The 144,179-nt window shown below is 37.9% G+C and overlaps 1 protein-coding gene, 1 long non-coding RNA gene and 1 pseudogene across 5 annotated transcripts in view; 2 read left to right on the forward strand and 1 right to left on the reverse strand.

Moving 5' to 3' along the window:
• The first annotated feature begins 10,633 nt into the window (after positions 1 to 10,633).
• Positions 10,634 to 91,639, forward strand: pcdh19 (protocadherin 19). Of its 4 annotated transcripts, none has more exons than XM_028459526.1 (5): positions 10,634 to 13,742; positions 16,909 to 17,254; positions 49,286 to 49,344; positions 52,400 to 52,584; positions 89,633 to 91,639. In XM_028459526.1, the coding sequence occupies exons 1-5, from the start codon at positions 11,596 to 11,598 to the stop codon at positions 90,190 to 90,192; spliced, it is 3,297 nt and encodes a 1,098-aa protein (XP_028315327.1). In that variant the 5' UTR covers positions 10,634 to 11,595; the 3' UTR covers positions 90,193 to 91,639. The 4 variants fall into 4 exon arrangements, with proteins under 4 accessions (XP_028315327.1, XP_028315329.1, XP_028315328.1 ...); XM_028459528.1 differs by having other exon boundaries at positions 16,927 to 17,254; XM_028459527.1 differs by having other exon boundaries at positions 10,635 to 13,742; positions 52,412 to 52,584.
• On the forward strand, positions 28,407 to 28,524 carry LOC114471702 (uncharacterized; annotated as a pseudogene).
• Positions 91,640 to 136,265: 44,626 nt separating the features above from the next.
• LOC114470586 (uncharacterized) overlaps positions 136,266 to 144,179 on the reverse strand; it is an 11,139-nt gene continuing 3,225 nt past the window's right edge. Inside the window, exons 2-3 of the long non-coding RNA XR_003674892.1 lie at positions 137,409 to 137,412; positions 136,266 to 136,413 (exon numbers count right to left, since the gene is read on the reverse strand). This is a non-coding gene — a long non-coding RNA (uncharacterized LOC114470586). The remainder of the gene's footprint in view (positions 136,414 to 137,408; positions 137,413 to 144,179) is intronic.

Below are 144,179 nucleotides of genomic sequence, written 5' to 3' on the forward strand. Positions count from 1 at the left end.
AAATGCAGCCTTTGATGATGTTAGGCCCCACCAACTACAGGACTTCAAACGTCAACATTCAATCACTCTTTGTTTGACTTGGATCTGCATGGTACACCTGTATCAATGGGTCTTTGAGTCAAACTAATGACGGAGCTGTAAATTCATGAAACGTTAGGTCCACTAGGACAAAAGCCATTAAAAAAAATAACATTGAGTTCAAAAGAGAAATATGATAGTAAGTGCTGGGAAGAAAGTTGGTATGAGCCAAATACACGCCGTTACACACACAAACACACACGTTACTGCCAGAGGTACTTCTCTGGCAGTAACACCACTCAACGTTGATATCACCAACTATAAAAGAAAGAGTGGTAGCCTGTTTATGTGCGCTATTGCTGGTATTTATTTGACGTCACAACCCAGGACCCCCGAAACCACAATTCCAGTCGCCATAGTTAGGGTCCTGCTGTTAATCAGCTAACAACTGACCTATATCTCACAAGATGTATGTGCTCTCTACCCACTTGCATCATTAAAGCTGCTGGAATGGGAACAAAGTACACCGGCATGCAAAGGCAAACACAGTCAACCATGCATTTGTTGGCCCCGAAAGATGGCAATGACCCATTGCCCCTTATACGTGACGTCACTGAATACTATCTATTATTGCATGTATCAACAATGCACATTAGCCGTAAACCCAGGTGCACCTCATTTTATAGTCCACTGACAGTTTTTGTCTCAATGGATATAGTGTAGGCTATTAAAGCAAATCTTGCAAAGTTTATGCTAATCACACTGTGAATGATACAGTCTAAAAATCCGAAAGTTCACGCCAAAAAACCCTAGAGGTGAATAATGCTGAATTGGAGAAAGTAGACAAATCTCTTGACCAACAGCCTGTGTAGACCAAACAGAAGTACCTGGCCAATGCTCTAAGGCAGGTGTTCAACTTTGGGGTCGTGAGCCTTTAAGAAATTCATATTTCCTGAGCAATTTGAGCCAATTTTTGCTTAATTTCACCTTTTTTCTGTAACTTGTCATATTTAACCTATTTTTATTGCTTTTTCTTGCCATATTTCTGCTCCTTTCAATCCATTTTTGCTGCATTACTCTTATTTCTTCCATTTTTCCATCAGATTTCACTTCCTTTTTTGCACATTTTTCCACTTTCAAGACATTTTAGGCACGTATAAACCCTTTCCACCACCTCTTCTGCCTAAAGTCACATATGTTGACCCATTATTGTCACTTTTAACCTCTTTTCACCATATTTCATGATTATTGTTGCCAATTTAAATACATTCACAATTTGTCATGCCCATTATTTTCCAGTTAAAACTAATTGTTCCTACTTTTTTCTGCCACTCTTAAGCCAATATTTACACTTTGAACCATTTTTACCACTTTTTCTATCAGTTTTTGCCCACTCTAATTTGCAACTTTTAACCAATGTATATGGTTTTTAAAATCCCATTTCACCACCTTCTCCACCATTTTTTCCACCACATGACTCTTCTTAAATGTCTGTGTTCAACCACCTTCAGGTACAGTGGGGTTCCCCGGTCTCTGACACCTTTTTTTTTTAGGGTCGCAGGCTGAAATGGTTGAGAACCAGTGCTCTAAGGGACAATTTGTATTAAAAACAGCATTAAATCAAAGGTTGCCCAACAGCCACTAAGAAATCAGAGAAAAAAAGTTGCTGAGGAGAAAAATGTTGTGGTTGAATTGTTGCAGTTGTGTTGTGGAGCCCAGGGGACTCAGTGCACTCTCAGATGGATGGTGAGAGTTGATACTAATTGATGTATCATGGACAGGCACACTGTGGAAAGGAGTGGAGGGCGTATTGTCATAGACGAGAGGCCCATAGATTAAGCCTGTCAGTTCCCCTTCCTTTTTATGCCTCTGGCTAAGGGGCGGCTCAGGAGGAATCAATTATTTGACAATCCGTATGGGTGAAAACTATAACAACATCATCATCTTTAGCTTCAATAAATAAGCCTGGCCATCGTTTCCATTCAGAATCAATGTGCCCCTGTCTGAGGCTCACTGCATGGGCCAAAATCCAGAGCCAGGCAAGACATAGAGGTGATAATACCAGCATCTGTCAGAAAGGCTTAGATATTCCTTTCCCCAAGCAAGAAGTCGGGACAGACTACAGACGTGTACCTTTCTTTGGCAGCAGAGGGAAAGAATCACTGATATGATATGCAATCAGTCATTCTCTGTGTACTTTACACTGCGCTGGTTCAAGCTTTCCATCACAAATGCTTCATATGCTGAAAAGTGACACGAGGTTGTGAAATTTCAATGGATTCACATACTTTTCAGTTATTATTTAGAAAGGCCTATGCACAGCTGAATGTATGGGAAATGTATTCTCATAAAATTCACAGTAAACAATTAAAATTTCCATTTTGCCTGATCAAATGTGACCAAAATAAAAATGTCAACCACAAAGGCAGAATTTCAGTAAAACGGTAATCATTTAAGAATGATGGCTGATTTCAATGGTTGTGTTTGAAGTAATAAATTCAAAGGTCAGAGGCTTCATTTTGTGCAGGATGTAATTTTTTGCCATTAATTCCTAATTCTTCTGTCTTAACGTCCAGTGTTTATGAGAAAGAGTCTCATATGATAAAATAACGTAAACACATTATCTTCTCACAATGAATTTTTTTCAAACAAATCATGGCAAGGAAAACAAACACTGATGCTAAGCAGTCAATGCCGTGTGGCTAGCAACAGACGAATTGAGCATTTTAACCAAGTGTTGGAATCAATAATTTACACAAAGAAAGTCTAAAGCTCGTAAATTAAATGTGACATCGCTCTCTTGGAGGAAGAAATGTGTTGCTGCTCAAATACAGCTGTAGTTTACAATCAACAGCGTTGTTCTAGGGAACACTATTCCGTTTATTCAAGTTGATGGCAAAAAAAACCCTAGACATTGTACTCTTACTGTGAAAAAAAACAACTATTTACCTATAGGTCTGTGGCCAGCACCACAAAAAAATGGGATACTCCTTCCCATGGTAGGACAAAACACAACTGTATTTCTTTTTTATATAAGAAGTGAGTAAATGGTTGTTGTGGTTCCGGAAATGGTGGTAGGGTTGGTTTTGAGTGCATTTCAGTAATAAACCCTGGTGACGATTTTCAAAAACACAAAATTATCAAATTAATATATTTCAAAACCGTTTTTTATGTCATATTTGAGATCATAATGCCGACAATGATGAGACATATCTTCAATAAAACAATTTGAGTCGCTTCAGAATCAGAATTTTGGCCAGTGACAAAAAGTGACAAATTAACAGTCAAAAACATTTTGACTCGGCAATATATGTTCTTCTTGCTGAAAGTATTATTTTATGAGCTTGAGGAATGGACTGGGATGATTTTAAGATCTTAAATAATACTCTGCCGTGTACATTGACAATGTTATGGACAATGTTGCGCAACGTTATTCCCACGGTCAAACATTTTTTTAACTGTTATTTTGTCACATTTTGTCATCTGAAGGCCAAAATAGATTTTAAAGCAACCCGTGTTTTGTTCAAGATGTCTCATCATTGTTGACAATTTGGTACCAAATATGACATTTTTATTTTTTCAAAATGTTTTTTGAAGTAAATTTATTTGACAAAAAGTGTTTTTTTTTGATAGATCGCAAAAATCTTCCACAGGATGTATCATTAAAATTACCTCAAAAACACCTGCCACCAATTTTGGCAACCACAAGAATCAATAATGATATATAAGAAGTGAGAAAATGACTTTGCATTTAATGTTGCGCAAAATTGTCCATAACACTGTCAATATACACAGCAGAGTATTGTTTAAGGACTTAAAAACCTCCCAGTCCATTCCAAATTTTGGTAATTTTTTTTTTTTTTTCGATTTTGTCGTAAAATAAGGGGGTAATGTTAGTTAGGGGACTATATCCACACATTAATTGTTTCTTCTTGCTAAAAGTATTATTTCATGAGCTTTGGAAATGAACTGGAATGATTTTAAAACCCTAAATAATACTCTACAACATTATTCCCAAAGTCAAAATATTTTTGATTGTTATTTTGTCACGTTTTGTCATCTGATGGCCAAAATAGATTTAGAAGCAACCCAAATTGTTTTGTTGAAGTTGATTGTTGACATTTTGGTACCAAATACTGAATGTCATTAAAAAAAACATAAAAAAAAAACAATTATGAGTTTTTGATAAATCGCTAAAATCTTCCACAGGGTGCATCATTAAAATATGCTCAAAACACCCCTGCCACCAATTCCAATGAGAACAAGAATCATTTTCTGACTTCTTATTTATATATCGTACTTTTTGTTCTAGAATAGGGAGGCCCTTTTTGGGATGTGGCTGTTAATCTATTAAACACAAGAAATGTCTCTATACTGCTCTACTCTAGCTCACACTAATGCTACTAATGCACATTACAATGAAAAACTGTTTGTCTATTTCTCTCTATATTTTCACACCTTCTTGCTATAAGGAATACAAATCAGGCCAATATAACATAAGTTCCAGAGAGGAAGTGTTTAATATACCAAGCGCACTTTGTCATACATGCAGCCTTTAATAAAAACCCAGTGGAAGAGAAACATCCCCTGCAAACGCCTACGTTTGTTTGACTCTCTGACGTTAAGAATTTGCATGCTTCTACATTCTTCTTGCACTCTCCGTACGTGATTGAAACATGTCGCTAAAAGTGCAAACAAGTTGCTTTGTTGACTTCTGCCTGTTTGTCAAGATGTGGTTGCATGATGCAAGAGGAGTGACAGCACTTCTGCGAGGACATTGGAATCGTTCAAGGGTGACTAGAAGTCAAAGTGGCAGGTTCCGGGATGACGATGAATAACTTTCAACTTTTAGTCGAAAAAAAAGTTAATTGGGCGTTGATCGCACATAGGATTGTATGTATTAAAGCACTGGTTCCCAACCTTTTTTGGGTCGTGACCCCATTTTCATATCACAGATTTTTGCTGACCCCAGAGACATGTTTGTTATATTGTGTTCCAAAAAAAGAGTAGCCAGGATTAGTGCACAAAGTGACAAGATGCACCAGCTAAGATATTTTGTATTGATAGACTGCATGTTAAAGAATATAATATAATAACTAAAAATACACAAATACATAATACAGCGCGAGGCGATCCGCCGCTTCGCACCTCAGTCCGACCGACCTAGCCCTAAGAGCCAATCCTTATCCCAAAGTTACAGGTCAACTACTGTTTGCATACACTATCAAAAGACAAGGGAGGCTGACCCGACTGACTGTTTGTTGATTTTTGTGACAGTGCTGAGGCGCTTGTGGCCACTGGGGCGCTTGACGTGAAAGTTAAAGGTCTAGCGCCCCTAGTGGCCAAAAGTTACACAGTCTGCCTTTAACTAAATATTTTTGTCCTAGTTTTTTTGTCGACTACCAAGTGGCAATAACTAGACTATGACGACCGTGGTTTAAAAGGGTACATGTGTACGAAAACTGTATCAAAATTTTATTGATACTTTTATTAAAGATTCTAAACAAAACAATAATTTCGTCACATGGTTGATAAATGATAATTGAATCTTAAAAAAATAGTCGACTATATACAGACTGTAACAGATTTAGTCGACTAAAGCCTTAATATCACTTAGTTGACTAAAACTAGACTATAACTGACATAGTCCTGATGACTACACGTGGGCTAAAACATAGTCAAAAAACTATGACTAAAACTAAATCCAAATTTGCTGCCAGGTTTATATGTTTTTTTTAGTGCTCCGTTGTACAAAAACATTTTGGCGCATTAAAGGCCATAAGTGTTTATAGGGCTCAATATTTACCTGCCTGTGATCTGGTTCCCTGGGTAGTATTGAGGTATCCGTCACATTTTTCTCATTTTAATAAAAACAACGCAACATGATGTTTATCAAATCAAATTTAGGTTTGGTGTTTTTGTTGTCCCTGTTTTTTTTTTTTTTTTAATATTATTATTTATGAAAAATGCATGCAATTTCCTTAAAGTAATGAAACTGGAAAAGATGTTAAAATGTTACCAAGGGCAATTCTTCAGGTAAATATACAGGCACATTGATCACTTGGGAGCAAATAACCACACAGATGTCGACGGAAGTCTCCAAATATAACAGTTATTTGATATGTATTGTGTGTGATGTGTTAATTTGAAAGAAAAAAAAATAATATATATATATATATATATATATATTTTTTTTTTTTTTCTTTTTTGTACATAATTTTAATCTGTAATTTATTAATTTATTTCTTTTCTACCAATTTCTGTTCTAACAAGACCACTAATAACCAATGAGCTTTGTCTAAAATCTGATTTAATTGCCAGGCTTCAATCTCACAGAGATAAATACAGGTGACAGATGTAGTCTGAGCTTTAATGGAGTACATGCAGCATACATACATACATGCAACACAAAAATGTGTTCGTTTAGTGGCTAGTTAATAGGAACATGAAGAGATCCTATGAAATGTAATGAAAATGTAAAAACATTTTAAGTTACTGCTAGTTTTCTTTATTATCTTACACTTTAATTAAAGGGAAACTGCGAAAATTTTGTATTTAATAAGTGTGTATCAAATCTTTGAAGTATAGCTCAGTTTCAGAAAGGTTGGTAACCCCTGTCCTTGACATTTCAAGCGACACCACATGGGGTCACGACCCCAAGGCTGAAAAACACTGTTAAACTCTGCAAGTCAACAAAAACCTATGCAGTAAACAAAACAAAAAATGTCTAGGTGTGTTTTTGTTGGAATCTTTGAATTTTAACAAAATCTGATCAAAACTGATCAAATGAATCATCATATTGCACAATGACCTTATTCTCCTTCCCACCGAGAGTTCAATCACTCCTTATCGATTAACAATGATTCGCTATGGCTCAGGACTAATTCACCTCCAGGACTGAATATTAATTGTGGTCAAACTGCAGACTTCTACTCCGACACAGGAAAGGGAATTGATTTTGCCGGTGAGTTTCATTGTTATTCTTGATGTATACGCTGTTGTTTATCATCAGGGGAGTGAAGTGGTCTGAGGGTTCAATGGGTGAAGCTGAATAAAACAGCACAGGAAGTGGTTGGAGCCAACGCTAGGTGTCACCCTTGTGACTTTTTAAAGCTGAGAATGAGAGACAGACATGGAAGTCTATACTGTGGGTGTGCATGTGTGCCTATTGCCTTTATCAGCATGAGGAGACTGTGATTTCATAGCACTCTGTAATAAAGCAGAGGTTTAAGAACAGCGTTATGTGAACTTGCCTTTTTCCCTCCTATTGAGATTGATTTGTACTGCTGCTGATGTTAAAACTGCTGTGATTTTTTTCACACCCTTCTCAGAAACAAGTAATGTCCAAATGAATTTAATGGAGACGTGAAAAAAAGAGACACTCAGTATAATAGATGATAACTAATGTGTTGGGCCTTTTATTATGATGATTAGCCATAGGCTTGAGATCACTAGTGTGCACCTGCTTTATCATTAACCCTATTAACAAAGTGCTCTGTTGTGAGAACCATCTATGAAAACGTCCAGTAAAGACAATACATAATGCATCTCTTATAATTAATTTACATAAACTATGCATGCAGAATAGTGTTTATTATATATATATTTATTTATTAATTTTTATTATTAATTTTTTTTTTTTTTTCCCTGTTGTAACATGGAGTCACGGTGATATTTTTTTTAAATTTAAAATTTCTGGTGTTGGTGTGGAACTGTAATGCAGGTGTTTGCAGTGATGAAATAAATAGACGTAATAAGCAATAAGTTGGTATATATCAAGCTACAATGACAATCAAGCTGCTTGATTCACAGCAAGCTGCTCCACTGGCCTAAGACCACAAATAATTCTGACTCCATTCCTATATAATCAGATGTTTAAAAAATGGATTCATCGATTTTGAATGATTTTCCTTTAAAAGGCCATATGTCGATTTATAAAATCTTCAAATTATTTATTTAATAAATTTTTTCTACTATGTGTATGGACTGTTGTGGGCTCAATTCTCAATGTAAACATTAAAGAATAACTGAACCCTAGGTTTTGGCTGATGTACACTGGGAATAAATAAAATAAATAAATAAATCTCAATTAAAGGTAGGGTAGGTAATTTTCTCCAGACACACTTTTTAAGTTTTTTGTTGAAATTTCCTTTATGTCCTGACAGAAATGAAGATCTTATGTGCTCTGAAAAACGAACGAAGAAAATTTGTCATCTGTAGCAGCTGTAAACCTGTAAAAACTTTGACTAATGAAAAACGTCCTCGGAGGATGCTACGTTCAAAATTATGCTAGCTTTCAAAAATTACCTACCCTGCCTTTAAGGGTGGGGCTCCTGCAGCATTTAAGACATGCCAAGTCTACACTATGAAATCTCCAAAGAAAGATCTATACTATGCTAACTATCTACTCAATACTCTCTATTCACAATTCTCTCAATCCAACTTACTCATTACACATTTCCAATCGCACATAGGTATTGTAATAGCTGGGTTTCAACCCATAGAGGGCAGTCACTCATATATATCTACAATAACAAATGCCAAATTGAAGAAATGGACAAGAATCAATCAACAACACTACTTCATACCCATGCATACTACATACTTTTCTTTTCTTTTCTTTTTTCTTTTTTTTTGAGCTGAAAACAGGTTTTGGGGTTTAGTTACACTATAATATTCTTAATTATGCACCGAGTTGGAGTTTGTTTCTACTATTTACAGCATTAGATCTCTAAAAATGTCATTCACATTCAAGTGAAATTGGCACGGTCACTGAAAAATCCTTAGTCGAATGGAATATCATGAATCCATTGAACCCTTGTGAATCGATTCGAATAGATTTGGGAAATCTGAGTCGATAAACCCAGCTCTATTGCAAGTTTAACAACAGTCAGAGTGCGACAGTTCACAGATGCATCTTGTAAATGTACGGTGGTGGATGCAATCCATATTTACTCCTTATCATACTTTATTCCGTGCAATGTTCTTTAATGTGCGCGAAAGCATTTACAAGCCAAAGTCCTTTTAAAATGACTTGTATCTAAAAAGGACTTCTACACTGGTTAAATACGGTGAAATGTTTTATACTTAGTTAACCTTTGTACATAGGCTAAACGATTAGACTGCTTATTCCCACAAAGGCCATTTAATTTCACAATTTTTTGTTTTGAAATTGATTTGGCCTTTGGAAAGAAAACCTCCCAGCATGTTTCAATGAAGAACCTTCATCCAAGCCTAATGTTTGCTCATTATTGGGAATTGCCTCACCATGGTGCCATGGTGCTGCTGTTCAGATGCAATGCACATTAAAGGCAAGGGAGGATGTAAATGATGTAACATAATGCATGCAGTTGCAACGCTTGTATAGATCAACAAGCCTGCATTTTGACATTAAAATATGCAGAAGTGAAGGCTCTCCGCTCCCTGCTGCAGGTGTCACCACGCCTTACCATGTCACTGAGGCACAAAGACACTCACAGTACAGTTAAGGATCCCTACGGTGAAAATCTGTGCTGAGAAAAAGGGTGACTTGTTACATGTCATTGATTGCACCATCAAAAGATGATACACCAAGGGCATACGCAGAGTTTGCGGGGGCAGGGAGAACATTGCCTCCCTAGTGGTCAAAAGTATATATATATATATATATATATATAATAGTTTTCTGCTGCTTTGATTTTAAAACATTACTGTTAGTTTCATGTAACAAGTGTTAGTTCTACCTCAGGTGTGTAGTATACGTTTGCAGTGAAATGGTCCCAGACTTTTAAGCCTTTACGTTGGTTTTTCTTCCGTTGTGCAATTCTTCTTCACAATGTAAATGTGAAGCGACACTGAGCACAGCAGTTCATGTATGGTACTGCAGCAAAAACAAAACAGAAAGCATTCACCGGCCGGATTTTATCATTAATTTACAACAGTAAACGACACTTTGATGCAAATTTTTGAAGTCAACATTATCAAAGACCCCCAGTTGCTATGGTATAAAATGTTCAGCGTGGTGTTTTTTTTTTTTTAACATGTTTGCTGTACGGCTGCACGATTAATCGATATAAAATCGAAATTGGATCTTTTTTTTGAGGGGGATTTTAAAGAAAGTCAAAATCGGAAAATCCATTTTAACATTTAACCATATGTAAATTTTTAAATGTGAATTTTGTGTGAGTATTTTTTTTTTTTTTTCTAATGCAAGGTTCTCTTTTTAAAAATGCTGAGGGATTCATTTTTGGTTGGGCAGGTTGTAATTTTATCAATCCCACAGGTGATTTAACATTTTTGTTAAAGCTTTGCAGTTGCACTTTATTTTTTAAAAAGGCGGAAAAAAAATTGAAAGTGGAATCAAAAATCAAGTTTTCAAAGTAAAACATTGAGATTTAGTTTTGAGCTAAAATCATGCAGCTTTAGTTTACTGTGATTTCCCATGGCCTTATGGATTCTGCTGGAGAACAGGTTGTTGGCTGTGTTTTCTTCGCCCCACCCACCCAGTAGCCCCGGCCCGCCTGTGTAACCCCTGATTGGCTGAGGGGATTGCGGGTCCTGAGACGGAGCGTTCGGCTTCTGAGCTGCGCGTCTGTCAGTGTGCACCAGTGAATCGAGAGGAGCGCTTGTTGAAGGGAACTAAACAGACTAGCAGCCAATGTGCTTCTCCTACACCCCGCCCCCCCCACCCCTCTCCCGCTTCATCCAGGCTCCTGCTTCACTTTGCTGCAGCTCATCATCAGATGCGCTCCGGACGCGCTGTAGGCTCCTCTGGCACATTGTGGTGACATTTTCAACGGATGATTTTTTTTTCTTCTTCTTCTTTCTTGTGTTGCATTGGATAATACTCGAGGATTGTGAAACATTTCCAAGGAAATAATTAGTAAGTACAAGCTCGAAGACTTTCGTAAAGGGACAGAAAGGCGGAAATCAGCTGGAAATTAAAAAAGAAAAAGAAAGAAAAAAAAAAAAATGTTTGACTGTTGTGATGAGACATTCCCGCAGTTCCATCCCTTGTTCAGACATCCGGACTCAGGCTGCTGCTGATCAATCTTTCTTCAAGCTTTATTAAACACACAGAACACGCTGTTCACCTCAAATTAAACATTGATCTGCATCACTTAGAAGAAATTTAACGCTTCCCTGCTTTATTTCTTCATCTGTACGGAAGATTGATGTGTCCGGACTTATAGGCGCAGGGATTTTTCAGATTGACTTTAACGTTCCAAGCTTCTTGAAAATGGAAAATCTGCATGTGAGTCAAACTGCCCGGATTTATGAGTCGACTTTCCTGTTCCTGTGAGAAGATTCAGCATGTTTTGTCAGCCCTGCTGTCCCCAACGCTCCGTCCGCTGCTGCAGACCAAAGGATGTGCTGCGCCTAAGAAGAGTAAAATAGGTTAAGGCACTTGTAAGATTTGCAGATTACATGCTATGAAATAGTTCACAGTGTTGACCTTTAAGTTATTTTTTTTTAAACATTTTTTTTTTTTTGTTTAAATGATTTATCCGCATATTTTTTCACAGTTTCCTCTCACGAGCATCGCCTGTGCGTAATAGTCAAGCTCTTTATTAGACCAACAAAAAGTCAACAGGTATAATGCAAACCAAGGAGATGGATTTATTACGACTAACGGCCGTGTTCCTTATATTTTGGGTCGGGGTCGAGGCTGTTATTAACCTAAAGTATGGAATAAACGAGGAAATGAAGCCCGGTTCAGTCATTGGGAACGTGACAAAGGACGCACTGAAGCAGGGATTTCAGATTGCGCCGCAGCCTCCGTATTTGAGAGTTATTTCCAATTCAGAACCACGATGGGTGGAACTCAGCCCAGCTGGGATCCTTACAACGCAGATGAAGATAGACCGGGATATAGTTTGTCGACAGAATCCAAAGTGTGTTATATCCCTAGAAGTGATGTCAAACTCCATGGAGATCTGTGTCATCAAAGTGGAAATTGAGGATTTGAATGATAACGCACCCAGATTTCCGACCAGCCACATTGACATTGAAATTTCGGAGAATGCCTCCCCTGGTACCAGGTTTCCCCTAGAGGGGGCGAGCGATCCAGACTCAGGCATCTTCGGAGTGCAGTCTTACTCCATCACTCCAAACGAGCTTTTTGGTCTAGAAATAAAAACCAGAGGGGATGGGTCCAAAATAGCAGAACTTGTGGTGCAAAAATCGTTGGACAGAGAAACACAGTCCCACTATTCATACGAAATCAGCGCTGAAGATGGAGGAGACCCCCCAAAAATAGGCGCGGTCCAGTTAAATATTAAAGTCATCGATTCTAATGACAACAACCCTGTTTTTGACGAGCCTGTGTACACTGTCAATGTGATGGAGAACTCCCCTATGAACACGATGGTCATAGACCTGAACGCTACTGATCCTGACGAAGGCACTAATGGAGAGGTTGTGTACTCCTTCAACAGCTACGTCACCGAGAAAACCAGGGACGCGTTTAAAATTGACCCTCGAACCGGGATCATCACCGTTAACGGGATGTTGGATTACGAAACCACGCAGATATATGAGATAGACGTGCAGGCGAAAGATCTAGGTCCCAACTCCATTCCTGCGCACTGTAAAGTCACAGTGAACGTGATGGATACTAACGATAACCCACCTGTCATCAGTTTGCTCTCACTGAACACTGAGATGGTGGAAGTGAGTGAGAACGCGCAGCGGGGCTATGTGATCGCGCTGGTGCGGGTGTCAGATAAGGATTCAGGGGCCAACGGTAAAGTGCAGTGCAGACTGCAGGGCAACGTTCCGTTCAGACTGCAGGAGTATGAGAGCTTCTCCACCATACTTGTTGATGGGAGGCTGGACAGGGAGCAGAAGGACACCTACAACCTCACCATCCAGGCGGAGGACAGCGGTGTCCCGCCTTTACGCGCCACTAAATCTCTGGTAGTGAAAGTCACAGATGAAAACGACAACCCTCCCCACTTTTTAAAGCCTCACTATCAGGAGATGGTGATGGAAAACAACCTGCCCGGTTCGTGTCTGCTGGCTGTGTCAGCAGAAGACCCGGATCTGGGGATGAATGGCACGGTTTCATACTCCATAGTCCCCGGAGAGATTAAGCACATGGATGTAAACACATATGTCAGCATAAACCCATCAGGCCGCATTTACTCTATGAGATCATTCGATCACGAGTACACAAGGACTTTTGATTTTAAAGTTTTGGCCAGAGACAACGGTAATCCCTCTCTGTCTAGTAACGCCACGGTGCGCATCGTAGTGCTGGATGTCAACGACAACACGCCCGTGATGACCAACCCTCCCCTGGTAAATGGCACTGCTGAGGTCTCCATCCCCAGGAACGCAGGGGTGGGATATATGGTGACCCAGGTCAAAGCTGACGACTATGACGAGGGGGAGAACGGGCGGCTGACCTACACCATCTCAGAGGGGGACCGGGCGTTCTTTGAGATCGACCCGGTGAACGGAGAGGTTCGATCCACCAGGATGTTTGGAGAAAACACCAAATCCAACTACGAGATCACCGTGGTGGCCAGGGACCACGGGAAGCCCTCCCTGTCCGCCTCGGCCTACATCGTGGTGTACCTGTCCCCTGACCTGAACGCACAGGAACCCATTGGACCCGTCAACCTGTCCCTCATCTTCATCATCGCCCTGGGCTCCATTGCAGCCATCCTCTTCATCACTATGATCTTTGTGGCTGTGAAGTGCAAGAGGGACAACAAGGAGATCAGGACCTACAACTGCAGGTAGTCTACGTGTGTGTGTGTGTGTGTGTGTGTGACTTCTGCTTCTCTTTGCATCGCTTTTGGTCATGCAGCATGCAGAGCAGTGGTTCCCAACCTGGGGTACGTGGACCTCTAAGGGTTCCATAGCAGTGTTACGTTTTGTTGACTAAAAATGTTCATCGTAGCTTTCGTCTGTGACATTATTATTTTTGATACAACAATATCTAGACCACAACTAAACAAATGATGAAAACTACATTAAAATATATTCATATTTTCATTAACTAATAAAAACAAAACTACAATTTTGTCACAGGGGATGAAATCTAATAGGAGTTAATGTGATCATGTGGTCATAAAGCATTGATCACATCAAATCTGCCTGTGTGTATTTACAAACATTAATACCATTCAATATGAGTTGAATAAAGGGGTATTCAATTAAAAAAAAGAAAAAATAGTCTTATGCTGTATATTGTAGTCAACTAACAAAATATAAAAATCTTAGCGTCATGTAGTTGACTAAAACTAGACTATAACTGAAAAAGGCCTGATGACTAAATTTGGCAAACTAAATTCAAATAAATACTGGTCCATAACCAATTGCAGGGGGTATTAAAAACATTTGTCAATACATTTTTATCCTAACGGGACACATTTCATAGTCTTAAGATGAAAATGAACATATGGAACACAAAGCTTTCCCCATCCATCAATAATTAATGCAAACCTTTTTAAATAAATAAGGTTTCAAATCTAAAATATCCAAAACATCAGAAATACGTGGATAAACAGCATGCATTCCTTGGTGCTTAATTTTACAGCCCATACACAAAAACTAACATGTAGGCCTGATTATAATGTGACAATAGCAGACATACAAAAAAACCAAAAATACTCACAATCACTGATGTAGAGGAGCAGTTATGAGAGCTGCAGACTCCCCCACCCCCACCTTGGCTAAATACCGAAGCAGACCAGAACAAACCCCATTGCCTTAAATCAGTCTCATTGTGTCGAAGCTCAATGTTCTGTGTTAGGCAAACGTGATTGATGGATTTATTCCTTCTATTGTAACCAATTGACTCATAAATACGACGGGTCAACTGTCATGTTCAATTTGCAGCTGTGTTGCTGGACAATTAATGTCCCAGTGGCTCAGTAGCAGCCTCAGACATTTATTATTTAACCATCCACCGTAGCTGATTGGCTGTTATCAGCTGTAATCCAGTGTGATTATAGACAATCGTCCAGGATCACATCACAGATTGGACCCTTGTTATCATCAGCGTGACATTTACAGCGTAAAAAAATCTAATACAAAATTACATGTGGAAAAACACAGATTCATATTACTCACATTATTAGTGCATATCCAGGCCATTAAGTGGCTAAGAGTAACCACGGTAACCAGCTAAACGTTTTTTTTTTATTGTTTTCTCTTTATTAAGCATCGGATGCAGCGTTTAGCTCATCAATTTAAAATTCAGTTGTGGCTTTGACTTCTCGTGCCACATTATCCTGATGAATTTACATATAGATTGGATTCTTAAATTTCACCTGCAGCTACAATCATATTTTACTCCTTACATAGTTTTCTTGACTTGAGGTTAACTTTGACTTTGTAGGCAATATTGGCAATAAAAAATGGACCAGAAGTTGCTAAAATAACTTTACTTGTCTCAGCGTCATCAGTGAAAATCCTATCCATTAAAATATGACTTTGTCAAAAAAAAAAAGTCCTGTCAGGCTTCCAGTAATCTGTTGCTCCCCTGTAGTTTTTAATCGCTTTCATTCAACATTAAATTTTGTCAGAAGGAGCGTCTCATGTCTCCAGAAAGGCAACTGGGCGACAAAAATAAAAAAAGGCAAATCGGTTTCCCACCATCTTGGTCAAGGAAGTATGTCAAAATTTGACAGTCGTATATTTAGTTCAGTAGATACGCACTGATTCACAACAAAAAAATTCAATATTCAGAGAGCAGTTGTCAGTGCTTCACTCTCCCTGCTGGGCGCTTTAATCAGCACTGATGTGCTCTACTTCTCAGTCACCTCTTCTCAGTCCAATATGAGTAGCAGTTATTTCCAATTTATTTCTTGTCCTCTGTCAGTTTGCCTGACTCTGAAGACACCCCCACCCTCCCCTTTTCCCAGATTTCAATTTAGGCTCTGAGTAGAGAGGCAACATGTTCAAATGATAAACAATAAGTGATTGAGCATTTTCCAGCCATGTGTCTGCCCATTTTCTCCTCTCTGAATCAAAGTGGAGCCAAAAAAAAAAGGTAGGGAGTGCTTTCTAGATGCAACCCAAAAGAAAAAAATAAAGACCAACTACAATGCCTCTTTATCTTAGCCAGAGCGGTTTTAGAGGCAACAAAGGATTAGAGCTGCACTTTAGTGGGCAAGGAAAAGCCAGTGGTGCCTCAAAAAGACATTTAAGACATGACAATAAACAGAAGCAGAGGCTTTCCTCATAGTGCTTTTTCATGGTTTAATGTATATGCGATGTGCTTTAAGGTTAAAAAAATTACCTTTACCATCAATTTAAGCAATGCAGATGGTCAAATTATTTCCTCACATTATACCAAATATATTCGGTGAGCTTTGTAGTCATCACTGCGGAGTAGTTAGCATCTGCTCATTTGTGGAAGGCTGCAATGTTATTTGAAGAATGAACATTTCCTGGAGTCTAGAAATCCTTTGATGAAACCAAGCTCTGTGGCTCATTTTCTTACATTAGAGTCAAAATACTCAATTCGAATCGTAAGCAGCTTTTGAGAGCAGATAAATTTGTTTGAATCAGTATTGCTGCTGCACTCTGAATTGCTAGGATGTGGTGATAAAAAAAAATAGTGTGAGATTTTGATTTGAATATGTTGCATGTAGTGGGAGGGCTGCTCAGCATCAATGTGCTCTTGCATTGTGTCCATGGCTCTGGCATGTTTGCATTTTGTCTGCCTGCTTGTGACATGTCAATTGTGGAGTATGCAAACGCAAACAAACAAATGGGATGGTAGCCCCATTGCAGGATGGAAGTGGGAAGTCATGGAGGTGCATCGTTCCACCCCAGAAAAGAGCAATGAGTACTCATTGTTTGACTGTGGCTTAAACTGGCATGGTGGCGAGCTTTCTGAGCATGTGGACATGTGAGGAGAAGGTAGAACACTGCTTTATTGAGTCTGTTCAGTTTCTTCTACTTGCGCAGGGTGGCGGAGTACTCATATGGCAACCAGAAGAAGTCCAGCAAGAAGAAAAAGCTGAGCAAGAACGACATCCGACTGGTGCCGAGAGACGTTGAGGAGACGGACAAGATGAATGTGGTGAGTTGTTCATCTCTCACCTCCTCGCTCAACTACTTCGACTACCACCAGCAGAGCCTGCCACTGGGCTGCAGGCGCTCCGAGAGCACCTTCCTCAACGTGGAGAACCAGAACTCACGCAATGCAGCTCCCAACCATGGCTATCAGCACTCATTCACGGGGCAGGGTCACCAACAGCCAGACCTCATCATCAACGGCATGCCACTGCCAGAGGTGAGCTACAATCCACTGTGCTCTGTCCTACCTTCATCCTTGGCTTGGATTCTTTGGTTGTAGAGGGAAGATTTGGGGTATAGTTGAGAAATGGATTCTGGAGATGAAAGCCTCTGTGTTAGAGGCTTAGTGGACGTGAAGAAGTAGTTGCCTCAATCTATTGCAAAATTAGTTCTCATTGTGGTACTGGGATTCGACACTTGTCAAGATGTAGTTAATTCAAGTAATCCATTGAACCAAAAGGACACAGAAGCGCTGAGCTATTTGAAATGGCAATAAGTCAGGCAGTGAGAGGAAACTTTAAAGACATTTCAAGGTGTTGAGACATTGAGCCTGACCTGTGATTAGAGCGCTTTGCCAACCAGAATTTGGAGGCTTGACAAAGTGGATTATTTGCCCTCTCTTGCTTCACTTGTTTTCCTCTTTTTTGATTCCCTGTGCTGAGCACTGTAAAAAAAACTACAGGAGTTTGTGCACCTGTCAGATGTATTGACCCAACTAATCATCTTCACTACACATCATTTCAGGTGCTGCTACCCTAAAGAGTAATTATTACTTAAATTACTTAAATATGTGTGTTGTCCATTTTGCTGCAATATTACTGCATGGATGCTTCACAAAGCCAGTTGTGAATTACTCTGACATGCCATGCATGGCTACAGCAGAGCAATGAGTATATAACAGAGAAAACTATTCAAGCTGACAGTTGTATGCTAGCTGTGTGCAGTTCATAGATTTCCTCAATTAGATGCTTTTACCAACATTCCTGTTTTTCTTGATCTTGATCTTTTTGGTAATCCCATTGAAAAAAAAAGCCCCTTTCTTTTTCTATTTGTGTGTCAGACAGAAATGGAGCATCCGTGTGTGGGTTTGTGTGTGAATGTGTTATGGTTACTCATAGAGACGACAACAAACTTGCCACAGTGTGTATGTGTACACATGAAGTAGGTACACACTTGTAATTGATGAGTCCAATCTCCGTTTGACATTCAGTGCAGCGAAAGTGGGGGACAGAGTTCGGGTGTGGGGGTCTTAAAACAAGAAACACAAGATGGGTATTGATATATTGACTAGAGGATCCAGAGAAATCCAGGCACCAATGGATCCTGAGGGGGTCAATGAGACTTACTTACCGGCATGCTGATTTACTAGGCCTGTCTGAGCCAGTTCTCTGTGAGTGTGTGTGTGAATAACAGGATGCGATTGAGTAGGGGGTGTTGTGTTGTGGTGTTATCTTTCTGGTTGGAGGCAGAGGTGGGGGATTCAGGGGGAACCAGCTCTGACCTGCACTGTGACGGTATCGGTTGGAAGACGTTGAAATGACTTTCACTCTATCCTAAAACCCAACGATTAATCAAGCCATTTGTAGCTATTGCGTATTAATCAACATCGGTCAATAATATTACATAACTGACATATTCATTTTTCTTTCTTTCTGCTTTATAAGATGCATCTTTTGAATCAGCTGTAATGATTACAAGATGACAACACTGGGAGAAGTGCACTAGTTCAGGGGTTCTCAATTGGTTTCAATCTAATCTGGGACTCACATTTTGCCACGATCATTCAATCACAACCAACCTTTTTTTTTAGAAAAACGTTGGTCGATGGTAGTTTTTTCAAAAATAGCTGTTAAAAACACACATATAATCTTTTTTTTTTTTTTTTTTAAAGCATACATCTATATATTTTCCTGTGTAACCTGGATTTCACAGCATGCCTCTCAAAAGAAAAGTTTCTTTCAAAATAAAAGACAAGTCCAACATGAGAGACATAAGTATGTATTTATTTTTGACCAGCTGTCTGCGACCCACACAGTACAGGTCCGTGACCCATTTTTGGGGCCCAACCCACCAGTAGAGAATTGCTGCACGAGTTTATTGTTTACAGTTACAATTTTTTGATTTATCCATTTACTGTTTGAGATTTGAGCAACTTCATTCTTTTTTTTTTTTTTTTATTGTATTCTGAAAATAGTTTGCCTTTTTCTAATGGCTTTAAAGTTCTTATGTGGGCAGTTTTACCTATTAAAATTCATTATTTTAATTTAGCAGCGTTTTGCTTCTTTGTCTTAAATTATATTTTGGTTATTATGAGAATTTGCACTAATGTACAGTATATACAGTGGGGGTGTTGGAAAAAATTGATTCAGCGATATATCGCGATATTATGTCGCACGATTCTCGGATCGATTCAAAATGCATTCATATCGTTTTTTTCTTTTTTTTACCTTTATTTAACCAGGAAAGTCTTTTCCACTGCAGGAGACATTGTAACTGCACAAAGAAGTGCACTGGAATCTGGGCATGTTGACCAGCTTATGTTTTTTCAATAAGATCTAAAAAGAAAGTCCTAACTTTATGCATTTATTTGTTGTCAAAATTGGTTTAAAAGTTAAAGGGAGATTGTATTTTTTTTTTTTTGTTAACTTGTTGGCACATGGCATGGTAAAACCAATGTTTTGTGTGTAAAATATGCCAATACAATATATTTCATACATAATGTTCTCATGAAGGTGTACAAATTTCCAGATTAGTTGTTTCTTAAGTCATATATTTAAAAAAACCATTGCAATAATCACCTTATACTTTAATATCTGGATATATCGTATTGTATTGTGACCTATGTATTGGGATACGAATCATATCACCAGATTCCAGGCATTACTCACCCCTAATATACAGTATATCCTGTATTTATCGATGTTCTTATTTCATATATCGGAGGATATTTTGGCTATTGAGCACTATACGGGTTATCGGCAGATACATTGGATATTTACTTGAAAGTGTAAGTACACCCCCAGGTTTTTGCTGACCTTCCACTAGGGTGAAATTTAAAAAAATGTCTTGATTATGGATGTTGCTCCTGCAGTAGTTAAGACACGCCCATTCACAGCAGCCCCGCCCCCCACAGCGCAGCACATTTCCACATGAATGTAATCACTGACATTTTACAACTAAAAATGCTAAATTGAAATACTTGGACTAAAATGTGAAGAGTGGGACTAGGATCAATAAACTGCATTACTTTATACCTAAAAATATATGTGTTCAGCAGAAAAAAAAATGGTTTTATGGTGTACTTACACTTTAAAAATCTGCCCTAAAAATCCCATTGTGGTCAGGCTCTACTCCACCCATTTCTCACCTTAGAAATGTTCCTCCTAAACCTTGATGCAATGAAAGCTTTTCACTGCAGGAACAGTGCAGCCTTTATCTGTTTCAGCAAATGAAAATGAGAAACAGGACAGAAACATTGATTTGGATGATTCCGCATGCAAAGCTTGCTGTTATCTTGATGAAGCTGTGTGAGGGCAGATAGAGAGATAAAGAGAGAGTGCTAGTGGTGGTGGTTGAATGGGAAGCCTTAGTGCCAGGTGTCTGGGCTTTGACCACGTTTTCTCATCTCCTCTGAGGCAGTTGATTGGCTTGATAGAGGCCTGAGCTGTTTAGCATGCAGCTTCCATTGCTCTCCTCTTGCACTTGATGTTGACAAACATCTCTTTGACCTGGCCTTTGCTCATTTTCTTTGGCCTGAGACGAGACAAGTGTGAGATAGAGAGAATAAAAAGCAGCACCAGAATCGGGAAGGTGTATTCTCTACAATAACATGAGTTTATCCCTGTTTTTATCTGATTATTTTATTTGTGAGGATTGTGAGGAAGGCCTCTGTCAATTCTGACAGCAGTTTAATCTTTGAATAATACTGTGAGATAGGTGTTGCTTCTGTCACCACATTCCTTTTACGTATTGTTCTTTTGAGTTTACAACATTTTTAGAAGAATATATATATATAGTGGATTTATTTAACTAATATTGCAATTAAATAATATCTACTTTAGTCATTCTGCTTGTATTTACATGTAATCTCCGTCGAGTTTTTGCTACTTTTAGAAAAAGGTGTTTGAAGAAAACCATTTTGAAATGCAAGCGACCAAATAAACTCTGATAATATGATTATACTACCGTTTTATGAGCTCTTTATTGTTATTATATAGTTTGAAAGATATTGTAAACAATCACAGTGAGGATTTAGCATTTTTAACCCTTAGAACTCCACTCCAATTAGCAACCTTTGTTGATTTTTCCTAATATGATAGTTAATTTTACACCGCAATGAGAAAGAACATCAACATCTACCTTTTTTTTTTCTAGAAGAATCACAAAACCTTTCGTACTTCAAAATGCTAATTGCCTGTTTACAATGAGCAAGCTTGGGCTTGAAACCACTTAACTCCACAAGTCCTTAACCCGTTTGCCATTGACTGTCTAGGACACACCCGTCTGCTTTGTCCCTTAAAAAAATAGTTTTTATCCTCAAAGTAGCCTCATGATCGTTCATGATTTATTTGTCCTCAGCAGAAAAGCTTTTGGCTTTCACACCCCTCCACAGACATGGCTCCGTGCTTGTTTATTTTACACCATCAAAAAAATTCATGCTATTAGTAGGAAATGCTAACATGTTTTTTTTTGGGGAGGGGGCGTTTTATTTCCGAATGGAGAGAAAGGGGATGCAAGTTTGTCCTAGTTTGTCATTTTGCTGTTTGATCGATCCAAAGTTGTCCTCCATTGTTGGTTATTTGGGGCACTGAGCATCCTGCTTGTGTCAGAGCAGCTGCAGTGGAGCCTTTCCTGCTTCAGACAAAGCACGGTGGCATATACGCACACATACACACACTACACACACATACACACACACACAGCCGCAGACTTGGCCAAGATAACAGTGACAGGTCTCCCTAAAGGCCTCATACCAGTGAATGAATTGTGTTTATTGTACTCGACCATCATGTTAGCATGTCACAGCACATACCTTTTTGTACATCACAGACCTTGGTTATGAATAGTTTTTTTGTTCTCTGAGACGTTTGTTAAGGCCTGTCTGTTGTTACACTATTATGAATGCTCACAGGAGAATAGAGCTGTCTTCTATGGCTTAATTATAGTGAAATCACTTGTTGGTGGAGACAATTATTCAGTAAAGGGATGGCCTTTGGCGAGAAGGTGTTTTTAAATTTGTAATGCACACGAAGGATTCTCACACCTGTGACTCAATATAATGAGCATAGCAGCAAGATTTGTTTTTTACTTTTATCGATTAGCCTTATTCAGATAAAGGTACATAAAGGAGTATGATTATAAAGAGCAGTGGGTCTCAACCGTGGGGTCGGGAGATACTGGGAGGGGGACGCCAGGTGCCTTCAAGCAACTAAGTACATTTTTTTGAACGATTTCAGCCAATTTTTGCTTATTTTTACCCTTTTTCTGTAACACCAAACTTGCAATATTTTAAGCTATTTTCATGACTTTTTCTTGATTTTTGTTATATTACTCCCCTTTCTGCCACTTCTAATGCTTTTTTCTGCACATTTTTCCACTTTCAAGACATTTCTGGCATGTATAAACCCTTTCCACCACTTTTCCCACCTAATGTTGCATGTGTTGACCCATTATTGTCACTTTTAACCACTTTTTTACCGTATTTCATGCTTATTTTGGCTAATTTAACCACATTCACGATTTGTCATGCCCATTATTTATCAGTTTAAACTAAATGTTTCTTTTTTTTCTGCCACCGTTAAGCTGATATTGGCGCTTTGAACCCTATTTACCACTTGCTTATGACGTTTTGACCACTCCAATTTGCAATTTGTAGCCAATTTTTGTGGTTCTTAAAATCCCAATTTCACCACCTTTTTAACCATTTCTAGATACTTTTAACCCATTTTATTTCAGATTGAAAAAAAAATGTTCATATTTAAAATGACAATACACTGGTGAAAATAACAATAAACTTCCTGTATAACAGTGGATATTATTCAGATAAATAAATAAATAAATAAATGTGGTTATCACTGATTCATAGAACAATGGACCATCATTTTGCTGACTTTATAGATGGGTCCCAAAAAACTCTCCCCTTTATTCCCCCTTATAGATGGCCCTGTCACCACATGACTGTTCTTCAATGTTCATGTTTGTGTTCAACCACCTTCAGGTACAGAGGGGGTCCCCGGTCTCTGACACCTGTATTTTGGGGGTCGCGGGCTGAAAAGGTTGAGAACCACTGATATAGAGGAAGTATTATTTTCCTTTGAATAGCTGATTAATTTTACATCAACAAATGAGTCATAAAATGCGTACGTGTTGAATGACAGGCAAGCATTCAGCGGGGAGTGTGTTTCACAAGTCAAGTTTGGTAATTAAAGCAATCAAGCTCCAGATGCTCATGATGCCTACCTCTCCTTTAACTGCATTGTTATTCAAATCTCGGTGATGCTGTAGCACATAGTGTCAGGTTGAATTTAAGCCAATAAAAAAAACCGCTGTACATTTTTGTCGTTGTTTGTTCAGCTTTCAAAGTCACTCAAAGGATGCTTTCGTAAGAAAACAAAGACAAAACAACTAACAAAGGATCTCAGGGCTCCATTCCCTCTGTGTTTTCTGTGTTAAGCAACATCTTTTGATATTGATGTAAGGAATGACAATAAGGTGTGGTTTGAGCGAGGCCATGCGGCCACTTCACATCAGGACCATATTCATGAAGGCATTGGAATGTGTCTTATTGAGCATGCAAAGTAGAGATGTCATGCTGTCAGTGAATAACACACATCTGTTAAAAGTGCCAATCTCCCCCCACACAAGTCCTTATGAAACCAGTATCTCCTATGGAGTGTCACATTTATTTGAAATATGGACTGCGACATTATCATTTTCATCATTATGACCAACTCAGAAATTTCCACATAGTAAGAATTGAGAGGCATTGAACAGCATTTTTGCTAATAAAACCCTGTTCTGGTTTGCATATAAAGTATTTTTCCTACTTCGATTTGTACCTGCAAAGGCTGCCATTTTGCCATTTAGGCTTTTCATCAGCTAATAAAAACACAACCTCCTGCAATTTACCAGTTTCTCTCATTCTAAATAAAATAATAGTAAAAAAGAACTAAATTAGCCATGATTGACAAAAAAAATCAAGGTCGATTGGAAAGCGGAGCAATCAAGACAAACTTAAAGAGCGAAACAGAAGTGTCCCCGTGTGCATGCATGACAGAAACAATTGAAGGTCCCTGTAAAAAGTAGAAGAAAACTGAATGACCTAAAACATCAGTCTAATACCTGGTTATGACATATGACGGCCAGTGATAGCAAAGACGGCATAAGTAATAGCATTTCATCATAATCTACATAACTACAGTTACCATCGGTTTCTGATTTATTTATTTATTTTTCATGAACCAATGATTTCAGTGAATTCTATGATTCTAAGTCTATATCTTGTACTTAGTAGAGCCCGACATACATGGGATTTTTTTTTTCCGATGTCCGATGTTGATAGTTGATATATGAAATATAACCATTGATAAACATGGGATATATAAACACTAATGCATATAATACACAAAATATGATTCAAGACAAAGAAGCAAAACACTGTTAAATAAAAAAAATGGAACTTTAATTAGTAACACCATCAACATAAGAATTGTGAAGCCAATGATGACCACGGAAAAGCAAACTTGTGCACAGATACATAAAAAAAGACAAACTGTAGATGTGAACAATGACCGAGTGCACGTGTTGTAATTTAATAATCAGTAGATTCCATTCAAAAGTGGCTGCTTATAGAAAGCACAGAGCGATAGCAGTTCCACAAAAAAGTTTGGTAACACTTGAAGTTTTCTACATAAGGCTGACATTACGCTGTATTATCTGCCATTAGCATGAATAAGGTGTCATGGAGGAACGAACTACACTTAATGACAGTTTTCATGCCACTTTATTCATGCTAATGCCAGGTGTCATGTCATTATAACAACAATGTAAAGTCAGCTTTTTGTATAAAACTTCAAGTATTACCAAAAGTTCATACATCAGTTACATATTATAGCCCGACTGAATAATTTGTCAGGCTAATGACCAATGTCAATGACATTTTAGCAGCTGCACAGATTAATCGGTCTGGCTCTAGTACATACTCTTAAATCTCTATTCTATTGACCTCAAATTTGCTAGATCAAAACCAGGATCATGATTCAAGCCAAGTTTGTGGTTTGAATCAATCAATCAATCTTTATTTATATAGCGCAAATTACAACAAAAGGTCATTTCATAGCGCTATCAAAATATAAGATTCATAATAGTAAAAGAAAAAAAATGCAACAAAATCCACATGAACAAGCATTTAGTGACAGTGGGGAGAAAAAAAACTTCCTTTTAACAGGAAGAAATCTCCAGCAGAACCAGGTTCAGAGGTGGCAACCATCTGCTTTGACTGGTTGGGGTTAGTGTCATTCAACAGGAATCCATCATCTCACTCTAAGGTACAATATTTATTATTGTTACTGTTGGTAACAAGTGTAAATTCAGTTCACAGGTACGTACGGAAATCCACAAAACATGTTTTTCTAGGGAAATATTATTCAATGATAAAAAACATCTTTTGTCAAAGACTAATCACAGTGGAGGAGAGAGAATGCCAGGCAGACGGATACTGCACAATAAGAGAGAAGATACATCAGTGTTTCTCATTTTATTCTGACATGTAGGTCACATTCCTAAAATTCTCCCTCTCTTACAGCATTTGAGAATAAGTTGTTTCATCACTAAAAGCTTCGACGCACCTGAATGACTGGCAGATGAACCCGTTAATTATTTAGAGAGGATATTTGTAAGGCGTTGACTTCAGAAAGACGCTTTGCTTTGCAAGTGTCAGTGTTTACGTGCCATGAAGCCACGTCTGTCAAACAGTAAATGAAGAATGTGTGACAGTGATGTACTCAGAGCCCAATGATTATTGTCCTCTGCTGGCTCCGCCCACCCTACTTAACAGACAAGCTGTGGGTGATAAAGAGACATTACTCATCGCGATGATTTTCACTTAATGCACAACCAGTGTCAGTTTTACACTTGGTTGAGTTTTTATAGCCTTGACCCAAACCCGCAACGTCCCATGACGGCTTGTCACTCTTGATGTTGCAGAGGTACGATGAACTGACATAACCACCTCAGGCAGCCAGTCACAGGCGTGTGGCCCCCGCTGGGTTGCCACCCTCTCTTTGAGACCAGAGCGTGTAGCCAAAAGAGCTGAAAAGTCAAAACACGTGAATGACAGTGGATGATGTACAAATGTCAAAGAATGTGTCCTTAACTACATGTGACTTGTACAGACAGAGGGGAAATGCAAAAGAAAAAAACAGCAAGGCTTAGAAAATTGAGGGAGTGAATGGGGGGGGGGACGGGGTGTCTATTTATAGTGTCAACGATTTTCTTTCTGTTAAATGCCATGTTGAGACCAGGAGATTTCACTGCTCACATGTTGTCAACCTGCACAAAAAGCAACTACGTTACTTTTCACTTATACTTGTATAGTATACACTTAAAAACAATTACTAGTTTATTTTTTTAATACTTATTATTATTATTATTATTATTATATAGAAATAATGACTGATCCTGTTACAGTGTTAATTTTGACAGCCAAATTTGATTTAGTTAGTCATAGTCTTTTAACTAAAATGCAACTTAGTTTTGGTCAAAATCTTGTCATCGGGACTATTTCAGTTATACAATTCAACTTTATTTATATAGCAGCAATTACAGTTATAGTCTTGACTAAATCTAGATTTAGTCTAATCTAGATAAAACTAGATCCATTCACCATTTTTCAATATGATAGATTCTTCTTTTTGAATTATTTGTTAAGGTTTCATTTGTTCGGACAACCTTTTTCTCAGGAAATTTACTTTGATATCTTGACATGTTTTGACTCTCAACTGCCAGTCTTCTTCAGAGGCGTCTGCTGATCGCTTTGATGTGACCTTGACTTCTGTGTAATTATTCCATAAGGTTTGCTTTGTCTTTTTGAGTAATATGTTATTCAGGCAACTTTTTTCCCATGAAATTTACTTTGATCAAAAAGAAAACATGTCAGGAGATCAAAGTCAATTTCCTGAAAAAAGAGTTGCCTGAATAAATAAAACTTAAAAAAATCACTGATGGTAATAATGTTTAGAAAAACACATACAATTATGACGTGATCAATACATAAGACCACATGATCACATTAGTTCTGATTGGATTTTGTCCAATGTGATGAAATTATAGTTTTGTATTTGTATAGTTAACGAAAAAAAAAAAATTAATATATTGTGAAATAGTTTTCATTCACATATTTTGTCATAGTTGGAGTTTATTTATTGCCACTTAAAAAAAAGGTATGCAAAAAAAACTATGATGACAATTTCTACCACTGATCTTGAAAATATGTTCAACATCACGGCAAATTTGCCAAAAAATATCAGCTTCAGCAGTCATAAAAGTATGATCGAGTTTCATTATTTAACCAGCCATGATGTTTCTGAATGCAAAAATTATTCAAATGACATTTGGTTTACTGTGTGACGGGTCCAGCTGCAAATGGGAGAAAGCTAAATGGAGTAAGTGAAATGGACACAGTGATGATGTTTATCTTTGGGGAAGGTGAAACATCATTACGCACCTTGTTAAGCCCTGCAAGCAATGTGGTGTGGATGTAATTACCTATTCAAATTAGCTTCCAACGGCTTTGATTTTTTTTTTTTTTCTGTTCTGAATTTCAACTCCAATGTGAGTATGATGAATTTCTCTCCTTTAATCTACCTCATTAAACTCCTAAAATCGAGGTGTGAAATCCAAACATTGGCACTTATGCATTAGGCGCAGGTGGCCGGACTCGGCGTTCTACATGTTTTAAATCAAATGTAATTTGTGATATTTCTGCATGTAACATTAACTAGATATGAGTTGAAAAAAAAATTGGAAAAGCACAATCTAAGAAAAGACGAGAACTGTAACCCGTTTTTGATTAAAGCAGAATTCTTTGCCGATGGTGGAAAAGCCTCCATTAATATTATTATTACTGGATAGAAAAGGTCAGCGTATACAATTATAAACACACGACCAATGCCTTGTCATAGAAACAACCTACTGTAGCTGCAGCGGGGTGTCAATGCACCCCGTGGCATTGGAATATTAACACAGATCTCCTGATATTTAGCAAGAGAGGACATTCTTCTTTAATATATGTGTCCCGAGTTACATAGAAAATTAACAATAGTGGGATGTTAATGGCAATTATTCTGTGATACTTTTCTTGTGTTCTTTATATTTGTGGCCATACCAGCCTGTCATTGCCCGATCCCGTTAGATCTCGGAAGGTAAGCAGGTCTGGGCCTGGTTAGTAGTTGGATGGGAGACCACAGAGAATTCCAGGTGCCACAGTGGGGTGGGAGTCACGCCAGTGGTATCTGTCATTGTGTTCTAGGGCAAGGCACTTCACCCACATTGCCTAGTGTGAATGTAGTGTGTGAGTGAATGTTGGTGGTGGTCGGAGGGGGCGATGGTGCACTTTGGCAGCCTCGCTTCCGTCAGTCTGCCCCAGGGCAGCTGTGGCTACAGTCGTAGTTTACCACCACTAAGTGTGGAGTGAAAGAATAATGCCTCAATTCTGTAAAGCGACTTTGAGTGTCTATGAGAAAGCGCTATATAAAATTGATGCATTATTGTTATATTTAAAATATTTATACAAAGACTACGTTATTCCGGTATCATAGGAATTCTACAGTTTGTTATATAGTTGCTATGCTTTAGTCACATTCTAATCTAGTTTATGTGTGAACGGAAGAAGAAGAACACAGTCTTTTATGCTTCTGTTATTATGCCTTGCTATGACTGTCATGTCTTTGATGAACTCTGGCTTGCCAGAATGGCTTGCAGCGGTGCTTTTTGAATGACAGGCAGACCAGAGTGGGAGTGGTGAAACATAGAAATCCAAGCTGTGAACAGAAACTTCTCCAAGCAGTCGGCTTTGACATCAGGGAAGAATGACCTTTCAGAGTGTCCTTTTTTTGTTGCCTAAAACAAAGAAAGAGCAGGAGGATGTTTGTTAGCAATTTTCGTACCAGTCAATTCCTGCATGCATAATAGTAGAATGGATTGGGGGATTACTTGAAGTGCAACCAATTTGCTTGTGGATATAGCCAAAACCTGCAATGCAGTTTTTGTTACGCCCACATTTACAGTGATTTTATCTTTCAGGCAGAGGTGGCAAAAGTATTAGTTTTCAGTACTCAAGTAAAAGTATAGATACTTGAATAGAAAATGACTCTGGTAAAAAGTAAAAGTATTTAAATTGCTCCCTTACTTGAGTAAAAGTCAAAAAGTACATGCTACTAAATGTAAAAAAAAAGTAAATAGTAAAACAAATGCCCCTTAAATAATAAGACAGGGTTTTTAAACCAGCAAATTCCATATCTGATTGTAGAATACTGGCACATGGAAACAAGTTAAATCTGTTACCTTTGATCATCTGGAGAATTTAGCACTCATATTAAATACAATTTGTAAATAAAATCTGTCAAGAAAAAAAAATGCAAATGCTCAATTAAACCCAGAGCAGCGTTGATTTTTACATTTTTAAGAACTTGTAGAAAACTGGTACATGGAAATAAATTAAATCTGTTACACTTTATGAACACCTGGAGAATTATCACTTGTTATAGATAAAAATTGTAAATACAAATATTTTAAGCTTTTATTCCAGCTTTGCGGTTGTTGGTTTGCATCTTTTTACGTCATCTTCGTAGGTCTTAAATGTAGCAAGCTATTTTTTTATTTTATTTTTTTTTTAATGTAAGTAGTAGATAGTACAGATAATTGTTTGAAAAGTAAAAAGTCACCAAAAAATACTCAAGTAAAGTACAGATACAAAAAAAACGACTTGAGTGCAGTAACAAAGTATTTGTACTTTGTAGTTACTTTTCACCAATTAAATACTAAGACTTAGCTTCTGTCTAATACCTGAATTTTAAAACAGGTTCAAGAAACAAAACACAGCATAACATATATTTTCCTCTAACAAATGCTGCATTACACCGTTGTTATGTTTCTCCCCTGCTTTCATTTCAGCAAATTCATACAGCGCTATTGTTTGTGGACATAAACCTGGATTTGCATTAGCGAGCACATGTACGTGGTGTTTGATGAGCACAGAGGCTGTTGGCAGGCGAGCCTCTATTGCTGCAATATCGGTCGCCTCAGAGGCATGAAGCAGCATGGCTACAAGAGCAGCAGGGTAGCGTAATTGTGCATTGTTCATCCACAGAACAGAGGCAGAGCATGTAATGAGCTGTAGCATTTTCACCCAGTCAGCCTAATGGGCTATGACCGAGTATAGGCCTTTCAGAGCCCCTGCACTCTCCCTGCCCTGTGTGGCCAGTGTCTCAGGCCTCTTTTCTTTTCTTTTCTTTTTTACCCCCATTCTCCTCCGTCTCTCTCTGCCTGTTCAGTGTCAGCCATTCCTTCACCTCTGTCATCTCCCTCCTTTATCTCGACTCCTTTTCCCATTGTGCCCCTGTCTGAGGAGATGGTGGGACCCCTAATGCCTTCAATGTGTGGCTCCTTTTTTTTATTCATGTTGTCAGTAACGCTTATATGCTGTTAGACACAAATCAGAATAGCTCATTACAGGAGCAGTGAATGGGGTTTGATTACATTAAAAAAAAAAAAAAAAAAAAAAAAAGTAAGAAATCAGAACTGAGGTTATTTTCTAAGCATTTGTTGTTAGAATTAGCTGATTTTTTTAATCAAATGCTGTTTAGTATTTTGATTATCTATAGCAGGGGTGTCAAACTCATTTATAATTAGCAGTTTGATCTCAAGTGGGCCATAGATTTTATACAGGTTAATGAGTAATTTCAACATTATTGTGCTCTAGTTGGCACTTCTATGTATACATACTGAAAACAATTCAGATGGACCTGTTTTTTTCAGCACCGTATTCACAAAATGCCTAGGCATATTATTTACACACTTATCTGTTTTCCCATGGAGTGGTGAAACCAGTTCTTTGTATGAGTGATACCAGGTCAAGTTGGAAAGACAGGTATGTGTGATAGAGCCTGTAGTAGACCAGAACCTTTCATTTTGGAAGATGAAAGCCCTACTAATGATCATAGTTGTTATTAGATTGCAAGGGGAATTGATAAAGACTTTGCCCACATGGCTTTGCTCTTGTGGCATCTGAAAGCAGAGTAAAAGGTTGGGCTGTCTGGCGGTTGAGAAACAATGGGACGACAGATTTTGACTTGCCTCTCACGTCTAGGATTTAACATACCGCAGCACAGGCAGCCAAGTTAATGAATGAAAAGAACTTGGCTCCTGTCAGGATGCTCTGAGTGCACTACATTCCCTGGTAACCTCCTCAAGTCCAAGATTAGACATTCCCTGTTCAGTTTTATAGTGAGCTGGTGAGTGGGGAAAAGCAGCATGTCTATACTTGTTAAAGTGAAGATTGCTTATAATCTCTGCGCTTTAGCAACAGATCGACTTGTCCTTTTGGGAACAGGTCGCTTCGAATGCTGCCATTCATGGCTTTTATCTTCCTCAGAGATTGTTACATCAAAGTAAATCAAATGTTGTTCATGCACTAAACGAGTCCAAATATCTGTGTCCACAGAGGTTGGAGGTGTATACACTTTATATGTACCAAGAGACACTGGGTAGACACGACCTTCACTACTTTTGAATTTAATAGCTAACCAAATTTTAAGCCTTATCCTAAAACAGTGGTTCCAAATCATTTTTGTCCCCTGTATCCCCTTTGCATTTTTGTCAAATATCATAAGTACCATTTCCATAATTTCATATGCTTTTTCATTTATGGAACAGAAGGTGCTAAACCCCCAACTGTGTATGAAACATTGGTTTACATTACTTCAGTAGTTAGTAAATAGGGTCTTTTTTGTAAAATCTCGCTAATTATTGTCTCCTATTGTCAGAAATTAGACAAAATGGCCTCTACGACATAACATAATCCTGTTTCAATAAATTACCAGAAAATATAGTGTTTTGTTGAGCAATAGTACTCCTAGTTTGTAATGAATTTGTAAAAATAAATAAAAAGAAACTAGGAACATTTCCCAATTATTTTTAAATTAATTGTTAAATCTTTCCATGTGTACCCCCTGCAATGTGCTCCTGTACCCCTGTTTTGGGAACCACTGTCCTAAATAATCAGTATTTCTTAAATAAATAAAATAAAATCATTCTAGAATGTAATTCACCTGTAACAAGCTGGACATTGTCTAGCTAATTTATTCAAGAATAGAATAGAATAGAATATATTCATTTTATTGTCATTGCACAAGTACAACACATGCCTCTCCCAACAATATTTAACTACACTTCAAAGATACAAGCCAAACAGACACAATCATCATAAAAAACAACATAAGGTACGGAAAAGGTCTGTCGGGATAAAAAGTTATTCAGTATAAAAGTTCATCCGTATAAAACATTGGGCCAGTTAAAACGCTAACTGGCCCATTGCTAGGCCTTGCAGTTTAAGGCATCCCCTCTTATACGAACGGTCGAAATAGTAATATATAATTTTTTTCTAAAAGGAATCCATTGGAGAAAATATATATTCTAGACAATTGCTACCATTTCCCCTCAGTAATCGTTATCGAAGCTAACAGAAAACCCTGCTAAATGCTAATACGTAGCTTACCCCTTTTTGTTTTTTGACGATAGGATAACACAAAATACAAGTGTGCTGAGGGAGGATATACATTGGAGTTGTATTCTGACTATTTATTTGTTTGCTACACAGCAATGATTATTTCAGCCTCTAAGCACCGGATTTGGCCTTGTTTTACTGGGGAAAAGCAGCATCAGAGGGGACAGCATGGCCTTGGCCTGGCTTGCAAGGGGCTAAGCTGTTTGGCAGGAAGAACCAGGTACACGCATCATGGAAGACATTTTGAGTTATGGGTGTGAGTATTCAATCAAAATAGTGATGGATTGGGCTTCGCTGCAGCGTTTTCTATACTAGTTTTTCCAGTGGGGGAAAACATGGACCTCCCTTGTTGCCTTGCTTTTGGCAATGTTTAATGAGCTATTTTCCAGCTCACATGAGCAACTGCAGAAAGCTGGCTTTTGGTTTAATTTGGAGGACTAGCTATAATCCAGATTAAGTCCCTTCAAGATGACGCCTCCCCCTCATTCGACCACTGTTGGATTATGGGAGTGTCTTTAAAAGGATAAGGACCTTCTTATCACTGCCTTTCTCAACACTTGTTTTTGACTTCAGATGTGGGGGAGGACATCATCACACAATGTCTCCACTGTGCATATGAGTTATAGAGATTAGGCATCTGACAACAGAGATCAATGACAATCACAATTTATGGGTTTTAAATCCCTTTATTCACAAAGGCATATGGATCAAAGCACATTTCGTAGCCCCTACCAAAGTGAAATTTATCTGTCAGTTGAATCTAACTAGAAAGAAAGCAGCTAAATTAAATGTCCAAGAGCACTTTGAATGAGCTTTAGTTCCTTAGCTGCATTCATTTATTAATGGTTTGATACAATGAGTTCTATTTTTGTATAATAAAACATGAAGTTCAGGCCACCAGATCATAAATTCTACAGATATATAAAAAAGATGAACTGATCAAAGCAGCGAGGAGGAAATTGTGCAACTCTACGATTGGTTTGAGATTAAAAACTTCCATTTTGCTTGTAGACATAATTTCTCTTTCAAGTGAAACACTGGTAATATTCTTTGACGACCTCACCAGAGCACTATTACACAGAAACACATTCTGTTTACTTTTTTTAATAAGGGACACTTAAAGTATCACTTTAGGGTTGCCAGGCAACCAAAAGACACTGTAAAGTAAAGATTCATCAACCATAAAAGAAAGGTCTAGATGTTTTGCTGATGAACTGACTGATATCTAACGCTGATTACTTTAGGGATGCATTGAGATTTTGTTTTACTTTATTTGTGTAATGTCGACCTAAACCTTTTCGGTCCTTTAATTAAGAGTGTTTTCTTTAACAAAGTGTGAAACAGAAATCAAAATGACAATGCAAATCGAGAGCAGAAAACCCTGATGATAGAAGTCCTTTTAGGTGGGAGTCCTTCAACAGTCCGTGATTAACTCGCTAACTTCAGCCACCAGAACTTGTCAGCGCACTGAGCTCTTCTTCTCTGCTTCTAAACCAGAGTTAGAACTGTCGCCCTCTGCGGTCATAGATCATTTTTTGGGTCACAACTATTTTTAACCTCTTTTGGTGAACAAAAGACTTTAACTTTTCCCGATTATTTAAAGGAACTAAAAGCACCATAAATTGTCATTTTGACCAAAAAAGCTGCTAAATGATCTAAAAAGCAGACTGAATGCTTCACTATAACAGAAAACAATGGGATATATACAGGCAAATAGGGCTGTGCAACGTCATCAATTATGTGATTTCAAGATGGTGGAATACATGTTTTAAAATGGTAAAGTATTCCCATTTTTAAAAATTAGTAACAAGAATATGGTGCAAAATAATGTGTTTTGTTAGGCATAGATCTTCTACTACGGACATTTCAAAGATTTTAGGCCACATTTGTAAAAAGAGTGGAGGATCCTTTTAAAAGTGAAAAAAAAAATGTGATGCACTGCAGCTATTGCTTAGGTTACAATCAGTCAGCATCAGTATAAAAGCCTCCTCGTGTAGAGCTGTTTGTATCATTCATTACTAAATAAGTGTTCTTGAGAATTGTGAGAGAAGGGAGGGGGGTGGGGGTATGTTTCAACAGGGAATAGAGACCGATCTAGCACAAATAAGCATATGTGTTGTTTGAAATGCTATATTTGACTGTGAAGCTGTTACTTATCTCATCGGGGTGCGATGGTGACGAGGTGAGGGAGTGAAATTAATTCCTGGTGGATCCAGCTCTCAGCTTAGCAGAGAGCCAAACCTCATGGGATAAAGTGGCAGCAACAAAAATAGAAGTACCTTGGCGGTGTCTTGGCGTTGACTTCTTGTTTACCTCTGTGTCAACAATTTGGGCTTGGTTGATTAGTCTAACCTGTGCACTTGGGTGGAGCACATGCAGCATCTCTCTTTTTCTATCGCTATCATACGTGCAATTTCACAATTAAGGCTAAGCATGAAAACGATTACCCAGAGCTAATGAACAGATGCAATACAAGGTTGACGAAGCAGTTATATCACACCTCCATGGGAGGGAATTGATTTCTGCTGATACCCCTGTAGCACTTTCCTCAAATCTAATCATGAATCCATTCAAACTGTGTTAGCTAGGAGTCTACATGCCATTATTTTTTTTCTTTTATCGTTTTTATAGTATTGGCTGGAAAAGAAGCACATAAAGAGAACAACCAACAACTATCTGTTATCCAAAATGGATAGACGGGGAAAATTAGGAGTCACGATTTTGCTCTAATCCCTTTCCTCACATTACTCATGCAGTCTGCATCCTCTCCAAATTGTTTTGCATGACCTTTGCTACAGTAGCTCTAATTCTTACCACCACACGGGCCTTGTAAGGCACACAGCTAATTATACTAGATTTATCTGAAGGGACATTTTACCATTCTTTACAGGAATGTCTTGGTTATAGCTACCGTGGCTGATCTAAATAAGGTTAATTTGGGTAATAGTGTGATCGTACATCGATGCTTGTAATTATTGTGACTGTAATTACCAACAGTCATGGGCAGCTTGTTAGTAGTAAGGATCCAAATGAACTTGCTACAGTCATGCAATACTATGTGTAATTGAATGTCGTTGCCAAAAAAAGGGTGATAAGGGCTGTGCAATGTGCTTAATGACAATACTACAGAGCCAAATTGTAGCCGTTATCCCATCGCATTGCTTAAAATAAATGGCGGACAGAGGTTGTTGAAAGATGTTTCGAAGGATTATCTGTTAATGTTGGGACCAAGGCCTCTAGTTATTGCATTTCATAGAGATTTGTTACAAAAGGAAACAGTATTTTTCAAAGCTCCATCATGAATGAAGAAGGGCATTTGGAAGCTGTCTTTTGGCTGGCGGGCAACTCGTGTAATGAGCCTAAGAGGGTTCCAATTATTCCACTTGCGATTAAAAAGAAGAAGATTACTTCTCTTGCCTCTTTTTTTTTATTTTTTGACATTTTACACAGTAACGTCTTTTGATAGGGTCTGAGGAATAGAAAGGGAAATATCTACTGCCAATGAGTGCCTGATTGACTTAAACAAGCTCCAGCAATACGATCCTTCTTGTCAAGCATAGACGAGGATACCATGTACTTTTTTTATGATTCACTCAACGTGTAATAAAACCATTGTGTTCACTTCATGCAACATTAGACTTCTCTTTGTGTTTCTCACTATCAAATACAGGGAGGACGCTTTTATAAAACACCTTGGTTAAAAAAAAAAGAACAATTGCAGCCATGAATTTCCATAATGCTGCTAAAAAAATGTTAAATCTTTTGTTAAATTGCATGTCAGATACACAGTTTCTAACTGTTGTTATTATAGTTTTTTTTTTTTTAACTTTGCTGAATAGTATAATTAATCTTGCACAGGAAACAAAAGGGAGCTAATTTAGTTTTTCTCCCCTCTGCCTTCCGAGATTACAAATAAAAAACACGTTAGATGCCTTGAGGTTATTCAACGGATTTCTCTGTTATTGGACATTAAAAGTAAATCAGCCTGGGATGAATAAATAATGAAAAATAACAAAAGACAGTGAATACAAACCAGCGTTGATACTTAGAAAAAAGTGTGATTTAATCTGAATCAGCACAGATGAGCATCTACGTCTCGGTAGATAAAAGCTTAAGTGTGTTGTTTGCAACACATCCTAGCACAGCAATGGGGCTTTGATTCCTTTTTTTTTTTTTTAACATTACTATGTTGTTTATGGTGGAAGTGCAAAATAATGGTTTTTATTTTAAAATATCTCAGTATAGATGTGGATGCAGGATCTGAAAAGCATTTTATTTTAATAGACATCTTAGTCAGTAAGTGAAAAAACACAGTTAAGTCCATATGTGTTTGTGTGTGTGTGTGTGTGTGTGTGTGTTTGAATGCACCAAAGATGTGAGAATACAGTGGCTTGCAGTCAGTCTCCCTGTGGATCCACTGCAGGGAATGAGCCAAAGATGCACCGTCTGTTGCTGTTTTCCACGACCCTGCGTTTTCCCCCTGCAGTGAAAAGAGATGTTTGCCCCCCAAAGATGCCATAATACAAATTAAATTAAATGAAGTCACTGCAGCTAATCCCTGTGTGTTTCAGCTGCTGTTCTACCCCCCACCACACACACACACGCACACACACACCCTCTTACACACACATACAGCCATCCACCTCCTCCCAAGCGAACGAGTGGGTCAAGCCTGCTGCATCTGGACCCCTATCCACTGTCTCTGCTCTCAAGCTGCCAGGGTCCCAGCGTCTGACGTACAACAGCAGGCCCCCACAGACTTATTGCCCCATGACAACTGTGTGTGCCTGTGTCTAAGATTCACATTTTACACATTGTTTTTTTGGCATTTCTACTGATGATCTACAGTAAAGTGCGAAAAACCTTATATCCTCACGTCGCCTACAATGCATTAAGCAGCGTTATTGTTAGAGGAAATATTCCCCGACGTTGCGTAGGATGTTGTTTTGCTCTGTCCTTGCCCTAATGCCAGTCTGTCATGTTTCTGTTAACAAGCTGGATTTACAGATGCAATGGTGATGTGGAAGGAGCTAATACTCTGCTGTCAATCCCAGCTCTGACAGCTGTCTAAAAAAGGACGAGCCCAAATATTGGTGGCAGATGTGTTTCAGATGTGTGTCCAAGCACAACAAACAAATCCAACACACTATCAAGGTGTGTTAGTGTGTGTGTGGTGGTGTTGGTGGTGGTTTTACCAGTTGGAGAGGCTTTGTTGTGGCTCAAGCTTAAAGATCTATTAAACAAGAGGCCCCTTTCCATTATATACACTTTGGCACATAGCCCAACCATTCGCCCCTGATTTGTGAGACAAAGTGCAACCACTGCGTTTCAACAGCTGGTGCACACAGATATTATTTTCATGGAGTTGTGAAGGGTGGGAGGGTTTTTTTTTGGTGGTTTGAAGCTAGAAAGGCATGTAGTGTTGTGTTTGTGTCTGATCGAAGCATGCACATTTTGTGTGGGCATTACAAATTGGAGCACCTGCACACATGGCCTTTTGAAAAAAAAAAAAAAAAATCTCCACCATCCCTGCATCCAGCCAAACGTGCAGTGTAAACACCGCTTGTTTGAGCGAGTGGCCCGGGGTTGTTGGATTAATGAGCGCTGATGAAGTTCCACTTATATCCGAGGTGCTGCCTCCCTGTTTGCTGGAGTGGCTGTGATGTGGTAGTGTGTCTGGAGGCAGTGACTCATTCCCTTTACCCAGTGTCAGATTAAGGCATGTCAATAAACAGACCCACTCAATCCATCTCCGAGCGACTGCATCCGCTACACAGAGCTTCCCAGTCTGTAATGAGCTGCTGCAAATCTCCATCCACCTAAAATGTCTGAAAAGATGCCTTGTCACAGTGAGCAGGAGAATAAAGAGAGCGATGCAGACTACAGCAGTAACAATGCGACTAACATCCACCTTTAAGCTGCTAGAAAAAAATCATACCAAGCTTCATCATCTTTCAAACACATTTCTAATGTCCTCTACACATGTGCATTAACCCTTTTCTTATCTTTTGGGTCAATTTGACACCATTCAATGTTTATCATTTAAAAAAAAAAAAAAAAAAAAAATAGTAGTTTACTTTTTTCTTGCTCCATATTTCATGACTTTTCCTAATTTAAAGGGAACAATTGATGAAGCATGTAATTAGCATTATTATTTTTTTTAATGTGATGAACACATATTGCACACAGTGGTGTTCCTCTGTGGTTAATTCGACCCCAAGCTGTTTTAGCTGTGTCAAACTTGTTTGTCTTTGTCATCACTACAACCAATAGGGTTCACGCTCCTCCGCTCGTTATTGTTGTCAGTGAATTTGAGAAGATTTGGATGAAAACTATTCCAAAGATAAATTATTTGAAATTTAAAAGTTTAGGTCCAGGTTTCATTATCAATCAGTTATTTAAATGTTCAACAAATAAACAAAGTGCCTGACACAAAAACGTGGCCAACAATTTTCTGCAAATCATTTTCTGGAGGGCAAATGTTTTAGTAATATTTGAGGATAATAGGATTGTTAAGATAATCAAAATTAATTTCAAGTTTGCTGAATTCAGTACTGACTTATGCTGTTTGTTCAGCCACCGCTCTCATGTAAGCATTTAAGGGGGAATGTGTTTACATAATCCACAGTGTATCTGCGTATTTATTTTTAAAGCTCGACCCAGGGGAGATGAGAGAAAGCCTGTGGGAATATCTTGTGCTCTAATTTAAGGCCCCCTTCTCCCTCAACACATGGCTAATATAGGCCACGACCAAGAGGAGGAAAAATACTATCGAGAAATTCTCTTGGCAAAAAAAAAAACAAAAAAAAACCCTGGCTTTCTTCTCTCATGTGGTGCCATGCACAGATTAGCAGATTTTTAGGATGAGAGGAGTGAAGAAACCTTTCAGTTCGACACCCAAAATTAAAGCAAATCCCTCAACACCAGCCTCAAGGGGAAGTTCCTGCTATTGGAGTCTGATTGGGCTCTGCAGGCTTTTACAAAGTAAGTGGATTTTCTTGAAAGATGTGGCGGGGTTCGATTTTCGTTCAAAAAGAAAAACCACGACCATCCAAATGGCAAGTCGACTTTCATTTATTTTTCCAAAAATGGTGCCGGTGCTCAATATTTACAGTGGAACACAAATATTTACATCAAAAGAGAAAAAAAAAACACAACCTGGTCCCAGCTCTACTTCCAGCTGAGAGGCTTTCAGAAATGTCCAGGTACATTGCTCCCACATGTACCTCCAGAGAAAGACTGCCCTCTATGCAGCTTCCTACACTGCTTTTAACAGGTTAGCCCCTCCCATGGGTGTGGTTTAAATTAAACGAAAAACAATTATTAAGGAATACAAACAAAATCAATATTCACACCCTTTTCAATCAATGATAACTGATTTTCTAAAAAACAAATGCATTTTTCAAATCACATCCTAAATTAATCCCCATATAAATGCAAAAACAATTAAGACAAAATAACCCCTGATCACATGATCTCCCACCCTGCGCTACTGCCTTACATAATCCCTTAGTTAACTCCGCCCCGTTTTGTCCGTCAGCTGCTCAGAGACGTCATGTCACCGGTAAGAGTTTCCGTGTGTGTGTGTGAGAGAATGTGTGCACCCCTCCTTCGTACCAGGTTTTCTGGTTTCTTTGGGCCTCACGTAGGTTGACCTCTGCCTCCTCTCGGTACCTCGCCAGTCGCTTCCTCATCTCCAGCACAAACTGCAGGACGCCTCTGTCACGCTGCCTTGTGGATGGAGCCTCCCAACCTTTTTGCAGCAGATCCAATGGCCCTTGAACCTCCCAGCCATACAGCAGTTCAAATGGGGAGAAACCGGTGGACGCCTGCGGTACCTCCCTGTAGGCAAAAACGGAATTTTTTTCCCTCTGTCCTGTTTTTTTTTTTTTTTTTACAACCATGAGTCACAATCCCATTTAAATACTAACTTTTCCTGGAGACGGGAACAAATCCTGAGTGGAAGCGCGCCGTGCAGGTGCCGAGTGAAACCCTATCTAATCTCTAAAGCCTGGTTGATGCGTTAGACTGTCTGGTCTAAGTGGACATGGTAATACCATCCCAAAAGCTTTAAGAGCGCCAGCTTTGTTTTTATAGACAAAGGTAAAACAAAAACAGTGATCCAAGATGCCCCCAAAACTTCTTCAAACAAGTCGGGCCTGGGCATCAGAACCCAGTGCGACTTAAGCCTTTTAGCGTCAGCCGACTCTGCTGGAATGCAGACGTCTGCAGACGGGGTGGCTATTATTTAAAATCTTTTCATCACGCTGAAAAGAAGGGAAATAGCTTTGACGTTGAGCAGCTCATGAATAATGAATGCTGTTTCTATCAATGTATGTATAATTAATCACATCTCTACTAACTGGACTTCTGTGGAGCCTGTAGTCCTGAGTGACATGGAGACTTGTCTGGTCCATTGTCTCCGCTTTGGAATAAAGATGACTGCATGATGAGAGGTTTTTTTTTTCTTCTTGACTCACACGTGGAGCAAGCTGCAGTAGTCTTGGTGCCTTAACGCCCGTTTTCCTGATATTACACAAAGCAGGAGTGATTGTGTTGGTGTGAATGAACAAATATTGGTTTTATTTTCACACGGGAAAAGCAAAGAAAATAGGAAGGAAATACAAGTAGGAAGAGCTGTTGTGTTTAGGTATTTGTGTCATTGTGTTTTTCTTTTTTTTTTTTTTTAAGTAAAAGGCTGTTAATAGTTTGCTGAAACAATACTGACTCGTCATCAACACGTGTGGCCAGGCTCACTGATGACCTTATGATAGGCTTTCATTCATCCAGTCGCACAGATTGCACAAATGCACCAACCGCTGCCGAGTCTTTTAAAAACCCTTCCCTCCATGGAATCGCTCACTTTCAAAACATGATTGATTTCCAAATAGGCTTCTGGGTTTGGGGTGAATTGATGCCTGATGAAGTGAAATGATGCAGAGAATGTGGCAGGTTGTTTGTCACACATGTACCCCTGTGTCAAAATGTATTGTGTATAATGTTGAGTTTGCAGGAGAGCCAGTTGGTTTTATAGGATATTAAACTCTGTATTCATCATGGCAGGCCCTCTTTAAGCAGGCAGAAATAGAAAGTGTAATCTCATCCTAAACCATAGCTGCGCCTCAGGCACTCTTTCACCCTTTTTGCTGCTGATCCTCCCTTAGGGGCCCTGCCCTCTAAAGGAAGAGGGAAATCTATAATCTAGCAGATGGCAGACAGTCCATAAGATATTTTAGAATCAGAGAAAAAGGTGTGTCTGATGGTCATCGGGGCTAACGGGCAAAAGAGCTGACTGTAGGTAGGTTATTGCAAAATATCTGAAAACAAAAGCTGTTTTTGGAGTCGTAGACCTAGAGACGAGGACACTGGGGTACAGCATTAACAAATAATGTACTACACACTACACACTCAGTGAGTATATACTGTCTTCTATATACTATTAGAATGATTATGAAGATTAGGATGGACCGTTCCCACTGAAGTATACTTCCAAGTTTCCCAAGATGCATTTCAAACCTACAACGACAAAAACCTGAAGCACACTGTGGCTAAATATCTCTGTTCATTCTTAGCCTGCAGGCAAAACCACAATTGTCTCAGTTTTTTCTGAGCATGAGTGTCCGCTGGAATCCTATAAACCTTTGATTTACGTCCACTGACATTATTCTTCCTATTCTGGCACCCAAACACACAACAAGACGACATTCTAAAGCTGTATCATTACTAGCCTCCACGGTCTTTAGCCAGAGGCATTTCCTGTTTGCCTCCAGCCCGTTAAGGGGTCTATACATCCGAGTATTTGTTGCGTACTGATCTTTCCATACTATCTAATTGGAACGCACTACATACTCATACTTATGTGGTCAGACTTAGTATGAGTAGTACGTTAATATGTGATTTCGAGCTCGTCCATAGAGTCCAACCACTTGCTTTTGTGCAGAAATGTAAAGATAGACAATGTGTGTGTAAGGATGAGAACATATCAGGTGCTTATTTCTACTGTTGCAGTGTATTGGATGATAAAGTTAAACACTACACAGCCCTGGAGAATGACATGAGAGGCGAAGCAATTGTGGATGACCATATTTCATTTTCTTCTGTTTGGTTTTAACTCTTAATTCCATTTATTTTCAATGTCTACAGCCTTTACTGTAACTAAGCTGAGCTGGACAGCAGAGTGCATCCATCTTCCTGTGTAATTCCCATGGATTGCTTCCTTGTTATCTCCTCCTTTAGTAGTGTGATATCAATAACAAGACATTATGGGTACATTTCCTTCTAGAACAGAGAGGAGTCAATAAAACAAAACCAGACGCTCAACTTTAGACACTCAGTCGCAACATAAAGCATTCTGATGTGATGTGACAGCTCCAAAGGGCTCGGTGTAATTCTGTGGTTCTTTAGGTTTTAAATGTGGTTTAGTCAGTGTACTGAAACACAATGCGTTGATTGATGGTCTTAAACCAGTGGTTCCCAACATTTTTGATATCAAGAATTTCTGCCGAACCCAATTTTTCTTTTTTTTCTAGAACTAGTTTTTGATCATGTTTATATATTGTATTACAAATACAGAGTAGACAGAATTAGTGACAAGTTTTGGCCAGCTCAGATCTTTTTTTTAACTGCTTTTTATTTGAACTAAATTCATGTTCAGCAAAGTGAAAGTATGGAGCACAGTTGTTTAAGAATGGTGTTTTATTTGAAAAGGAATAAGATTTTTAAAAGCAGTAAATTATATATTCTAAAAATAACTACTAGACATTCAGGCGACCCCACATGGTGTCCCTAACCCAGTTTGAAAAACACTGCGTTTAACAGTTGTGTCCTTTTAGATTCTTGATGTGTAATAGGCGGATGCTAATTCCATAGGCAGCCACTTGATTTAAATGTTTTTTTGACAACATAACCCAACAGAATGCATAGTTAGTTTTCAGGGTTAATTGTTATAACTATAGACTCCAAAAGAACACTTTTGTGTAACATTGAATCTTTTAAAAATAGCTCTTTTTGATACGCCTATGTTGTTCAATTAAATTATCACCTTTTGAGTTCATAGCAGACATTTCCTCTATTTATGGTTTAATAATAGAAAGCAGTCCATAAATATATGTTAAACAAAAACAGAATGCAGTCATCAGCAATTTTTTTAATCAAACCTCAAGTCGTAAGTGCATGTCATTTTCCAGCTTTGGTCTTTAAATTCTGTTCTGTGCCGCATAGTCTGAAATAATGGATACAGTAAGGCAGCTAAGTGTCATTTTTTCTCTTTCACTATTTGCGTGACACCTGCTGAACCTGTTGGGTATTTACTGGTGTAACAACTGGTTGTCTTCACTCCTCCTGCCTCTCTACTCTTCTCCCGTGCTCCCCGTGCCCTCGCGCAATGAATACACTTGCATCCTGACTACAAAACCAATTGTTACACTGGGAGGAAGGCAAATCAAATCTTACAGCAGCGACTATGCGAGGAGATTGCTTTTCCTCTCGGCGGCAGTAAACCAAGTCCCATCGTCCCTTCCACCTTGGTTTTTATTCCTGAAAAGGAAGGAGAAAATGGTGAAAAGCTATTGCGCTGCAGCAGCTGGACCTTAAGTCACCCCCAAGGTCAAATCCTGCCAATTTGCTCCCATCTCTAGCTGCTCTACTCTCTTTCCACTCCCCCCTGACTCCCCCTATCAGTCAGCTGGAGACCCCCAGGGCCCACATTCCTGCCTCCAGATGAAACCGAGCAATAATTACGGGGATAGAGTGGCCCAGGCCGCCAAACTGGGGCCGCTCAAATCACAACAACACATTGTCCAACCTGATTAAATAGCCATTTGTGGCATCCTTGTGGCAGTTAAGCAGTCCTCATCCTCTTGCCTGAAATTTGACCTCCCAGCAAGATGTATGGACATGTCCTCTAATTTGAGGTCAGTCAGTAATGGTTGGTGAAGAGATGTCACATTTCTTTACATTAAGCGTGGGCTAATGCATTTGAAAGGCTCACAGGAGTGACTCAGTTAATTTGGTTAGCCCAGGGTGTCAAACTCATTTTAGGTAAGGATAAAAACAAAAATTAATCCCCCTCACTTTTTACAGAGGGTATCATTGTTGGAAACATATTGGTCCAGTTAGATTGATTGAATGGTAATCAAGCCAGTCATAGCCAGCCATTTGATGAAAGCCGCTGTTCCGAGATGGTGAACAAAGTTGTTAACAGTGATAAGCAAAGTGACCCGAACAAAAAAAACGAGTAACAAGTGGCAAAAAAATGGTAAAAAAGTGTCAAAAATGTGGCAAGAAATAATTGAAACGTGACTAAAATGGGCCAAAAAGGAAGCAGTTGTTATTTATTGAGCAAAGGTAGCTTATTTGGATGAAAAGTGACCAAAAAAATGGTTAAAGAATTGACAAAAAATGGATAAAGTGTCAAAAAAAAAACTTGCGAAAATAGAAAAAAATTTGGAAAAAGGGATATTTATTGAAAAAATAACATTCCGCTGCCATAGTTATTAATATTAGTTCAATTCACTTCAGAAATTCTTGGTTTTGTTTCCAATTTTGTACAACTGTTTGTGAAAAATCGCAAGATTTGTGGAAAATCGTAGTTCTTTCCACAATTTGCAATTAAAATTGCCTGCGTTCACTGTGATTTAAACAAAGGAAAAATGCAAGCCTCTAAAAATTGTGTGGAGTTGATGAATTTGAGATATCTACAACTTGATTATTAGGTATTTTTCCACAATAATTTATGTTTTCTGTCATTTTTACTTTCTCCTGCGGGCCGAATTTAGATGCTCTAAAGGGCCGGATTTAGCCCCCAGGCCCTTGAGTTTGACAACAAGTGTGTAAGCCCCTCAGTTGACAAGTGTTTATTTATTTCCACTGGTAATTGGATGAATTAGAAAAAGGTTACCCCAGTTTGTGAGTTTCTTTTTTTTGCTTCAGCTACTGCACACTGATGAGGGATCCATGTCAAAACCAGGAAAAAGAATCACATTATAAAATGACTTATTCCAGACAGGAAGCCTTTTCCTCCTCAGGCTGTGCTCCACACCAAAACAGTCCTTTCCAAAACAATTACAAACTGCAGCCAGAGAAACAGTCACAAGAATGCTGCACTGTGTCTTTTGAATAGGGTCTTATTTCTTCTTGTTTCTCACGCTTTGCATTCTGATTAGTCTGTGTGTGAGTGTTGCCAGCCTCTGAGCAGAACAGACACTTGATTTGTGTGCAGCGTGACCAAAGGCCAGCACAGGTGGTCGACAAGTGATCACATGAACATATTTGAACATATATCTGGAATTGCACTTCAAACAAATGCTCGTCATAGTAAAATACCTCATATTAAGGATGCTCTGATCCATTGAGAACCTGTCATGATCGGTACAACATACATCCGTTTGCACGAAAGATGTTTTACATACAAATGTCAAAACTGGTGTTTCAAATGCATAATGAAGTTGGAATCCCCAGGTGTGTAGATTTTACGGTTTTCTGGAGAAGACAGTAAATTTACAGTTTCCGGGTGTCGTGTAGTGTTGCTCGCTGTGATGGAAGGAAGGGTTCCTGCATGGTGCAGCAGAGCAGCACTGATTGTTACAGCGGCTGGAAGACCTTCCAGAGACATGAATGTGAGCTGCTCTGTCCAAGTGAGAGAATGACACATACAGTATATGGAGGTATAACTTTGTGGTTTTTGTTAAATGCAAAGAAAAGAAAGTGCTTAAAAAACATTATTTTGGCTTTAATATCAATGCCGCTTGTAGTAGATAATAGATCATGGGTGTCAAATATATTTTAGTTCAAGGGCCAAATACGGACCAGATTGCACTCAAGTGGGCTGCAAATTTTAGGAGAATTTCAACATTATTCTCTCCTATAAATGTATATAATTTTTATTTTATTTTATTTATTTATTCAGTTTATTTCCGACATGGTTACATTCACTTTTTTTTTTTTTTTTTTTTTTTTTTTTTCCTTTTTTGTACATGCCGAAAAGGAGACGAGAGAAGCAGTTTGCTTATCCGGGTCCCGTCCCCTGTTTTACCATCGCAAATTTACATGGGTTTACATGTCTCTCTGGTCAAACATTCTTCTGAACGTCCATCTGTAGTCAGTGTTGTCCTCTCTATCTTTGTTTGTGTTGGCCTTGTTCCCTGCCAGATGTTGTTAGCATTCCTCCAGTTCAAGAATTAAAGCTACAGACAAAGTACTGACCAATTTGGGAAAAATGTGTCACTAATTTTCATAAAAATGCAGAATTTTGAAAAAGAGATTTATTTTTTCAACACTATGCGATTAAAGATCACTGCCATCATGTGATACAAGCGTAGGAAAACTGCACCCTGTCAAATATTGTGGATATTCATTGAATTTATTTTTTGAAAGGGCTGAGATTTACAACTGAATTACTTGGTATTTTTACAGAATGATTCATGTTTTCTGGAATTTCAAATTTATCCTGTGGGGGCCAAATTTGAATGCTCCAAGGGCCAGATCTGGCCCCTGGGCCTTGAGTTTGACACGTGTAATTGATAGAGATCTAAACCTGATTATTTAGTGAATATTAAATGTAGCTTGGGTGTTGTAGTTTTCATTTAGCTTTATTTATTTGAATGTGATAAACAAACACAGAAAAAGAAAAAAAAATTGCCATATCATGTTACTTTGCAATCTTTTGATGTTAAAATGTGGTATGCAATGTGTCTGGACTTGTTCTTACAAATATAAGTTTTCTAGTGCGAATATAAAGTCGTAATTTTAACTTTATCAGTAATCTGTGATCAGTATATCGGCTTGTTACAACTTTAAGTGATGGTTAATCTTTTATCGGCCCTTGAAATCCTGATAACAAAATTCAAATTTCTTGTTTAATAAATAGAAATCTCTATGATATGAGTGAAAGTTTAATAAGGACATTCCAGCCTTGACAAACAAATGCATTACATCATAACTAAACGGTGCCCTCTATTTGTTCTCATTGGGTCAGTGTTTCCCTTCAAGTTGCACCTTAATGATTACAGCTTGACTGGAGAACAGAAGAGAATAAAAGCGAATTTCCTAAGGAAACAGAAACTAAATAGACAGCATCATATTAGCTGTGCTTGGGTTATAATTGCATAATGTATCAGTCATCTGAAGCAGGGAGAAAATAGCATCAGTGCTTGGTTTGGTCACATTAACAATCTCTTACATTTTCATTGGCTGCAAACAGTCATCTGAGCTATTTGCCTAAAGTAAACAGCACACGCTTGCTTTTGCACCTCTTTTATTTATTCACGTAAATTTCACTTCATTTCAATTTAAAAGGATTGGACTAATGTTTGACATTTCTTTTGCTTTTTATCTCTGTGAGTTTGATTTCTGTTTAGACTCTGGAAAAAAAAAAAACGTTAAAATATTCAACCTGAATCGGCAAGAGTCCAATGATTTCACTTTCTGTGTAAATAAACTGCTTCAATGTGTATTTATTTTGATAGACTAGCTCTCCAGTTTATCATCACCCTCTTTTACCATCCGGATAGAGTTGTTTTTTTTTCCCACCAGAGTTTTTAAAGGTTGCTGTGGACTCTCTCTGGGAGTCTCCCAGTCTTAATCAGGATACAGTATCTGTGGAATTTTAAGCCAAGGCTCTGTTTTCTTTCCACAGAAAAAAACACCTGCATCTTATCAAAGTTTTGTCGAAAAGATCACATCCTGGTTTTCATACAGGGGGATGAGAAAAGTCCTCAGGACAAGTCCAGATATCACATGACCCGCTGACATATTGAGTGCGAGGATATACTGGGCAGATGTAGGAGGAGGATTACCTGCTCAGCATCTCCTTTCTCTTCTTTTCCTCTTGCTAAATTAAATGTTCCACAAATGAAAGATCCCTTTGAACTTTGTTCTTTAATGTGGGTCAGAGATCTATCGCGTGCATATTTTTCAAAGCCTTTTTATCTACTATTATTGCAGAGTTAAGATGCCCCTGGTACAATTCAAATTTCTTCAACGTCTCCTATAGTTATTAATTCAATATTTCTACGTTAATGTTCTCCTTCAAATATGGTAAAAGCAAAGTGTTCAAAGAAGAAACTTTCCGACTTCTTCTCTGTCTGCGTGCTACCGTAGTCTGTCTTCTTTAATGACTCCATTTTAAAGACAGTGGGCTGTATGAAGGAGGAGGATGAGGCTGTGCTCACTGCAGCACTTTGGCCACATCGACACTCCTAGTCAGCCTCTGTGTGTGTTGTGTGGTGTGTGTGTGTGGTGTGTGCGTGTGTGTGTGTGTGTGTGCTTTGAAAAGCAATAGTGCTCAGCCCTTTGAAAGCCTCGGCTGCACACCGGGGCCTTTGTGTAAAATAACATTTCTACTGAAAGCCAATTACTGCTAACATTATTTTGGTTACCTCTATTATTAAAAGTTCCTCTCTCTCTCTTGCCCCCCCCATCATCCCCATCCCCCACCCCCTCCATCCCCTGCTCTTTACTCTCTTACAGACGGAGAATTACTCCATTGACTCCAGTTACGTGAACAGCAGAGCCCACCTCATTAAAAGGTATGTCTTGATTAGGAATTGTTACCGGCACCTCATTACCATTCTTATCTGTAATTGTTTTATCTAATGAGTGCACAGCTTATAGTTGCAGTGGTTTGCATGTGTACCTGCATGTTCTGCAGTCGAGGTAATTGCAAAGAGAGGATAAGAAGGTTTAGGGATAAACAGCATTACTCTATAATGTATTTATCAACACTAAAAGGGTCTGGTTATTAAGCAGCACAGCCAAAACAGAATCTGCAAAGAAATGTTTCTTTATTTACCGATAACAGTATTAGACTTCGGTAACGGGGCTCATTACAGTGAGTGTTGTTTAGATTATAGTGTATTTCATCTTAAAAAAAGCAACTGCTTTATGAAGACGTTTTTATTATTCAGTAGATTCCAGTGGAGTTGGAAGATATTAGCATTTTCCCTCATGTGGAATCAAACACTAATTATTTTTTTATTGTGAATTGGAATCAGTCAATGTGTGGCAGAGTATTTACAGTTATAGTGTTAAAGGGTTTTCATAATCCAATCAGAAACTTATGTGATCAGTTGTCTTATGCATTGATCACATTAAATCTTTATATACTTTGGTCGACTATATCTGTAACAGTTAGATCAGTGTTCTCAAATGGGGGTACTTCAGAGAGAGAGAGAGAATGAACAAACAAAGGGTCACTTTTAGTCTCACCCCAGACGTGAGATGACCAAAAATGATAAAACTTTAAATACATTATTCAGGAGGCACTAAATCAGTGTTTTTCAACTTTGGGGTTGGGATCCTATGTGGGGTCGCCTGGAGTTTAAATGGAGTCACCTGAAATTTCTGAAAAATTTTAATGGATTTTATTAAATTTTTAAATTATTATTCTTTTTTTTTTAACTAAAACAACACACAATCCTAAACAACTGTATTTCTATCTTTCACTTTGTGAAATATAAATCTAGTCCAGCTAAAATGCAGTTAAAAAAAAAAAAAAAAAAAAAAAAAAAATATATATATATATATATATATATATATATATATGACTTTAAATATGATCAAAAATGAATAATGTCTTTGGGGTCGCCAGAAATTCTTGATATCAAAATGGGGTCACAATCCAAAAAAAAGCTTTGGAATAGTGTTTCTTTCCACATATTTACTAGATGAGATTGTTTCAAATGTGTTATCACTCGTTCATTGCTTCATTATGCTCTATAGTTGTTTTTTAAATAGTTTTCTATGCAAAATGTTGTTGCTGGACAAAGGGGGGTACTTGGATTCAGGAATAAGAGAAAGGGGGTTCTTGAGCCAAAAACGTTTGAGAACTACTGAATTAGATAACGATAACTGAAATAGTCCTGATGACTACATTTTGACTAAAACTAAGTTACATTTTAGCCAAGACTACTGTATGGCTAAAACTTAATTGAAATTTGCATCCAGTAATGCCACATAAGCGGAAGTTCCTTTTTTTTTTTAATCTTGCTCTCTCCTGTTTGAGGCTATCCCTGCCTTTTGAAAAGGCATTAAGGAAACCCCCTCCACAAAAAAGATTCCTGGCATTAATGTAAACACAGAGCATTCATGTGTGGGCCTCAGCAGTGCTACCATGAAATCCCCTCTGGAGCCAGTGAGCCTTAGGTCTGGGACAGGTGCAATTATAGTGATAACATCAGAGAGTCAGCATTACCTCCCCTGCAGTACTGCCTCTCTCTCCCAGGCTGGAGAATGTAGAGTTTAGGCTAAAGAATGCACTACCTTGTACTGCCCTTCACTTTTTTATTTTTTTTTATTTTTTTAGTTTCCACAGTTATTGTAATGCTTCTTTGTCTACCTTCACCCCTCTCCTTCCTAATCCCTCCCTACTCTCATGTAATCCAATTGATATCTGTGTTCTCCTCTCCTGCATGAACACATGTTCATATACTTAGCTCATTTAGCGTTGTTTGTAAAGGGGAGTTGGTTCCAGTGGGATGAAACTCAAATGAAGGGAAATCACGCTGTTAGTGTGCAGCTGTTGATTGTGCTTACACATCCCACCCGCTTTATTGACTGTGAGCCCCAAACAAGACAGATGCTCGGTTTGTATGCTTCCAGCATTTCCCTCCATCCGTCTTTCTTCCAGGAATTCCTGATTACTGCAGTATTTGTTTGCTTGTCGAGTGAGTGATGAGTGTCCTTCTTTTTGTCCAGTGTGCTGGATCCAAAAACCTCCCATAGATGCAGTAACGTTAAAAACTTTGTGAGAAGACTTTCATCAGGGCCAAATTTATTACCGTACCCTGTAACTGTAACAGTAGCTGTGTTTCCATTACCCTTGAAAATGCGCAAGATCTAAATAGTGCAATAAAAACTGGTAATTGGAAGACTTGAATTTAAAAATAAAAAAACACACAAATATTGCTAAAACATTTTATACGCTTTCATGAGGGGGAATTTCAGACGTTTTGATATTGAAATGTGTCGCAATTGTGCTAGGGAAACACTTTTTCAGCAAACACACATCATAGAACGTGACGTAGATGGTCACATGACCACTTCTCTGAGAGAAAACATGGCGCGGTAGGTGTAGACAGAAGAGGAGACCGGGACATTTCTTAGCATTATACTTACACACTCTTACTGCCACATTAGACGTGAAACAACAAAGGAATACAGAGTGTCATATGGAGGTTTGGAACGTCCCTCTTCCTGCAGTTAAGTCGTGCAGGATGAGATTTCACCGGAGTTACGAGGCTCCTGTCCAAAACAACCTTCAATAGAAATACATTCAAAGCACAATTATATTTTGTCGACATTTAGAAATATTGCTTTTATTTTGCAAAAATATGCAATGTAAACCCAGCTACAGACGTGTTATCGAGTCTTTGATCTCCTGTAATGTGTGCTTAAAGCGAAATAAATGACTGCTCATCTGTAACGAATTGATGAAAAAGGACCGTGTTAAAGGCCAAAAACATCAAGAGAAAGAAAGGGAGAGACAGCCAGCTCGTCTCAAACCATTACAGACTTAGAGATCTTAGAAGACTATAAGAGAAGGTGACGTGACAGTAAATTAACGTTTCCCTTTTCCTCCTCCTGGCCCCCATGTAGCACGTCGACATTCAAAGACCTGGAGGGGAACAGTCTGAAGGACAGCGGCCATGAGGAGAGTGACCAGACCGACAGTGAACATGATGTCCAGAGAGGACACTACGTGGACACGGCTGTCAATGATGTGCTCAACATGACGGTCCCCCCCAATGTTTGCCAGCTGCCAGACCAAGGTAAGGAAATGTGCTGGTGTTTGACGGATGGCAACAACTCTCTCCCAGTTTCAAGATATGGACTGCATTCACGTATTGCTCTTGAGAGTCTTTTTGTGCCGCCAGAGCAGCTTTTAAGATGCATTAGACACCATCAGAGGTATCAGAGGTGCAAGTATGAATAAAATCAGTTTGTTTTTTGGTCTTTGATGTCTTGCTCGTGCGGCTAATGTGAGGGATCTCTGACAACTACGGCTACTCTTTGATCTAGGCTTAGGCAACAGTATTGACTGATAGTCGCCATGTCTGCTCTTGAAGACAGGCCGACTTCAGATGTGTTTGACTGGCAGCAATTAAGCTCAGGAAGCTAGAAGGTGAAAACGTACATACTGTATCTCCATATCTCCATATGCTCTCATTCATTATTCATGGGGATCATTTAGCAAGGAAGTAATGTTGATGTTTCATTCCTGATTCATTGTTTAAAGAGTCGTATGCTTGGTTGGCAGAAGTCAGCGTATAGGTTATATTTTGTTCTTAACCACTGTCAGTCAGATTGGAGAGTAAAGCTAAGTACCCACTTACAGCCATAGTATGAAGAATTGTGAGACTTGTATAGAAACAACAACGTCCCTTACCGCTATCCTACATAGTGACAAATTTAGGGATCTTATCTCGTGTTATTAAAGAATTTTCTGATGTTTTAAACTGAACGCACATCGACTTCGGGCAGCCAATAGTAACACCCCAAAACAGCTCATGGAGCACTCTGTTTTTATAAAAATCTCTGATTGGCTGAAAGACCGCGTCATGCTCCTATGTTTCCAAACCTCATCTATAGAGCCAAGAGAACATGTAAAAGTGCACTGTCCTTTCATAACACTTTTAATTACAATATGCTCAAAGGTGATGATGGATTTTTGACAAAATGAAGCCAAAAAAAAAACTTACATCCTGCAGCTTTAGAGATAGTCGGCCTGTTTTTATCCCGATTTCACCCCTTTCCAACCAAAGATGGCAAACGCCAGATTACATTATGTCTTATAAGACTATCCTATAAGATTATCCTGTGGTCTGGGGTGTATTAAGAGTGAATTTGTATATATTTTTATTTTATAGCTTATTTTGGATTAAAATACTTATTTTTCTCAGAACAGCATGAAAAGTTCAGTTAGATGGATTTCTGAGTGCGTCCTAACCCAGACCTTCCTCTAAACAAGCCACACTATAGAACTCACTCACATGCTGTCTCTTAGAGGAGAAAGGGCCAAAAGTGGCACATGTTTTGCAGCTGGTTGTTAAAAAATGCATCTGTGTGGCATTTTTCACCAACAAATTTAACCCACATTTGGTTTTCCGGTAAGACTTTGTTGGGTTGAAAATATCGAGATTCATATTGTAAATCGCCATTTTGAGAAAAAATATTGAGATATGAATTTTGGTTCATATCGCCAAACCCTATGAACAAGTTTAATATTTACGACCAAAACTCCTCGTACGTGTGTGGAAAGCGAACGACTCTCGACTTATGACCTCGTGATTTGTGACGTGGAACGGAGTCCAGCGACAACATATCCAAGTATCTCAAACATGGCTTACCACTATACAATTACATTTATTTTCCGACTTTACCGAATCGGAGCTCTGACTTCAGGTGGTGTTCCACGTTGCTTCGAATGCATCATTAGGTCACGTTGTTAGATCTTGTTTGATCGTGTGAGATTTCTGTCTTGTAGGCAGTTTGGTGGTTGGACAGAGTTGTTATGTGTTTTGTGTGTTTTTTCGAGGACTGATAAAATTAGGGATGTCCCGATACGATTTTTTTTTTTTTTTTTTTTTTTTTTTTTTACTTCCGATACAATACCGATATTGCAGCCTTGAATATTGGTTGATACCAATATTGATCCGATACGACATCAGCCCGAATCATACATACTTTTATTACTTGTTTGTAGTGTGGAATGTTAGAAATGGCTTGATCAAGTGATGTTACGCAAGCAGAGAACAATAGTCAGCAACAGTAGGTATGAGAAAAACTGACCCATTTATTATTAATCAATTGCTTACATAAATTGTAACTTTCAACATAATATCTACAGTGTTCTACAATTGAATAAATGTAATATATGTCAGATATTTTAGATGCAGTCCGATAAAATACGATATTCATTTTCTGGCTGATATCGGACCAATATCCTATTTCAATATCGGATCGGGACACCCCTAGTTACAAATGAAATATATCTTTAGTGTTACAAATGTGTAGCCTGCTATAGTCAGTGTGTAAAAAGCAGAATGAGGTAAACTGGGGCAGACTTTCTATATGCACCTGGTATATTGATGTAGGCCAGAGGAAACACCCTATGCCAGGTGTGTTGGTAAACTGGGGACGGGATGTGTGTGAAAACAGAAAAACATTTTACGATCATTCATTTAAAGTAAAAGGGTAAACTCTGGTCGCTTCGCTCTGCTTTCACAGACATTCCTTTTTGTATCTGAACTGTACATTCGCTCTGTGCCAGATTTAGTTTTCTTCCCTCAGTTAAAGTCGACACAGTTTTTGGTCGCTTTTTTACACTAACACTAACACTGCCCTAGTAAGGCTGTCTACTTTCTCACCACTGCTGCTTTTTATGGAAAATAGATTTTAATGAGCGTGAGATAACAAAAAGAAACTGTACTTTGTTAAAAAAAAAAAAAAAATGCACACAAGGATGAATTTTTAATTTATTTGTCTATTTTTATCCATGGACTGTGAAGTGTGTGGGTGTGGTTGAAATAGCACGGTTACTAAATACGCGTAGGCTTTTTCTTCATATACTGTAGTTAACTACCCGGATGCATTTGGATGTAGATGTTGTTTGACTGGGGAATAATAACATCAGACAACCAACATTTTTAAGTTAATCAACAATGGTGTCTACAAATGGATCGGACCCGTATGATTGGAGGCTCACATTAATGGCTTACCTGACAAATAAATATAGGCGTCTATAGAGTTGAGAAGAAATGCAGCCATTAGTGTAAACTCGCACTGAGTGTTTCCTCAGCAGTGTCAAACCATAATAAACAATGAAAAGTGAATTTGCTGACTATGGTTGCAAACTGTAATTACACAACCTGCAAGAAATCCTATTCTTCTAGAAAAAAAACTGTCTGCTGACAGGTCCTCTAGTAGGGAGATCTCATTATTGGAGACAATTAGAAATGATGTACATGAGGAATATTACAAGTGGGGAGAGCTCTGTGAGGCAGTTCTTTTTTCATTAACACGACCGATTGATGGTATCTGTTTCAGTGAAATGGATGTGTGCTCCATGAATGTGTAATGCAACACCACGCTACTGCTAAACAGAAGAAGAAGCTTTTTTTTTTTTTTTTTTTTTTTTTTTTAAACAGGCCCTGGTCGTTCTTTTGAGCAGAACAAATACGTGATAGCAAAGAATGTGTTTAGCATTTATATGGTGTTACAGCTGCAGACTCACTTTGATCTTTGATTTTCCTCAATAAGGAAAATAAAGACGGTGAAAGTTATTTGGCTGTTTTAAGTGAAATAATGAGATAATGAGAAATTTGTCATACTTAATAAAAAGACTGACCAATGATGACATGGCATGACATTACAAAGGAAATTACACAACTACTGTTGGTTTAATGCAGTGTTTTTCAACCTTGGGGTCGGAACCCCATGTGATTCGCCTGGAGTTTAAAAGACTGATAAAAAAAACAAAACTTTTTTTGTTATTATTTAAAAAATAAAACAACACACAATCTTAAATAACTGTATTATAAACTTTCACTTTGTCCAATATAAATAACAATAATAAAGTGCAGGATATAAATATCTGAGCTGGCACAACTTGTTTAATAATACTATCAACTCTGTAATTGTAATACACGAAATAAACTTGATCAAAAACTAATTCTAGAAGAAAAAAACAATGTCTTTAGGGTCGCCAGAAAATTCTTGATATCAAAATGGGATCACGATCCAAAAAAGGTTGGATTAAAATGAATTACCCGACTGATGAAGTAAGAGTACAATTAAGTAGAATCAAACGTTACTTTTCATGATCAAAAGTTAAAAAAAAAAAACACCAAACAAAAACAACAAAACAATATTTAGGAAATTAAAAGAAATACCATTTTGTAACAGAAGTTATATTATTTGTTTTTGTTTTTTTTTTTTCTTTTTATAGTCCCAAATGACAACATGGCATGACATTACAAAATAATTATTAAAACAACTGTTGGTTTATTTCAATGTCCATTTGATTAGTACACAATATGAATTCTATAACTTTCTGAGAAATTTACTGAACTAATTTTTTGTTGAAGTATATCTTTTTTTAGACATTATCGAAACAAAGCAATTAATAGTTTAGGAAACTTTTAATTTAAAGGTCTCATATCACGCTATTTTTCAACCCATCTCCATTTGTTCCTAAGAACCCCAAAAACATAGTATTTGAGGTTTATTTTCCCAAACTCGCCTGTTTTCAAGAGTTTCAGCCTCTGAAGAGTGACTTTCTAAGCAACTCTAAACAAACAGGCTGATTTGTGGCCTACATATGCATATTCCATGAGTGGGCGTGTCTATAGACGGGATACTGACTTTCTCCTCCCCCCGCACGGTGACGTAGGGCCAGAGGACGGCCCCCCCTCCCTGCCACCCACTCCATAATTGAGCTCATGCAGCTTTATAAACATGACACAGAGCGTGGGGGAGGGGCGTTCACCGGTACATACATAGACTGTAGAAAATACAAACGTAGCACTGCGCGAAGGACGCTAACATGCTTACGGCAGAGAGCTTCCTGGAGGCGCGGCTTCTCCAGCTCAGTGCCGCGTCAAATTCGTCATCAAAGTGGGAATGCGTCATCAATATGGAGCTAAGTGTTTGGCTCACCCTGCAGTAAGAAAAGAAGCAAATCACCCTCTAACTAACGATTGAGGGAATCAATGAAAAAAACACTTTGGGCATGTATATGAAGCCTAAATAGCACTTTATGATGTTTAAAGCACAGAAAAGTCTATTTAGTATAACATGGGCCTTTAAAATGAAATAAATATAATATAATCCAACATTACTTTTGGTGATTTAAAAGTTTAAAAAAAAAAAACACCCAACAAAACAATTAATTAGGAAATAAAAAGAAATAGCTGGTGTGACAGGGGTTACAGTTATTGTTTTTTCCTTTTATTACGTCAGTCCCAACAGACAGTAGGCTCTCTGTGGTGTCTTTGTTGAGTGTATGATGACATTTTCCTGAAGCAAATAGCCATGTTAACTAAACAGCCCCCCCACTGTGATGTGCTTTTGGACTAACTGCAGTCTACAGTCAGTGTGCTTCTCATGCCAGCTAAAGCAGAAATAAGTTGAGAGACTGCAATTGCCAAAGGACAGACAGCACAAATAAGGGTGAGGAGAGAAAAGCCTTGTTTTGCCAGAGGTGTGTGTTGTGTGTGTGTGTGTGTGTGTGTGTGTGTGTGTGTGTGTGTGTGTGTGTGTGTGTGTGTGTTTTTATTGCTCTGTTTTGTTGTGTTCATAAATGCTGAGAACAAGAAGCTTTGAAGGCAAAGGGAGGAAGGGTTTTAACTCTTGGGTTTCCACAATGCAAATGTTTGCCATTCCCGGTGCCATGTGAAGTTGTTGTTTGCCCAGGAGAGTCCGCCGTTACCTTCTCACAAAGACCCAGCACCCCCGTCAATGCGTTGGCTTTCATGTGGGGATTCATTTGTGAGCGAAATCCAGCTGTTGACTAACTCAGCATTGTTTAGGCTGCCGGCATTCTTCCCGTCTGAACCAATTTAGGAGTTTGATATTCAGCTCTTGTCCATCAGTTTTGCTTTTTTTTTTTCCTTCTTCTTCATTGATGTTGTTTTAAACAAGGCCATTGATTATTCCTTCACCCGCACCAAGAAGGTAACTTTTAATAAAGTGCTTGTGAGAAGCTTTTATACTTAAGCCGGGGTGAATACCTCTTTGTTGAGATTCTAAAATGACATGTGCAATCTTTTTTGAGAACCTGGCCTTAAATATTCTCACACAGTGGATTATATTTGGAAGCCTCAAGAACAAATGACATTAAATCTTTTGAAATCTATTAAAAGACTCTCTTTAGCATTGCAATAGCACATTTGTATCTGCTACTGGAATATAAATGTATGATATCTGTTCGACTGTATGTGGGAAAAAATCCGTATGTGTGAAAAGGGCATTAAAAAATGAATAATTCTTATCTTTAAAGGCATGTCTGAAGTTTGGGGGATTTATAGTTGAAATGTGCAACCATCCCAGCTTTGGCTCTGCTGAACCATAGTGTCATAGGGGGCAGAATCTAAGGGAGCTGGTGACAAAGAGAGCTTAATCTATTTTTTCTGACTTCCTTTTAATTGTCAGAGCTCACATTTAAATTCCTGCTAGATATGGATGAGCTGTGGTTTTTTTCAAGGATTAAGTTTCATGTATTGTTAAATCTCTCCAGGGAAAAAAAGGAGGGTTGTGACATTGTTGTACAGTGTCCGATTTGTGAGGGTTAGCACTCCTGTGATCTTGGTTTTACAATTGTTTCCAGGTCAGTGTTTAAGTGTTCCTCAAATAAAAGTTCAGCTTATCACACTCAAAGGGATCTAAGACTGCTCAATTAGTTCCGAACAGGGAACAGGCCTCTTTTATTTCTGACATATTCCTCGGCCTTCACCTCTGGAGAATATCTCTCATCTGTCTGTTCACTCCCTGTGGGGGTGTGGCTGTGCCTTAAGCTGTAGCCCAGGAATGGAAGCCCCTCCGTAGGCTGTGGAGTTCTCCACGTTCCCTTTCCCTATCAGTAGGGTCTCCTTGTCCCTAATTGATTTCATCCCTACCCCCACTTTTCCTTTCTCTCTTCCTTTTCACGTCCTTCCATTTTTCAGTTCAACTCAAATCTAACAATTAGCTGCGTTTCCATTACTCTTTGAAACGCGCAAATTCTAAATAGCGCAGAAAAGCTAGAAATGGAAACACCTGAATTTCGAAAAAAGCACTCAAATATTGCTTGAAAGATTTTAATACTATTTTGATATTGAAATGTGTGCAAAAGTGCCATGGAAACACTTTTTCTGCAATTGCAAGTCACAGAACGTGACTTAACTGGTCACATGACGTAACGTACCTGGTGACATAACCACTAGGGGTGGGAACCTCTGGGTACCTCACAATACGATACAATACGGGATATAAAGCTCACGATAACGGTTATCTCACAATATGACGATGGTCAGAAATCATTCTACGATAATCTCTGAAAGACAATACATTGAAAAAGTGTCCTATGAACAGTGCAACATTTCTGTAAATAAGTGTCAACATACCAATGTAAACGAATAAGTATCTCCAATAGTGCTTTCTGTAAACAACAAAATAGGGTCTTTCTTACCAGTGACACCATTATAGTGCAATATTCCAGTAAACAATATATTGGTTCCTTCAACAAACAGTGACAACATTTCTGTGAAGACGTACCTGCCACATTTTAGTGAAAAAGCAGAAAAGGTTTTGAAAAAAAAATAATGAAAAAAAAATAAAAAAATTGATACTTAGCACAAGCATATCGATAATCATAAAAATATTGCGATATATATCGCCTTATCGAACTATCATCACACTCCTAATAACCATTGCTCTCTGAGAAAACATGGCGACCGGGACATTCTAAGCATTATACTTTAAAATGATTACTGCCACATTAGGCAAACAACAAAGGAATACGGAGCGTTATAAGGAGCTTCTGAGCGTCCATCTTCCTGCAGCGAATTCTTGCAGGATGAGATTTTACGGGAGTTGCGAGACGCCTGCCCTAAACAACGTGCAACGGAAACACGTTTAAAGTGCAATTACACTTTGTCAACATTGAGAAATATTGCATTTATTATGCAAAAATCTGTAATGGAAACCCAGCTAATATCTCCTACTGGCTTTTGCTAAATTTCTACCAGTCATGTATTCCCCTTGTTAAAATAAAAAAAAAAAAAGGTGAGTAAAAGCAAGTGTCTGGTATCCTAAATTTGCCACAGGATCATTTCTTGTTTGCAGGCCTCTGATCTACTAACAGAAATGCTGACATGTGTCAGAACTGTGAAGACAACATGGAAGAGGGCTTCGCTGACAATGTAAAACAGTAGAAACACAGCGTGTGAGGGAGATTGAGGGATGAGTCGAGACTCTGATAAGATGGAAAAGTAAAAAAAAAAAAAGGATAACTATTCCTACGTCAAGTCGAGGGTGTTTGTTTTTTTGGTTTTTTTTTATCGCTTTTTCCTACTAAGATTTCACTATTTCTCAAACGGAATTCTATTTACCTTCATAAAATATCAGAGCTAATTGTGTTATTTGAACTGACAGAGGCACATTACCACTACCTTAATATTAGATTACCACGATCCTTTTTAATTTAGATTTATTTGATCTAATAAGAAAATAATATGGTTAGCATTGACGGTGCATAGTGCAATGTAAGCATTAATGATAATGGAGTGCAAACACTTAAAAAGCACCAATGTTCACGGGCACGTAAAGTACAATCCATGAGGAAAAAAAGAAGGTATGTTGACTGGTTGCAATAAAAGAATTTGAATTATTTGATTATTTACAAGGGATAATGCGCATAAATAAACAGACATGCTGTAAATAAGCCAGAGTTAGCTAAAAGAGGCTATTTTTCATCTGGTGTCCGTGGCAGGATTTTAAAAGGCAACCTAAAATGTAAAAGGTACAGATAGAATACAACAAAAGAGAACAGGTGTGATAAATAACAATAGTTATCAATATTACTGATAAAACAAAGCACCAGACCAGGACTAAAACTTTCAGAATTGCCACACTGTAAATTACAACATGAGCACAGTTCAAACTAAATAATTCATCCATACTTAATAAAAGAGAAACAAACAATGTACAAAAATATAAATAAAATAAAATAAAATAAAAGGCTGTCAGTGTGAACATAATTGGTGGTCAAGAAGCCATATTTTTATGAGTGGAATAGAGATGCTTTAGTTGCTGTATCCATCTTGTATTACTGCATTGATATTGCTGGATAGAATTATTGTAACTATATAAGCAATTTTGCTTTATTATCTATTAAAATCACATCAATTACAATTAATAAAAAAGGGCTGACCAATCTCGATTTTGCCTCCAGTAATTTGTGTTTTATAATAGATTTATTTATGCAAATCTCACTATTTGAATTATTTATTTAAAAAAAAAACATAGCAATGTGTTGTAATTTCCAACTAAAACCAAGTGGGTGATTAGGAAAAAGAAAAGACAACACATTTGACTGATGTGGTTTTTCTCGAATTTTTTTACAGGCATTGCCCTAAGCTGGAAACGCTGAAAAACACGTATGCAAACATCCATGCAGAGGATCTTTATTTCCTGCCTAGACTGCAAACAACGCTATAATGCTATCACTGAAACCCCCCCTTCCCCCCAACCAAAGCAAACCCACAGCACGGCAAAGCTCTCCTGAATACATCCAGTGTTTTTTAATCAGCTCAAGAGGGGACTGCTTATCTCTTTGCACTTGTCATGGATAGCGTATTGAACATATCTGAGAGAGAAATGGGAATAGTTCATTATTTTCTAGGACCCACAATAAGCCTGATGTATCTCATTGCAGGCCCTCCACTGACAGCTCATTTTCTAGACAATCCTGGCATTCAATTCACAGCAGGCAGAAGCAAGAGAGAAAGAGAGAAAGAAAGAGATATGGAGGAAAAGCAGACTGAGGCAAAAAATAGGACTCCATTGCTTATTCATAATGCTGTGGCATGCATGTTAGGTGTGTTAATAATCTCAGCAGAAAGCAAGGGAATCACAGTTGTTTGTTGAACACCTAGCTAAGCTCCACACCAATCGATGGCAGCTGGGAAAACACTGGGATGGTGATGATCTCAGACAGAGGGAGAGAGATTAAGAACAGGTAATACGCACAACCTGACGGAGGCCTAGTGCGTATTAAAGAGAGAAGAAGTCGGTCGGTGCCAAATTCCAAACCGTTCTGTGTGTCTGCTAGGGTGTGGTGGTGTTTGTGTGCGTGTTTGCCTTCGGGTGTGTTTCAAATGTTAATCACAAAAGAGAGATAGCAGGGGAGAAGAACAGCATGTGAAGAGAAAAATCGAAGCAAGCTTTTCAGTCTATTTGCCTTTTATGGCTATGCTGTCTTTCTGTTGAAACAAGGAGGCACTCGTTCTTCTAACCTTACCTTTGCGCTTTTATTTCTGCAGTCTCAATGTCAACCAATGTCGTATCTTAACCATGTGCTAACTTTGTTGACCACGAAATTGATTTTCATCATAGTTTTCATTGACTACATTTTTTTAAGGGACAATAACGAGATTATGACTAATTATAAAAATACATGTGAACTAAATCAGGGATTCTTAACTGGTCTCACCCTGGGACCCACATTTTGCCACAATCATTAAATCGCGACCCAATTTTTTTTTTAATTCAATCAACCAAATTTATTTTTTAGCTGTTGAAAACACATTAATAATGTTTTTTTTTTAAAAAACATAGATCTATATACTTTCCTGTGCAACATGCATGTCACAAGACACGTCTAACATGTAAATAAGTAATTTATTAATTAATTTAATTAATTTTAAGTATTTATGTATTTTTAACTAGCTGCCCGTGACCCATCCAGTACAGGTCTGCGACCCACCAGTTGAGAATCACTGAACTAAAATTTATATATATATATATATATATATAATTATTTATTTTCATTATTTTGTATTTATTTATTTGTTACAAGATACAATGCACATTAAAGGACATGAACATGTAAAAATGCCAGATTGTATCCACAGGCTAGTTTCCATCTGTAGTCCTCTACAGGTTGGTGTTGTGTAAAAAAAAAAAAACAGTAGAAAAAGACAACAACTCCAAAACCAGACGGCATAGACAGTACAATAAAATACAAAGACCTGAATACAAGGACATTCAGCTAAGGACAGACCAGAAATAAAGTGACCATTACAAATAAAGTGCATTAGGCAGATGATAAACTGCTTAAGTGCAAATGTCCTAAATAAGAAATTGCCCCTCGCCCTTAGCCTGGTTGAAGTGTAGTTGATATTTTTGTCAGCTACTGTGATAAAAACCAAACTATAATGTTCACATGGGAAGAAATCCAATCAGAACGATACGTTGCTGTTTTTGAAGGTATCCAGTCATTGATGGCTCATGTGGTCACACGCATCAATCACATCAAATCGTCTTCATCAAATACCATTCATATCAGGTTGATAGATGTTATTATTTTTTTTTTTTTTTAAAAAAAAAGGGAGAAACTATTTTAGTCAACTATATCTGTATCAGATTTATTTAACTAAAATCTTAATTTCAAACTATATAATCCCGATGTCTAAATTCTTACTAAAACTCAATTGCATTTTAGTCAAAAGACAAATTAAAACAAATACACGTGAACAAAATTCTATTTATTTATTTTATTTATTTATTCAGTTTATTTCCGACATGGTTACATTCACTTTTTTTTTTTTTTTCCATTTTTTTGTACATGCCGAAAAAGGAGACGAGAGAAGCACATATTGATATTTTTGTATACTACCATAATAAAAACCAAACTGTAATCCAATGAGAACTAAGCCTAATCAAATGTTCATCATCAAATACCATCCATATCAGGTTGATAAATGGTAATTTAAAAAAGGAAAAACTTATGAATAATTTTTTAGTCAACTATATCTGTAACAGATTTATTAGACCAGTGGTTCTCAACCTTGGGATCGCGAGACACTGAGCGGCGGTCGCCAGATGCCTTCAAAAAAACTAAGAAATTTTTTTTAACAATTTTTTAGCCCATTTTTGCTATGTGTTACCCTTTTCTGCAACTACACCTCAAACTCAACCTATTTTCATCACTTTTTCTTGCCATGTTTTTGCTCCTTTAATAATATTTTTGCTATATTACTGTCATTTCTGCCACTTCTCCATCAAATTCCAATGCATTTTCTGCACATTTTTTTCCACTTTCAAGACATTGTCGGCACTTATTAACCCTTTCCACCACTTTTCCAACCTAATGTTGCATATGTTGACCCAATATTGTCACTTTTAACTATATTTCATGCTTATTTTTGTCAATTTAACCACATTCACAATTTGCCATGCCTATTATTTACCAGTTTAAACAAAGTGTTCCTACTTTTTCTGCCACTTTTAAGCCAGTATTGACACTTTGAACCCTTTTGACCACTTTTTGCTGTCTGTTTTTGGCCACTCTTATTTGCAACTTCCAATTTCTGTGGTTTTTAAAATCCCACTTTTAACCCATTTTATGTCTGATTAAAACAAGGATTTACATCTTTAAAATGACTATATACTATAGCATAAATAATGATAAACTTCCTGTATAACAGTGGATATTATTTAGATAAATAAATAAATGTAATTATCACAGATTCATATAGCAATGGATCATCGTTTTGCTGACTTTATGGATGGGCCCCAAAAACCACTCCCATTTATCCCCCATTACAGATGACCCTGTCTCCACATGACTGTTCTTCATCGTTCATGTCTGTGTTCAACCACACTCAGCTACAGTGGGGGTCCCCGGTCTCTGGCACCTTTATTTTGGGGGTCACAGGCTAAAAAGGTTGAGAAACACTGGGTTAGACTAAAATCTTTATTTATATAAAATCATGGTCTGATCTTAACGTCACTTTCTTGCCATAAAAATACCTTTACCACTACGATGTTTGCCAAAGAGATACGTCATCAGTTTTTCTGAAACCTATTGGTTGTTTTTTTGTACTTCTACTCAACCATCTTGTTTGCTGGTTCATTCAGAGAAAGTAAATGCACCATCACTGGCATTTCCATATGGACCTTGCGTTAGTTCCTGCAGCCAATAAGACGTGGGCGTTCTGTCGTTGACAGGCGATCATAATCTCAACACAATTTATATTCAGCTCCGATAATCTTATCTTTATAATGTGAATTCAATGTAAGCAGATGTTATTTTAAATCCACATTTCCTCAGTCATTTTTCCTGATTTACAAATGTAACCCCCCTAAATAACTACACACACATGCACACAAATAGAAAGTCACGCAAAACAAATTCTGTCCCAGTGGAATACTCAAGTGTAATTCCTCATTTCTTTTGATGCTACATGTTTTTCTTAGTAATTTTTTTTTACAAACAAGGCAACTGTCCTCCCCAGAGCAATGTCATCAGTCATCTCAGCAAACACAGCAAACAAATATTGTCTCACCAAATGCACCCAGCAAAATTTTCGAGTGAGAAAAGAAAGCTCCTCCAGAATAATTAGCAGGAACAGGGAAGAAAAGTCAGGTGACATTTATGCAAAAGAGAAAAATCATGTAAAAGTCTAAACTGAAGTTGAACCACATTAAGATTAATTGTAAACATATCAACAGAGTTCAGGGTGATTCTCCGTTAATGCAACTGGAGGGAAAATGTATGTGACGTGTAGAATATTAATTACAATAATCAGTATTTTTTCACTGCTACGTGTTTTGTATTGGCTGCTACAGCTTTAACTCATTCAGTGTCATTGACATAACAGTACGTCATTTGAAATCCAAACGCTCAGTGCCAAAGACGTAATATTACGTCAATTACATTTTTTCATGGAAGTTGCTAGGATACATTGTGACGGAGTTCTTCTGTGAATATAAGGCTTCTCTGTTGATGTAGTGACCAACTGTGCCCTGAAGGTGGCAGCAGTGCACCTTTAGATGACATATTAGCCACTGATGCTACCATTAGCTAAGGAGGAAGAAGCAGGGACGAAGGAGATTATGGCGCTATGAAGTGATATTGTGAAGTATCCAGCCGCTCACAGCACCACATACTAACAGAATATGTGTGGACCTGAGTGGATTATTGATAATGTTGCGATCTTGAGATAAAACCATCAACTAACTGGGCCAAACAGGTCATCTCTGCATGTCGGGAGGAAGAGGAAGTTACGTCTGTGTGATTGACGGGGGAGGGCAGATACAAAATACAGTAAGCAAAACATTCAACTGTGAGCCAGATAGCAAAATAATAGGTGACATGTAGGTGGCAGCAGAGCACCTTTGGATGACAGATCACCCGTGATGGGCAGAGCTCAGAAGGAGAGGAAAGGAGTTTACGTGACAGAAAATGGCGCTACAAGAGTTGATGCTGAAGTTCCCACCAGCGCACACTCGACCAGAGCATGTGTGGAACTAAGTAGACTATTGAGAGTGTCGTGATGGTGAGAGAAAACGATCAAAAAACGGGGCAAGCAGTGACACTCGGCATGTCCGGGATGAGGAGGAAGTTGCGTGTGTGGAGAATGACGGGAGAGAGACTTGGAGGACGGACAAAATACAGTAAGAAATCCATTCAACTCTGACCAAGATAGCAAAGTAATAATAATGTTGCCATCAAAAGCCCGGTCTCAGTGTTGTTTTTGTAGTTTTATAGAAAGAAACTAATATTGAGTTGTCTCTAAAGCAACAAAAAATTGCTTCAAAGTCACTCATAAGTTTTTTCAGAAAAAGCCGTTTTTCTCAGCTTTTTGTCACAAACTGGTGATTTGTGTGAAACTTGCTCTATTCATCTATTGATTACGGAAGAATGAAACAAGCTAGAAGTAAAATAATTTTTTTTTGATGAAATTAGACACGTTAATCTATTGGGGGATGGTGTTGTGGGATGGTGCTTTATTTTGAAAAAGTAAATAGTAATTCAAAAACAAAATTAAATATGATTTTAATCTGTATTTTTATTTTACTGTAGTATTACTAGACATTTCAGGCAACCCTCTTTTATTTGCAGGTGACCCCAAGGTGGAAAAACACTGTCTTATGCACTACTGAGAGGTAAAAATAATTATTAGCAATTTTTTTTTTTTTTTGTCTCCAAGTTGCATGGGTACTATTTTTCTTGATGAGCAGAATCATTTATAAAATAGACAGCTGTGTACCATCAGGGCTGGAGACCACAGTTCCCGTCAGATCATCTCTCCTGTAGCAAAGTGTGAAGCGCCTCAGACGTTTCGCTGAAAACGGTTTGACTTTGGACTGACATCATGTGGTGTAAACAACCTGACGAGGACACTTTATACACATAGACTGACTCAAAGTGTGTGGCTGTGAGTGGGCAGGAGGATAGTTGCAGAACGACTGCCAAAGCAAGGCTTGTATTACAGGGATCCCAGGATATGAGACACTGAGCGGCCCGTGCTCCCTCCAGGCAGGGCCGAGCCTGGCAGCTGGCCCGTAGCCCAGATAGCTATAATCAGCTCCATTACCTGTAGCACCAACTCCCATTTAGGAGTCCTCACTGTGTTACTATGGGCTTCGCCGCTGGGATTAAGGAAGCAAGTGATATTTAGGAAAAAGACTGTTGTACCGCTACATGCCGTAGCTACACCTGCTCTGCAGTAGCAAACATCCCGCACACAGAGTCGCATTCATAACTGCACGCTCCACATACGTGCACCGAATACAGAGTGATTTCCTGGGCTTTATGTGTCTTGGCACCAGGCATTTGTTTTATCTTCTCCCTCTGTGAAATAGGAGATTAAGAATATACTGGGCTGTGTTTAAGGGGGAATCTGCTGTCTCCTGACAAGTACATTGTAGCCTACAGTTTTCTGTCCGGAATACAAAGAGACATTTATCACTGCAGCCGGGATAAGGGAGGATGAGAGAGGGAGAGATAGCAGTGGAGGTCTCCTCCTCGGCTGCAGAGATGCGCAATTCTTTGTTTAACCATTATTACTTCCTTTCCATGGGAAAAAAAGCGCCGTTTACCATCCTCTTTAATCTATTTGTGATTTCCTACCTGCATGTTTTTTTTGTTTTGTTTTTTTTTTGTGTGTTTTTTTTGTCTTACTATCCTCGCAGATGCCTTTCGCTTCAGACTCCAGCGGTCTTATCCTCCCAACAGAGGTGAAAGTAATGGATTACAAGTACTCACCTTACTGAAATTGAGTTACTTTTATGGGTACTTGCACTTTTTTCGAGTATATTTTTAAAATAGTCATTTTACTTGTAGTGAAGTACATTAAAGAAGGAAAGTCATTTGTTACTAGATTTCTACAGCCAAATGTTACTGAGTAAATTATCATTTTTTGTGAGTATGTGTTTTTTTTATTAATTTCTGATCAACGCCCAGCCATGGCACTGTTTCAGAGTTCATAAATGTAGCTATACTTAGAGTCTGAGAGTTTCTTTTTGATTTTGAATTGAATTTGCTGTTATTTTATTTAAAAAGTAATTTTAGATTTTGACAAATCTGTTATTTTATACCGATACAATTGTTACAATTGTGCAGGATTGTGTGTCTTCTTTTTTAAGTTTATACATGAAATGTTTACTAGGGGTGTCCCGATCCGATGTCAATATCGGATATCGGTCTGATATTAGCCTGAAAACGAATATCGGATACAAAATTCGTGATTTTCATTCATAATTAATTACAATTACGATGTAATTATAATTGTAATCATAATTGGAAACACCTGTTGCTGTTGTAATCATAATGAAATTATAATTGAGGATATAATTGGAATTGGCATGGACATTCTATTAAAACTGTCATTTACAATTTAATTAAACGCAAATCTGGGGAACAATGTTACAGTTCTATGACGTACACACATACGTAATAAACAATTATTAAAATATGTTTTATATCAGGTTTACCTGTTAGTTATTTTTAGGATGAAATCTACATTGAAATCTACGGCTATACTGCCAGAAAAAAGGCTCACACGCCCAAACCAAAAATATTAAAACCTATATTTTCATGGATAAGGAAACCTAACAAGGTAACCAAGAAATGTAAAACAAATTAGATTATGGGTAATAATTTTTTTTGTGTATTTTTTAATTAATAGTAATTGAGAACATAATTCTAATTGACTTTCAGGGAAAAATAATATTTGTAATTTTAATTGTAATTGAAAAAATCCTAATATTGAGTTGTAATTGATCATGGATAATTAAAGATGTAATTGTAATTAAAAATGTAATTGACCCCAACCCTGCCTGCATGCTTTTTTTGTCTTCCTGTCGTCGCAGATGCCTCTCTCTTCACCATCCAACGTCTTATCTTCTCATCATCTTGTTTTTTTTCTTTCTCTGCAACATTTGGATGGAAAACGTAGCAGATACTGTTCATACATACATACATTTATTTCTTTGTGGCACCGAAAGGTTACTACCTCAGGCAGTGTGTTCGACTTTGTATTATTTTTATATTTTGCCCTCATGTTTATTCAGTAGGAACAATTTATCCTGTAACACTTAGCTGAGTTTCTTTTGTTGCATCTGCTGCAAAGACGCAGCTCGGCACAAAGTGTTCATTGGCTTAGTTTGAAGCACAAGTCAAAAGGAGGTTACGTGGAAGTCATCTAAAACCACCTCTGTAAATATTATCTTTCATTCACCAATTAGTGTCACTTTTTCACCCGCTGTCCCCTATACAGTATGACCTTGGAGAGATGTGCTCGGTATGTTGTAATTCAACATTTTGAGTCGGTTTCAGCTGTGGGAGGCACCTCGTCACCGTCGGTCACCCAGATTATAAACTATTGATGAGCGAATGGCAGCAGAGTCAAAGTACACTGCTGAAGGATTCCTGTGTTCCAACACAAACAGCCTGAACGCCATGATGGAGTTTACTAGTCAATGTGAGTCACTGAGCCGCACGCCTTGGTCGGCTTGTTTTCCCCTCGGTTCATTTGTGAGAAAGGTCAGACGCGGAGCAGAATCCAGAATAGCGTTTTGGCATAGCTGGCGGTGGTGGATAATCGAATTAAAGTATTGAGAAACATTCAACAAAGGAGCCGTAGTTTTTTGTTATTGTGTGCTAATAAGATAGCTCCTTTAGGTGATACCACATAATTATCACTGCTATACCACGTAATTATCGCTACACATTAGTTTTCCTGTTAGATTTGTTTTGTACGACACGTTATTGTGCTATATTAAACAATAATATGTGATATGTTTCAGGCATATGGTAATAATGTAGACTTAAAACTTAATATGATGTTGTGTTCATTTTGCCAGCGTTATGCATGGTTGGGGTCAATTACATTTTTAAATTACAATTATGTCTTTAATTCTCCATGTTCAATTCCAACTCTATTATGATGGCATTGACTTGCATTTTTCCTCAATTACATTTAAGATTACAATTATTATTTTACTCTCTGAAAGTCAATTACGATTACATTCTCATTGACTAAAGTTCAGTTGCAATTAATTACAATTACTGAGCCTTTATTAGATAATTCCATGAAATGTAACCTTTTTCTTGTGTTAGCTTTCTGTTAGCATCTCTTATGATAATGGGTCAGATTTGACCCATGTCTTAACTCAGCTGTAAAATACACAAAAAAAAAATATTATTATCTAATTTTCTCATCTCTTGATTACCTTGTTAGGTTTCTTTATCCATGAAAATAAAGATTTTAATGTTTTTGGTGTGGGCACCTGGTAAATGGTAAAAAAAAAAAAAAAAAAAAAGAAAAGAAAGAAAAATAGGAGAAAAAATGTAAAAAAAAACAGAGAACAAAAAAAAAAAACATGAAACATATTTTAATAATGTTAATATTTGCTATGTATGTATTTGTGGCTTGTTTTTAATTAAATTGTAAGTTTTTTTATAGCATTTCCGATATTGCAGCCTTGAATATTGGCCGATACCGACATCTATCTGATACAATATCAGCACAAATCATACTTTTATTACTTATTTTGTAGTGTGGAATGTTAGAAAAGGCTTGATCTAGTGATGTTACTCAAACAGAGAATAATATGGAGTGCTCATATCGGAGATTTTAGATGCAGTCTGATAAAATCCGATATTTGTTTTCTAGCTGATATCGGACTGATATCCAATATCAATATTGGATCGGGACACCTCTAATTCCAATTACAAAGTCAATTACATGAACTGGATTACTATTAAATTGCGATTACAACAGAAACGTATTTTTTTCAATCATGATTACAATTATAATTGACTCTGACCCTGGCGGTTTGTGACATTTTAAATCTGTGACTTGTCGTCCTGAAAAAGGAGGATAAAAGGTAATGAGAGAGGTTGGCTGTTAACTTCAATGGAGGACATGTAGATGGAGGAATATCTCTTTTTTAATGATGTGCCTCTTCTCATGCAGCAGTCGTTAAAGATGAGGACAGAGAGGACAGGGAGGACAGGGAGGGGACCTTACCACATGCTCCACACATCCCCCTCCTTTGGCTATAAGTGGAATGGCCTTGGTCTCTGTGCTCCTTTGTGTGTTCCTTAGCCTATCAGACAGACCCTGGACTCCCTTTTTATATTCTGTTAACATTAGCATCAGAAAGTAAATAAGCCAACCAACGGAGGCTGTGACCTCAGAGCCTCCCCCCATCGTCAGCAGCGTTTATGTTGCCTTTAACCAGCTTGGATTTGCAACTGAATGTTTGGCTTTAGCAGCAGGCAGGTTGTTCCTCAGCTGTCTTCCATGAAAAGGAAACTCCGAGGATGGAGAGGAGCGAAGGAATTGGATCTTTGACACCTGTCACTTCCACTCGGCTGCACCTTGCTCCCTCGCCACACATAAAGACTTTTCATGTCACAGCGTAGCATGTTATCATGAGTGGGCACATGGCTCGAGAAATCCAATTACTACCAGTGTGTCAGACCTGCGTATTCATCCTGATGTAGTCATGTTCCTCAAATCAGAATAGATGTGCCTATTAGTTCCTTCTCTTCTCATTCCTTCATAGCAGTCTCCCACCTCCGTTCTACGCTGTGTGTCTATAGATACCAGCTCTGCTCATGGGCTGCTTCGCTACTGACACCGCTCTGTACAGACTGGTGGGTGGCTAATGTGACGGACACTCGTTCTGGCTGTCTTGTCTTAAGTGGTGTCTTGGTGGAGACCTCACTCTAGCTGATAATGGAGAAACTGGAAAAAAATCACCAAGGCTCCCAGATGCCAAACAGATTTTCCTTCATGGCTGGAAAGTAGAAAAAGAGTTAGAAAAAGTTACAGGTTCTCCTTGCTAGTTCTCTGCACAGGAGATGCAAATATAGTGCACTGCTACATAAAGGGAGTTAGTTTAACACAGTGGTGCCCAACCTTTTTTGGGATGTGACCCCATTTTCATATCACGGATTGTCTTTAGTTTTTGACAGCTAAATTTGTGAACAAAGCGATGAGATATTTTCATGCCGAATGTTTTTATTTTTTTTTTAAATACATTTATTAATTTTTTTATTTATTTATTTGAGAAAGTGAAGGTTTAGAATACAGTTATTTGAGATAATGTATGGTTTTTAATTTGGAAAAAGAGTAATATATATATATATATATATATATATATATTAGTTTTTTTAAATATGATTTTAATCAGTTTTCTTTTTTTATATTATTATTATTATTATTATTATTATTATTATTATTATTATTATTATTATTATTATTATTATTATTATTATTTACTAGACACTTTAGGTGACCCCAAGGTTGAAAAACATTGCTTTAGCACATTAGCCCACCTTCTTTCACACTTTACTTGCAAATGGAGCTAAACGTGCCCATCAGACTGCTAGCAGTACAACTTGAATAGAATAAATATAAGGACAATATATGGATTTTGTTGATGTTTTAATCTGATCCAGAATTAGTATATTGATCTAGATTACCTTCAAAATCTAATGGAATCTTCCATGGAGTAAGTTCTATCTTTGGTTAATATGTTCTCAATATCCGTGCAATACTTTTGACGTAATTCTGCTGAAAGACAAACAATTTCCTCAACAAAGTATTTGGTGAGGAAAATCTTAATTTTAACAATATAAACACTAATAGAAAAACTACAAGCAAATAAAAAATGCTATTTATTATAGTACTGCATTAACAGTCCCATCTGTCGGCCTTTGCAATTTTGATGTCTCTTTTTAGTAAATGAGCGTTTATGAATTGAATAAAGTGCCATCATAACTGCTGGCCTGCTCTGATATTTACTTTGATTAGGAAAGGAACTTTTTCACATTAATGTTAACAGTAAAAACTTATGACTAATCTTTATTTCTCACAACTACACACAAGATAATGGAACGGCTCAGTTCCATTCATTTGTACATTGTTCACATTGAACGTAGTGTGAATTCCTATGTTTTAATAGGCAGTGAACATACCACAAATGGAGCGTTTACTTCCTGGCTGTACAGATGAACAGCGTAGTTTTAAACATCAAATCAATTAAAGGCGTTGTGACTTTACCTGAGCTGCCTGTGAAATGCATGAATGTCAACTAAAACATTACACTTTGGATGACTGTGGTAATGGTGCTACACCTTCTGATGTGATTGTCAACGTTAATACTTTTTTTTTTTGGTCCATTGTCAAACTTCACTCACAACGCACAGTGTTCTAAAAACAGAGCCTGGAATGATGACAGCAGGTTTTCCGTCTCATCTCTACAAGCACATAATCGTGGCCGACACTAAGTGAACGTGACTAGATGAGAAGCTACATTACATTATTTATGTAAGGTCTTTCTTTTGAGGCAAAGCACAAACTCGTCATAAGATATTGGTTCTCTGCATCATGTGCCGTCAACCATTTATTTGCTTGCCACACATTTGCAAATGCCAATGTGTTCTTCAGATTAGAACTTGGAAGTGATAGAAAATAAACCATCACAGACACACGGGCAGTTTAAAGGTGACTTAAATATTAAGTCTCACAAGGACAGAAGATGGACGCTCCAAATTCTTTGTGGTTTCACGTCTAATGTGGCAGTAATAGTTTTTAAGTATAATGCTAAAAAATGTCTCTTCTTCTGTTCATACGTACCGTGCCATGTTTTCTTGAAGAGAAAAAAAAAATTCAGGTCTTTCTATTACCAGTTTTTATTGCGCGCTATTTAGATTGGAATGGTAACGCAGCTTGTGTGTGCTGCGATGTTGTTTTTTCTGCAGGATTAGCTAGTTAAGGCTACACTGCACCGGCTAGTTTAGATACGCTGGAAAATATGGGAAATCAAGACTTTTAGTTCAATTTAATCAGAATCCCTTTATTTGTCATTGTACAAGAAAAAACACAACAACATTTAAACATGGCAGCTCTCATAAACAGTGCAAGATGCAAGACAGTGTAGACAAAATTGTGCAAAAGATGTAGGCAATAAAAAAAATACGATATGCGATATATATATATATCGCATCTCGTCCAGAGAGATGAGAGAAATGGCCGTGGTCGTCGGGGCACTCGGGGCAGTGACCCCCAAACTGGATGAGTGGCTACGGCAGATCCCAGGAAATACATCAGACATCTCAGTCCAGAAAAGTGCAGTGCTAGGAACAGCAAAGATACTGCGCAGAACCCTCAAGCTCCCAGGCCTCTGGTAGAGGACCCAAGCTTGAAGGAAAAAGAGACCGCCCGCAGTGGTTTTTTTTATATATATATATATATATATATATATATATATATATATATATACATATATATGTGTACATTATATAAATACAAAGGCCAATATGAAATAGAACAGGGTGGGATGGACATGCATATTTACATTTAATTATGAAATATTGTTTGATCTGCATGTGAGACGTTTTTTTATATTTTTAGTACTACTATTTCTTCACATCTCCTCTGTGTTCAATATAGTCAAAGACAGAGAACAGGTACCATCTGAATATTCCAAGACTTGTACATTTTGTGTTTTTTTACAACAGTGAAATCAACCCCCCCCCCCCCCCCCCACACACACACACGCACACACCCCTCCCCTCAACCCCATTCATGGATGTAATTTAAAAGCCTGATTCTGCCCCTTGTTTCCTCCAGACTCAAGGGTTTAGTGGCAAATTAGCTCCCTAGCTCGGTCAAGCTTAAATACTGAAGTAGTGCATTTGTACCAGTATATTTAAAGATGTCCTCCGTCAATGTGTTTTTTTTCTGTGGAGGAAAAGGAGCCAAAGCCAGCAGAGGCAGACGTGTGGAGGGCTGGCTGCGTCTGCAGGATGAGATGCCAGCTGCCTGCTGTGCTGAGTTCTGGGGGAAGCTTTGTATCGTTGTAATAGGCCCAGGGTGCCTGAGCACAGGTTAATTTGTAGCTCATCATTTGAAAAGCAATTTAGATGCTGAAGACTGACAGTTGGGATATTTGCAGTGCCAATACAGCAAAAGTACAGGACATCACAGTCTATCACAGAACTTGTTTTATGTAAGGAGTGCATTATAATAATTAGAGCAATGACGCTGCAAAGATTTGTTGACTTTTAAATTAAATATCACGTCTGTGATTTGTTTCCTCAAACTATTAAAAAAAACACACATTGAATAGTAAATAAAAGTAAACTCTATAATCTGAGCATGAATACATAAAAGAACAAAGGTTTTGTCTACTTTTGTGGTCGTTTGATATGTTTTAATTTCCTTTAATTATATATTTTTTCTGTATTGTATGTTTTTGTTATTTTGCATATATTTTTATTATAGTTTTTGTGTGTTTTTGGATTGATTTTGTGCATTTACTTTGGGGCCACATATAATTAGAGAGTGTTATGCTGTCCAAACTTCAATTTCAGTCATTTTAATGGGCTTATTTTTAATCTTGTTGGATTTGTATTTGAACATAATTCTCACTTTTTCAATGTTCACATATTTTTCGTCATTTTTTTTTCATTGAGCGTTACATGATTGAAATTCTAATTTCTATGCAGTTATAATTGAATTATAAAACAAATCATAGCTTATTTGTTTGGTGAATTATTTATTTGAGTTTTCAGTTTCAAACAAAAAGTTGTCACAAAGAAAACATGGCAAACAAGCTTAAAAGAAAACATTTTTTTTATATTTGTGTTGACTAGAATATTGTTAAATAGCCATAGGAAAGTTTTGCTGACCTTTAGAGGCTTTATTTTTCATAATGAGAGACATTTCAGTGTCCAGTAAGGGCAGCATGCTGATACTAATTTTCTGCAGCAAATCTCTGCGTGTTTCTGGCTGTGGAACGAACAGTTGGGCACGTTGCAGACAGACATGATGTTGGCCCTGTTTTCCGTGGTGGATGCACAAGGGTCCAACATTGAGAATCGCTTTGCTCCATAACATGGTTTAGCCTAGGGCTGGGCAATTTTGCCTAAAAATAATCTCAGATTTGAAAAAAAAAAAAAAATTGAGTTGATTTGATTTTAGATTATTTATTTATTTGTTTTTCAATGCATTTAAAAATGACTGCAGACATCAGGTATATTGTCAAAAGTGCAACTTTATTGTTGTGATTGTCCACAAGAGTTATAATGCATAAAACAATCCCAAAATAAAAATTCAAAAATTTCAAGCTTCAACCCAGGTTTAAGCAAAAGTGCAACAGCAACTTCACAATAGCTTGAATGTTCTGATTAAGGAATCAGATAACTACATATTTTATAATAAATAACATTAGAATTAGATAAATAATAAACTCTTCCCAAAGCATCTCAGCATAGTGCGAATAAAAAATTAAACATGAATGTGGCACACATATAGCCTTCTCAAAGGGTAAACAAAGAGGGGGCTGGCTCACATGGCGCTACGGTAACCCACAAGGACGGAACGCGAAAAAGTCCGAAAAAAAACTGTGGTGGGAAAAAATAAATTAATAAATAAATAAATTTAAAAAAACTAAAAAAAAAAAAAAAAAAAAAAACTCAAATTTGCAAAATAAAAATTGTTTTTTGCCTACAAATTTGATAAATCAATTAAATCTTTTTTTTTTTTTTTTTGCCCAGCCCTAGTTGAGCCTTGTGCAGCCAGGTTTATGGCTTAAATCCAGGGGTGAAAGCACATTACAAGTACTCACGTTACTGTAATTGAGTTACTTTTATGTGTACTTTTTTAGTCAGCAATTTTACTTGTGCTTAAGTACATTTTAAAAGAAGTGAAGTAATTTGTTACATTTCTACACCCAACCGTTAATGAATGAATTATTTTTTTGTTTTTTTGTTTTAAAATGATCAACAGACATTGTAAAACTACAAAAAATGAAATCACCAGACAACAATCAAATGCATCACATCATAACTAACCACATTAAACAGAACAGACACTAAACTCCAAAAACACCTGTTTTAGAGTTGATAATAATAGCTATTAAGGCTGCACGATTTTAGCTCAAAACACAATCCTAATTCTTTACTTGGAAAACTAGATTTTTAATTTCGATTTAACACTTAATTTGATCATTGCAAGTATTTTCTTTTAAGCAAAAAAGTGAAAACACATTTCTGTATTGGGAATAAAGTGCAGCTGCAGAGCTTAAGCAAAGACTGTTAAATCCCCTGTGGGTTTGATACAATAACAACCTTACATTAGAAAAATACCTCACAACAAAATTCATATTTATAAAAGAAGAGGTTGTAATGGGAGTCTATCATGTTAAACTTGTGTTTGAAACTTTTTTCAACAGTTTGTAAAGGGAGAGAGACTCTTGCCGTGATTAAACGGGAAAATCAGTTTTCCGATTTACACTTTTTGAAAATACCCCTCAATAAATTATCCGATTTTGATTTTATATCAATTACATGTGCAGCCTTAATAGCTATACTTACAGCCTGAGATTGTTTTTATTCTGAATTGTACATTATGACAAACCTTTTATTTTATACAGATGCCTTAGTTGAAAATAAATTAAGATCCATTTGTGCAAGATTTTGCCTCTTCCTTTTTAAATTTATACATGACACATTTACTAGGGGTGTCCCGCTCCGATTTCGATATCAGATATCGGTCCGATATTGGCCTGAGAACAAATATCGGATACAAAATTCCAGATTTTTTGTTTTTCTTTTTTTTTTTCTCCCCCAATGTATTTTTTATTCATTTTATGTTTACTGTATGCAAGGGAACTGTGGCAAGATTTATGACCAAAAATAAACATGGAAGGTGAAAGTAACTAGTAACTTTTACTTTGAATACTATTTAATTGAGCTACTTTTGACTTGTACTTGAGTATTTTAGGTATAACTTACTTGACTTGTACTTACAATTAAAATGAAGTAACAGTGCTTCTACTAGAGTCGGATATATCAGTACTCTTTACATAAATTGTGTTTCTGTGCAGTTTTGCGAACCCTCTCCCTTTGGTAGTTGTGTGTGTGTGACGATAGGAACTAAAAGTCTTTGGAGTATTAAAAAAAAAAGAAAAACCTAGCCATTTTTGAGACTCGTCATCATTAGGGAGCAGTGATGGTCGTATCCGTGTACAATAAAGTGAAAGAATCATCGGGCATTAAAAGCAGGCATGGCCATGTTTGCCATCATGATAAACAGTTTGCATCGTTTCCACTACATCAAACAGTCCGCTGGCCAGCGGTTCTGCTTTGAAAACAACAACTCTGTGTTCAGTGATGACAAAGTGATTTATAAAACAGCAGCGCAATGGTTTATTTTTCTTCTCGCTGCTGTTACACAGCTGTTAAACAGATGCTGTTTGTACCAATTTAGAAGCTAGTGTATTGTTTGTCAACACCACTTTGGTAAATCATTCTTTACACAAGGACCTGTTACAGAACGCCGCCGCTCTGCAACAATATGGGGAGGAAGGAGACTCTGCTAGAAGGAAATTAAAATTGTTTTCAGCCCTTTGGAGCAGTCGTTGACCAGCTGAGACTGGGAGGAACTGGTTTCAGTTGGACTTGAAATGAAGTCAACTTGCCTAATAATTGCCATTATTTTGGAGGATACTGACAATGACATGGTGTGAGACACAGATATGTTGGACAGTGAGTTTGTTTCCTGATAAATTTGACTACTGCTAATGCGAGGAAATTAAAATGAAAAATAAAATAAAAAAAACAAACAGGGCTACATGAGGCTGTTCTTCAGCCAGCAGCTAGCAGGTTTTAATAAAGCTGCCCAGTTTGTCCCATTTACTGCACAGTTTATGCTTTACTTGGAAATCAGAAAACTGAGAAACAGATTTGGTAACACTTTACTTGAAATTTTATACATAAGTCAGACATTATGTTGTTGTTATCTGTCATTAGCATGAATAAGGTGTCATGAAGGCTGTCGTTAACCTTTGGAGCTATGTTGGCATTTAGTGGGTTAGGTGGAGGGATCTAGTGGGGTTAGCAAGGGTTAGGGTTAAAGTAGAGATGGGCAACTTCTATCACAGCAGGGGCCACAAAAATGTGATCTGATCCGAGGGCCACATGATCAACATTCATGTCAGCATCAGAATTCCTTTATTAATCCCAGAGGGAAATTGCTTTTGTTACAGCCACTTAATAAAAAAAATCACAAATAAAAGAATAAAACATTTAACAAAGACGAAAGAAAGAATAAACATTAAATAAGTGTAAGTAAAAGAAAAAGACTGTTAAAAAATAGGATGAGATACACACACATTACAGTAGTAAAAAATAAAGAAAGATTATTATGAATAATAATAATAATAAGAAGAAGAATAATAAGAATAATCATCATCATCATAATAATCGTAATAATATACAAATAAGATACAGATATTTACAACAATCAAGCTGTGAGATTACAGTGATGAATTATACAGTTTGATTCAGCATTCAGAATAATGACCAATCTGAGCATTAATACAAGCTGGAAAACACATATTTTGTATATTTTTCTGTCATTTTGTGTATTTTTTTGTCATTTTGTGTATTTTTTTGTCATTTTGTGTACTTTTGTGTGTCTTTGAAGTCCTTTTGTATATGTTGTTGTTTTTGTAGTAATGTGTGTTTCATGAATCATTTTTAGTATTGCTTTTTTTTATTTTTTATGTGTATTATGTTTTTGTTGTTACTTTTTGTACTTTTCTTTACATTTTGTGTTTCTGTAGTTTTGTGTATTATGTTGTTCTTCGTCCTTCCACCTTCATGGATTACGATTTTGTTTTAGGGGCCGCACAAAATTAGACCGAGGACCGCATGTGGCCCCCAGGCCACCAGTTGCTTATGTCTGGGTTAGGGTAACGAACGCCACTTCATGACAGCCTTCATGACACCTTGTTTATGCTAATAACAGATGTCGTGTCATAATAATGACAGCGTAATGTCAGCCTTTATGTATAAAACGTCAAGTAAAGTGTTCCCAAAGGTTTTTGGGTGAATGATTCATTTAAAGAGTAACTAAGTCCTTGCTTTCTCCTGAGCTGCCACTAGGAGATAATGGGCGGGGCTCCTGGAGCAGTTAAGACATGCCCAGTCTATATTATAAAATCTCCAACGAACAATCTATGCCAGACATAGGCAACTGGCCGCCCGGGGGCCACATGCATCCCTCGCTCTAATTTTGAGCCCCTCAAGTAAATGCACAAAACGACTTAAAAGAGCAGAAACAAGGACAAAAAACAAAAAACCAACAACAAAAAAATTAGCGAAAAATTACAAAAACACAGAAAATGAAGACACAAATGTCTCCAAAATAACAGCAAAAATACACAAATTGACTTATAACACAAAACCACAACAACAAAACGAAATGAGAGGAAAATGCGCTAAATAACTTCAAAAACACACAAGACAGAAAAATGAGAAACACACAAAACGATCACACAAAAATATACAAAACAATAAATGTCACCAAAAACACATGAAATTACAACACAAACTCATTGTTGTTCCCTGTATTAATGCTCAGAATGACTCATTATTCTAAATGCTGACATAAATGTTGATAATGTGGCCCTCACATCAGAAAATCACATTTTTGTGACCCCGCTGTGGTAGAGATTGCTCATCACGGATCTATGCTGTGTTAACTAGCTACTCATTACTCAATATACCTCTATTCACTCTTCTCTCAATCAACCTACTCACCACAGATTGTAGAGCCCACAGGTGCTGGTTTTATAAAAGGGGCGGGGCTAACAGTGCTTGTTTGTGACACAAGATGGTCCCAAAACTTCACATGATCTTGTTTTCAGCCAATAGCAAAAATCAATTGTAATTAGGGATATCCTGATACAACTTTTTCATTTCCAATATGATACCGATATTGCAGCCTTGCGTATCGGCCGATACCGATGTTGATCCGATACAATATCAGCACGAATCATACATACTTTTATTACTTATTTTGTAATGTGGAATGTTAGAAAAGGCTTGATCAGGTGATGTTACTCAAACAGAGAACAATAGTCAGCAACAGTAAGTTACTGTGTTGGAGTGTGAACCACAGTCACCTATGGATAGAAGTGCTGGAGCGGAACATTTTATTGGACAGCTTACATCAGTGATTTTAGATGCAGTCCGATAAAATCCGATATTCGTTTTCTGGCTGATATCGGACCAATATCTGTTATCACTATCGGATATCGGGACACCTCAAATAGCCAAAACAGCAGAAAATAGTGGTTTTGGGGTTTAGCTACTTTTTAAATATGTGGATGTGAGTGAAACAGCAGCACTGATGAGATGAGAGAAGGAGACAGAAGGTGGAGGAGAAGCACATAAAGGATGAAGCTGTGAGGGATGAATGTGGAGCTTTGGAAGGAGAAATGCTGGATGTGACTGAACCAGATGCTGTGGGGAGAAGGAAACAGTGGTGCTGTGCAGAGAATGATGGCTTACGCGGTGCAGTAAGGGTGCCCCTCTACTGTTTGTAAAAACAAGACCATCACACTCCATCTTGCTGCTCCCGCAGGAGCTGAGCCTCCAGGCTGATTTATGGCCTGCAGACTGAATTGGCTCGCCGGGTTGACAGCAACGCTTGGACTCTCCCTGGTGAGTAGTGTTGGAGGCTGTGCAGGCGTCCTCGGCTGCAGTCAGGACCAACTAGGTGTTAAGCCTCATTCCCGGAGTCGGGATCAGGCGGGGCCAAACCTATTAGGTCTTGCTCTGGTTTCAAAGCACACACCGACTGGACCATCACCCTCCCTCTCAGCAGGAGCCGTTTGTTCCGCGTTCCTGGGGATACTTTCATCGACGTCTCCATCACAGGCTTCATCCCGACTCTGTAGTAACAATTTTGATTTAATCAGTCTTTGCGCCATGTGACTGCCAGGATGGAAAATTATTGTGGAGAGCAATTAGAAAGCAGCCATTTCACAGTCAAAGGCACTCTACAATATCAAGATGAAAAGGAAAAAAAAAATGGGCAGCATTTTAGCAGCAAACAAAACAGTGGGAACTGACGTTTGTCCGTGTTGAAATTCTTTAACTTTTTTTTTGTTATTGAAACATTAGATGGTGTTCTTAGACAGAATGACATTCGCTGTAATGTGGTTTACCAATAAAAAAGGCTTCTTAACAGTGACATAATATAAAGACACAGATTATTTCTCCTGTCTTTATCATCAGAAGTATTTCTGTATGACAAACAGAATCAGGACATTAGTATTTACTGCTGTGGCAGCCATTCTTTGAAAAGTGATTTATTGAGCCACACTGTTCTAATTTTTTTTTTCGGGTTAATGGTCCTGTGAATCTAAACTGACTGAATGGTGTCAGACTTCAAGTCCCCAAAGCCTTAGTGGTTTTCACCTAAAATAGGAAGCGCAGAACAAAGATTTTTGTCACCTGAAGTGAAATTGACAAAGCGGCGTCTGTGCAATGTCTGCGGCCCCCATGGTTTTCAACCTTGGGGGGCGTATACGCTGCTTTAAGGAGGATAAGTATCCATGTTCTCCGTGTGTTTGCTAAACAAGAAGTAAAAATAGCTGACGCTGTCTCATACTGTTTAAATGTGTTCAATGTCTTTATTATTTTAAAGTAAAGGCTTTATTACATTTTTACAAATATTCCTTCATTCTAAAATGTGACAAATCCAACAAATATATCCACAGTTTTGCTCTCTGTTCCTAAATAGAAAAGAAAGTGTCTACGTTTATGCTACGTTTCTGGAGCTTCTCTACATAAGCGCAATGTGCCTGTGTCATCACTGTGCCAGCATAGTCGAGTGGTCTAAGGCGCCGCACTCTCCGCAAATGTCGGTTTGAATCCCACATTTGACAATTTTTTTTCTTTCATTTTAACATATTTAACACGGCAAATTCCACCTTTAAAAACACATATCTGACAAAAATAAACATTTTAGGGTTTGGGTTAGAGTTACGGTTACAGTTAGGGTTAGGGCTAAAATACAAGGGTTAGCAGGGTAGCTAAAAAATAGTCACGTGGTGCAAATATAATGTGACCTAAACTGGCCAATGAGGGGCACTGCGTATCCATAAAGTGGCGGTTTACGGATACGTTTAACGTACCCGTAGCCACGGCCAGAAAAACACTGGAGAGATGTTTTTAAAATTCTCTGTTTTTCAGTCAAACCTGATCTCATGCTAATTATATTGGGACTTTGCATTAGTATTAAATGGCACTGAGCAGAAGCTCTTTTCCTGTAGCTTCATTAGTGCAAAGAAAGTTTTTCTGACATTTTGGAAAGACGAAAGAAAATTAAGATTTTCACTAAAGGAGAGAGAGAGAGAGAGACAGAGAGAGAGAATGTGGAAGTTTATCCTTATGTCTTTAAAAGAAAGAGGAAAAGTAAATGTGGATTCTTGCAATATTTGAAAATATGTTCAATAAAATGTATTTGACAAAATAAACAAAAAATAACCAGAGGAATTCTTCAGATGTTTGCTTCTCACGCCAAATCTACGCCTTGTCTTTTTCCATCCGAGGCATTTGTTGCTTTGCCACATTAGCTACAAACAAAAAGTACCTGCAGCTGTACAACTTGAAGAGATCATTACACTTAGTGCACGGGAGTAAACTGAGCAATGTGCTTGTCAGCTTGTTGGTTTCTCACGCTGAAGCTAAAGATCTATTTAGTTGCATCTCTATGTTGAGAGGCTTTTGTCTGATTGAGAGTAAGAAACGAGACTGAATCAGGTGTTGCGGGCTACAGATTTGAAATGAGAAGGCAGAAAAATGTGTGGGTTTTTCCTCCCTGTGCTGATGCAAAGTAGAGACGAGTCCAGGTAACTTTGAACAAGAAAACATGGATAAATATTAAATATGGGCTTCATTTGAATGGCAGGTGGCATTAAGTGGCATTATGTGTTCCTGTCTAGCGCTGTGCAATATAGGTGTGAACAGATTCGAGCTATTTATGAGTTTCTTCTGCTCCTAAACCAGTGTTTTTCAACCTTGGGATCGAGACCCCATAAGGGTTGCCTGAAGTGTCGAATTAATAAAAAACATTTTTAAAATGACTGATTAAAAATGTATTTTTTTAATGTTTTAATTATTATTCTGTTACAAATTAAAATAGCACACTGTATTAAACAACTGTATTATATACTGTACTTTCACTTTGTGAATATACATGTAGTTATTAATAAATATGATAATCAATGCAGTATAAAAATATCTAACCTTGCACAACTTGTTACATTGGGGTCACGATCCAAAAAAGATTGGGAACCACTGCCTTAAACCTTGATTTCAAATATGAAAATGAAATATTTCTGTATTATTAGACTGTATAACTGTCTTAAATAATCATTACTAAATATTTTTGTCCCATTCAGTAAATATAAAGAACTAAATCTGATCAGAAAAATCTGATAAATTAGATCCTAAAGTCTTCCTGTCTGTATTCCAAGGGAAACTGAATGAAAAGCCTGTTTTTCTGCTGGTTTTGATTGGTGCATTCATTTTTCTCTATTTATTATTTTTTTTCCTGACTTTAAGAAGCCATGAATTTATCTCTTCTCAATCAAATCTGCTCACTTTGTGTCCTCAAAAAGGGGGAAACTACATTTTCTTGTCAAAGGTCATTGTCTCATCACTCTTTTATTTCTAATTTCATCTTTTTAATTTTTTTGTGTATTTCTGAAAGCAACATCTGCGTTTCACGGAGCTCAGCGCAGAGGCAGGATGTGTGACTGTTAATAGCACTTGGCTTTCAAAACAATGTCATTTTACAACCCAGTTGCTCTCCCATAGACCCCTGAAGGAAAGGGGGGGAAAAATGGCATTCGCAGCATATGTATCCACTGCTAAGTAGAGAGCATAAAACTTTGATTTTCTTTGTGCTCGGAGGCTTTTTATGCCTGCTGTAGGCTAAAGAAAAAAAAAAAGTGTTTAGAGGAAATTGCTTTCATTACCAAGATGCTTGTACATTTTTAATCTGTGGCTTTGGAGGAAAAAAAAAAAATCTCCATTGTTAAACATGCCAGGCAAAATTTTCAGATAACTAAATATAGAGCAGAGATTCATGTTTCTACTACTACTGAATGCTTGTCGAAGGTAAGAAGCTTTAAAAAAAAAAAAGCTTTGAAATCTACTTGTTGGTATAATCTCTGACAGGATGATGAAGCGCTATCGCCAGCAATCAACCGTAACAAAAAAAAAAAAGTCAATTCAAAAAGCATGTAGGATTAAAATGATACATAAAATTTGAATTGGCTATGAAGGTTAAAAGACTTACTGTGGTTGACCTCGTCTTGTAACCTACTTATCTTTTTACAATGCTGACAAATGTTAGTTGTGCCTAGAAAACAGTTTTTTCGGTTCATTATTGGGCCTATTCCAACTAATCTGGAGAATTTTGCCTTTTCGATTTTAGCCTTGACCATCTAATGTACAGTATGCAAGGCTACAGTGACAAACTCCGCATTAATCAGACTTTCATCCAACATGTTTTTAAAAGCGTGTTCATTTATCTGCTGGTTGTATTTTTTTTTTTTTTACGTTTTGAATTTATTAAACCTTTTTTTAAGGTGATATTTTGCATCATAGTCGATACCAACCTACCAACATTCTTAAAGCTGTTTCCCCACGGTATTTTTTAATCAGATAAAGTCATAGTGTAGGCGTCATCGATCAATGAATCAACATAATTTACTCCAAAAAGAAAGGAAAAAGGTTGAAATTGTCGCTTGAAGCTTTGTTTTGGTCTCCACTGCCCATTAGCTTCCACCATGGTGGTTGTTAATCTCCCTGGGGTCCACACGCACAAAAAAAAAAATCAAGATTCTAGTACATGTACGAACAGAAATTAATGCAGACAGATAAAAATATACAGAAACATTACATTAAAATGTACATCAAGACAAATGTTCATTACACCAACAAATAAATGTAAAAAAACATTAAATTATATACATTAAGATTGGTAAAAATATGATTTTGAAGCATTTTTGAATATGCGTGAAGTTGACTAGCTTTCAGGTCGGTTTTTCAGGTAAAAACTCTTCTATGCACCTGTGTCTACGACTCCACATCCCACAATGCAATGCAGTAAAACGAACTTTCAAGGACATGATCTTTGATTTATTGATCTATGAGGCCTATGCTAAGAATTTTTTTGATAAAAGATTTTCATATCCACATTGCACACTAAACAAGCTTTTCCCATACACTGTAAATCCAAATAAGTTACCAGAACTAAAAAAAATGAAGCCAATCGATTGCCTCAACTTTTTTAATTTGATTAACTTAAAAATCACAATTTTCCAGAACTTAAAAGGTTAGATGACTGCCTTCTTGTACTTTTTGATAACAGTTAAATTAAAGTGCTATATGAATTAAGTTTATTTTTTAGATAAGCCTTATTTGAAACATTAGAAATAACAGGACTTTATAATTCTTAGCATGTAGTTACTTAATTATATTAAGTTGTACTTGAGTTGTGTTTTTAAGTTGCGCTTACTTGTAATAAACCAATATGGTTCAATTTACTCGAAAAATATTAGTTAAAGTAACTCACAAAGGAAGAACATGTTACACCAACATGACATAATTAAGTTAGTAGAATTTTTTTTCTATAACTTTGAATATAAACTACTTAATCTATTTAACTACTTTGAACCTTTGGGTTTACAGTTTATATATGCATCTGCATTGTATGTAAGTTTTTGTAATGAACAAGTTTTTTGCTATTCATGATCCCAGCTTCAATACGAGACAATGCATGCTGACGTCCATTAACCACTCTTTCATTCCGTCAACGTGCTCTAGCTATCCATCAGTTCCATCAGTTTGCACTATATGAGAGACATGTGACACATCTGCCCCTGAAAAGCCTCATCTCCAATCTTTAAATATCGACCCCCAGGGCCTGAGCTGAGGTTCCTCTCACGAGTGCTGAAAAGAAGGGAGAGAAACAGATCATTAGTGATTTTAATTAGGTGATCTGTCAAGCTGTGATTGCCAGATGTAAGTGTATGCATTTGGGTCGATCTTAATCCCTCGCACAATCCTTTTCTTGTCACCTTGGGCTCGTAGAAAGGAGGATGTGAAATAAGGGAAAGCACAAAAAATATGTCACTCTATCAGTGCTGCATGTTTCTTTTTAAATTAATGCTAAGTTCATTAACATAAAAGGATCTTGAAAAATGGATACTTGTGTTTTCACTTTTCTTTTTACTGTAAATCAGCTATAAATGTTTAGTTCTTTTCATGTGCGCACAAAAAAGGGACTAATTCATGATTGTGAAAGCCAAGAAAGCTGTGTTGCACTATTAGCTCACAAAAAAAGCATTTATGAATTAATCACAAACAAAAACAAAAAAATGCAGATTTACTGATTTCCATTCTTGAAAGTCCTTTTTTTTCCCGACACAACAAAGTACAGAGGAGCGCAGTTATACAGACGCAGACAAATCTTCCTTTCACTCAAGCGTTAAACATCATTACATATTTATAACTCGGCGCCAGATGACAGAGAGAAAAAGACAGAGATATGAACCAGGCTGCAACACCGCAACTTGTCTGCTGTCTTTTCCGAGTAATATCGTGTTGCACTGTTTAGACCTGCCTCTCATCTGATTAGACTGAACAAAACCCAGCGACAATAGAGTTGCAAATGGACTTTCACAATGCGCTATTTAATTGTCATCTTTGAAGTCTATTAAAGATAAAGCTAATGTAGCTAGTGGTGTTAGCAAGTTGGTTAATAAAAAAAATTAAAAAAAAGTTTCTATGGAATCGCATATTTTGACTGTCTTGCCCTAATAATGGGTTTTAAATATGAGGATCAAGCAAATATGTCCACCTGAGGAACTTTGTAAAAAATGTAAGCATAGTTACTGAGGATGTTACAATATCTAAATCTCACGGTTCAGTATAATTACAGTAGTTACCTCACGGTACAATAATTATTGCACCGTGCAGCAGGAGAGCTCACGGTTTGTTCACTGTTTGGACTGTATTTATTGTCATACTTTTAGATTCATGACATCAGAAAGATAATACTGCCTCCTAACAGATACAATTTCCTTAGCTAAAGTGCAATTAATCTAATGGAGTCAGGAACACTCTTAAAGGCAATACAGGTATAGAAACAGTCTACTAACAATAAATTAAATAATGAAAGAAAAAAAACAACTAAGGAAATCAAAGTAGTGCCTTATTGTGTGTTTAGATTAATTTCAGGTTTTTCTAGAGAAAGATGAACAAGTCAGGAGTATTCTCCGAGCATTTCAAGGATCCACTAACCTCTTAACCTCTTGTCAACAACAGAAAACTGCCGTAACTGAGCAACGTGTCTTGTTATTTCTTGAGCCCTTGAGCCGTTATGAGGGAGCTTGGTTGTAAATGCTTCCTTTACAGTTTTTTGACCAGACTGGATTGTTTGTTTGACACAATCCTTATGTTCTTCTGGATGCCGGGTTGTTAAGTGGCTTTTCATGTTGCTCATATTTCCGGAAGCGTAGCACACGGTACACTAGCAGTGTTTGCAAATTGTCCACCTTTCCTTCTTTATGGTTTCTTGATGCGGTGAAACCACAATGTTTCCACACCTCTGACTTGTAGACTTGAATTATGCACAGGTTATACAAACTCTTTAGTTTCTAGCTTGCTCTGCTGGCTGCCGCCATCCGCCATGTTTGCTTTCCCCTCTGACCTCGCACTGTTGCACACCATTGGCTCAACCATTATGGTACTTGTAGTTTACTCTGAAACAGTCCGCTACTGCCAACACAAAACTTATTTTTTTTAGCGCAACGGCTCATTATTTTATACTTTGACATAGCCACAACGACATCGAGGCACTTGTAATACCGCAGTGTTGTGTTCCTGATTGTTACTTTTAAAGACTAAGCTAACCTTTCCTTTTTTCTCACTATTTACAGATCCCAGTGAGGGCTTTCACTGCCAGGACGAGTGTCGAATCCTCGGCCATTCCGACCGCTGCTGGATGCCTCGTGTTCCCGTCCCGGCACGTGCCAAGTCACCAGAGCACGCTCACAATGTCATTGCTTTGTCAATCGAGGCCACGACAGTTGATGTGCCACACTATGAGGATGGCACTACCAAGAGGACTTTTGCCACCTTTGGCAAAGATGGCTCAGAAGATGTGGAGCGAGGAGAGATGAAAGGAAAGTGGACTCAAGAGTCTCAGGTGTGTAGCCCCAAGGCCAATGGAGGGGCTGTGCGTGAAGCTGGCAACGGGTGCGAGGCAGCGAGCCCCCTCACTTCCCCTGTGCACCTGAAGAGCCCCATATCCAAGCCTACATCTGCCTACAACACACTAAAATGCCGCGACGCAGAGCGGATTGCCAACCACAGCCTGCTGCGACAGCCGGAGGGGAAGGACAGTGAGCCGGCTGTCAGGGAGATCAACATGCTTCTCCATGATGGCCGAGACAAGGAGTCTCCCAGCAGCAAGCGCCTGAAGGACATTGTGCTTTAGCAAGCTCCCCCTCTGACACACTACGCCATGCATACACACGTATGGTGTAAACACACACATATATAGTCTGCAATAGCTGTGTTTACTCAAAGGAAAGGTCCAGCTGTGGAAGTAGAGAGACACACCCATTTGCAGTACACAGGAACACAAGAACCAGCATGGGGCGGACAATCGATGAACTGTCACGTGCTGCTCCTAGCTGCTCTTAGCCCAGGTAGTGGGTGTGGCTTTGAAGTAGTCACAGTAATTTTTTCCTTGTTTTGCTTTTTTGTTTGGTTCTCATTGTATTGGTCAGAAAACGAGTGGACAGGCTGGTTACTGCCGATCTAAAGGACACGGTCAGCTGGGATCTTCAGCCCTCGAGCCAAAGCCGGACACTCCTTGTTTGGACATCTGAGGTGCCAGTTCTCACGTACAGTTATGCCTTTTGAACTACTTTTGTATCACAAACTGACATTTGCCTTGTTTTGGTTTTTCCAGCTGCCAAAACCACCCTTTGTTTCTTTGTATAGTGAGCTCTGTCAATGACAGACACGCAGAATTTATTAGAAAAATATTGGTCAAATCCCTACAACTGATTGCAGTGCAGTCAGGAGGAGAAACGAGAGGTTTGTCAGTCTCATTTGATCCTCTTTCCCCAAACTAATTGGGAAAATCTCTGCATATCCCCGAGGACATCCTAGTGTCATCTGACTGTGAGATCCTTACAGTATTTAAATTTGATCACAAATGGCGTTAAATGAACTGTTGCTATCTGAACACTGGGAATGGGACATACAGATAAGCTTTATGAAAAAAGGGACTTACTGCTTTCCAAACCTCCATTTGCTCATCCTTGATTGTAGCCAGTGCAGCACAAATTAGACCCGTTGTGCTTTGGTTCTTGTACTTTTTTCAAATTTTGACTATGGGGCTAGGATAGAAGGGATCGTCACTCATGTCTTGCTATGTGAAACTCTGTATAAGGTTTATTATTATTATCATTTTGAATAACCTGTTGTTAAGTGACAATCCCTTTAATGTTTTTGTTTCCAGAGAAAAAAAGTAAATAAACATTGGTGTTCAACTGAAGCTACGGTAGCGTTTGTTACACAAACACAAAAATAAAAAAAACATATATGCCAAAATATATTTTATAAATAATTTAAAAATGTATAATGAGAATATTTAATGCCGTGTCGTTATTTTATGAGTAAGTTATACTTGAAATTAACTTGCGTTTGGTCATTTGTCCTTTTGCTTTTATATTGATTTTTTTTTTTTTTTTTTTTTTTTTTCAAATTATCTTGGATTAATTTTTGTGATTCCTGGCAACTGTTGACTTGCAGTCTACCTTGTTGTAAAGAGTTTCTTATTGGTCAGTTCTTGTGCCATCCAGTTTCTGTGTGGGCTATTAGAAAATGTTAAAAAAAAAAAAAAAAAAGACAAAAAAACAAATAAAAACAAAGATTAAAAAAGCAATTTCAGCACCGACATTAGTGTGTGAGTTCGATGAGCTTAGAGTGAGATAGCAAAAAAAAAAAAGGATGCAAATAAAACTATAAGGAGTGCAGGTTGATGTGCAGTAGCTAAGGTTAAAAAGACAGGTTCATCTTTGTAATAGATCAGCACTTCCCTATTTCACCCTATCAAATTCAAAACAGTTTTTTTCAGCTCCAATTGAAGGCATTCTGATGTGCAGACAAGCTTTACTCAGCATTGCTGTCACCGTACCATCTGTGCTCAGCTGATCTCAAAGATGAGGCTGAGTGTACGGAGGTAGCTATGGGCTCTCCCCGTCCGGACAAGCACCTCACCACAGGCCTGAGCGGAACCATGTACACATGAACTAAAAGCTTTTTGAAGAACCGTGATGCACATCAGCACTGTGGTTTTCAGTTGCTTTGCAGTGAATTATGTACAATGTGAGAAAAATTTGAATGAAAATGGACAAATTGCACACAAAAAACTAGATCGTGTAGCTGAATGTTTTTGCTGGTCTCACCCATGGCTTCTGGCAACATGAAAATCAGAATATTCACTGAATGTATACAGCAGCTTATAAATAAACTACTAAATGTTCTGTGCTTTGTTTCCTTGTATTCACTTTTCTTTTTTTTTTTTTTACCAAAAGGGTAATTACACGGCCCACAGTACATGAACAATAATCAATAAATAATATATATTGTCCTTTCATAAACATTCAGTTCTGCCATAAACTGAGCACTGTTTGCTAAATGTAGGAGACAGCTGGATAATGAATCATTTAAGCATTAGATTGGACAAAAAAGAAATTGGATTTATCTGCTACTGGCTCAGTCAAATTAGTTATATTTAGAGGACGTAGACACAACATTTTGTCTACTTATAGTATGATTGACAAAACATATTTTGACAGGTCATGCTTGAGTGGGAATGTAGGAGAGAGTGTGCAGCACTTAAAAGGACAGAACGTAGAGAATAAAATGTGTGTGTTTACTTTAAAGGTCCCATATTATACAAATGTATGGGTTTTTGTGCCCCCCGCAGTTTTTTAATGCCCCACCCCCAATTTGATACCCTGCCATAGTCTCATTACGTGGCTCCAAATGTGAAAATGTATGATTCCTCCCTTGATTGCTCCACATTTTGTGAAATGTGTGCTTAAACAGGTGAGTTTGAGTTTGCTCTGTTTATGACATCATAAGAGGGATAACTCCTTCTGACCCTCCCTCAGGGAGGTGAGCCACACCCTCACTAATTACTTTGCTGGTAAACACACGGTGAAGGCAGGGAGAGCCACACACGTAGACTTCTCCTCCCTTCAGCTGAGTCTCTGAGGACCCAGTGGCTGACTTTTACCTTAGGATACATTCAACATAAGATGTGTGAACCAGAGCCGTACAGAGAGAGAGTTGTGACAACGGAAGTCCAAAATGCTTGATTGTCACGTGATTTATGTAGACCAATTTGTTCCCAGGAAGTTATTGGCGGGCAATTAAAATCCATTGATTACGAGTGACATAACTGGGATTTTTGGTAATTTGTCATCAATAACTACATTGATTGACAATATTTATACAGTATATCGTCATATATGTGTATAATAAATATATGTTTATGTAGTTCCAATATATAGTTTTTTTTCCTAACGTACAGTTGTTTTAAAGATTATTGTAAACAGCTACCTTACCTGTTTTTTGACGTACTAAAGGTCAACATTAATTTGGTTAAAAACTATGTTGATATGTATTGTAAACAGGATGTATTGCTTTGAATTTTCTTTAATGTTTGCAGAAATCTGTCTTTAGCTTGCATGTGCAGAAATCTGGAAAAAGGGTCATTAAAAACACACCACTTTGAAAACATATTTATTATGTTTATGCATATATAAAATTAGATTTTTACTCTGCACTTATGTACCAAGATTAATTAATTAAATAAATGTCCAATCTCCAATTGCTCTGAAAAAGAGGTGAAAATGTATGGCTTCCCAACCAAACCAGAGAGGAGTAGCCAGAGTCAGCAGGAGCGATCTAAAAAAAAAAATCAGGATTATAACTATAAAAAAAAATCGGTGATGTAATCATATTCAAACACTTCATTTGCACATTTACACAAATAACACAATTGAAAAGCTTACTGTTTGATTAAAAAATAAATGAAGATATGTAGCCTATATGTGTGGGTAGATAAAACTGAATTGTGTGTGTGAAGTAAACTCATGTTATTCTGCAGGCACATTTTCAGGCATTCATTATTATTATTTATTAATTCATTCATTTAATTTACTAGAACAGTTCTATCACCTTAAATGTTTTTTTTTTTTCTTTTTTTGAACTTTAAAGGAGCTACATTAACTAAACGTAAACTTCTGTATCACATAAACATTGAAGATATACTACCCAATCAAACTGTGATTGTGAGGAGTACTTGATAATAATGTATTTTTAAAAAACACAGATCTTTTTAAGCCATTGGTTTGAACCATATTTACTGTACATCTAGGACTAATCTAGAGCTGAGAGAAATTTTGTTGATTTAACTCTTAATGTACTGTTGAGAATTAGAATTGACAAATGATCACAGATTGAACAAATTGATCAGGATTCTAACCCCAAGCAAGGGGATCTGAAACTGGAAAGCTTTCCGATACAACTGATTGCTGGTTTGTTATGGGCAGTGTAGTTTATGCATTTATGCATCAATAACGTAGCATCATAACTATTTTTGCCAATGTGCGTATAAAATTCAATACCAAGTATGTTTTAGTATTGTAATATTATTTCAACTCTGACCTTTAGTCTCACACAATATGGTTCAAAATAATCCGATATTCTCTCGAATGAACTTCAAACTCATGTGGGAGGTCAATGCAGCATGTACAAGGTTTTATTGTGAAACAATGTTGACCTTGTCATGATGCATTCATACGCTGTAATGTGAGTAGCATTTCTAAGGCTGTTGAGATAACACACATTATTTGGCAATAATATGATGGAAATTACTCATTTCACACACAGCAAGTTTCAACTCCGCATTTATATTCCATGCATTTCATGTTCCTCTTTTCATTTCATATTTTTGAAAGCAGACCTTTGGGAATCTTCCCACAAGTGTGCAGAGTGTATATTTCTGGTATAGTAGTACTCTTTGCAGGCATGTGCACGGCTCACATGTGCCATTTCTGAAGCATTAAACATCCTCCAGCGTATCTCTGAAAACAACCATATCCACGCTGATGGGGAATGTGTAGCCTATCACAGAGACTATCATCAAACACTAGATCCCACTAGAAATATTGATCTTTTGTTGGCGTCGAGTAGATGGTCTGAAAGCGATGAAATATTCAAAAAGCAAGACATGGCCTGATTCTTTCTCTTCTCTGTGAGTCTGCAAAAGCTCCAGTGACATTGTCAGGTAATGAAAGATCCACTTTTCTTCTCCCCCATCGAGAGCAGATCTTTGCCTTGAGTGTGTTTGAATGGATTGATAAGAAGAGAATGGATGTAGAGCAGGACATTCCAGTGATGTGAGAGAAGCAAATAGACAAAGGGAAACACACAGCCAGTGGTGGAGCAGCGTTTTTAAAAGTGAGGGTGTTTTAAGGGGAGGGCAACTATCGACTCCCAATGAAATGAATTTACTAAAACCATGATAAGACTGTTAATAAGACAGTGATTCTCAACATGTGACTCTTTGTGTTAATTTTAATTATTATTCCCTCAGAAAACCTTAAACTTTTTAACCCATGTTTTACCTTTTTCTTTGGCCATTTTGCAACTTCCTTTGTCCTATTTTTTTCCCTTTTCCAAAACCTTTACACTTTTTTTTTTTTTTTTCTTTTTCAGACTTTAGCTACCCTTTGCTAATAAATATCCCTTTTTCCAAATTTTTGTCCTGTTTTGCAAGTTGTTTTTGACACTTTTATCCAATTTTGGTCCTTTCCTTAACCATTTTTTGACACTTTTCATCCAAATAAGCTACCTTTTGCCGAATAAATAACACTTTTCCCTATAGTTTGTCTTTTGTTGTTCCTCATTTTTGCCCTTTTCCAGTATTGTTTGCCACATTTTGCTCATTTAAGCTACTTTTTGCACTTACATACCACCTGTTTTAGTCACTTTACCCTTTTTGCTTGCCAACTTTTTTGCCACCGGTTACTCATTTTTTGTCATTTTACTTCCACTTTACCCATCGCTGTTAACTCTTTGTTTACCTTCTTGGAACGATGGCTTTGTCAAATGACTGGCTGTGATTGGCCTGATTCATTCAATTTAACAACACGTTTTCATTCCCTTTGTAAAAAGTGAGGGGGATGAGTTTTTGTTTTTATGAAAGTGTGGGTGTCGCATCCCCTGCATCCCTCACGAGTGAGACGCGCCTGCACACCGCTGTCTTTCATCATAAGAATATGAGGTTAGCTTCATTTTATATGTATATTATATACATAAAAAGATATATATCCCTGGTGGAGCCAACAGGAAAACTGGTCTGAGAGCGCACTTGCTAACGTATCCATTAGTCTTTAAGCAGGCTCTTGTTTCTTCCAGCGATGTTCTCATCTCCTGGGCCGCACCACAATCCTAGCCCTTCTGCTCAAAAATGAATTACTCACGCTCTCTCAACAGCATTTAAACCCATAGGATTCTGCTACTAACTACCCTTAGCCATAGCCACAGTTTGCTTCTGCCTGAAGGGCAAAGTCTGAAATGCAAAATCCTCATTAAAATGGGGTCAGTAAAAGTGTTACCCAAAAAACTGTAGTAACTCTTTTTTTAGCATGCTTGTAAAAAATGTCCTCTAAATAAACCTTCTTTTGTCATCGGTCATACTTTATTTGCAAAAGCAGAAGCTCACCAAACTGGTGCTTGTCTACAGACTTGTAATTACTCTTGATTCATGGTGGTCAGCAAGAACACTCTCCATTACGTTCAGATTTATATCAAAGGTTACCAGGACACACATCCTATTAACATGTCATTAATGATTCAATCATCATTTGGCGAAGTGGTAAAAGGGGGAATCAGAGAGCAATTAAAATGATTTATTTCTAACACAGACATGAGTTGAAAGAGAGCAGGAGAGCCAGCATTCTCACATTCCTTCGATACAAAATACTTTTGTCGCCAGCTCCCTTTGAGTGAGACCCACCCTTTAACCATCCCCCAATCAAACGTGATGATAACTCGCGCTCTGCTGACCTCATTCTATCAAAAGGGCTTGCAGCTGCTCCTGCCTCATTATGGCCAACCATTCCATTCACTAACCTCTGGTGGTGGTTCACTGTGGGATTAGTTGGCAGGCAGCAACAACTAAAGCCACATTGTGTTTTTGTGATGCCAAAAATTGAGAAAACTAAGAGTTATCTAGGTGAAAAAGATCATTCAGTTCAAATTTATTTTAATTAAATCACCTGAGGGAATTTTGATTAGAAGACCTCATTTACTGCCAAGGTATGCAAAAAAAAAAAAAAAAATTACTAACTGCAGCTGCTTTGGCAATAATTGTAATGAAATACAAAAGCTCAGGCATGTACAACTATGTTACATTAGGGTGACTATATTTTGATTTCCAAAAAAGAGGACACGGTGCTGAATCTGGCGCTGGTACTCCACGTTTTGAATCTACCTTGTAGTGGCAAAATACAATATAGTCGATAAATAAATTGTTCTTCTCCATAAGGTTAAAAAATCAATTTATCTCTTCATAACAAAGACTTAAAAAACTATTTGAAATCACCTATATTAATGTGTTATAATAAATTGTCCTTAAAAAAATCTCGTACAAACCTTCTTCAAATCTCTCAACCATTAAAACAATAAGAGAAACATCTCCTCCTCGAAACCTAAACTATAACAAAAAACCTCAAAGCTTACAGAACATTAAGTGTAATATACGGTACACTTCAATGAAAGACTTTGATCTTAACTTCTTATAGGATAAGTTTCTCTGAACCTCCATGGAAGCTTTCAGTCTTCCTCTTCTCTCTGTTGCGTCTGTGACGATTTTGTCAAAACAAAGCAGTCCCTTCATATGTGAGTAAAAGTACTGTAATCACATGACATTGTCTGTAAAGAGCAACTCCTTAGCTTTCAGAAAATGTTAAAATTTCTCTAATAGAGCAAATATTAGCGGAGTTACGGTCACTTAAATTAATGTCTTCCCAGAGATGCCTTCATGGTCCCTGAGAAACCCATACATTTTCATCTTTTTATAAAATAGGCAGTGGCTATCCGTACAGTTGCCATATCAATATACCGACATTCTATCCATGCCCAGCGCCCCTATTTTCGCCAGTTTGGGTCACATGATAGGTCAATCATTCGTCAGTTTAGGTTGCGTGACTATGACTAAACCTAACCATAAATCTAACCCTAACCCTAAACCTAAAAATTGTTGCGATATTGGGTTATAACCTAACTCTAAACCTAAACCTAATCCCAGCCCTAAAACGCTAAGTACTTGTATTTTGGTAACTGTGCCAATAGCACCGGGGGTTGTCGGTACGGAAACCGTACAATTAGACATTTTCTATAAAATACGGCCTGACGGTCCAGACAAGACGTAAAAAGAGGACATGTCTGGGTACATTCGGACGGATGGTCACCCTACGTTATTTTATTCCAAAGTGATCATGAGTCAACAAGTGTCATCACTTAAAACAAAGAGAAAGAAATGAAAATAGATGAATTGGCTGTTTTCTTTTCTTTCTTTTTTTTTTTTTTTTTTTTTTTTAAGGCTGTAACTGAAATGCAATGCATACAAAACGAGCAGCGAGGTGACCAATTGGTGACATCTCAAACAAAAAGCGAAGAGATGAGAATTCAGTGAAACAAAGACATGTCTAAATTACAAAGACATTACCCAAAAAAAGTCGTTAAAACTAAGACACTTTTCCCTTTGAGCCTCTTTAGTGACGAACGGATGTAGTGACTCCAGAGACGAGACAGCTGCATTTCACCCAATAAGAAGTTTTAGCTTGAACAATTAATCTTTGTTACACCCACACAAAGCTAGACATCGAGAACAATAGAACATCATTTATCCTAAAACTAAAGTTCTATCATTTTATGGCACTCTAGACACTTTCCTGGACAAAGTGTAATTTTCTTTGGCTTATTAACAAACTGAGCAAACTGGTCCAGAGCAAATTGGTCCCTGTCTTCTTCTCTCCAGAGGACATCTACATCTGCAGAACTGCCTGTTGCAGCCAAAGTTAACGTTTAATGGCCTCCTTGGTTTCAAAGTTTTTCACTACATTGTGCGAGACACTTTCAGACTTTGTGATATTAAGGTTTTGCTGCTGTCACAGTCATTTGAAAGTGTCAACCTCAAAAATTGGATCTTAGCAGAGGGACTACAGTGCAAGGCCAGACAAAGTTTGTGTCAGAACTGTTGGGACTCTGAGATGGATTTTTTTTTTTTTAGAAAAGCTGTCCGGAGGCCTTTGTTATAGCTCTATATTGTATTAAAGAGGTTTGGTCTTTGTCTCAGCCAGGAGTTGGCTGGTCATTGCTATCAGTAAGAAGAGTGATTACCCTCTTCATCTATCGCCACACACACACACAAAAAACACATATCTAACAGGCCTGGCCACTGGCCACTTCCCTTTGTGGTGGTCACAATAGAACTTTGATCACCACTGAAACGAGGGGCTCAAACAATGGTCTACATTCATTGAACACAACCGAGCCCTCAATGAAATGGGGAGCAGCATCCGTTGCATTCCCTCAGCAAGCTTTAATTGGAAGTGATGCTAGACAGATCATATCATAACCATTAGAGATACTCTGATAAAACTGACTTGGGAGCTCCTCTGTGAAGCTTCTTTGTTTGTAAAGGGTCCAGTGAGCCCCGGGACTCGTCAGCTCTCACATCCTCAGCAGTAATCATAGGCTGACCTCGGCCCCCGCTCTCAGCCCTTAATACCAAGGATGCAACGCATACTCTGGGGCATCTGTGGGACAGAAGCAGTTGACCTTCCGATCTCTTGTGGATAAAATCCCTGATAGCAGGGACTAAAAATTCAAAACTATAGCACCTGAAAGCTTCAATTATTGTTTGTAGGAGCACAGCAAGGAATTTCACCAGTGCCTTCACTGGTATTATCTGAGGGGTACTTTGTTTTTGTTTTTTTCACTTAAACACTCAGCTTGCCAATGATTTCTTTCACCCGGACACAGCTATATCCACTGAGCTTTGTGCCTTTTTTGGGATGAGAAAACAAAACACGAGAGTTGGGTTAAATATTAGCTTTTGAGAGGCATAATAATTTCAGGATTATTTTTGGCAGATTTTTTCATCTGTTTTTCAGTTAAGTCTATCCCATTACTTGTCTCTGCTGTATAATGGCTCTTATAAGAATAAAGTGAAGACTAAAAAGATTGGATCAATTGTTCCGCGGCTACAGTAATTCAGAAAGATGAATTGTAGTCCAGAATGAGCACAGAATCTGCTGTGAAAAGCTAAAACCAGGGGAGCATATTACTGAAAATGTCAGCACTTGTGGTTAAAATGACTTTCTTGTCAGGTTGTGTGCAGTTTTTAAAATGTGAACCATCTTAAAAAGTTCCTGCACAAGACAGCGATGTCTCCTAACTCCGGTATGATGACATTTTGTTGTTTTTTCCTCCCCTCACACTTATTTCATTTACATGAAAGTGAGTTAGGAGAGCTTGACCATTACTACACCACTTTTCTTAGCATATGACTCACACTCACAACATAATTCAACTGTTGTTATTGATTGTTTCCCATAAATTTAGTCACATATTGATTGTAGGCAGTTGTTTTTCTACGAGTATCAAATATAATGTTTAGGCTGGGTGGGGAGCACTCATTTCTCAACTGTCAGATTTTTTATTCATTGCCAGCAACCAAATAATATTCTACTATTTGTAGGTAAAAGGGAAGGAAAGTCAGCATAATCCACTCCATTCACTCTAAAGTGCAAACTCCTGCATGTACTTGAATACTAATAAATTTAAAGCCTATGTTCAGAGCCCTACGTTTTTGACTTCATATTATTGGCTCAACCCTGTAGTTTATTTATTTATTTTTTTTGTTTTTTAAACTTCACTCTGTCCAAGGCCTTTCTATTATGACCTTAACACTTATGTGAAATTGCCACAACCATAATGGAACTTGAATGTTGTTAAATGTTTCCTTTAAAGGCTAAACAAGCACAACTTTCTCCAAATAATCGAAGTGAATGAGTGAAAATAAAATGTGTCCTTTTTTAGTTAGCGTTAATGTGAACTTCAAGAAACGTACAATCAGAAATGTCTGTGTTATTAGGGATGTTATAGATATTAGCTTTTTGATGACCGATATTGTCCGACACTAAATTTCCGCTATAAACCACTACCAATATATGTATACAGAGACCCCTGCTGAAGACTACACTTTACAGAAAAGCTTTTGGTTAACTGGATTTTAATTTTTATTTGTCCTTTAATGTTGCTGTTCTTATGATATTTATGCACTCTTGTTTTATTATTCTATTGTGTTGCACTTGAACTTTTACCACATCTCTGTACAGCACTTTGTGTTTTTTTCTGCAAAAAGCACTTTATAAATAAACTACTTACTTACTTACTTACATACTTACCCCTCCCCAAACCTGTTTTAGGTCACCTAATATATATCTCAATGGAAATAACAGGTTATCTCTACATTTAACCACAAATACACATCATCTGTGCAAAATAGTTGAATTCTTATTCAACATCAAAAACAGTACTTATCATTTTTCTCAATATTGGTAGTAAAATTGATACAAATGTCAAGTGATAACTCATTATGCCTTATATTTGCTGATAATATCAGTGGGCCGGTATTCATATTCCATCATTAGTGATGATGCACTAAGAGTTCTGATGTTGATCCACAAAGTCCAAGAGAAGTCAGTTTAAGATCTCTGGTTTGCATTGAAACAAGATAACCAGTTATGATTAGATTTAACAAGATGAAAACCATTTCTATTAGACAATAGCATTTTTCACAATAAATTAAATCAAAACAACAACAGCTAGACATGAATAAAAAATCTTGAAAACTTTTGATGCTAAAACATTCGACTCTTCTCCACCCCTTCCATTTCCCTACCCTGACTCCGACTTCCCTGTTCCCTTCCCCCTCACCAAGATGTAATACCGCCTTCTCTTTCTATATTCTCCAATTAATAAAGTTTTTTTTTTTTTTTTACTTTTCCTTAGGGAGGGCTGGTGATGGTCACAATTATGCAATAAAATAAATGCATTTATTTAATTGCAATAACAAAACATGCATTGTTGTCTTGAAATGACTACATGTAGGCCTGGGCTGATAACAGATTTTGAAACATTAAGAAACAGAAACAGACTGTTTAACATCAAACCTTTGATGAGATGATGAAGACTCCTTCAAACACTTATCTTTATATTATCCTTGTTTTGGTGTTAAAACACTGTTGTCTATTTTTCTCTTCAATCACCCATATTTTTGTTCATTGTGTAACTTAAACCTCAATATGCTCAAACACTAAACCTTTAGTTTAATGTAGGAAACAGGAAGTGTTTTTTCTTCTTATTTACACCTTACAGTGCCTTGTGTTGCCAACCAATCTCACTGTTAAACTGAGTTTACTATGCAGCGTGCCACAAACAGCCATTTTGATTTCAGCACCATACAAACCTGATCAAATACTAATTAGTGTTTGTTTCCTCGAACCAGTAGTCAATCAAACCTGAGACAGCAACATCTGCTCATGCATATTACAGCATGCATAAACACACAGACTCACAGTGCAAACTTCCTGCAAGCTCAAACAAAGTATGCATTGAATTATCCAACAATTTAGAAACAATGTATTCAAATAAAATGTACATCTGTATACATGCATGGTGTTTATAGAGGATGCTGCAACTATGAACGAGAAGGTGACAAAGGGTATATTCTACACAGAAAAATAAGAGATTACGTGCAGAATTAGGATGATTTGTATATTGTATGCTTTTGGATTGTTCTGTATTTTATTTTAGTGTGTGAACAAAAGGGAATTGGTTGGCCTGCAGCTATAACTACAGGTGTGTTTAGTTTCTAATGCAGCTGCTGGGAGAAGTTTTTTTTTTTTTGTTCAGCCTCCCTTGTAGACATTGTCTGCAAAATATATGGAGTAAATACAAAGGAGAGCATTAGGCAGCACATGAACAAAAGTGTTAGAATAGGAAAAAAAAATGCACTGTTCCCATCGTGGTGGGTAGCTACATCATCACAAATACATCTTCACACATTTTCAGTGGGTGGTTTATGTAATTTGCTCCTCAATACTCGGATAGTCAGCACAGTAGTGGATGTATCTCCACAGCTTTGTATTGGTGAAAATTTCTTATATAAAGCACACAATAACTGATAATAAACCAACACTTTTGGTCCTACTTTTAGATTTATTGTATTTTCCAGAGATTTTGTTGTCAGGAAGCCTGCTTAAGCTTCCCCGGTGTCTCATTTATACGTTCCAGCTCCAGGGCTTTGCTATCAATATGATGAAAGTTGTATCATTCTTTATTTTATTTTTTTGTAAGGTTGCTTTCTCCTTCAACCAACCAATGCGATTCCTTCTGAATGCATTGCCCAGAACTCTGGGGAGTGTGTCTTTGTTTAATTTGACCTCATAAAGAATAAGTTGCCTGATTGTCTTGTCTTGTTTCTAAATTCCGTGTTTTCCACAATAATTTTTCAAAATTCTGTTAATTTTAGAAATATCAATTTCTTCAGAAAATATATGTCAAAAATAAAAATGTAATTTAAAATAATCAGTAAGATATAATTGAAAGGTGTATATAAGCTGCACTGACATGATTATTAATTTATGTCATTTAACATTGTATGAGAGCTGCATTAATGTTTCCCAATTTCCCCTCAGGGATCAAGGGTTGACTGAATCTGAGCAGGTTTAATGATTAAATTTTTATCAACTTAATTTAAATTGACCTAATTTAAATTATTCTGATAACTTCATTTCAGACCAAAATGATTAAACAAAAATAAATGGACGCAAGAATGCATCAGTTATTTCATCACTCGGGGCCAGAATATTTCACAGTATTCGAAGCTGTCATTAACCTACAACATTTTAGACTCTACAATCATTGGCATCTATGGTCTCGTCCACAAAAACAGCTTTTCCCATTGATCTTCTACTGTAGCACTGATGAGATGTGTTGTTCAAACACTTTGTACGGGTGAAGCTGATGAAGGTTGCGCCCCTCCAACCCCGTTTGCAGCACTTCACGAGAAACAGGCGGAGTTTCACTGACCCATAAAAGTTAGGCGGGAACTGATGGCTCCGTATTTTGGAGTGACTGGTTGGGGGTGGAGTTACCAGCGGAGAGGAGGGTATTTTCTTTCCCGATATCACTTGTGACGTCACAAATGTAAGTTTGAAGTAGTGCAATTTTCTCTGTGTTAAAAGACTTACACAGACCACAGACAAACGACTGGATGGTTTTATTTCACATTTTGTGTGCCGCTGGAAACTCAAGTTATCTCATTTGTAATAAAAAAAAACTGCAAAAGTGGATTTTTTATAATCTAATATAAAATAAGATAAGATAAAACTTTATTGATCCCCCAATGGGGGAAATTTAGATGTTGCAGCAGCTCCAAAAAAACTGGGAAACAGGAAATATAACAGCATCAAACAATAATTAAATAAAGGAAGAAAAAATACAATAGAATTAAATAATACAAGGCATAAGCACTATGTACACTTTCAATTGTGGATCACACACATACTAGACATAAACATAAACACTGTGTACACTTTCCCTTGTAGAAAGACAGATCAGAAAGAAACACACAAAGTGAGCAGCATTAATGAGATTGATAATTATTTAGCGGTGATGCTGTTGAACAGTCTGACTGCAGATGGAATAAATGACCTGCGGTAGCGCTCAGTCTTGCAAGGTGGATGTCTCAGTCTGCTGCTGAAGGAGCTGCTCAGAGCCCCCACAGTGTCATGTTTCACTAACATCCTCCTCTCACCCACCTCCTCTACACTCCACAGGACAGTCCAGAACATAACTGGCCCTCCTGACCAGTCTATTCAGTCTATTCAGTCTCTTCCTGTCTCTCTCTGTGCTCCCTCCTCCACAGCAGACCACTGCATAGAAAAATGCCACCACAAAGTCATAAAAAGTCCGTAATAGAGTCCTGCATACTCCAGAGGACCTCAGTCGCCTCAGCAGGTGCAGTGGACTTTGGCCCCTCTTGTAGAGGACGTCTGTGTTGCGTGACCAGTCCAGTGTATTGTTGAGGTGAACACCCACAACACAATCTCACTGTCCAAACCCTGGATGTTCACCGGTGCAGTCTAGGGTGACTTCCTGCGGAAGTCTATCACCATCTCTTTTGTCTTGCTGGCGTTGAACTGAAGGTGGTTGAGCTCGCTCCAGTTGACAAAGTCTATGATGACCTGCCAGTAGTCCTGGTCTCTCCCCTTAGACACACACCCCACGATTGCTGTGTCATCGGAGAGCTTCTGCAGGTGGCAGCTCCCAGAGTTATAGCAGATGTCAGATGTGTACAGGGTGAAGAGAAAGGGGGAGAGCACAGTCCCCCCTTTAAGACTGAATTTGTCCTGAAACATGCCGGGACTGACAATCAAAAATATTAAAGCTTCTATACCCCTGGTAATTTTTAATGAGATATAATCAAAGTGTAGGCTTCATAGATCAATGAATTGAACATAATTTACTCCAAAAAGCAAGAAAAAAGGTGACAGGGACAGAATTTGGACAGTCTTTAAGCATCCACTGTTGAATCAATCTTTTTTCTGCACAAGAACATGGATTATCCTTATATATTTGATACATGGATTATTGAAATAGAAGCACTCTCATTCGCGCACTGTGCCTGTGTTTGACGTGCGCTGGTTACCCATTGTGCTGAACTGATGTTGACATTAACAGCTGTCTGTTATTAAAAACAGGCTTACCACTAGGTCACTTGTATGAGGAACAAAATAGGTTTTAACTGTCAGTTTCAGGTTGAGTGTGGATATAAATATCCACACTCTGTCGGTTTCAGTTTTGCTCCGTTGGGTTCGGGTCAAAGCTTGAAGGTTCATATCATAAATGGTTTAAAAGCAAATCGGCACCACAAAAAGCCAAAACATTGTTTGGTTCTCTTTTTTTTCTTCTTTCTCCTCTTCCTCCTCTTCACCTGCTAATTTATTCTTTGGCTCCACTGCACAAAAACTTGAAGACAAACGCGCCAATGGCCATGCGGGTCAGCTTGAGTCGCATACCGTTCACACTGGAGTCTGATACAGGTCACGTTTTAAATGGTAATGGAAACTGATAAACAAAAAAAATCTATCTATCTTTCACATGTGTAACATGGCAGTGTGAGCCCTGGACCAGAGGCAGGTCGAACATTGCCTTCTGCGCACCTATTTTTTCCTCTGTCCAATCTATTGACTCCAATCAACCTAACATACAGTACATGATTTTGGTGTGTGAGAGGAAACTAAAGTAGTGAAGGAAAACCTGTGCAAACACAGGGAGCACTGTGCAGTAAAAAGGCTCTAGACCCTCTCTGGAAGGGGAACCCAGGCTTTTTTTGCACAGGGGCCAACTCTATTAAATGTTAATGTGTAAATTTAGTATCAAAACACCAACTTAAAGCAGAAATGGTTCGTATTACAAACATGGTCACACAGTGTGTGAGGTATTGGTGTATTTTTTGAAGTGTAACCTGCATTTCACTCTGATTCAGCTGGTTTAGGCTCCACAACCAAATCCAAACCCCTTACTATAAAGGTGGACAAAGTTCTAATTTTAATGTTTTTTCTATTTTTTCAAATGTCAACACCTAAATATCAACTGGTGAGTCGGGACCCAAAAGTGGGTCGTGGACAGCTGGTCAAATATAAATACTTAATGTCTCTCATGTTGCACTTGTCTTTTATTTTGAAAGATACTCTTCTTTTGACATGCATTTTAAAATGCATGTTGGGCAGGAAAAATTTTAAATATTTAAAAAAAAAAAAGAAAGTGGGCACAATTTAAAGGCCGTGGCAAAATGTGGGTCCCAGGGTGAGACCTGTTGAGAAGCCCTGGTGCAATCAAATGTTCATTATAAAACAAGTCATTATTGCATGTTTAATTATGAAACTGGGATTTGGGTCCATTTTGATACAAAGGGGTCAGTTTTTATCCATTGGATTTTGTCGTATCACTTTCCCAACAACCCAATACAAGGGGATGCAGATATAAAAGTCAAGAGAAATAGTGATTGCATTTGAGAAACAATGTGTTAGGTTAGCGTCACTAGTGATGCGATAGGCAGTGTAAATGTCTGAAAAGTATATTAAAATATTTTCTGCCTCCTGCAAGAACACCAATTATTGGCATTTTACGATTAGTGAGACTTTGTGGTTTGTAGAAAGCAGCCCTGGCTCTTATGAGGCTGGAACAGACATCATTCAAGCACAGAAGAAAAAGTGGTGGGTGGTCCTTACTCCACTTTCTCAACCATGTTATGGCCTGCCTCTTGGGGATTGCTCCTTGAATTACAATGATTTAAATTCATTTGACGAGTTTGTCTCTAAAATTGCCTCTTTCCCTTTTTGCCTGTTCATTGTTTCCTCATTTTGCATTCATTTCATCTAAGATAATTCATCTCTCCCTGCTTTAATGAAGTGATAATTAACGTAATCCTGGACCAAGGCAAATTTCCTAATGACTGTTTCTTTTGTAAGAGTTGGTTTGTCGGAGTATGTCCACATAGGGGAGAATCGATGCCAGGATGAGAAAACGGTAGTGAACAGGACAGTCAAAGTACTGGAGAGATAAAAGCCCAGATAATTTCACTTTGAGTGCTTGCCTTTCTGCCTGAGGTTAAAAAGGACCCCGGCACCATTCATTCAGCAGCTCAAATAATGGGGTGGTAATAGGTCAGCTCAGCAAAAGGTCAGCGAGAGAAAGCTTATTTGGTCTTTTCTTTTACGTCTGACGACAAATATGACTGCTTGGAAAAGATGAGCCAGGTGTAAGAGGGCTTGGGCTGAGGTATTGTCCCTGACATTTCATCTGTTCAGGGGCAACAACTTTGACATTTCATTTGTTTTATATTTGTTCAGCTCACACACCAGAAAAAAAGTTCAACCTTTTCAAAACCTGGTGTCAAAAGCCATAAGTAGTGCATTTATTTGTTTTGTTAAATTCCAAAGATTGAAAGAAAACATGGTTGCCAAATAATGGTCATGGAACATTGAAAACAGACGCAGAACCTTAAACAGAAACAGAACATGTTTCATTTTGAGTTAATATTCTGTTGCTGTGTTGTTCATGCTGAACTTAATTTATGAACCACAATATGTATGAACATCAATGACTTCCAGATTATTTGATATTATTGGTGTTCCATTGATTACCATTCCCTTGACTACACAACAGGGTTATATGTAACTAGCATTCTATTCCTACAATATTCAAATGTTTCAAATATTGACTCTGCAGTTTTATGGATCAGTATCCATACAGTAAATAGAATTTAACACTAGTTTAAAGAGCCGATATCTTTAAAAAAAAATCAGCTTTAGTTTATTAACATTTGTGTGGGTGTTGCAACTCCATTATGGATACAAGAAAACCATAGCGTTACACAAATTATTGTTGTAACAGCAAAAAGGGAGTTTACTTCTTAAGCACGTAACACACATAAAAATAAGCGGGCTGTTTTTGTCCCAATGTCCCCCTTTTTTTAGCGGCAGCATGCCAAAACTATGAAATTAATGAAATATGCAAATATTGTATCAATTTAGCTTCTGAATCGAAAAACATTTTACCTTACACCTTGTAACTATGAAGCTTCTGAATTTCTGATGTAAAGAACTGTATTTTACCTGTACATAAAGAAGCTTCATTAAAATTTACCACCGCATTATTTAATTGCTTATAGGTAAGTAACCCATTTTTAGATTATGCTAAAAAGTGGGGTTTTTTTCTTGTTTTTTCCAGCTGGGTTTAACCACCCACTGACTCACACAAACTGTGGGGACAGCCAGCAGCCAACATCTCATCATCATGTTTGTGTTTTACATGAGTAACCATGTGAAGGAGAGCTTTAAATCAGCCCGGTTTCACTTGACGAACAAACTCGACACCTGCAAAGACCCACTTCACCTTTCCATTCACTTGTTGTCGGACAATTAATCTTGCTTTTGTTTTATAGCAAACACTGACTCCAAACCTTGACAATTCAGATAATACTCCACATGTTGTCCTGGGACACACACGCTAGCCAAAATTACATTATGTTTTTTCAATTCAGAACTAATTATTCAGAATTTAATTATTTCAAATTAAAGTGTTTTGTTTACATGGAAACGTGTGAATATCTGCATGTCTATGCTTTCGTCCATCCACTCTTTTCATTATATCCGTGTCTTCTAAGGCTCTTATTGAATAAATAGTCTCGGCTCAAGTCTGGGCGGCCATCTTGGATCATGCTGTCACCGGCGCATCATCGCGACAAGTCAAGCATGCGCAGAACGACCGGAATGAACTTAAAATAGAATTAGGTGTTTACAAGATTGAGGAATTATTTAATTCGGAATTTAAAATCGGAATAAACCAGCCACCAAATTTTGATTTAAGTTTAATTTGGAATTTCCATGTTAATAGAGGATTTAACTTTTATTCTGAATTCAAGGCCTCATGTAAACGTGACCAGTGTGTGTCTGTGTGTGTTTTAATTGTTATGTAATACAAGAATAACTTTACTATTGTCCAAGCAAAAGCGAAATAACCGCATTTTCATATAAACTGTGCTATAAATGTGCTTGTTCTCTTATTTATTTTCTTGTTTATTTTGAGTTAGTTGGAGGTAAAGGCGCACATTCATCTCACTAACAATATTTAATAGTTCTGTTTAGTTGTTCAATGTTTATTTCATTTGTTTTGGTGCTAATTTAGTTTTGAGTTGCAGGTGAGGGCTCCACCTGTGACCAGTTGCTCTGATTGCCAGCATGCCATAAAGCCGGACTGCTGGTTAGTCAGAGGGACCACAAATCTGAGTGGGAAGAAGTGGATGCACTCCTTTTTTTGCACCAAAAAATGGCTTTCTTGGAAAGAATTGACTGTAAATTGAAAATAAGAGTGTATCAACATCTTCTTCCTCTGATACAAATATTTTTTTCTTCCTTTCATCCCCTGTGCTCTGGACAGAGACGTAGCAGTATATATTATAAAGTAAATCCCAGGTCTGACACGTGTTGCTGCATGTGCATAGGTAAGTTTAAACCTAATGTCTTTTTAGTTTGCTATAATCACGTTTCACTTATCTCTAAATGTTCTACTTTTGCAACAAAAGTGGACCAATGCCATGGGTGTTGAGCTGTCATCTAAAAAATTATTGTAAATGTGTCCCAAAAAAATGCATACCAATCAGTTAAACAGGACAATGGCTTTCCATAGAAATTAATCTGTAAAGCAGACATAGGCAACTGGGGGTTTGGGGGCCACATGTGGCCCTTGGTCTGATTTTTGTGCACCCCCATCACAAATCCCCAAAAATTGTATTTCAAGAACTTGGAAGGAATATAAAGCCCAACATATTACACAAAATAACTCCCAAAACACACAAGTCAACAGCAAATTGTACAAAGAAACACACAACATGACAACAAAGACAGACACAACAACCACTTAAACTAGCAAAAGGACAACAAAAACAGAAAAACACCACATTACAGAATAGCTCTCAAGACACATCAACAAAAATACAGAAAGTAACCCCAAAACGCACTAATCGAGAACATAAATGCAGGAAAAAAACAGTAAAATACACAAAATTACTACAAGAACACAAAAAATAACAAATACACACATAATGACTCCAAAAACACATATCAATGCTCAGATGAATCATGATTCTAAATGCTGACATAATTGTTGATAATGTGGCCCTCAGATCAGATACAATCACATTTTTGTGGCCCCTGCTGTAAAGAGTTCCCCTGCAGCATAACCGTCGCTGAGGTGTTACAGACAAGAGGGAATCCTGAAACTTCTGTCAATGCACTAAAATGGGGTATTGCAGAATTTATAATATGAGCTATTAAAGGGTTCACTGTGTATATTGGAGCCGTAAAGTAGACCTATTACTAACCACGTCCAAGTAATGATGGAAATTTCATTGCCTTAAAAACACTGTATTGCCTAGTACTTAAATTTGAGTTTAGCTACAAAAATATATTCCCTAGCCCAGGCTTCAAATTCTGTCAAAAGCCACTAAAAAACCTCTTTAAAGCTCACATGAGTGTGTTTTTGATAAGACCAGATGCCAGCGGGTCTCCTAACAATGTCTTTGCTTTGTTTTGGACCTTTCACGAATGCCTTTTTTTTTTTCAAAGTCATAATTATGCTGTTATCCTGTTACTCTTGCTTTGCCGCGTTGACTAATGGCCTCCAGCTCACTGGTCTTTCACTGCTTTTGAGTGTTCTGCAGTTTTTCTGAAAAGGTTGCTAAATCCCATTGTGATATTGAAGACTAGAGTATTTGATATGCTGCTGTTTCTTTTATTCTGCACCTCTTGGTTTTCAAGTTGGAAAGCACTGGGACAATAGAGAATAGATTTGTAGAAACGTTTAATTTTTATCCTCAAAATGTTATTTTAGTCAATTTATCAAAGTATGAAATTAAGATTCAACGCAACGTTTGAAACATCGACAAACTGGTTTTTGGGATTTTGCTTTGGCCTCAAAAATCTATCGTTCCCATGGTTTTACATTGATCTGCAATGATGCTTTTTCAGTGTACAAAGCCAAGGTGTCCAGCTGTCATGGATGATGTTTTAACTGCTGTTGAACAAACAGGGTGGTCGCCTGTTTAATACCTTTAATTTGCAGCAAGCAGAGTAACAATGAGTACTGACGGCCTTTGCGGCGCTGAGGTTCTGCACACCTTTTCACAGCAGCGGGGGCTTCGTGTGTGGGCAGATCAATTAAGTTGTTGGGTTTCTCTCTCTTCAAAGCACCTAAATAATTGAACAATTTGGGGTCAGATCCCATTAGCCAATATGACAACCACAGTGTGGTTGTGTTTTTAGAGCCGCAAACTGTTTGGGTAGCTAAAGAGAAACCAGTGTGGCACTGGTTTAACCTACCTCGCTGACTTCTTCCAACAGTGACATCAATATAATCACAAGAATCAAATACTCTTACTTACTACTGGGGTAGAGGTGCTATAAATTGGCTTTGCTGCTTCTTTAACTGCTTCTATCAAACTAGATCAGGGAGGCATGCTGGAAGATGGACCCCTGATGGTTAATTGGAGTTTTATTAATGCTGTGGAAATTCTACTGAAAGAAGGTGCCAGTAAGACCGCAGGGCTGGGGGGGTGCTTTCTCATTGCTGTGTTTTAAACCAATTACAGGTATTTTCAAGTGTCTTTATCCTTTCACTGTGGGCAAGGAAATCTATTTTCTCTGACCTTGAGTGTCCCTCTGTGGTTGTCTGCTTTGAGGATTCAGTGGAGCTCCCTGGAGAGAATCCTATGTATTCCGTAATTAATAATTCATCTGCTCTTTGCCAATAGATAGTCTGGTTGGTAGGGGGGATGTGTGGGATGACACCTAAGTAGTTTGGGGCAGTCTCTTTACACAGCCACCTAATGAGGTGTTTATGGCTAATTATGTAACAAATTCAACACTGACCTTTCCTATTCCCATATTCCTCCATTGTCTACATAATCATTGTACTACCTTGTTGAATGACTACTTCTTTGCAGCTGCACATTATTATTACCTTATTTATCTACTTTATTAGATGATTAATGAATGGTATAGTGTTCTCCAACTGAATGTAATTTATTCTCTAGTGTAAAAACAAAAACAAACAAGAGCACTGGGAGAGCGCAAACCTGCACCAATGGCCGAATATCCTCTTTGCCAGATATTGGCAGTTATTGGATCAGTGATCCTGATCATGGTATCATGATCATTCACACTTTAAAGGTTTAGAATGTCTATATCTATCTAGAAAATGTCTATCCCAATAATAATGATACAGTTGGTCTAAATGTATGGCGCCCCTTTATTACAAACCGAGATATCAACTTTTAATATTTTGTTAATGATGAGAGAGTAAATTTTTTATTTTGTTTTTTAAATGATCGGGACCCTCTCCATAATCTAATGGAATATTCCATGGCGTAAGGTCTATATTTGGTTTAAAAAAAAAAAAGGTCATAATCTGTTTTGACAAAATTCTGCTAACAAGACAATGGTCACGGTTACAGGATATTCGGAATTAGTTATTCCGAATTAAATCATTTGGAATTAAAGTGTTCTGCTTTGTGCTTTGTGTTATATAGAAATTGGAATTCCCAAACAGGTTTACATGGAAAACCGGTTTATTCGGCTTTAGGTAATTCCACTTTAGGTCTGGGGGTTGGGAAGGCTCTGATTGGACAGGGGGAGAACGTAACGTGTCACGTCTATCAGGAGAAAACACAACAAACCTTTTATTGTCAGCTGTAACACAGAACACCACACTAGAACTGTTTTCACCTTTATTTTTATTGTAGTTTTGAAGCAGCAGCTCAACATTAACACATTTTGGTCCACGGAGCGGAAGGGAGATAGGAACTAGTTACCGATAAATAAAACCCAGTAAAACTCCAGAAAACAAAAACCAGCAATAAATATTTGATCCCTGGTAAAGATAGCAGCTTTAACAAACGTTACAATGATAAACTTGGTGATATTACAGCCTGTGCAGCAGTACGGGGACTCATTTACTCCGTCTCCGGGTTTTAGTATCACTCGTCCGGTGAAGCCAGCTCAGTTTGCTGATCTCCGCGTGTGTTTAATAAGTCCATGTGTTCGTGTTAATGTCCGCATGTTTCAGAATCAGAATTCATTTATTAATACCAGGGGGAAATTGCTTATGTTACAAAAAAAAAATCACGAATAAGATAAACGTTAACAATGACGAAAGAAAGAATAAACAAGTGTATAATTAAGTAAGACTGTTAAAAAAAGGGATCAGATACACACACATTACAGTAATAGAAAGTAAAGTAGAATAGATGATGATAATAATAATAATAATAATAATAATAATACAAATTATATACAAATATGATACAGATATTTACAAAAAATAATGCAAATATGATATGATATTTACAACAATCAAGCTGTGAGGTTGCAGTGATGAATTATACAGTTTGATCGCCACAGGCAGAAATGATTTCCTATGGTGTTCTGTGGAGCAACGTGGTTGGATCAGCCTGATGCTGAAGGTGCTTCCGTCCATCCATTCTTTCTTCTATAGATCCATGTCTTTTAAGGCTCTTAACATTATTATGTTGGCTCTAGTCCGGGTGGCCATGTTGGATTATGTTGTCACCAAAAGCGTCATATCCGCAAGTCGCACATGCGCAAAACAACTGGAATTACGTTAAATCAGTTGTTAACTGTTTACAAGAAAGAGGAATTATTTAATTCAGAATTAAAAACGGAATAAACCAGCCAACTAATTTGGAATTAACTTGAATTCGGAATTAAATTAGCATTAGGAATTATGTGTTATTCCGCTTTAAATCCATCCATCCATCCATCTTCTCCCGCTTAGCCGTTTCCGGGTCGCGGGGGCAGCATCCTCAGTAGGGAGGCCCAGACTTCCCTCTCCCCGGCCACTTCCTCCAGCTCTTCCGGGGGAACCCCGAGACGTTCCCAGGCCAGCCAAGAGACATAGTCTCTCCAGCGTGTCCTGGGTCTTCCCCGGGGCTTCCTCCGGAGGGACGTGCATCCTAATTAGGTGCCCGAGCCACCTCATCTGGCTCTTCTCGATGCGGAGGAGCAGCGACTCTACTTTGAGCCCCTCCCGAATGACTGAGCTTCTCACCCTATCTCTAAGGGAGAGCCCAGCCACCCTAAGGAGGAAACTCATTTTGGCCGCTTGTACCCGTGATCTTGTTCTTTCGGTCATGACCCAAAGTTCATGACCATAGGTGAGGGTTGGAACGTAGACCGACCTGTAAATCGAGAGCTTCGTTTTTTGGCTCAGCTCCCTTTTTACAATGACGGACCGGTGCAGACTCCGCATCACTGCAGACGCCGCACCAATCCGCCTGTCGATCTCTCGCTCCATCCTTCCCTCACTCGTGAACAAGACCCCGAGGTACTTGAACTCCTCCACCTGGGGCAGAACCTCATCTCCAACCCGGAGAAGGCACTCCACCTTTTTCCGGTCGAGAACCATGGACTCGGATTTGGAGGTGCTGATTCTCATTCCAGCCGCTTCACACTCGGCTGCGAACCGATCCAGTGAGAGTTGAAGGTCATGGTATGTTGGAGCCAACAGGACCACATCATCTGCAAAAAGCAGTGATGCAATACTGAGGCCCCCGAACCGGACCCCCTCAACGCCCTGACTGTGCACCTAGAAATTCTGTCCATAAAAGTTATGAACAGAATCGGTGACAAAGGGCAGCCCTGGCGGAGTCCAACCCTCACCGGAAACGATTTCGACTTACTGCCGGCAATGCGGACCAGACTCTGACTCCGGTCATACAGGGAACGAACAGCTCCTATCAGGAGGTTCGATACCCCATACTCCCGGAGGACCCCCCACAGGAATCCCTGAGGGACACGGTCAAATGCCTTTTCCAGGTCCACAAAACACATGTGGACTGGTTGGGCAAATTCCCATGACCCCTCAAGGACCCTGCTGAGGGTGTAGAGCTGGTCCACAGTTCCACGGCCAGGACGAAAACTACATTGCTCCTCCTGAATCCGAGGTTCAACTATCCGGCGGACCGTCCTCTCCAGTACCGCTGAATAGACCTTACCGGGGAGGCTGAGGAGTGTGATCCCTCTATAATTGGAACACACCCTCCGGTCCCCCTTCTTAAAAAGGGGGACCACCACCCCGGTCTGCCAATCCAGAGGCACTGCCCCCGATGTCCACGCGATGTTGCAGAGTCGTGTCAGCCATGACAGCCGCACAACATCCAGGGCCTTGAGAAACTCCGGGCGGATGTCATCCACCCCCGGAGCCCTGCCACTGAGGATCTTTTTAACCACCTCGGCAACCTCAGCCCCAGAGATAGGAGAGCCCACTCTCGGGTCCCTGGGTCCTGCTTCCTGATTGGAAGGCGTGTCGGTGGGATTGAGGAGGTCTTCGAAGTATTCCCCCCACGATCCACAACGTCTCGAGTCGAGGTCAGCAGCGCACCATCCTCACCATACATAGTGTTGAGGGTGCACTGCTTCCCCCTTCTGAGACGCTGGATGGTGGTCCAGAATCTCTTCGAAGCCATCCGGAAGTCATTCTCCATGGCCTCACCAAACTCCTCCCATGTCCGGGCTTTTGCCTCGGCGACTGCCGTGGCTGCACTCCGCTGGCCCGTCGGTACCTGTCTGCTGCCTCCGGAGTCCCACAGGCCAAAAAGGCCCGGTAGGACTCCTTCTTCAGCTTGACGGCATCCCTCACCCCCGGTGTCCACCAACGGGTTCGGGTATTGCCGCCACGACAGGCACCAACTACCTTGCGGCCACAGCACCAATCAGCCGCCTCAGCAACAGAGGCACGGAACATGGCCCACTCAGACTCAATGTCCCCCGCCTCCTCCGAGACATGGTTGAAGTTTTCCCGGAGGTGGGAGTCGAAGCTCCTTCTGACGGGAGACTCTGCCAGGCGTTCCCAGCAGACCCTCACTTTACGTTTGGGTCTGCCAGGTCTAACCGGCATCCTCCCCCGCCATCGGAGCCAACTCACCACCAGGTGGTGATCAGTTGACAGCTCCGCCCCTCTCTTTACCTGAGTGTCCAAGACATGCGGCCGTAAGTCCGATGACACGACTACGAAGTCAATCATCGAACTGCGGCCTAGGGTGTCCTGGTGCCAAGTGCACATATGGACACCCTTATGCTTGAACATGGTGAACATGTAAACGTGGCCAATCAAACAAATAGACATTTTTATAAATGCATGTTTATCACCTCCTTGACGGAGGTAATAAACATCCATACATACATCAAAGGTCAAAGCTTTCTATTTCCATGGCAGATGATACATATTTCACAGTGCAGGTCAAAGACATTTTTGTTAATTAGTGAAATCCGGCCTTGTCGTGTTGACAGGTGCAGATGCCTCCTATAGTTGGTGATTTGTATTGGGCCCAGTTGGTCTTCTCCCTATTGTAAAGACTATTTATTACCTTCATCATTCATATGTCTCGTGTGCATTTTCATGGGTTTTGTTTTTTTCACTTGTCTGCATTAACTTGATAGATTTGGAAAACACAAAGGTTATGGCAACATGTTTTGGTCCACAGTATGTCCAAGTTATCATTGCACAAAATCCCAAGCCCTCATTTGAAAACTGGACGAAATCCTAGTTTTTTATTTTTTCTATTTATCAAGTGTAAACACCTAACCCTAACTGTAATGCAATGTTTTGACGTGTAATTGCGGAAAAAGTGTTTCCATTGCAATTTTGCGATATATTTCAATATTGAAACGTCTGAAAAACCTCCTTATGAAAGCGTACAAAATGTTTTGCGATATTTGAGTGTTTTTTCTCGATATTAAGGTGTTTCCATTACCACCTTTTAATATGCTATTTAGATTTTGCACATTTCCAAGAGCAAGAGTTCCAAGAGTGGAAACACAGCTTATGATGAGCAAGCAGGCAGTTTTTTTGTTTTTGCTTTGACACCTAGAAATGCAAAAAAAAGATTCATCCAAACTCATTTCTAGTGAAATGTAAGAAATAATTGAAAAGGTACTGAAGTCTGTTTGACGAGCACAGGCAAACTCTGTTTTTAACGATAAGGGCTATAATGAACCCTAGTGATTTTTCTATGAAAGATCTAATTTTAACACCTGTAGACTGTACACTAGGGAGCTAGCAGGAAGAAAAAAAAGAAAATTGGTTAGTCTCAAAGGTTTATTGTGTTTAACTGAGAAACACAAAGTCCCTTGAGGCCATAAATGGAGTGTAATGCTCAACATGATGGAGATTTGGTTGTTTGAGAAAACAGCTTTTCAAGGTGCCAACAAAGATTTTCTATCATGAAAAGTTATGAAGAACAAGAAGTGGTTTTAGTTTTAATAAGCATAATTTACATCTAATTTTGCCACCAAAGAAATTTGTAAATAAATGAATAAAATTGTCTCCAGAAATGTCAAATGTCTCAAAGGGATTTAGCACATTTTTATTCAGTGTGCATTCTCTAAAAGCTAAATCAGCTGGAGAAAGCAATGCCCAATGCTGCCATGTGTAGTTGTTTGTGATAAATCTGGATAGGAAGTGACACATCCAGTTGCTGGTGTTACTGGTGTTAAGTAAATGAAAAACAGTCAGATAGATCTGTCATACATGCTACTGCGGTGGTTATGGACAATATTTACAGTCCTCCCAGTTGAAGGTTTGCTTCTGCTGTCACTAAAACTGATAAGGTTTAGTCAATTTAAATCACTGTGCACCTGAAGGTTTCATGAATAAAGAGTAAGTCCTCGCTGTGTGCATGTTAAACCCACATGACATTTATGAATTGTAGATTGTACAACTGGTTATTAGTTGACTTTTTTAATGTGTCATCTTCATACAGGGTTGGGGTCAATTACATTTTTCAGTTACAATTACGTTTTCATTACCCATGTTCAATTACGATTACAATTACTGAGCCTGAATTAACTAAACTAACCGTCCTCTTGTTAGCTGTCTGTCTCTTATGATCACAGGCCCTAAATCAGTTGTAAAATACACTAAACACAAATATCTATCATCTAATCTCTTCCCTATTAATTAGTTACCTTGTTGTTAGGCTTCCTAATCAATGAAAATATTGGTTTTAATGTTTTAGTTTGGGCGTCTGAGCCTTTTTTGTGTTAGTATACCCCTCGATTTCAGATTTTTGTTTTTAAATGGTAAAATGTTGGCAAGATTGACATGAAACATATTTTAATAATTGGTATCTACATATGTGTAGAACTGTACATAGCACTGCAACATGGTTCCTCAGTTTAGCGTTAAATTATAATTGATAATTTTTAGAGATTTTTCATGGCAATTACAAAGTGAATCATCTGAAGTCAAATACAATTTGATTACAACAGCAACACATTTTTACGATTGCAATTATAATTACATCATAATTGTAATTAATTATCAATTAAGTGATAACAATCAAAATTGACCCCAACCCTGTCTCCATAATGTTGATGCTCCATGCTGTGCCTGACTACAGTTTAAAAATGGCTACCAGCAGCAGTTGGTACGGTATATTGATTGTGTATTGTGATTCTGCTGGATCCAGATCTTCCCAACCAGATCTTAAGTACACTCCAAAAGAAGTGCACAAATCACAAGAAAGTGCCTTTTATACTGCAGAGTAGACCCCTTTCAAAAGCTTCAAGCCTTCTAAAGCATTAATATTCATTTTTCTGAGTTTTAATGAAGCAGGCAACAAGCACGGGGTGCCCCAGGAGCACTGCGTTTAGCATCAATGGAGATGCAGTCAAACAACCAAACACACAGGGAGGAAGTTTGCGGTCTCCTTCCCCTGGGCTCCATATTAATGAGACAATGGCACACTGCAGCCAATTACGGCCACTCCCAGGCAGATGCCTTTGGTCAAAGACAACCTCCCACTATAGATTCAGTCCCCTCCCTCATTCCTTCACAAGAGCATACGTTCATCATTCCTCCCAAGGAAAAAGCATTTCACGATACATAATATACATGCTTTTGTAGAGAAAATAACCATGAGCAACACTATTTTAAGGAATAAATGCATTGGTTTAATTTCTTTGTAATTTGCGGTGTTTGAAAAAAAAAAAAAAAAAAAACGAGTGTTATAACATCACTTTTTATAGTCATGTCAATAGAATCTTTAACAGCCTCTTTTTTTCGAACATACCCTAAGGCAGTGTTTCTCAAATGGGGGTACATGTACACCAAATGGTACATGATGGCACTACAAGGGGTACGAGAGAGAGAGGAAAATTTACAAATGACAAATTATAGAAATTATTCTATTCAGGAGCCACTAAATCAGTGTTTTTCAACCTTGAGGTCAGCACCCCATGTGGGGTCACCTGGAGTTTAAATGGGGTCGCCTGAAATTTCAGACACATAATTTAGTTAATTTATTTATTTTCAAAATGTGACATTTTATATCATTCAGTTTTGTTTATATTGAAGTGCGTTTTGTAAAAAGGGGAGTCGCAAGAAGTGCAAGCGCTTATGTACAAATTAAAATAGATTTAAAAAATTGTTTACTTTTTTATTTTTTCTATACTTTGAATTTGTAAAATATAAAGCTAGTTCAACTAAAATGCAGTTAAACCATTACACTAAATACTGCTTCTTTCCACTTATTTACAAAATAAGATTCTTTCAATTGTCTTATTATCACTCCTTTATTCCATCATTATGCTCTGTAGTTGTTTTGAAATAGATATCTATAGGCAAAATGTTGTAATCGGGCAACGGAGGTTCTTGGATTTAGAAATAAGAAAAACGAGGGTACTTGAGCCAAAAAAAAGTTTGAGAAACACTGCTCTTAGGCATGTGTGTCAAACTCATGGCCCGGGTGCCAAATCTGGCCCTTTGGAGCGTCCAATTCGGCCTGCAGGAGAAAGTAAAAATGAATGAATAAACCTGTAACTGAAACTCAACATAAAACTCCATAGTTTTTACGGTGCTCACATCGCATGATTGCAATCATTTTTAATACTAAATTACAGTATAAACAATTTTCCTCAAGTTATGACATATTTCCTTTATTTAAATAGAAATTGATCACAAAATATAAGGAATATAAAGGAAAATATATCTGTTGGGACTGACCACTTCCTGTGAGATGATTTTACACAATAGTTTATGTTTATGGTACAGTACATCGAAACCTTCTCAAGAGAATGCTGCAGGAATTTGGATACTGGCTTTCATCATTTGAAAAAATAAAATGCTATTCAACTTCCTTAAGGAATCCTCTAGGTGGCCAAACAAGCAGAACAAAGGAAACCCAAACGTACAGTGTTCTTGAAACATTTTGGCATTTAAAAGACCTTGTCTAACCCAAGTGAGACACCTCATTAAATGTGCATTACAAAGCTCGAAGTGTGGAAATAATGCAGCCAATCTGGAATTGCTGTTTTTAACTGGGTGGCACCGGTATATGGTTTCTTTGAATGTCTGGGCCCATTGGCAAGGTTATTTTCAGAACAACAGCAATAAACAGCAGCTGTTGTTTCTCCAATGAACTCTGAGTTAGATTGAGAGAAATAAAAGCGGTACCAGTCCCTTTGGGAAAAGCTTGATGGTTGGATTGAATGCTGGTTAACCCAAAAGAGCATTAGTACGCAGCTGCTGTGAAAGGCCAGTTTATACAGATAAACACTTGTGGCCCTAATTAAGGTAGTTTCTGCAACTTTTTAAAAATACATTTTTACAACTTTTCCTTATTATACTGAGGTAAGTGCTATGCTAAATGTCACACATAACAAAAATAATGCCCTGGCCTGTAGACGCATCATTATTCTGCTATAACAGCTCTGTAAATGTCTGTCTTTACATTTCATTTTCAAATTTCATGCCAATCCCTCTTGCTACATTTTATTTCTGCTGTTGACAAACACAGTGATGACGATTTCTGTGGACTGACAATTTATTTTCAAAACACTTGCATCATATGTTCTTCTCTGCAAACTTTGGCACTAAAATCCACATGCTTGCACTTGACAAAAACTTTCAGCAACAATGCTCAGGCTTGGCTATCGTTAAACAAAAGGCAAAAAGGAGGGATTTCAAAACATTATGGTGGCTAAAACATGTTTGCAGTATATAAAAAAAAAAAAAAACTATCCCATACTTAACGCCAAGGCAGACCGACATAAATAGGGACCAGAGGAAGTGAAAATTGTTGTGCTTGGCTGGTATTTAGGGTGAATGAGGGCCAGTATTACGATGCATGGGCCCAATACAACTCAAGGGAAGGGAGGGGAGGGGCATGACTGGAATTGATTTTCTGTGATTGAGGCAATTGCCAAGGTTACTGCAGAAAATCAAACATTGTAATGTGAATAGGAAAGTGTTGTTTTTGAAGGCAGAGTATCCTCAGTCACACCATAGATGATAATGATAGCTTTATTTTGGACCTATTTTAAAATGCAAGGGAAAGAAAAGCTTGTCCCTTGAGATGACCTCCTTTTTTGACATCAAAGGCATAATTTAAAAAGCAAACTCTTCTTTAAATAAAGATTCACTTGCAAGTTGAGGGTGTGAAATCACTTTATAGCCAAATTGGAAGCAAAACAGTATAAGCATATAGTAAAAACAAATGCAATTCACAAAGGTGCAAGAATTACCACATTTCAGCTGTAGTGTGCCAAAAAAAGTGCGTAGCACACCAAATGATCCCTCACGAAACGCCAGTTTTTTATTTCTGCAGTGATAGACAAACACTGCACTAGTGTAACAATGGGTAACTGAGTCATGCTTTCCTCTTTCACATTGCGTCCAAACCACAGTTAATATCCAATAATAGTGACCCAGTGATTTCAGCTGGATGTAGCCACTATGTAAACACTCGGTAAAACCTCTGTCAACTCTAGACAAATATCATGAGTTGTCTCTGGTGGGATGCGCGCAGAGCCTCATGAGAGCAATATTTACTGATGGCAAACACACACAGTAATTGCTGTATAATGTGTATTAAAATATAAGCATGTGAGCTGCAACTTAGAAGAAAGGAGACACCCCTCAGAAAAATGGTATATTTATAAATAGAATGGCTCGCAAGGGTAGGTTTAAGCATCAAACACTGATTGTTGTAAGATTGCAATAGGCAGTTAAAAAACGAGAAAACAGTATTTGCATTTTTTAAGCAGCGTTCAGTGTAATATAGCTATCAAGTAGTCAATAATCAGATAGATAGATCATCTCAATCTCACTAAGTTTGTGACAATGACAAGAAATAGGCATTGATTATGTGTGTGTGTGGCAACACGATTTCCTCATATTTTACGTGCTGTGCAGCACAAAATATTTTTGTGCAGCACGACACGTTTTTTCTTCATGTAACGTGTCAATGTCTTGTGGTTCTTTTCGATGGTGATTGTAAAGCAATGCATTTGATCGGGAGTTATCATCTAAACCATAACCCGTACCCCTGTGGTTCCCAACCTTTTATGAGTCGTGACCTCATTTTGATGTCATACATTTCTGGCCACCCCAAACATTACTTTCTGATCATGTTTGTGATAATGTAACAAGTAGCACTATAGTGATGAGATGTGCCAGCTCAGATATTTTTCTAATGTATTTTATTGGTAACTAGATTTATATTTGAGGACGTGAAAGTATAGAACAAATGATTGAGATTGTGTGATGGTGTTTTTATTTGAAAAATAAATGAATACACAGTATATATATATATATATATATATATATATATATATATATGCTATTATAAATATATTATGAAAAAAATATTCAAAAAAAATTACTAAAATATGATGGTTAATAGTAAATTATTTTAATAACTATAATTATAGTTGTTTTGTTTTGTATTTTATTTCAGTAGATTTACTGTATATTTGAAGAAGTGAAAGTATAGAATACAGTTGTTTGAGGTTACGCGACGGTGTTTTAAATTAAAAAAAAAGCTGTTTTTGAAAATTTTCAAAATGTCAATTAATATTTAATTATTTAATTATTTAATGAACCATTTAATTATTTATTTTTTTAGCTAGATTTATATTTGAGGAAGTGAAATTATAGAATACAATTGATTGAGATTGTGTGATGGTGTTTTTATTTGGAAAAAAAAAATATATATATATTATTAAAATAATAATTTATACAAAAATATGATAGTAGTAAATTATCTAATTAACTATAATTATGCATTTTTTTATACTGTATTTTTTAAAGTAGATTTATATCTGAGGATCTGAAAGTATAGAATACAGTTGTTTGAGATTGCGTGATGGTGTTTTAATTTAAAAAAAGAATAATAATCTAAAAGAGTACAATAATTTTAATAGTTTTTCAATTTTTTTTTTTTTTTGCATTTATCATTGAGTAAACATTTCAGGGGACCCCAAGGTTGAAAAACACTGCCTTACCCAAACCCCTACCAAAACCTGAATAAAGTGTTGTAATAAGATACAGCCAACATGTCTTCTCCATCAATGAAAACACTGAGAAGTGGGACGTTTTCTGACTGCTCACCAAAGGCAACAGGTGCTGTCAGCAATTACGGTAGCTGCCAAAACCAGCCACGGTCAGACATGTGCAGATAGTGGTAGTGTAGGAGCAGACACATTAGTTCTCCGGCCAGAAACTGAGCTATCATCAGCAGCGGAGGCACTGTTTGCTTGGCAGGGCTTGTAAACGACAGTTCTCATGGGGGAGATGAAGTGAAAATAAGAGGATGTGCTCTGGACAGAGCAGAGCAAGACTCAGGACAAGGCCAGAAGAAAGATTAGACCAGCAGCATCCCGACATGCACATAGGGAGGTAGGAAGGCAGGAAAAATGACGATGATGGCTATAGCAATGTGAATGACAACAGTCGCACTATGGACTTTCACTGGTTTAAGCCAGCAACAATGACACTGTGTAACCTTTGTTTCTTCTTCTCTGTAGTTTTATGGCAGTTGGCAACCAAGGCAAGGAGCATTACCGTCCAGTAACCTTCATTTGATCCCCATCATTCTCTTTAAAATGTGTTTAATCAACGTGACCACAAAGGTTTTTTCTTGTTTTTCTTTAAGTTAAATGTTAAAGTATGTAACCATTTGAAAAGCATTGATCTAAAAATAAATTTGCCAAGATGGACCTGAAACAAACACAAAATTGGTTCTACATTAGAAAGACATGTAAGCACAAAGACAAGGAAATGGTGCTAGTCTAAAGTTGTCTTGTCATGTTTACCCAGCCCTTATTATTACTTCAGAGTTCATATCTTTGTTATTGTGTTTAACTTCAGGGGTTTTTGGCCTGTTGTGATTGTGTTGTTTAGGACTAAACATCTGTTCATTTCTGAGTGATATCATTGTCTCACAGCTGTCAGAACAGGGCGTAGTGATTGGTGCGATAGTTCTTTGACAGCCTGCTGCTTTTGTTGTAATACGCAGACTTGCACTTCTTGGATGGAAGCAATTGTTTGCGATGACCAAGGTTTTGTCAGATTCTCCATCAATTTGTTGTTTGCTCCTCAACCTGTTAATCTTTACCCCAATGAAAGTTTTCTTTTTTTTTACTTTTTTAATCATTGGATGATAAACTATTGGACAACATAAATCATTAGCTTGTCAATAACATTTTGGCCAGTTTTTATACTTTAGTGTTTGTTTTTAGTTTTTGTTGGCAATATGTTTTAGCTTTTAAAAAGAAAGAAGAAAGTTCTGCTGACAAAGAACCATATGGGACCAACTTTCTGGGGTCGAGGACACATTGAATGGAAGAGATAATTCAATTTCAAAAATGAGTAAAGTCATACGAGGACATCTCATAATTCATCAGTGGAACACCTGCAGCTATTCTCTCCGATTACATTCAGTATGACCAAGTTTAATTATCCGACCCAGACGTGTGTGTGTGTGCATGTGTGTGTTCTAAAACCACATTTTGTATTCCTCGTACTGGTGAACTTCTTGGTTGTGATAGAGACAGTCAGTATATAGATGTTCACTATTTAAAACATGACAAAATCATTCTACGCTGGATAGACATTAGTGTGTCATTGTAATCGTAAAGCCACCCTTACAGGACTTAATCCCATAGTATTGTACACTTTAGTGTGAAAGTGTGGCGGCTTTTTTTTTTTAAATCCCAGTGGCATGATTAAACAAGTACATTTTAATAGAAAATAGAGTAGCCAAAGATCATTTTGATGTGGCAGTATAGCCAACATCATACACTAAACTCAGTATCACTAGTATCAACCCAATGCTCCCTTTTTGCAGTGATAGTCCAACCTTGGAGAAGTTGTTTTTGTTCTTGAAACTTCTTTGTAGCCAAGGTTTGCTCCATCGTGACAATTTGCTATTTAGTCTTAGTAATGCTATGTGGGGAAATGGAGGTGAACTCTGCCCTTGCTCCTGCTTCCCAAAAGACAAAGAGAGAATTCTGCCTTGTCGAGGTCAACTTCCCTTTCAAGCAGACAGCTCTTCAAAGTGGAGTAACTGCAGTCACCTCTGAGCCCCCCCAGGTGTCTCGCAGAGAGCCTTGGCCCTCTAACCTTTTACAATTACTGCCAAGAAGCAGCACACTGGTGTTGCATCGGCAGGAGGTGCAAAGAGAGGTGTGTAAACAAAAAGGAGGTTTAGATGTACCACTGACACTTTTGGCCAATTACTTGTCTGTGGTCTGCAATTGGGTGTCTGGGAGAGGGAAAATGTGTCTGAAGTGAAACATCAATGAGATCCAACCACAGTAAATATAATTTTGTTTGGTTCCTACCTCATGCCCTCTGTGCAGATATAAAACTGTTTTAGGACTGAGATAAAAAAAACTGGCATTCAGGTTTTATTGTGTGATAAACAGTCTAGGCAGTAAACTACCTGAAGTCTAAAACAATTTAAAAAAGAATTCCATATTTTTTTAAATAATTTATGTTCTGTTAGAGGACACAGTTTACATCTTATCTGGATTCATGTGTATTTCATATCTAATATCTATATCAATTACCTGTTGGTAAGTGTGACCATTCCCAACAAAAGTTAGGCCAGTATTAGACTTTTAGGGTGTATTCACACTGACGGATCCTAGAGCATTTTAAATGCTCTAGGATCCGTTTGCTTGGATAGACCGTGTCTTTTGGGCTGTGTGATCACGCAAAACAAAGTCTAGAGCGGATCAAACAGGCAAATTCTAGAGCCTCTTTTTTGGGTTTCTGTTTTTCTGGCTAGAGAAGTCTCTACTCCAGTAACGGCCCCTGAAGCGGTTAGCTCATGCAACTGCACCAGAGGGCTTTTTAGAGTAGATCAGAAGTTGTGCTCTGAACGCAAACCGAGCCAAACCAAGGTGATAAAATAATCTACAGTCCTTCGTCCATTCGGACCGAGTCCAGGACTAAAGCGGTGTGAGTGCTCCCTTAGTTAAAGTAGAATTAAGTAACTTGTGCTTAGCGCTCCCCCTAAAGTTGCTTTCGGTTATGTCACTGTCGTAAACACTCCGCACCCCCTAGGCAGCAGCTCCTCCGTCCCGCTTCAGTGAGACGGGCAATGGGAGGCTTCCTAAATGTACCAGGGCAAAATTAAAGCAGATAATCTTGAATAAGCTTACATTCGGAGTGAAATCATCCTTTAGTAACTCAGTAATTGACTATTTATATCGTAAAAACGGTGCCGTTTATGATAAGGAAAAGTGATCAGCCAGTTGATCAGCTACGCAGACACACACACATACACACACGTTCCCTAGTAATGACGTCACTGGAGCGATGAAGTAACCAAAAAGCACCACTTTGTTCAAGCGGCTTATCACGGGCGATTAAAGTGAGTCGCTACAGTCTTGTTCGATGTGAACGCACCTTTAGTGTGTATTGGGCTGTCATAAAGCAGTACGTGTTGTCGCGAGAACGAGAACAGAGCTGCAAGACTGCCATCGGGTCAGAGGCAGGGAAAGTTGCAAGGGCTGTTTTCTGGCCAGAGACAGCAATGGGGGATGACAGACCCCCCAATCACCCCATGAACACTTGTATTACCCTCACAGGGACTACGAGAAGGATTTATTAAGGTGAAAGTTACTTAGTTCTGCTTTAAGGCAACAGCTTTTTTCTTTGCTAAATCCCTCTCAAATAGGGAGAGGGATTTTATATTTGCTCATTCAATAGGGGCAGTAGGTGTCATAATATGCTGTAATGTGATGTAAATAGTGTTTGATGGTGTGTGCTGTTTTGTTTCATCCTTTGTTTTGTTTTGAAAAGCCTGCTTTTGATGGTGCTTAATTTACTGATTTTATTGCTGCTTTTTAAACCCATACCCCGTGTATGAAACCTGTGTATGAAATTAACACACTATACAAATAAATTTGCCTTGCCTTAGGTGAGTGCTAGTTAAGCACTTTTTGCATTTTTAAAAATTCCTTAAGCTTACATTATTGGCAACATTTCTGGGAAAAAAAATATTCAGGTTGTTCAAGCATTGTAGTAGTTCCTGTCATACAGTTTATAGTTTTAATAGAAAGATTGGGTGTGGTACACTCATCCAGTATTTAAAGGCGCACTCACTCCCAAAGTCTGCAATGTTAAGCTAGTGTGAACTGGCCATCTTGCATACCCAAAGTGGGCCGGTCCGGTGTGCAACGTTTTTTTTTTTTTTTTTTTTTTTGATGAGCAAGTGAAGACGCACATGGTAACAAGTGGCCAAAAATGGTCCAAAAGAGGCAAGAAAAAAATTGTAAAGTGACTGAAAAGGGCCAAAAGCAGTCAAGAGACAAGAAATGGGCAAAAGGTAGCTTGAATGGGCAAAATGTGGCAAACAATCATAAAAAAAGGTTGAATGGGGAAAATTATAGTGAAAAGGGGCAAAAATGTGGAACAAACAGAGCAACAAAGTAGGGGAAAAGAGAAAAAATAGGAAAAAGGGATATTTATTGGCAAAAGGAAGCTAAAATCTGCAAAAAAGTGTCAGAACTTTTTGAAAATGGGACAAAGGAAGTTGAAAAATGGCCAAAGAATATAGCTAAAAAAGGGGTTTCAAAGTTTCCCCTTTTAAGGTATTGTGGGGAAATAATTAAAATAAAGACATAAAGTGCCATATGTTGAGCATTACTTACTTAAAATCAACTTCTACATTGTGTCCGGTGGTTAATGTAGTGGGCTGATCTGGACACAAAATGCCAGGGCTGAATTTTTGTCCCTGTCAGCCCCTGTGTATGACCTTAACGTTTTAATAATGAATGATATAATAATAATTATGAATACTGACACAAATTGACAACGATAACCATTTGTCAAATATGTGTGGGTGTGGGTCTTTTAAATTATCCATCAATTAGATTCAATATATAATTTTCTTTTAAAATTAATCTCCAAACATGAATTGAATTGAAAGCTACAAACATATTCAGTTGAAAACACGCTCTATAAAAAAAATGTAGCCTGAGGTTTTCATCCAAGCTCAAACAGTTTGCAGGGTTGTGCCCTGGAGTGCTTTGCTTGGTAACACCATGAAAAACATATGCTTGCATGTTGCACCTTGTGTGCTAGGCTTTGCTGGAGTGTATGCGTGTCGTGCTAAGTGCAAACTATCACTGCCCTTCACGTAACCTTGCACAGCAACACTCTCCTACTGCCTTTCTCTCAGTGAAGCACATGCACCACAGGTCGGCATTGCAAAAGCATATCAAGATGAATGTACAATTCAGTCATTTCATAACATCAATTCATCTGGATTAGTCACAGTCATTTAGACAATTCAGGTTTCATATTTTGCTCGGAAAAATGGGTCAAACAATGAAACCAATTGTAAATTTGCTTCTAATTATGATCTTTCAACCAAATGTGATTTAATTACGACTCTAGTCAGGTTCCTTGTAATCACCAAATTAATTCATTTTTAAAATCAAGAGTATTGGAAGTTTGTGCTCAGCATCAAAATTTAGATTGTCAAATGGTGGTTTTGGAAAATAAGAGCAATCTATAATGTATTTTTCACGCACTAAAAAAATAAGCCAAAAAGTAATTTAAACATGAAACGAGCAATAGAGTACAGTGAAGGAAGAAGAGAGAGGCCTACAGAGGAAGATAGAAAACCCATTAATGTTCTCCTTCATGGTCTCTACCATACCTCCTGTGTTCTGTGTGAATTAACTTTCAAGGGCACTGAGTTTCAGCAAATATTTCATTTCCAAAGATGGCCATCACTCAAGTTATCACTTGAACAACTCAAATCCGTCTTTTGTGAAGGGAAAGAGGAAAAAAAAATAGAGGGTATATAGAAAGTGAAAGATGACTGAGATTGCTTTGTGCCTTTTCTGAGTGTCAATATCTGGAGACTGAAGTGGGAAAATGAAGAGCGGACACCTCAGATGTCTGTGATGTCAGTAGACTTACATTTTTAAACACCTCAATGCTATCAAGATGAAACAGATTCTGCTATCATTTATTCAAACTTCACCTCTGGAAGGGATTTCAAACGATTCGTATTGTCTAATTAGAATACAAAGGACCTATTTTATGGTTGGAAAAAAGACTGATAAACTCTATTTTTACTTCCATTATGGGTGTCTGTTTTTGATGGACAGTGTCTTTTTACTAATATGATCATGTGAGCTACATGGCAGTCAACCAGCAGTGATGTAAATTGGGCTTCTAAGAAAAAGTTTATTTTTAAAAATCAAAGAGTCAGCAGTTCTTATTCCTACATAGCAAAGGCTCGATGAAAAAAAAGAAAAAAAAAAAAAAACATTAAAAAACAAACGACTGCATTGTGGAATCAATGCTTTTCTTTTCCTTTACACATGTTGAATTCATGGTGCTCAAAGGAAACATCATGAGCATCATCATTGCACTTTGAAGTGTAATGGTCGGTTTTATAAAGGATATGAGCAACCTGATGAAACATTTCCTTATACAAATTAGGTGAGTTGACAACAAACAAGTGTAAAAGGGAAAGCTTTTAAATATTTATAAGATTAGAGTTAAAATCGCAATTATTCCAGACCCATTTTGAATAGCCGTATTATACCATTATGCTCCGGGGAGGAAAATTCTCACCCATGATGGGGGTGGGGATGTTGAGGACATTGCAGTGGGGGTCAGTGTCTTGCTGCTACTGCTTTCAGTGTCTTGAAACAACAGGCAGAAGGTCAGATTGTCCCCACCAGGGTATGAAAAGAGAAAACAGTGCATTAGCTTGTCTTTGTTACTCCAACATACAGGGGCTTTTCCCACTGGTGCTGCCGCTCCTTTGTCCTCAAGGTCTCAATGGGTCACAAGCTTTTGGTGGGAGAAAGGACAGAGGATTGTCAATCTGTTTTCAAAGGTCGGCGTTTACGTCTGTCATACGGCTAAGCTATCAATGAATAACAACTGTTGCACTGACATTGCAACACAAGGATATTAAGGCTATTTATCGAAACGCCCTGCCTCCACCGAGGCAGCGCGGAGGGCCTCTGATGTATGCTAAATGCACTAATAACACTTTCTCTATCTCACAATCACACTGGCTCAGATCACTGTCCTTCCCCTTTCCTCTTTCTCTCATATCTTTGATAACCTGTGCCATGCAAATATAAATTGACAATTGTGCTTTCAAAACTCATGTTGTCCCCTGAGTACATTAACGTGTGCCTGTCTTGTGCTGACTTGTACACTGAAACCCACTCAGACTTTAATACTTTACTGGGACTTTTTTAACTAGAGCAATTTTAGGCAAAGCTTACTCGACACACTTTTTGTACATATCTATCTGTAACTTATGTATGGCACCGTGTGTAAACACTGCATATGTGGTCATTGTAACAATGTATTTTCCATAGAGATGTAACAATATCTAAATCTGACGGTTCGGTATATTCACGGATGTAACCTCACGGTACAATAATTATTGTGATATTGTAGGAAAGTTCAGTTTGTGCACATTTTACAGCAATGCTAACAAAATGTATAACCATTGATTAATTGAATGCTGCCTACTAACAGATACAGATTATTTAGATATAGCGCAATAATAAGTAACAATAGATTAAATCATAATAAAAAAAAAAGCCAAGGAAATGAAAATAGTGCAAACTGCCTTATTCTGTGTTTAGATTAATTTTAGGTTTTTCTAGAGAAAGATGAGTAAGTCAACATTTGAGGTTAGGAGTAATCTCTGAGCATTTCAAGTATCCCCTAACCTTTAAAAACCCTTGTTGTCAACAACAGAAAACGGCCGTAACTGAGCAACGTGTCTTGTTATATCTTGAGCCCTTGAGCCGTTATGAGGGAGCTTGGTTGTAAATGCTTCCTTTAAAGTTTTTTGACCAAACTGAACTGTTTGTTTGTTTGACACAAACTTGAAACTTTTCAGGATGCAGGGTTGTTAAGTGGCTTCCATTGTTGCTCGTATTTCCGTTAGAGGAGCACACAGTACACTTGCAGTATTTGCATATGTCCACCTTTTACTATTCTATAATTTGTAGATTATTTTGTTTTGTCAAATTTGTTTGTATAGCACTTTTCATACACAAGGTAATTCAATGTGCTTTACATGATTATAATGAACAACATTTGGAAAACATTAAAGGTCCCATGTCATGTCATGTTTATTTTCCCAAACTCACCTGTTTTCCAGAGTTTTAGCCTCTGAAAAGTCACTTTCTGAGCAACTCTACACAAACAGGCTGATTTGCGGCCTACTTATGCATATTCATGAGTGGGCGTGTCTATAGACGGGACACTGACTTCCTCCTCCCCGCACGGGGCCAGAGGACGGCCCGCCCTCCTCCCACCCACTCCGTAGCCAATCTCATGCTGCTTTATAAACATGAAACAAAGCGTGGGGGTGGGGCGTTAACCGTTACATACATAGACTGTAGAAAATACATACATAGCACTGCGCGAAGAACGCTGAAATGTTCACCTTTGTGGGCGTGTCTGTTTACATGTCAATCACGACAGAGAGCTTTCTGGAGGCGCGGCTTCTCCAGCTCAGTGCCGTGTCAAATTTGTCATCAAAGTGGGAACGCATCATCAAATTGGAGCAAATTGGGCCTCACCCTGCAGTAAGAAAGGAGCAAATCACCCTCTAACTAACGATTGAGGGAATCAATGAAAAAAACACTTTGAGCATGTGTATGAAGCCTAAATAGCAGTTTTATTATGTTTAAAGCACAGAAAAGTTGATTTAGCTTAACATGGGCCTTTGACACAAAACACAAAAATCAACAATAGAATTTGAAAAATCATTAGAAGTTGTTAAAATGAGATTTTAACTTTGAATATTTAATCTTCACATTGGATGTTGACTTCAGCTCTGCTGGCATTTTGTTCCACTTCTTTGCAGCATAACAACTAAAAGCTGCTTCTTTATGTTTGCTGTGAACTTGGGGCTTCACTATCTGACCTGAGAGACCTGCTGGCTTCATTCCTGACTAACATTTTACTGATGGATTCTGAACCAAACCAAATAGATTCATACAGCAGAAGCAGAAGCAGAATTTAAAGTATATTTTACAAGTCAATTATGATTGTGGTTATGGAAATGTACGTGCAGCATTTTTAACAAAAGCTGTTTGTTTTAACAGGCAGTGTTACCAAATGCACCAAGTGGAACTGAGCATCACCTGCTTCTGCTCTGCTGCACTTTCACAGTGACTTATTGTCAACTTGGAATCCCAATGAGGTGGCGTTGTCCTTTTTTAGTGTTGTCTGCTCAATAATAAATGTGTGCTTTATACACAAATTTCTTTTATGCCCCCTTTACACTGTGAGGTATCTGACATCTGAGAAAAAAAATCGGTCATCCTCGCTCACTTTTTCTCAGAAAATGGCTATGACTGCTCCTACTTGACCTACAGTATATTGACATAAGCAGATGAATAAATTGTTCCATGTCTCTAAAGTAGTGTTGTACTCAAGGCCACACTCGCTGAGACCAAGACTTGCTCAAGACCAGATTTCACAGAGACCAAGTCAAGACCAAGGCCGAGACAATCCAAAATTGAGACAAGACCAAGATCATAAAAAACAATTATAAAAACCATGAAATGATTGAACAGTTTAAGATAATTTTCTCTTTATTTTTTTAATTTTATTTTTTAATACATTTGATAGACAAAAACAAGGTGTCTGCAACTTTTTCAAAGCACAACATGAAAAATATCAAACCTTGACAATTTTTTTCAACTAAATTCCTACCAAAAAAAAAATTGTATATGTTTAAAAGCCATTGAAAATTCCAGAATAGTTTTAAATTTCTGAAAATGTGTTTATTTCTCAATGATGCCTAAAGTACTGTAAGTGTTTTTGCAGGTTTCTGACAAGTAAGGTACTAGAAAAAAATGAGTTTGAAGTCAAATTACAACATAAATGTACCAGGAACAGTTCCAAGTTTTTCTCATAATTATCACATTAATTAAGTTAAAAAAAATAGCTGATCAGAGATAAGTGTTGGTCTCAATTGGTCTTGACGGAAAAGACCAAGACCACCAAAATGTGGTCCCAAGACTGGTCTTGAGTGCTACAATACTACTCTAAAGAACATCTAAAACGCATTTTGGCCGACATTTTTGACCTGTAAGGAAACAACACAACAACAGAAAAAGTAACGTATTATGTGGGGAAAGATACAGCTCCTAATTGATAGGCACCAGAGCAATACTTCATGGTGCAGTATTAACGTTCAATGAAAGTTGCTGCCCTTGTCTCCAGCACTTAGTGTAAAGTTGGCATACCTTTTTGCCCATTTTCCCATGCCAATATGCAACCATATTATCTGTCTTTTCTCTTCTTCTTATTTTCAAACACAAACCCTACAAGGACAAAGTCTGTGTTTTTAATCATCTCCAAAGTCAGCCACCTCTCATTGCTTTGATGCTCTCCGGTGACTTTAGACAGCCCATGCAGTGATGTAAATCTGGCTTGCAAATCAGAGCTCCTACAAAATCCTTGTTTTTAAATGTGACATTCATTAAATCCATACATCTGCAAAAATCTGAGTTCTAGGAGGATATACAGTATATTGTAATCTTGACATTTGGTGCAGATTGGTGCTCTTTTTTTATTTTAATCATCAACCAGCAAACGCAGCTTTGTCTCCATAAAGTGAACAACTTTAGCCCTAAGTGCCTGTTGGCTGCTCATAATGAGGCTTTCAGAAGATGTTTGGTAGATTTTGTTTGACAATCACATTTTATTAGTGATAGCTGCGCTTCATAAACGGCAAAAAGCATTTTTTGTCATAAATGAGAGATGGCAGGTTTCCAGCTTTGTTGAATGGGTTGTTTTGCAAATGATGATACTTTTGTGAATACATGAAAACTAGAAATCAAATACTGCAGTACTAAGTTACTGAAGGTTAAATACCCTAAGATAAAAAAGATAAACATAAATGGGGATTCAACAGGCCATTGCAAAAGCATAATTTCTTTCTGCAATCAGAGAAAAGGGTGCATTAAATATTTTTACATCTGTCATGAGAAGAAATCTGAATTTGGTCACACATTCAATCATTTGAAAAAAAAAACACATTTTGTACCCAGAGTTTTGAACTGCTGAAATGGTATTTCATTCAAAGTTTCTTTGCTACCCTTTTTTCTTTCCTTTTTTTTTTTTTTTTTTTTATCTAAGAAACAGTTGGCTATAGAATGGAGAACCTAAAATTCACATTTGTGCTCTGCAATATCAATATGTTTATTTTGTCTTTCTTAAAGGTTTTACATTGCCTTTGTAAAGAAAGCAAATGTTAGAGTAAAAAAAGAGTTTCATTATTATTACCTATATTTATAAAGCTTGTATACTATTAGTGCACCTTATAACCCTTGTTATGGCAATTATTATATTCATCATCATATCGTCAAATGTGTGTTAAGGTGTACAATTTGTCATGTTTTAATACATGATGACTGCATTACTCTTTGCACTTTTGAACAGCTGAGTCATGTTAGATTAAACAGTACAGATCGTATTGTATCCACAGTGCAACACAGTCTTTACTGAAGGCCAAACTCAAACTTCTTACAGGATGGAAGCTTCTTTGTACTCCTTTTTTTAATTTAATTTTATAATAAATCTTTTTTTTATAAAATCATCATGCTTCGACTGGACTCCATCATTCAACCAGAGCATAAATCATGTCTCCAAATGAGGTCAACCGCAAATTTGCCGTGACACCCTGAACACATACAGTGGGGTGAAAAAGTATTTAGTCAGCCACCAATTGTGCAAGTTCTCCCACTTAAAAAGATGAGAGGGGCCTGTAATTTTCATCATAGGTATACCTCAACTATGAGAGACAAAATGAGAAAAAAAAAAAATCCAGAAAATCACATTGTAGGATTTCAGTACTTTGTAATGTACCCTTTGTTGGCAATGACAGAGGGGAAACGTTTTCTGTAAGTCTTCACACACTGTTGCTGGTATTTTGGCCCATTCCTCCATTCAGATATCCTCTAGAGCAGTGATGTTTTGGATCAGTCACCGGGCAACACAGACTTTCAGGTCCCTCCAAATCTTTCTATGGGGTTGAGTTCTGGAGACTGGCTAGGCCACTCCAGGATCTTGAAATGCTTCTTATGAAGCCACTCCTTCGTTGCCCGGGCGGTGTGTTTGGGATAACTGTCATGCTGAAAGACCCAGCCACGTTTCATCTTCAATTCCCTTGCTGATGGAAGGTTTTCACTCAATCTCACGATACATGGCCCCATTCATTCTGTCCTTTACACGGATCAGTCATCCTGGTCCCTTTGCAGAGAAAATGCCCCAAAGCATGATGTTACCACCCTCATGCTTTACAGTAGGTATGGTGTTCTTTCTCCTCCAAACACGATGAGTTGAGTTTTTACCAAAAAGTTCTATTTTGGTGTCATCTGACCATATGACATTCGCCCAATCCTCTTCTGGATCATCTGGATCTCTAGTAAACTTTAGACGGGCCCGGGCATGTACTGGCTTAAGCAGGGGGACGTGTCTGGCACTGCAAGATTTTAGTCCCTGGCGACGTAGTGTGTTACCGATGGCAACCTTTGTTACTTTGGTACCAGCTCTCTGCAGGTCATTCACAAGGTCCCTCCGTGTGGTTCTGGGATTTTTGATTCTTGTGATCATTTTGACCCCACAGGGTGAGATCTTGCGTGGAGCCCCAGATTGAGGGAGATTATCAATAGTCTTGTATGTCTTCCATTTTTTAACAATTGCTCCCACAGTTGATTTCTTCACACCAAGCTGCTTACCTATTGCATATTCAGTCTTCCCAGCCTGGTGCAGATCTACAATTTTGTTTCTGGTGTCCTTTGACAGCTCTTTGGTCTTGGCCATAGTGGAGTTTGGAGTGTGGCTGTTTGAGGTTGTGGACAGGTGTCTTTTATATGTCCTTTTTATTCAAACAGGTGCCAATAATACAGGAAATGAGTGGAGGACAGAGGAGCGTCTTATACTTCTTTTTTTTTTTATTTATTTTTTTTTTATTTATTTTTATTTATTTTTATTTATTTTAGTTGATTGTTATTATTTAATGTTACACTATCTGAGAGAGCACAGGTCACCAAGACAAATTCCTCGTGTGTATTCATACACTCTTGGTCAATAAAGTTGATTCTGATTCTGATTCTGAAGTAGTTACAGGTCTGTGAGAGCCAGAAATCTTGCTTGTTTGTGGGTGACCAAATACTTATTTTACTGAGGGATTTGCCAATTAATTCACTAAAAATCCTACAATGTGATTTTCAGGATTTTTTTTTTTCTCATTTTGTATCTCATAGTTGAGGTATACCTATGCTGAAAATTACAGGCCTCTCACCTTTTTAAGTGGAAGTACTTGCACAATTGGTGGCTAACTAAATACTTTTTTGCCCCACTGTATACCTTTATTTGTTGAATACTTTTATTTTTCTTTCTATTAGCTGGCCTCTTTTGAGTTACTGTATCCATCAGTTTTTCTTGCAGTTCTGCATCAGTTTACATGTAATACTTGTGCTTGCAAGGGTTTTATCGCTTACGTTATGAGAGCTACTTAGCGCCTCACAACACTGGACATCGCATCTAAAGAAATAACGAGAAAATACTTTTTCAGCGTGCAATCTTTTTTAAAACACCGCTGATTTCTAAAGGACACTGAATTCTCTCTGCAAAATTGAAAATTCTGAAAAGCCGGTCTCAGTATGAATCAGGGACAAAGCATTAAATGAATGAGCAGAGATGGAGTGGTTAAGGTGCAACATGCTTAAATGCAATAGAACTGAATGAGCTAATGATGGAGCCAACAATTTTACACTTAATGAATGAGGTGCAAGGTTGCTCACTGAGGCTGCCAAAGCTATTCATCACAGCCATAACATATTTCCACTTGTTCACATTGTCTGACTGTGTCATCAGTTGTCCGTTCTCAGCAGAAGATTACTTTGGTGAACTCTGGCTCTTCCTACTAATTTAAAAAATGTATGATCAGGGGGGTGGCGAGAAAAAAATGTCTGATATCCACAACCAGAAAATCCCACTCCTGCACTGCTGGAATGCATCACAGTCAAAGAGAAAAACATGAACACGGTCAGAAGATGGAACATTATCACACCTTGGGAAATGAGAGGCAGCCAAAGACAATGCAGCAAATTATGTGACTTTCCTTTTACGAAGGAACTTTGGTTTTCAAACAGATTCTTGGGTATTTTGGGTTTTAATTTCACCTGGAGAACAGACAGGCCCACATTGTTACATTCTTTTAATAACACATAACGCTATCATTGGATGTAAAAAAGAAATGTTGGCCAATATTCTTATATATATTCATGTGTCCACAACGTAATTGACTTATTCTTTTAACTAGAGCACTCGGAGAGCGCAGACCGCTGCCAAGTACCGCACGAGTACCGGGCGGAACATACACATAATACACTTCCCTACCACTACTACATTACCCATTAGCCACCGCACATTGTTCCTTGTCCCATTATCAACATTTCCTGAAACTTTCATCTCAATTCGTTCATAACCTTTCAAGTAATCCTTACTAACAGACAGACAGAGAGATAAACGCAGGGATAAAAACATTAACCTTCCGTTCTGCGCCTCGCGCTTGGCAGAGGGTAGTAATAGTCGGTTCTGTGTAAAAAATCTTTAAGCTTCTAATTTTTTATTAGATAAAATCATAATGTACGGTTTTGTCTCATAGATCAATTAATCAAACATCATTTACTTCAAAAAGAAAGAAAAAAAGGTCGCAATTGAAGGTTTGTTTTCATCTCTACCTGTAAACTTGCCATTTTTGACATTTTTGTGCTTGCATGAATGTGGAGTCTCAATAAACTGATACCGTTAAAAGTTGTTTTTACTTAATTCTTACAATGATTTCTTGTGTTTTTACCAGACGAGAGGAGAGAGTGATTCGCTCGACACAGTTTTTGCTGTAGTATGTTGCCGGTATTCCCCTTGATATCGGAAAGAGGCTAAGAACACTTCTATGCATCCATTTCCATGACTCCACATCCACAATGCAATGCACAAAACATTACATCTTTCAATATGTTTTTTAATTTGTATATAGAATAAACAAAACAACATATACGCATACATAGTTGTTATAATAACAAAGTAAATAAACCAACAAGAAATAAACAACATTGTTACAATTCTTCAGTAGATTAGGGATTTCAAAATGTTTCCTTTTTTTTTTGGAGTAAACAATGTTTTCATTCCATTGATATATGAGGGAATACAAATATGAATTTTATCTAATCAGAAATTATAGTAGCAGCTTTAAACATAGTTACCTGCTCCTAATGCTCTTCTGCCCAGGAAATAAATGCAATTAGGTGTTGGTTAGTGAATTATTTTCTTAAATGGGATTCATAGACATTAGGTTGGACATTACAAAGACATTAACTTTGACCAATAAAACCAAAGATTTTGTACCAAATAAACACCCATTCTGAGCTGTGGTACTTGTTATTAACTAAGTTTAAAAATATTCAAACAGTAACCATCCCACATGTATTGTGACTAGAGTTAAAGTATAATCAAACGGTATGACAGTGCAGCGTAAGAAACATTTGTGAAACTTCTTACATGCAACACGTCCCAGCTTTTTTCAACAGTTTTCTGAGAGTCAAGTGATGTTTTTACATCACAGATTGTCACTTACTGAATGCATTGTTTTATATTTATGGTTTTGTTGTGCATCCAACCTTCACCTTGCAGCGCTGCCATCTATGTGACTTAGAAACGGTGTGAAAAGAAAAACACAAAAACAACACAGGCGTAGGAAGCGTTCACCACTTCTAACCAAGCCCCCAAAGGTCAGCCCAAGGAAAATTAAAAAGTTTCTGCTGCTTCAAGGCCAGCTCATCTTACTTATTTATCTCTGGAGGATTTTCAACAAAACGTATTATTGCCGTACAGATGCATAACGGCTTTATGATATTCTACAGAGTATTTCTTTTTTTTTCCCCTTACATTAGCCAAGGCTTGAACTGTTTTAAGATACTAACTGACAACAACAAGACAGAGCCAAAGCCATCTTATGAGACTTTTCCTTCTCTTGGATCTTTATGACATATAAAGTGCTGCTGTCTGTACATTCACCCTCACTCTCAGCTGCTTATTACCAATTAAAAGAGAAACTCGAATCATTCTATATAAACATCCCAGAGTAACATAAAGTGGCGATCGCACAGAGCAGTCCCTGCAATACGGTGTTAAATACCTGTGAGGCCCGTTCTTAAAGGAAGGCTTCTTGTTTGGTGTGGGAATTATGCACCACAGGAAATGAGCGAGAACAGCACAGCGTAAGAAAATGAACACAACACAAGCTAAGGCTGCCTCCAAATATGTTTGTTTCTCTCTCGAAACAACCACTGGGCAGGACATTGCCTATTTTTTATTATTATTATTATTTTTTGGGCGGGCTGTCGAACTCAAAACGCCACTCATTTTGTTCTTCTTGTTCTTTTTTTTGTTGTTTTTGCGTACACTAGTTAAAATCGCTACTTCCTCTGTTATTCAGGAATGGATCGGGTTGAAATTTGGTAGGTATAATTTATGGATGTGTACGCATCGACGCTCGGAGCCCCATTTTCGAATTGGGGCCCCAAAAGAAAAAAAAGAGATGATTTCTCATGTATTTGCAAGTCAAATATTACGATGGTTGGTGGTACCAAAACATTGGCACATACTAATATATAAATGGGGCCCATTACCCCGTATGTGTCACAGGGGCGCTAGGAGTCCCCTGTGGGCCCCATTTTTCATGTTGGGTGTGGGATACATATGTATGTGTAGATACCTATATATGCATATGTGTGTATCCATAAAATGAAGAGTCCATCCTTAGACTGCTCTACTGTAAAGTGCCTTGAGATACCATTGGTTATGATTTGGCGCTATACAAATAAAGATTGATTGATTGATTGATTGATTTTTCAAATGACTAGTTCTCGTTGAATCGGAATGCAGTTTGGTATGAACTACTCTATCAATGAATATAATGAGACGCTTGAAGTCCTTTTCTGTGGGGCCCCTCGCCGGTAATTTCCAAATGAATGCGATATATCGTTTCAAAGATAATTCAACATGGATTTGATTATGCATCACACAATCCGATTAGGGGCCCAGAGGCCCACACCCCCTTTTTAGGCAATTTCCATTGAAGTTGTGTTCTCATTTAGTTGCGAGTCAAATATTGCTGTTGGTACCGAATCATTGAGACATACCAATAAATGAATGCTTCGTATGTGCCACGAGGGAACGTGGTACGTGCTATTCGGCGTGGAGGACATTCCGCCGGTCCCGACCGTAGTTCATCAGAACTTGTTTTACAGTGATATGGTTTAGACCAGTGTTTCTCAAATGGGGGTACGTGATGGCACCACAGGGGGTACTTGAGAGATAGAGAGAGGGAAAGAGAGAGTGGAAAATGAACAAATACAGTCAGTCTTGGTCCCACCCCAGGCATGAGGTGATAACATGATAACATATATACTAGTGTGTTTCAACCCTGTGGCCGGGACTCCATGTGGGGTAGGCTGGAGTTTAATGGGGTCACCTGAAATTTCTGGAAAAATTAAAATTGATTTTTGAAACATTTAAATTATTATTCAAGAGATTCCTTTATTATTTGCATCTCAATGTACAAGTACACAAGAGTAAAATTCTTGGGATTTGGCTCCTCACTCTTGCAGCAATGAAAACAATGATACTAATAAAACTTGGAAATCAGCACGATATATATAAATAATTAAAACATATATATTAGACATGCATACAAATTTTACAAATGTGTGTAAAGTGCAAGAAGGTGATTGCCCCTGATGCCCACACGGGATCAGAAGCTGTTCAGGTGTGCATTGTTCTTAAGCCTGGTAGCCTGATGAAAAAACACTTTTTTTTATTTTTTTTTATCAAAACACAATTTTTTAAACAACTGTATTTCTATAGGGTCACTTGGTGAAATATAAATCTAGTTCAAATAAAATGCAGTAACTTTAGAATTCTAGAAATAATGTTTTTGGGGTCGCCAGAAATTCTTGGTATCAAAATGGGGTCACGATCCACAAAGGTTGGGAACCACGGCACTAACTACAGTTTTTTTTCACTTATTTACAAAATGAAGATTTGTTCAAATGTTGTGTTATCTCTCGTCCATGCCATCATTATGCTCTATAGTTGTTTGAAATAGTTTTTGCAGCAAAATGTTCTACTTGGACAAAGGAGTTACTTGGATTCAAACGTCAGAGAAAGGAGGGTACCGTACTTGAGCCAAAACTGTTTGAGAACCACTGGTTTAGGCCAGTAAATCCACCAGTCTTTGCAGCTCACTGTTGCAGTAGAAATGCAGAAATAAACTAAGACGTTACATTAGCAGACAGACGGTCACACAGCTCTCTATTCTGAAAGATGTCTTTGGGAAAATCATGCATCATCTGCTGTAATTGCCTCATGTAATCACTCCAGACAAGCTACTTCTGCATAAAGACCAGTGATTGTATTTCTAATTGATGAGAATAAATCAAACCGCATCAGTCAACAATTAAACTGCCACTTCCTAATGAGAACTTTACTTTTACATAGGTTGATTGGCAAAAAAAAGGAAAGCTAGCTGTTACCCTTAGTTTCAATCCATTCCTAAAGAAATGACAAAACTGTGAGTTTATAATCAGTATATTTCAAAATCTTAAGACTTTTCTTGATTTAAAGATCAATCGAGGTTGATCCCAATCTTGCAGCAAAATTGGCTGCATTATCATCTATCATCAGCGTGTCGTATGCTGAATTTCCATTGTGCTTTGTCCTACCTACAGCTGCAGAGCCATCGACACCACAGCTATCAATCAGGGAGCTCAAATCACCCACCAACTGCCGCACAGTGAAGCGATTGCTCACAGCCTGAACACTGAAGTGATGTTGTCGAAGCCAAAAAACATTAGCTGCCCCCACTGATTCTCCACTTTCACCTGCAACACTGTATTTTATACACTTTCTCAACAGATGCATGCAAAAAACGAATCGATTTAAATCATATTAGTTCTTTAAATATAATTCTTACCACTTCATTCAACACTTTATTCTTAATGTCACCTTCTCATTGGGGAAAGATTATTAATTAAAAACCTCTCATTTGAATACAAGAATGGAAAATATGTAGAACTCTGGGAATTAAATTAAATAGGGTGAGTCACTCTTCATATGAAAACTCGTTTTTAAAAATACTGTATTTCTGTTACTACTGACCACAAAAGCAAGCAGGATACAAAAAACAATTTAGCAATTTGTGTAAATATTCTTGCTGTAATTGATGTTGATCTTAGAATAAGTGTTAACCTTTGCAAAAATCTTAATCAAGGGTTTTGTCAAAGAGGCATAGCATTCAGTAAAGTAAGTGCAATTGTGCTGTTATTACATCTACAAATTCATTTAAAACCAAAAGTCAGGTAGTGTAGCCTCACTAGCTTCTCATTAAAAAACAATACTCCCACCTTTTGTTATAATGGCGGTTATATTGCTGATGTATTTATTATGCAGTTGTTACAGAGTAACACATAATACAAAGAGCCATCCTTCGCTACTCTTCAAAGTGATCATGATACTCTCTTTGCCCCATAACTCCACAGACGTCTCTTTGGATTCATTTTTCCTGGGGAAACAACATATTGCTTAGTTTATTGAGACAGAGGGTGTTATTTGTGCAATCTAAAGCACAGCTTTGCGTTGCACATTGCCTTGAGTGCCTGCGTGCTGAAATTAGCCTTTTTTTTTGCTCCCTGCATGTCTCAAAAAAATAAGCCATAGTTGTAGGTAGCATAGTCCAGTCTAAGATAATCTGGGCCTTAATGTAAAAACATAATAAAAAATAATAAGGATAATGAAATGCAGTATGTCTTGCAGCACCCGCTTAAGTTGTGGTAGATGGAAAGTTTGCAGTATTTGTGCCGAAACCGGACAGATCATTTATAGCCAATATATGACGTTACAACCTAGACCTGTTTAGTTTAGTCCTGAATAAAGTGTTTGACTATAACTGTGTGTGTGGGAGTGTTATATATTATACATAATTTAATGATTTCTGTTTTATTTCTAAAAATAATAATGCATCAGTCAATCTTGCCCAAGGACACAGTGACAGATACCACTGGGGTGACTGTCCCCCCCACTGTGGCACCTGGAATTCTCAGTAGTCTCCCATCCAACTACTAACCAGGCCCAGATCTGCTTAGCTTCCGAGATCTAACGGGATCGGACAATGACAGGCTGGTATGGCACACATTTTTCATGTATTTAAAATGTTTCAGATTATCATCATCCATGAATAGATTATTACAAATGCTGGACTAGGCAGGCATGTGTACATAAATATAACCCAGTCACACCATTTTC

This window comes from Gouania willdenowi, chromosome 10, assembly GCF_900634775.1.
Source record: "Gouania willdenowi chromosome 10, fGouWil2.1, whole genome shotgun sequence".
NCBI classification, from domain to species: Eukaryota; Metazoa; Chordata; class Actinopteri; order Blenniiformes; family Gobiesocidae; genus Gouania; species Gouania willdenowi.

What these genes read in the sequence shown, in the direction of transcription:
- pcdh19 (XM_028459526.1), top strand. Translation starts at nt 11,596, where the DNA reads ATGCAAACCAAGGAGATGGATTTATTACGACTAACGGCCGTGTTCCTT. An exon ending in ATCAGGACCTACAACTGCAG is followed by an intron (nt 13,743 to 16,908) that starts GTAGTCTACGTG and finishes GAGTCTGTTCAG; the next exon opens with TTTCTTCTACTTGCGCAGGG. An exon ending in ACGGCATGCCACTGCCAGAG is followed by an intron (nt 17,255 to 49,285) that starts GTGAGCTACAAT and finishes ACTCTCTTACAG; the next exon opens with ACGGAGAATTACTCCATTGA.